General features: G+C 33.2%; 2 protein-coding genes across 2 annotated transcripts; both read left to right on the forward strand.

Moving 5' to 3' along the window:
* The first annotated feature begins 13,396 nt into the window (after nt 1-13,396).
* LOC129231061 (uncharacterized) lies at nt 13,397-91,112 on the forward strand. Its single transcript, XM_054865309.1, has 7 exons — nt 13,397-13,475; nt 38,722-38,853; nt 60,635-60,717; nt 64,818-64,987; nt 66,568-66,733; nt 88,356-88,435; nt 90,807-91,112. The coding sequence occupies exons 1-7, from the start codon at nt 13,459-13,461 to the stop codon at nt 91,110-91,112; spliced, it is 954 nt and encodes a 317-aa protein (XP_054721284.1). The 5' UTR covers nt 13,397-13,458.
* Nucleotides 91,113-116,134: 25,022 nt separating this feature from the next.
* Nucleotides 116,135-133,250, forward strand: LOC129231610 (transmembrane protein 230-like). Its single transcript, XM_054865974.1, has 5 exons — nt 116,135-116,199; nt 119,265-119,328; nt 121,474-121,565; nt 124,884-125,006; nt 132,904-133,250. Exons 3-5 carry the CDS (start codon nt 121,485-121,487, stop codon nt 133,039-133,041), a joined length of 342 nt encoding a protein of 113 aa, XP_054721949.1. The 5' UTR covers nt 116,135-116,199; nt 119,265-119,328; nt 121,474-121,484; the 3' UTR covers nt 133,042-133,250.
* Nucleotides 133,251-142,008: the final 8,758 nt, after the last annotated feature.

A 142,008-nucleotide genomic window follows, 5' to 3' on the forward strand; every position in this document is an offset into this window, starting at 1 on the left:
TTGTTTGAAGCTTTTGTTAATAAATAGTTTAAACTAAATTTTATTTCATACCCATGTATTAAAAAAAAAAGATAATGAATGCTGTTTAATGGATTATTGATTTACGTTTTTTTTCCGGTAAACGTAAGCGGTAACCACTTTGATAGTTTGGACTTTTAATTGGGTGATTTCATCTTGAGGTGGATTTAAATCGAAATTCATAACTCATGTGTGTGTTTTAAGTAGTTATCATATTAACAATAGAACATGAAGCATTTCACGTATGACAAGAAAATATATGCAAAGTTAATTCCCAAAATTATGCAAAGTTAATTCCCCCTGAAACACTCACCAACATTTTTTTAGGTTTTTATTTTTTCAAGAAAAATTTGTTTTACAGCTGTTTGAAAATGGAACGGAAAATTGTTCAAATCAAAACACATTATCTATTTCTCATCAAAAGCTCTTTCTTACAAAGTTTTATTGAAGCTAAGTTGCCTCTAAGTTCAAAATTTATATTTGCCTTGAAGTTTTTTTTTTTTTTGAACTGTTCAAAACTGAACGAAAAATTGTTCAAATAAAAAATAAAATGTGGGAATGAGGTGGCCTCTTTCGATCAAAAAAAAATTGTTCAAATTGGACCGTTTACTCAAAAGTAATAGGGGGGGGGACAGAGCAGACAGACATTTTCCCCCATCTCAATACCCTACTTTGAAATTTTTAATTTTTCGATATTAATTTATCCATTTTATTTATTTTTGACTTCTTTTTTTCGTTTTTCGCAATGTATTTTTTAAGTTGCAGAAAGCCTTTGATGATATTTTCTTCTTTCTCTGACTTTTACTGGGAAAGTAAGCTAAAAATGAAAATATACAAAGGTGCGCAGATTTAAATTGTATATTTAATTGAAATTTTTTAAAGTTTGATTTAAATTTTAATTTTTTAATTTGTTTTCTATGAAAATTATAGGTTTTTTTTTAAATTTTAAACTGAAGATCATATTGCTTTTAAGAAATGAAATCAATCCCTTTAAATTCTGCTTCAAATAATTCTTAAAATTAAAAAAAAATTTAATTGATATTATTAAAAATATGTTTTTATTGTTTTATTATTAATTATTTTTTATTAGTTTAAAATCATAAATTAATTTTAATAACTAAACTATTAATTTATCCCAAAAATTAATGTAAGAAAATATAATTAAAATTATTAGAAAATCATTTGCAAAATGCGTGATAAAACTATATCAAAATATATATAAATCGAAATGCGTGATAATACCAATTTTATTAAAAAAAAAAATCAACTTTCATGGTATTTATTCGTATATGAAAAGAATGTTATACCTATGTCATTAAAAAAAAGTACATCCGTTATGTCATTAAAAAATATTTAGTCGATACGTTATGTCGTAACAGGTTACGGAATATTGTTTTTCATAGTCCATTTTCAACAAAAAAAAGAAAAACGAAACTTAATTTCGCTCTTCGCGACGCGGCAAACGAAAAAACAAAACTTGGCGACAAAAATATCTTCAAGATTGAACTACGTTTTGTAAAGAATTTAAAATAAATCGTTGGCAACAGAAAAAAATCAATCCTAGTAGCTCAGAAAATGAAGAATTTTCAATCACTTATTGCGTTTGTAACTTTCGAAAAGAGTAAAATAAACGTTCTGCCCGCATTTAAAGTCGAGCATTTCCTCTAGGGTTGCTGGCCTTCATTTCCTCCACGAGCGGCGGCGGGGTGTAATCCTTCCAGAGTTCTATTCAGTTCAGTGGTCCCTATATGAAAACGTAGTTTTCAGAGTTGCGACAACGCGGTATCATTTTCCTATTGGTCGAAGACCGCCTGAGGCAGTGTTTCTTCTTCTCCCGTAGGATTAACATGGAGCGTATGACAGTGCTGTGGAAAAACCCAGAATCTGGAAAATTAAAGGTGAGTCCAAGATTTTAATGCTCATATTACTGTTCTATAATGTTCAAATTATACGTATGTAGCTTTACTTGAGTGAGTCCATTCCTATTTCTTTACCTAATGCGTAATTATATCAAGAACATGTGTTCCGGTGTGCTAAAATTCCCTTCTGACACTTTATTTGGGTCTTTTATAGTTAGTTTTCCTGTTAAATCGATTATTCCAATCACAACGTTATTTAAAAACAACACTTTAAGACAAGACAAAAGTTTAAATTGTGGAAATTAAATTTTTTTAACGATAGATCTCTGTATTCGGTTTGGCGCGATCAATTTCGTGCTTGGCGACGAGTGGAAGTAAACAAAACACACACTTGATATTAAAACCCATTTTAACTTATGTTTTAATGTTAGGGCTTTTATTTTTGCCGATCATTGACAAAAATTGACTTATGTATCGTTTTTAATATTCCTTCAAGCTATAAAACTCCAAGTTAAATTTTCTCTTTATGCAACGTAAGTATTTACAGTGTCAAATTTTTGTTTTTTGAAAGGAGATGCAGAGGAAATAAAATGCTTATAAATTATAGAACTTTCAATGCTTGCTGGCAGTATCTTGTAAAAACATTTAGACTTAAGGAAAAACGATTTGTTATCATTTTCTGCCAAATATTTATTGGTTAAAAATTGTAAAAAAAATGTCAATTCAATTATGAAATTAATGTCACCACATGAATTTGCAAAAGCGTTTGAGGTGAATATGAAGTAGAACACTTGCTTGGCACACAGCAGTTTTTATCGATTTTTTAGGTTGAGCGAGCCAATTTAAAATGTACTATTTTATTAAAAATTTAATGAATTGTAGGCAGTTTTGGTTATTTTGGTAATTTACTCTTTTTTATTCAACAAGCATGTCACTCTCTGTGTGTTCTATCATAAACAGAAAACTGAGATGTTCTAAGTTCGTTTCAAGTAGTGTGTTGGTACTTTTTATTATGCTCTAATTAGGGTTACTAATTTTTAGGTTGCCTTGTTATTTCCTTTACATGCTACTCTTTCTTTATCACCTGAAGAATAAAGTGCATGCTATCACCCCGCTTCAGGTTAGTAAAAATTTCAATTTTTATTGAGAAAATGATTTTTAAATAATTATGGCCATGATTGATACATAATTAAGGTTTAACAAGGGTTGAATTACCTTTGAGATCAGGACCGTTATCATGGGCTTTTGAGATTGTAAAAGTCCTCCCAGCCACAGCTCTTGTTTGTCAGAAATTAGGTACATTTAAAGTTTTGCATGTTGAAATATCAATACTTTTATGATAATATGCTGAATCAAAGATTTTTTAAGTGAAACTTTTTATGCAAGGGCTTTGAAGTTATGATCCAATCTTTTTGTGTGACAAAAAGTGGTGGGGATAAGCAATGTCGGTTAGAAGGAAAGCAGTGGCTTGCTTGCCTTCAGGTATGGGAGAAAAGTGAGACATTACACTCTTCTCGCTTCCTTTCTCATTTTGTATGGTTGCATGTACTGCGTTCAGGCAGCACGGAGATCAATATGTACATTTGTCATAAACAGATCATTTCTCTTCTTAAGAAGGAAGAAGATGATCATTATCAGTGGACACATGTATATAATTTTATGTAAAAATATGAATAAGAAACACAATCTGTTCAAAAGTGTTTGATGAATAGTTAAAATGTTTCACGTCTATCGTGTGTCATTATGACACAACCTGTTTCTTGGAATAAAACTTTAGAAGAATTCTACTCTTCTAGATCAGCAGAAAAATAAAGTACATAAAGCTCTCACCCCACATCAAGTTCGTAAAAATTTCGATATTTGGTGGGAAAAGGATTTTTAAATAATCCTATCTCAATTAATGTGGAGTTAAATTTTAATTAGTGTATAATTGCATTTTAGAATAAAGACTCAACGTGGGGTTTTGAGATTATCTGTAAAGATCAGGGTTCGAAAATATCCGATATTTTGATATACAGTCGAGTCCCGACTTACGCGAGGGATCCGTTCCAAGACACCTCGCGTAAGTCGAAATTTCGCGTTGTGGAAAAAGGTATGTGTAAAAACTTTTATGAACATAACCAATCATTTTAGACACGTGTAAACACAACCTTAAACAGTTAAAAACCTTTTCTTAACCATACCTTACTGTTTCTTACATAAAGAACTAAATTTTTATTTGTATTTAAAAAAAAGCCGTTTTATTCAACATGAAATACTGCTATGATGCAAAAAAACAATGATCAATGGGAAAGAAAGACATAAAATAAACCATTCTCCTTACTACATGCCGTACGTACAGCGTACGGCATGTAGTAAGGAGAACAAATGCCCTATAGTTGTACCGTACAGTTGATTCAGTAACGATATTTGTAACTTAAAAAAAGTGAAAATGATGATTTATGCTGCAATTATTCTAATATATTTTTAAATACAGTTGCTTCATTGGTTCTTTTATAAAGTTTCCATCTATGGCATTACCCCTCTTCCTGGTTTCTTTAATTTACAATAAAAAACAGCTTCCAGTTTCATAATTTTTGCATTTTGCTTGGATACTATTACTCGGTGAACTTTTATGGATTTCCTTTTCTTGACCTTTAATTGTATGTATGGAAGATTCACTCATACCGTCATACCTAATTGTTATGCTACCCTTCGAAGCATTTTTTGGTTCAGCTTCAGCTTTTCAAGAAGCTTTACCTTTTCTTTAATTGTCAGAAACGTTCTCTTTTCTTTCTATTTTCACCAACTTTAGATAAAGCAGCGCTCCTAGGTGTCGTTATATTTCGTTAAATTTCGCATTTAGAATGAAAAAAAAAAAATAATGGAAAATGAGAAGTAGTTATTTATATAAGCGATAAAAGACTAGTACAGTGTGGGTACTTCTGCTCTCAGTGATTCTAAAGGGATGAAGGTCCGTTCACGAAAGGAACTTACTCACCACGGTTCCTTTCCGAAAATTTTCATATTGCGGGCGAGGAATTCGCGCTAGCTCAAAAATTCTTTACTGTTGAAAAAATCGCGTTAAAGCCATTTTGCGTAAGTCGGATCGCTTTGTAGCGGGAGTCGACTGTATATTGGATATTTTGATATTCATCTGATGTTTTCAACCAATGCAAAGTAAAGTGTTTAGTAACTGCTTCCTTAAATCAGAGTTATTTATTTTCTTATATTATTATTATAATGCATCAACTTTAAAAGTAATTTTTCTTTCATTATTTATATTCATTTATTACATGTTCATTATTTTGCCTCACCCACTCAAAAAGTAATTCAATTGCATCCGAGTTCATTTCAACCACTCATAAAAATAAATATATAAATAAATAAATATTCAATTTATCAGAGCTTATCTTAATTTGTTGAAGTCTTTAGAAAATCAATACTTTTGTCAGGAAATAGAACATTGAAATAAAGGGGAATTCAAATGCTCTAAAACAGTGGTGGCTTTTAAAACTGATTCATGTGGCCAGCTGAAATATCAGGTATAGATAAATGAATTTACTAAAAAATGTGGCTTTATTTTAAAGAATTTAAATTCAAGCTTCAGTATATTGCATTCTCTATATTTTTACTTCACTTAAATTTATATATTAAAAACAAACAAAAACAGTTTATAATTAATTTCTTTAGTATGCACTCACATTTTTTCAATCACAATCACAAGTATGCGCTTTGATGAGGTAGTAGCATTCACGTAAAAGTTTAAGACAGGAGTTCAATTTTTTTCCCACAATCTTGACTAAAACCATTAAAAAAATTAATTCATGGTTTTCTGAAAAGTACTCAGGACTGCTAAAATAACACTTTCTGGAATAAAATTTGTTCAATATAACTGTACCATGTGATTTCATTATAGGATTTGTAGGACCATAGGAGCTATTTGTTGATCAAAAAATAAAATAAAAATATTAATATTATTCAAATAATTGGAACCCCTACAACATGTCCCTTTGTCCAACGTGCCCCACCTCCCTCTACAATTTTGTTGTGAATATTCCTAAGTGAGTTGCAGAAAAAACAAGCAAGTTTTCTCACGTTTCCTAAAAAATTTAGAATCACGAACGTTCATTACTTATTTTAGTCATCATAAACTGATTTCTCTTCTTAAAGGCAAAGATGATGCACAGTAACAAATATGTACATAATTTTATATACATAATTAAATGAAAAACAATCTATGCTAGTCAAAAGAGACTGATGAATTATGTAAAATATTCCGCTGTAATATGTGTTTTACTTTTTCAAGTGTTTTTAAAACACACCCTGTTATTTGAAATTAAATTTTGCAACACACTTAATGCAAAGTAGTTGAAATACAGCTCTATTTCAATTAAAGTGTGTTTATTTATTTTACAGTTATAATTTTATGAACTAGTTTAAAAAAACATTCCTGCCAATTTGTGTTCAGCCGTATTGATGATTTAGCACATTTGAAGAGTTTTACTTCTGCTTTTAAATTTATTTGCCCTTAATGTTTTTTAAGTTTCTTCCAGATGTTCTGCAACTTGAAGAAAGCTCAACTACTAGCTGAACTATAGCCCTGATGCAGATGTTCTAGAAAACTCATGATAGTATTTTACTGTTCGCTTAAAGAATTGTATAATAGAATGATCTCCAATATTTAGTTTACAAGGATGTCCAGAAATCATTTTCCAAGTTTTCTTAGTATGACAACTTTATCAAAACTAATGAAGTTGTTTAAAAAAAATAATGAACTTCCATACATAATATGCCATTCATGTTTGTTATGCTTCTTATTATGCTGATGACTTCAGGAATTTTGTTGCTAAAATGGTCTTTGGACTTTCAGCAATGACATGCAAACCAACAAAAATTCTGTGTTTAAATGCTGAATAGTGTAATTAAATGAAATTTTGATCTTCTTCATACAAACAGTGCTGTATTTCTGATTTGTCATGCTTATTATCATATTTATTATCATTCATTTGTATAATAATATTGAAATGTAAAGAGGTAAAACAAACAATGATTTTGCAACAGAAATTGAGAAATAGCTGGAATTCTGTTTTGAGTCTCTAAATTTAGAGTTTTGAATTTGTTTTGTAAAACAAATGCGTTAAGGTTTATGCTTGTTTGTCATGTAAAAATATTGTTTTCAATTTAGATTTTTAATAAATTTTTTGGTATTCAGTGCAAGGCTAAAAAATTCAGGTATACATAAAATTATGAAAGATATATTTAGGTTTGTTTATTTCAGCATTAAATGAACAGTTCATTGATGCTTATTCTCTTTGTGTAGTTATCCAGAAATCCCCCCCCTCTCAAGAAGAGATTTTTCTCCCCACTTAAACTACAGGACAGGATTTGAATAACTGCAAATAACTCCAATTTTGGAAAGGATAGGTAGCAACTGTTATCTTAGTCCACTTCCGACTGTCAATGCACCTTCTCTGTTTCTGACTAAATTCTGGAAGCATTTTTCAGCATGTTGGAATATAGGTCATATTCATCCATCCATGATACAGGGTAATGAATGGAATTGCAATCTATATGAAAAAATCTGAACAAAAATTCAATTTATTTCAATCAAGGGTTTTTTTTTCACAAACATTCACTTCACAAATAGTATAAAAGAAAATAAATTACAAGCATCAGTATATTTTGCCCTGTCTAATCGAAACTCCCTAATTGAGTAGATGGGAGTAAAGCCTATAACAAAATTTATTTTCTTTATTTTTCTATGCTTATAAACGACTGAAATTTTTGATTAAACTTGTGTTTTGTCCATAGTTATTAGTTTTAGGAAATGATACTTTGGAGTAAAGAATTTTTAAAAATTTGATAATAATAACCACATTTTGAACATGTGAATATTTTAAAGTTACGTTGCATTTCAGAAAACACAAAGATTAATCTTTGCTTATTTTGTTACTTAAGCAGTTATTGACAATAATAGTTTGCCCCAAAATCTATAAAAACTACAAATTCTGTTTTGGTACCCTGAATTTGATTTTAATTGCCTCATTGAGAAAAATGTCTCTGTTTTCTCTTTTTTTTTTTTTTTTGTGTGTGTGTGTGTGTGTAAAAATGTTAGAAATTCTATGTTTGTATTAAAGTTTACAGATGTAACCGCATCAAAAAATAAATTGAACATTAGAGACTTTTGTTGTAATCTTTATGTGGTAATGACCTGAACTGTTAGTATGGAATGAATGAGTTTTCTTCATGCTAAGTTGTATTTAAAATCTCTGTCAAAATTAAATGTAAACATTGCTTTTCCACAAACATTGAAAATAAGTAAAAGTCCTCTACTGGTGCTGGGAATGTTTTTTTTCTTTGTTTCATTAAGAAACTGTCTACTTTCTTTTCTTTATAATATTGTTTTGATTTGAAAATATTGTTCAAAATGTAAGTAATAGATGCATGATGTGATGCAGAGAAATAAATAAATAACAATAGATACATTTGTTTCTTATTCATATGAGTTGAAAATAAGTCATGTTTCAAATTACACGCCCTCAACTCCTCAATATATTTCTGAATATCTCTATCTACATCAAATTAAAGTAATAATTTTCAACTTTATTCAAATTAATATTTTAACCAAGAGTGCCTACTGAACCACTAAAATATTTAGAGGTTCTTGGTATTCTTTCTTTCTTTTTTTTGGGGGGGGGGGGAGCTGTTACCTCGTTTTGACCATCTACCTATTTCTAGTATTGAGCTTTCAAATTTTCCTTTGCATATTTTTCTTTCAAATTTTAAATTTAATGTTTAACTTAATCACATTTAAATCAGAAAATTGTACAGCGTAAACTTAAACATGCAATTTTAATTAGCATTTTTTTTTAATAGCAAACCATTTTAATTAGTGATATTGCATTTTAGATGGTTACAGGAAATATTTTTAGATTTAAAACTCTTTACAACGTTTGCCTTTCCGAAACAAAAACAAGCAATTTCTAATGTGCATTATCTGTCGTTCATTTATTTATTTTCATTTTCTTACCTTTTTTTATCTCTATTTATTTTGAATCAATTAAATTCTAACACATGGAGGTGAGAATTCACATGCTGCGAACCAAAAAAAAAAGAAGAAATAAAAATTATTACAAAAAAAAAACTGTCGGCAGATTAAAATGGATATATTTTTGCTGAAATTAAAAAATAATAAGTTATTCCTTTGTTTTAACTGTAAAAGGCATGTGACAGCAAAGTTGCACTTTTTGAATATTAGCCCATTAGTGACTGAAGTTTTTAATTAAACTAATGTTTTCTTTTTCGAATGAAAATGCTGAAAATTTTGTGTTTTAAATAAAGTTTATAGATACAATAACACCAAAAAGTAAATTGAACAACAGAGATCTATGTTGTTTACAACCACAACAAGATTACAACAATCAGATCATGCTATTGATCTGAAAACTTGCATGAAATAAATGAATTTTCCTCATGCTAAATTGTTTTCAATTTTTAGTTTTCGCTTTGTCATAAAATTCAAAATAAGTACAAGTCCTTTTTTGGTGCTCTGAATTGTTTTAATTTTGTTTCATTAAAAAAATATCTACTATCTAACTACCTTTCATTCTAGTATTGTTTTGGTATAAAAATATTGTTGAAAATTTTAAATAATAGATAGTGTACTTTCAAGAAATAAATATAAAATAATGGAGACATCTGTTTCTTATGCATATAAGAATGTTGAAAAAATATGTCAAAATACACCCTCCCCCCCCCCCCCTCCTTAACTTCCCAATTTATTTCTGAATATTTCTATCTGCATCTAGTTTCAAATAAAAATGACCTCTGATTAATATAATTTCAGTTTTCAACTTTATACAAATTAATCTATTAACTGGGTGTGCCCACTAAACCATTAAAATATTCAGAGGTTCTTAATCTCTTTTTTTTTTTTTTTTTGGAGTGGGTTGGGGCGAGATAGGATCCCCGCAGTGTGGGGTGCCCCACGTCTTAAGGGGTCCAACGGCCTCTGAAATTAAAGAAAAAAATTGAAAAAACCTAGCACTAAGACTTATTTAACGTTACAAATATACACTGATGGCCTCTGGGGAGGGGCCATGCAGATTTTGTTGCAGGAGGCCTAAAATGTATAGATCCTGGCCTGGGTAGGATACCTTGTTTTAAGCTTCTACATATTTCTTTTATTACTCTTTCAAACTTTCCCTTGCATATACATGGGTGCCACCCCCCCCCCCCCGTAGGTGGGCATCCTAGGCATATATTTCCTTTCGGAATTTTTAAACTAATGCTAAACTTTGTTCCATTTAAATCAGAAAAGTGTATATTTTTCCTTTTATAGAAAAAAAATAAGTAATGCTTTTGATGTCAATACAAGAAATATTTCTATGTTCAAAAATCTTTATAAAGCTTAATTTAATGTAGCAAAAACAAGCAATTTTTTATGTTCATTATTTGTTGCTTATTTATTTATTTTAATTTTCTTAATCAGTCTTTATTCTTTCATTCATTTTGAATCAATTAAAATTATAATATAATTTTCGTTGTCTCGGAATCTTTTGATTAATTTAAAATTGATCGTATTAAGAGAATAAGGTTTAAGAAAAAAAATCTGCTCTTAATTTTGCTAACATAGGGCCATTTTGTCTTTTTTTAATGTTTGAATCAAAATCGAGCGTTTCATTTATTGACTGCATGCATTTTCGAATCCGCGTGTTTTTACATCCTTCATAACCCGTTTCAGCCACTCTTCCTGCTCCCGCTTGTGACTATTTTTTGTAACGAAACTCGAAAGCGAACAAGGAGCCAATCTTGCAGCTCGGCGGCAACCCTATCTTCACCCTGTAACCGGTTGCGTTTTCCGAACGTAGCTGTTGTCGCAACTCTGAAAACTACGTTTTCATATAGGGACTCTACATGATTCTGCCGAGAATCACGTGATCAAGGGACATCGTGTCTCCCTCTTCTCGGGCAGCAGTGAGCTAACAATGCAAAGCGTCGTTAAAAGTCTAGGATTATCTGAAGATTTTCATTATACTTATAGGAGAAATCTCTATATGTGTGAATCTGAGATTTTCTAGCGAAAGAGGGTTTGATGAATGCGATGCTGGTGCCAATTTTATTAAAAAATAAAGACATAGTGGACTTTCTGAGTAACAGAAATCTTTCTTTCTGATAAAGGCAAAAAAAGTCCAATGCAGAGTCGAAATTAAGAATATTTTAAGCAATTTATTGTAGATGCCGAACATTATATTAAATCACTGAAAACAAGTGATGGAAAATTAGTTATAGTATGTCCTCGAAAAACTGGATTTTTAAGTTTCCTAATTTCTATGAAAAGTGTGCTGGGAACATATGAAAAGTATGTAGGTGCCCGAATTCCAGCTCTAAACTGCATAATGACTTATCTTACTCAGGATCACCTTGAAACTTTTTTCAGTTCGATCAGGTTGTGAGGGGGGATTCAACAATAATCGTCGGACAATTTCGAAGTGCGAAAAAAAGATTATTCATTCATACGGAAATTTAAGGAGTTCAGTTCTTTAAATTGCGCTGATTTTAACAACCTTCAAATGATAAGATTAAATTTGAAGCGTAGCAAAAATGATTTGAAAGAAAGCCTTTTTTTCCGATTCCTTTGACGACGATTTGGAAAATTCAGAAATCATCTCAGTTAACATGACGCAGTATATTAGTGATGTTTCCGACTACGCTGGATTTTTTGTCCGGCAAGTGCACTCTGTTGTGAACTGCGACGACTGCAACGCAGTCTTAACTACAATAAACTAAAAAATAGGCATAATAAAATTTAAGAATTTTGAGACACATTCAAGTATGATAACTTATTGCAAGATTGCAACCATTGAAATATGTACATTTGTGAAGAACAACTGAGCGAGAATGTGAAAAAGTTTTGGGAGTAAAACACAAAAATATAATGTTACTCATGAAGCCACAAGAGTTATGAGAAAAATTTCTAATTCCGTTTTTCTAAGTTTAAATAAGCATATGTTGGAAACAGAAGCAGCAGATTTTCTCGTTAACAAGTTTATAAAATTAGTCGTTACTAAATATTGAAGCGTTGGAATGTATCGCGCAGTCAATTCAAACAATAAAAATAATTCAAAGACCAATAAGTAGGAAAGTGACAAAATTAATATTGTTGAGGCACAATAAGTTTTCTTCACCCTCGAGTTTAAATTGTCAAAATTGTCATATCCTGTAGGACGAAAAAAAAAAGAAAAGAAAAATTGGGGAGGGGGCGGAAGTCAAATGACCATTCATGTAGTTTATAGTTGCAAATGAATTTATTTTCTGAGTACTTTAAAAAAAAAACACTGAAGTTGCTTAAAAATCAGGATCAAACCAAAGTTATTTGTTTGGCTAATAGAGTGTTGGTGCGAAACGCATGCGAATCTTAGAATATTATTTAATTGAGTTAATTGACATTCGATACTATTTACATTTGTATTTCTAAATGGTTTATGGTTTTAGATAGGGTTTTATGTTAAATTGTTGCATTGGCTTCAAAAGTTGTGGGAAAAAGCACGCATTGAAACCATTTATCTGTATTTGAAAAATTTGATTGAAATAAAAGGAAATTTATAAGGTCAATTTTTGTTTAAGATTTTTGAAGATGTCTATTTCTACTCAGTATTTAAAGCACTTGAAAAAAAGTTTAAATAGCTTGTGCGCCTGCTTCAAAAGTTATGATTGGGAAAATATCTAATGGACCATTCCATGAAAAAGCTGTCATTTTGTCCCACATTTCATTAAAATGTAATAACTTAAAAAGTAACAAAGGATATTTTTTGCAAAAGTACAACAAATACATTTGCGATTTCTTAATAAAAACAAAATTGTTACCTTTTTTAATTATTACTTTTAGTGAAAAATATGAGGTGTTACGTGAGGGACAGAGTGTTCCCCTTTTCTTTAATAATGGGTTAAATGCTTTAATTTAACCCATGCTTAAAGGGGAGTTTAACCCATGCTTAAAGCATTTAACCCATGGGTTAAATGCTTTAATTTCCCTTAATTGTGCAAATGATCGCGGCGCAAAGTGATTCTCTTCGATAGGGGAAACAGTTTCTTGTGAGAGGTGTCCCTTGATCACGTGATGTCTAACGGGGGAAGTTGACGCGCGTTCTGAGGAGAAAAGTGGGGAGAAGGCACATCTATTCTATTTTAAGATCTGTGGTAAAAACATGGAAGCGAAAGAGATGCTTTGACTGACAGGCGAGTGAACAGCACGTTTAGTTGTCAGCAGCACTTGGAGTTGTCATCTTCCGAATCTGGCAGCAAAGACCCATCAAATTTAACGTTACTTAGAGGATAAATCTTCCTTATTTCGCCAATAAACTGCCAAATCCCTACACCAGTGTCTCTGCGCTTGCGTATTGAATCGCTTTTCTCCCCATCATGCTCGTATGGCGTCGCTGAATGCCAAGGTTGCCTTAATTTCCCTTGTAAAAATTACAAGAATGTTGTGTTGGTTGCGTCTCTGAACAAATCCGGTCTTTCCGTTACCGGTTGCATTGTTCCAGAAATCGAAAGTGTTTTTGTTTTGTTAAAAGTTTTAAAGTTCAAATTCTACATCATGGCTTCGGAAAAAAGGTGATCTGACATTTCTATCTCTCTTGTTGCAAAATTAGTGTAGGAGAATGGTTGAGAAAATGATCTAAGTATTTAATTTTATCAGGCATAAAAACTTGCTCGGAAATCCGCTTAAAAACAATTTCTTGCTGTTTTTGAAGTCGATTTGAATCAATTGGAAAATCGTGACTCGTGGAGGAGGAAGAGGCCTTTTGAAACATATTTCTGGCAGTTTAAGTGAATTTTCATAATGATTAACATATATAATGTAAAATAAATTTATCTTGGGGAAACGAACGCGTGCATTGCCGAAAATTGCATAGCCATTGTATCAACAATGGCTTAGCCGTTAGCAGTGGCGGATCCAGGCAATCCTTTTGGGAGGGGCGAATTACTAATTCATTATGGGGATGAGGGGAAAGTGACTAATAAAAATTAAATTAAAAAAAAATTAAAAAATTTAAGCATGATTTTTTTTTTTTCAAATGATTTATGTGATTGTTTTAAAGAGTTTGAATGATAATTAAAAGTGTTTAGAAAACGAAGAATAAAAAGTTGAAAAAAAAGGACAAATTTCTATTTATACTTTGGATTCATTATCCAAATTAAACCCTTCAACTTTTGATTCGTTTGAGGACTCATGAGGTATTTTCAATTGCCATTTAGGCTCTCAATTGTACTTTCTCCTTATAAAGGAAATGTTTATCAAAATGGCCTCTCTTTTATCAGTTTTTGTTCCAAACATAATGAAATACAAGGATTGCATTCGTAAATAAAATTTTAAGAAAGTTGGGGATTTATTTGTTGATAGAGCTGTTTAATATTCACGTATAAATAGGCGTTTGCGGACTCTCCCCCAAATTTTTTGAAAGGAACCTATTTTTTATTATGCTTTTCGGTGGTTAATGCGAGGAAGGGAGGTTTGGAGGTTCCTCTGTTGAAAAGTTTTGAAGTTTAAGGGTATATTTTTGAAAACATCATTGTTTGCCATTTTTATTGGCTTGAATTTCAATCCAGCTAAGATGGCTTGATTAGGAAAAATTTCTGCATACAATTCAGAAATTTTCCCCAATCATTTTTTGATATTAGAGCTCTAAAAATGAGATTTTAGAGATCTTTAATGAGGGGGGAGGGATGTTAAAAACAAAAGAGTTCAGGTGCCTTACCCCGCAAACATTTTCGGAATCTACGTCTTAAAAACGTGTGGGATTCAGAATTTTTTCGCAGAGATTTCCTAGTTCTAAAAACGCAGTTTTAGACGATCTTTGAATGATGTTGAAAGATGAAAAAAAAAAATACTTGGGGGCTGCTCTCTGGAAATTTTTCGAAATATAAGTCTTGAAAACGCTGTTGTAGGCCTTTTTTGTGACGTTGGGGAAAAAAAACGTTTTTTCAGAACTTTCCACCAGAAATTGGAGTTTTGAAAATGCGATTGTTGCCCATCTTTGGGAGTGTTAAGGAAAGGGATGGGATCAGAAGCTGTCCCTCAACTTTTGGAGCTTCAAAACGCAATGTTAGAGAATCTGCAATTGATCATAGGGGATGGAATCGGACTCGGGTGCTCATCCACGGAATATTTTTGGAATTAAAGTACTAAAAACGCTATTGAAAGCCCTCTTTAAAGAAAGATATTAGGGAGGGGCATGAGGTTCAAAACCCTCTCCCGGGAAATATGTTGATATTAAAGTTCCAAAAGCACAGTTAAGATTTTTTTTGTGATGTTAGGAAAAGGGGAGGTTTTGTAAGTTCTTTCGAACTGGAGTCTTTAACGCAATTGTAGGATGACTTTGGGAGCATTAGGTAAAGGGACTGGATTCAAGGAATCTTCCACGGTTATTTTTTGGAAATTGAAGCTCCAAAAGTTCAAAACTTCTGAAATATTCGATTACATTGGAGAGCTCCCCTGGATTTTTTTTTTTTTTTTTGAATTAAAGTCATAAAAATACAGTTGTAGGTAGTTTTTTGTAATGCATTGGAGTGGGGGAGGGAGAAAGGTTTGGTATGCTTCTACTGGAAATTTTTTGAATTTACAAGCCTTGGGGGGAGGGTCACCCCAATCACCCCCCCCCCCCCCTTTGAATTCGCCACTGGCCATTAGCCGTAGTTGATATTTTGATTCTCTTGCATCCTGCTGTCATTTTGGAACTTGCCAGCTAGTTGAATATGTTTCCTTCTATCTAATCATTTTATTTTCATCATGATAATTTATGTCCTTTTTTTCTTTTTTTTGCCTTCTATTGGTGTTTTAAAAAAACCTGCTGCTTTGCCTAGATTTGCAGTCTACATCGAAAACCGAAGTTATGTCAAGGAATTTGTTCCAACAATCAGGCTTGAACAAAAAAAAAATCAAAAATTTCCTGACAGATCGCGGAAAAATAACAAAAAGAAATTTTTTTTACTCCCTCAATTACAGGAAGTCTCTAAACAAAAGCAAGAATTTATTTGTTCAAAGTCAGGCCCAGATTACCCAATAGGCCAACCTAGGCCCTGGCCTAGGGGAGCAAGCCAGAAAGGGTGCACACCACCGAGGGAAAAAAAAGAGGAAAGCGGCGTGCTAGTATTTGGAAAATAAAAATCCAGCTAGAACAGATTGCAACCTGTCCATTGAGCAGAAAAAAAAAAAACAATTAGAGGAGAGGGGGCGTAATGCATTAGTCAAGGTACCGTTTCTGATCAAAATAGATAATTTTCCTGGGGCGCCGACTCAGAGGGTGCTGCAATGCTCCAGCACCCCCCCCCCCCTAAAAAATATTTGCCAGGGTGCCTGGCACTCCCACCGGCAGCAAGCAGAAAACTGAGGCCATACAAAAAGGGATAAATTTTGAAATAAATATTTAGTTAAGCTTTACAATAAGAACAAATTATACCGTTGTGTTTTTGCTCTTACACTATTTATGTTTTGATTTTCGCTAATATTTTCTCTGCTTTATTTTATTTTATTTATTATTTATTTATTTTTTCTCGTGGAATTATTTTGTCGTAAAAAACCAAAGTAAAAGTTGATAGTTTCTGCTAAGTGTTTCTGTTTAAAAAACTGAAGCACATTTTCTTGAAAGTTACACTCTGTAAATTTGGCCTTGTTTGGGTTCCCCCCCCCCCCCCCACACACACACTTTTACTGACATCTTCAAAGTTTATCTGAACATGCTTTTATGAAAAGTCAATTTCAAAAAGTTTCCAAGTGACTACAAGTCTCTTATTTTCCAGACGTCAACAAAGACCACCAACATTTTTTTTTATGGGACCTCAACTTCTAAAATTTCGGAAATTTTTCCGGAAGAGAGTCCTCAAACCCCATCTCTTCACTTAGCACAATCAGATTCATTAGAAGTCATACAAATGCATATTTAGAATTTTCATTTCAAATATTGTTCAGGGGAAAGTCTTCATATCATAATACATCGTCTAAAATTTCGTTTTTAAGGCCTTTAGCCCGAAAATTTTCCATGGAAGTGACTTTGAGTTCAGTATCCTCTCCCTCCTTCCCCAACTCCTTTAAAATCGCCTAAAATCAGGACCTGAATAAAAAAAAAAAATTCCGGAGAGCCGCAAACATCAGCATTTCTCCAACATTATTAAAATTGTCTGAAGTTTTGTTTTTAGGACTTGAAACTGGAAAAATTTACGGAAGAGAGTTACCAAATTCCATTACTTCTCCTTTTGTCATTAAAGATGGCTTACAATAAAGTATTTAGATTTTCAATTTCGAAAACTTTCTGGGAAAGAATATCTTAACTCCATCCTTTTCCCTAAGTATCATAAAAGACGTCTTCGAATGTTTCAGTCTTTAATTTCAAATAAGTTTATTGCTAAAGCCACCGATTGCCCGCTTATCAAAAAAATATCCTCTAAAATTCTGTTTTAGGACCTCAACTTCTCCGTTCTCTCCTGGCGTCATTAAAGCTTTTCAAAAATTTTGTTTTATGACTTTAATTTCAAAAAGGGAGGGGAGAGAGTTTCCTAGTTCATCCCTTCCTTTAACATCATCAAAGATGACCGTTACTTTGAGTTAAATTGCCTTAAATGACCTAAAATTGCATTTCTGAAGCGTCAATTTTAAAAAATTTCCAGCGAGCACCCGCAAATCCCCTCTCGTCTGACCATCACCAAGGGAAGATAAAAAAATAAAACCCATCATTCAATTTTCAAGTGGGGAAAGGGGCGCGAAATTTTCATTTATCCCCCAAACGCTGCTATGCCTCTGAGAAAGATGGGGGAGGGAGGAGGGCATACGATTTCGATACAGTTCAGATATGTGAAGAGGGTAGGAGGGTGCAATCGCAAAGCTTGGCCTAGGGGCGTAAATAGACGTTAATACGGCCCTGTTCATAATCAAGAAAAAAAGTGGCAACAGATATTTCTTCTCAATTATTCACGCAAATAAAAATTGAGCTCGTGGCAGATGATCAATTTCCGATAAAAATGCTTATCACTTTTCTCCTGGTGGTTTTACAGCCTTGGTGGTATTGAAATCCAAAGAAAGTAAATCTACTTCCAAGGTATTTTTCGTTGGCTTTCAAATGAGACTGAATTCAAGCCAAATGGTTTATTATTTCTGGTAGAAAGAACCATTTTTGGGTCTTAAAATTATCGGTATTTGTTTGACCTTTGAACCCTGCCCCCTCCCCTACGTTCTTTCTCCGGTGTTCAATTACCTCCCTGCCAAATTTCGTCGAGTTCCGATATGAACTGGATTTGTATTGGTACATATACATTCTTTGTCTGTTTTATTTATATAGAACTGTAGTTTTTCATTTATTTCTCATTAATTCATCAAGGAGGGCCACTTAGGGGGATCATGGCGCAGACTGTACCATTGAAATTTTTAGGGGGTGTGTTTTGATGTGTATTTTTCACATTTTGGGGGGCTTGCGCCCTTACTCTTGGGGGAGGGCAGCCCTGAATTAGTTTTATTATAAATTTAATGTTTTTAATAAATTATGATTTATCTATCTCACTCCAGCTGTACTCGTTTTTATTCTGATAATATTCAATTTGCATGGAATTCAGCTTTTATTTTTCAAACTGGCACTTTCCACTAGTTTGTATGTTGTATGAAATATTAATAAAAAGTCAAAATAATAAATTCATCGCTGCCTCTATCAGATTTAATTTTGGTTTTTGACGCACTTTCATGCACGCTTTAAATGTCAAGAAAACGAACAGGAAATTTCCAACTTTGTTTAGCACAAACAAACGGATTACAGAATACCCGTGTTTAGGGGTTCAACGAACCCCTTTTTCAATTCAAAGTTGTGAGCTCCTTGATGTAAAGACACCCAGTAAAAGCAAATAAAATGGACTGCAGACAGCTTAAATATCAAGATAAGCAATTAACAAAAGCAAAACAAGACAAAATGTAACTCAAAATTTATTGCATGTTTCCCTCCCAGAGGAAAACCCCTGAAGAAAAACCTGAAGAATTGTTCTAAGCTAGTTAACGATCTTAAAACCAGTCTGTATTTTTCTGCAGTGTGGTATCCATTCATTAATTGGCAGTCTTTTTTCGCCCTCTGCTTTTGATCTCATATTTTTTCTCCATTGTGTTGTAGGTGGTTATTGTGATGTCTTTCTTTGGTCCTTTTTTCTGTCTTTACGTTTCCATTTCATGTTTTATTTAGTACTTGTTTAACTTTTTGTTGTTTTCTCAACTTCTTTCTGTTTTCCTGAATCATGTTTATTCTTCCTTTCGCTAAATGTGGCAGTTGATTCAAAGTAAAAATTTTTTGGACATAAGTTTATTGCTAATTTATTAATAAACAGTTTCATTTTGACAGCAAAATGTATTTTATGGATCTTTTTACTGAAATTTTTTTGCAAAATGGTTTTTCTTTGGGAGGGAATCATGCAATAAATTTTGAGTTCCATTTTGTCTTGTTTTGCTTTTGTTAATTGCTTTTTCTGATATTTAAGCTGTCCATTTTCATTGCTTTTACTGGGTGTCTTTACATCTAGAAGCTCAAACCTTTGAATTGAAAAAAGGGTTCCTTGAATCCCCAAAACATGTGTAATCTGTAATCTATTTATTTGTGCTAAAGAACGTTGGATATTTCCTGTTATTCCTCGGCACAAAGATATTTATTTATTGCTTAATCAAGAAAATTATTTACTAGCCTTTTTCTCTGTCTACTGTAAACCTTCTAGTGTCAGTTCAATATAATAATCAGGTCCTTGGTCCTTAATAAAGAATTGAAGTATTCTATTATTGTAAATTTTATTTTTATAAAGGGATTTACCACAACCTGGAAATAAGGGAAATTTTAGTTTCTGGAAAAAATCAGGATATTTTTAAAATTTCTCAAAATATCTGGGAAAAATATAATTTTCAACTGCAAAACCTTTGATGTTTTCCTCCCTAATATTTCTTTTCATTTTGACACAAAAGATTTTTTTTTTTTTTTTTTGGCCAGACGAAATTTAATACCCATTCTAAAATTATTTTTAACTGTTACAAACCAGTAAAACCTTGAGATTGAACCCAACAAAAAAAGATAAAAATTTGTAAAACTACCTCAGATCAGATATGCTTCTTTTCATTATTTTTTAATGAACTCAAAAGTTCTGATGATCGTGTTGGTAATTATTAATACTATTTTGATATTTTGTTTCATACAACTGATGATCTCAATATTTTTGCATCTGTCTTTGGCAAATATTTTTTGAGCAATCGCGATTGCTTATTGTTCTAATTTGACTGTTTTTGATGTTCCTATCATTTTATTTTCCCACCGCCACCCTCTGCAGCACCACCGTCGACCGGGTCCTCACGATGCTGCACCTATAGCAAAAGCCGTCTCCAGGTTGCATCCATGTCCTACACACATGCGCGCGCACACACACACACACACACACACAAAAACATGCACACACACATAAACACAACAGACACAAACACACATGCCTGCATACACATACCCCCTACACACAAACACACACGCCTATATACACACACTTGTGATTGGGAAAAACATAATTTGAATTCAAGATGTCAAAATTTAAATTAATTTTTTTATTTTTTTTTTATTTATTTATTTTTATTTATTTATTTATTTTTTTTTTTTTTGATTATTATTAAGCCTTGTTAGGAGGCTTGTAAATAAAATTTGTTTATTTTCATAAAAGCTTTGATTTAAAAATGTTTAATTGAAATCCTCTAATCATTTTGAGTGAGAGTTTTTGAATGTCTCAAGTCAAATGTTGAGCCGGACAAAAGTTAATTAAAAAAAGCTTAGTCGTCATGTATTTTGATTGTTAATCTTACTGTTTTCTAAATCTACTGCTTTTTCTCATATTTTTCACACTCAAATCTACTGCCTGTCACAATTGTAAAATCAGGAAAATTTTGGAGCTAAATCATGGAATTATCAGCGAACTTTTTTTTTCAGGAATTTGTAACCACTATGTATTTTGGTAGTTTCGTATTTTTTGCAGAAGTACGAAATTTAATAGGAGTAAGCATTTAAGTTTTTTTTTTTTTGAAAATTAAGAAATTATTTAAAAGATCTTTTTTAAGTAAAATAAATTAAAAAGTGAAAATAATATTCAAACATGCTAGCATTGAAACATGTGATTCGCAGGAAGATTATTTCTCGTTTCAAGTCTGTTGCATCTTGCAAATATTCCAACTACTTTGAAATATAAAAGTTATTTTATAACTCAAAGATGGCTTTTTTTATATTAATATTTATTAATTTCTGGTAGTTGGATATTTTTCAGAAAACTACCAAATGTAGATGAATTCATCAACAATCAGGATTCAACATCAGTTAATTTCTTTTATTTTAAAATTCAAATAAAATGTTTATTGCAAAGCTTTGAAAATGAAATCAAAAATGTGAAAATACTTAAATGGGGTTCCCACGGATCCTTGAAAGTTCTTTATTTCAATGATTTTTACAATGGTCCCATTACAGTCGGATCCCGACTTACGTGAGGGATGCGTTCCAAGACCCCTCGTGTAAGTCGAAATTTTGCGTTGTGAAGCAACGTATGTTTAGAAATATTTTATAAGAATACCCAATTATTTCAGACATGTGTTAACACCCCTCAAATTGTTTCAAACTATTTCTTTAGTTTCTCTTATAAAGAACTGACTTTTTACAGCATTTTAGAAAAAGTGCTACAATAAATTATTGTTATGAAGTAAAAAATAAATGATCAATGAGAGACATGAATTAAAACAGTACGGTACTTACGCTAAGTACATTACTGCATTATAATAACACCACTGAACATTAGATATCGTGAACTTATTTATAATTTTTTAATTAATGAAATGATGATTTATACAGTGTGGGAAAACCCCGCTTTCTGGCCTCTTTAATCCACAATTGCAAGAGCAGCTTCCATTTTCATTTTGCTTAGTTACTACTCTGCGAAATTTAGTATTAAAACTAAGTTCTGACCGCTTAGGATTTCCTTTTCGTGAATTTTAATTATACGTATCGTATGAGATTCACTCATACCTAATTTTCATGTCACCTTCGAAGCCCTTTTCAATTGTTCAAGCATATCGAGAATCTTGATCTTCTTTAGTGATCAGAAACTTTCTCTTTTTCTTGCCACTTTCGGCACCTTTAGATGAAAAAGCGCGTTTGGGAGCCATTCTGTTTTATCAACGTTCATGTTTAAAAGGAAAAACAAACGTTAAGAATCGGAGCGGTTATTTGTGCAAACTAACGTAAAGCGTTGTTTAGACTAATACAGTGTGTGAATTTCCGCTTTCAGTGATGATAAAGGGATGAAAGCCCATTCACGAAACTAATATTTAGTGTCAACAAAGCCTGTTTTAACGCTCAACCGCTCCTTTCCAAAACAAACTTCATGTTGCAGACGAGCAATTTGTGTTCATTTGTGTTCGCAATTAAAAAATCATTACTCATGAAAAACTCGCGTTATAGCTATTTCACGTAAGTTGGATCGCGTTGTAGCGGGATCCGACTGTAAAGTGCTTTTTTTTTTGAGCAAAATTTCTTAATTTCGTGACAAGGTGCATTTTTTTAAATTTTTTAAGTAAGTTCTTAAAAAATCGAACATTGTGTGTTTTCTTTTTTTTCTCAAATGTCTCTTTAATTTCAAACATGGGTGCAAGACCTTCCGTCTCAGGACGTATTTCCGTCTTGACAAAATTTCCCAGACGGAGGTCGGGACGGAAAGAAATTCAATGACTTTCTTTTAATTTTTAATGAAAAAAGAAAAATTGAGTGTTTGAAAAATATGCTTTAATATTACTGGGCCGTTCCATAACCACGAATTTACATCGACATTCTCTCGGTTTTCCGCCATGTGCTTGTTTTGTTTGCAACCTGCTTTTGGAGGAGTGGCTTTTCGGCTCGCGCTGTTTGACTTTTTTTAGGTATAGCTTTGTTATTTCCAACTCACTGCATTGCAAACCGAGGAGTTGCTCGCTATTCTCCCTGATTTTTTGAAGCAATCGGCTCTAATTGAAAATTTAGCCTTTTCTCATGCTATTTTCGATCATCCTTTCGTTTTTTTTTTCCATTTGTTGTTTTTTTTTTTGCAAACTTTACACGCATAAATGAAAATTATGTACGCTCTTAAAATGTCTTAAAAGTTGAATCTGCATCACTGATTGAAAGTGATTGCTGACAAGATGAAATATTTTCGCCACAGCAAAGGGCGTCCACATACCAGGTAAAACAGAAACTATCAAGGATTTTGAAGACTTTAAATGAAAATGGGAATTTTGGAAATAATCGGGGGGGGGGGGGATTTCAAGCTGGTTGGAAACACCGATGGGCAAACTGTTCCTGCATTTTTGACAGACTTGAGGAATCACTAAATTCTAATGTCATTGAATCGAACACTCGCTAGAATGGAAAGACGGGTGGGGGAAGGGGGGAGAGAGAAAGGAAAGGAGAAAAATAATGGCAGCACGAGTTTGTGAAAAAACGCTGCTCTTGCAAAGAGGGTAATCTGTCCGCAAATTAACCCACGATACTGAGGTCTTAAAACGTTGATATCTTGGACAATCTAAGGGGGGGGGGGTACTCACGGGTTATGGTATAAAATATCGAAAAACTGAATTGAAAATATTTTTGAAGCTTGGAGTGGTTTGATATTTCTCCACTGCAAACTCTTAAAAATTTAAAAGTCAAAAAGTTTTAGGCTGTCTCTGATGATGTAAAAGTGGGTTTTAAAAAAGAATCGAAGATTGGAGTTTTAAAAACACTAATTTAGGCAATCTTTGGTGAATTTATGAGAGATGGTTTTGGTGTTTTAACATGAAAATGTTTTGTAGCTGATGTATTAAAAACTATTTGAGGCTATACTTAAATGACTTAAGTTAAAGGGCATTTGCGACCCTCTCCCGAAAAGTTTGTAATTGAAGTCTTAAATCTTTTAGGCTGTCTTTGGCAATGTCAAGAGGGAGGCCTCTCTTTAGGCAAAATTCCGAAACTGGAGTCTTAAAAGCGCAACTTTGGACCGTCTTGGGGTTTGGGGTTCTCCTTTCCCAAAAAATATTCAAAGCTGAAGTATTCAGAACTCGGCTTTAGGTAATCTTTGGAAGACTAAAGAAGAGGGAATTCGAAGGCTTTCTCTTAATACGTTTTAGAATTTAAATTCTAAAATCTTCGGTGATGAAAAGGGGAAACCGCAAATTTAAGTAAAATTTAGTGAACTTAGAGGAAAGAGTTCAGGGGGGGGGGAGTCTCTCCCCCCGAAGTATTGAAATGCTATTTTGGATATTTTTGAGTGAGTTAAGAGTTAGAGAATTCAGGGGTCTTTCTCGAAACATTTTCGAAATTAAAGTCTTAAAACTTTGGGTTGTCTTTGGCGGTGTGTGGAAGGGAGTTGCTCTCTCAATAGAAAAATAAATCTTAAACAAAAATTTACACTGCGTTTAGTAAACACAATGAGAGGGGGGGGGGGGTATTCCGCACCCCCAGCCCAAAATATTTTAGTTTCTGAAATTTTAAGAACTTTGGTTTGGGCTATCTTTGAATGACTTAAGGGGGAAGGGTGTAGAAAGATTTTTTCAAAAAGTTTCCAAAATTAAAGTATTAAAATTTTTAGGCGGTCATAAATCATGTTTATAGGTAAGAGGGGTACTATTCCTACGAAACAACTTAGAAACTGAAGCCTTAAAAATTGAAATTTAGGACATTTGTGGTGAACTCAGAGGAAGGGGTTCGGGAGTTCTCTTCCGAAAATTCTTTGATGCTGAAATATTTAAAGCGCCACTTTAGGCTATATTTGAGTCCCTTAAGAGGGATGTGATTCGGGAACCCTGCCTGGAGTTAGGATTCAGTTCCCCTATTTCTTTTTTTAATTAATGAATGTTGGAAAGGGTAACTTGTTTAAAAAATACATCTACTTCACTGAAGCGATTTTTTATTGCTAATTTCACCACCTGTTATCCTATAAAAGAATTCTTTTTCAAATGAAGACTGTGGGGGGAATGATGACAGTTCATTATCATTAGTCGGTCTTACCCTTCCCCCACCTTTCCTTCTTTTCTAGTTTGTTGGCGCTACCTTGGGTAGACTTTCGAATCAGAACTGATTTATGATGCAAAAGTGAAAATCTTATGTCCTAAGCGATTTTATTGTTACAACAAAAATGTTTAGGATCGGCAAAAAACTAATGGTGGGGTGCTGCAAACACTTTTATCCCTTACATTATCCAACATCGTCTAAAATTGCGTTTTTGAAACTTCAATTTCGAAATATTGCCGAAGGAGGGTTGCTGAACTCCATCCCTTCAACAGTGCATTCAAAAAGAGTATAAACGTTATGAAATTTAAATTACAATTTTGTTTTTAAATCTTCGATTTCGGGAAAGCCCATAGCGTCTCCCCTCCCCCTCTTTCTTTAATATTTTTTGAAGGTTGCCCAATATTGTGATTTTGGGACTATCAGTTTGAAATAATTGATGTAAGAGTCCCTGAACCCCTCCTTTCCCTGAACTTTACCAAAATGGCCTAACACAGCGTTTTTTGGACTTCAATTTGAAAACATTTATGGGGGAGAGCCCCCAGACCCCCCCCCCCCTTTATTGCCGGAGTTTAGATTTTTTAGAATTATGATGTCAAAATACTTAAATATTACAATTTTAAGGCTTAAAATTTAAATCAAACAGATTACAAACTGGCATTGTTAAGATCTGCAACATTTATACATACAAATTTTTCCTTAAGCCCGCATGCGGGCGGGGGGAGGGACTAAAAATATTTTCCGTCTTGAACACATCACCAAACTTGCACCCATGATTTCAAAGTCCACCATTTATTTCTTTTACCAACTGAAATTTGAAATTTCAGTGAATTACTAAGGACAACTGTCGATCTTTGCTACTGTTTTTCCCGCAGAATTAATATTAATTAATTGTTTCAAAAATCTTTCTGTGCTTTTATTTTCCTTAAATTTATTTGTTTTATTTTAAAAACTGATCATGTGCTGGAAAACTACCTATCTTTGTTGAAATTTTAATTTGATTATTATCCGGTAACATTTCAGTTATCTCGATAATAGCACAATTACCAGCTTTTTGTGCATTGGCAAGATTTCCAACAGCTCCACATTTTGCAGAGTTTCTCTACAACAACAGAAATTCTACAAATAAGTAGTTTTGTTTTGGATGTCTCGCCAAAATTCATTCAACAAGCATCTTTAATCAATTGCCCCAATGGCCCAAAAAAATAGATTTTTGCTTTTTTCTGACATATGTACTCTTTTTCTAGTCCCTTGTAAGATTATAATCCTTATATATTATTTCTGTAGCCTGTTTTTGGTTTCTACGCGAGATCTTCCTCAATTCTTGATCGATTTCTTTGATTTACACCTCATTTTAAAACTAATCGTGCAGGCTACTGACGAAAAATAGACCCACGGTCTAAAAATTGTTTCTTTCTGTCAAAAAACCGGTTTTAAAGAACCAAACTGAGGTTTTCGGTTAAATTTATTAGTTTAACTTACAGGGAGACCAACGGAGCTGAATAGCTTGATTGGCAGAGCGTTCGACTGGTAACCGGAAGAATGCGTGTTCGGGCCCACGTCCGGACAATCTGAATCAAGAAATTAGATAAACATCGCGTATTACACGAATGCTTATATCAATGAATAACAAATATGAGGGAATAGAATAAAATTGGGAAACGATCCTTGCTGTTATGAAAACTTAATGCAACGTGGAACTAAATTGATTCTTAATTGTGCGATTTTTTTTAAAGGCTTAGGCTCCGGTAATAAAATTAAAGCATAATGTAAGTGAATATATAAGTATCAGGTTTGAGATTTCAGACTACAATGGAATTGTTTTCTGTTCAGAAAAATATAATAAATCGTATATTGAAATATAGATTCTTCTAATAAATTTTTGACTCTTTGTACAAGTAAAAAAATTACTACCTCAATTTGAAGGGTAAACTACATTTTTTTCTTATTTTTGTAAAAAACAAATATCCTATCACATTTTTACTAAATTCGAGAAGCTATGCTTAAAAAAAACTTAGTTCAAATTAGTTTGTATTTTAACCGTGCTGCTAAATGATGAACACGTGCTGCCATCTAAGTCATAACAGTTCAAGCAGCCTGTGATAACAAATTGTAAAAATTTTCAAAAATAAAAACACTTCTCATCACTATCTTATCTTATATATTATTCGCCTCTCATTTTAAAATTTAAAACGTCAGCTAATGACTAAAAGTAGACTTAGGTCGAAAAATCAAGTTTTCGGAAACGCCCCCTTGCTGTTGTAAAACCTTGATGCAGCCTGCAGTTCTTATGCAGATTTTTTTTTTTTTTAAAGCAAAGTACTAATACAATTTTGCAATTTTTTGCTTCGCTTTCGCCAAGAAAAAAAAAATAATTAACCTTTGTGTGTGTGTTTAAAAAACCTCAAAAGCACTGGACTTAGTTGTTCGATTAAATAGATAAGTTTTTTTCGGTAGAGCGTTCGGCTATAAACTAACTGAAACTTCGGACAAGCTCGGGCTGTCCGACATAATAGCAAATTTAGATTAATATTACGCATTACAGGTACACATAACATACAACAGATAACACACGTAATAAAATAAATGCAATGGGAATGCTACTTGGTGTTTCGACTCCTTTATGCCGGCTATAGTTATCATTCGGATAAGTTGATTGTTAATCCAAGGGTGTTCTTCCTTTTTTTTTTAAGCTTTGACTCCGTCCAGACCACTAAGCATATTGTAAGCATAAAAAAGTATTAGAATTACCTCAAGGGAATCCTTTTTGTGCAGAAAAACATTTTCATTGTATGTTGAAATGTAGATTTTTCTAATAGCAGTGTTCGACATCTTGTACAAATGAAAAAACGTTGCGCCAAATTGAAACTACGAGTTTCAACCAGTAAACATTTAATTTTTTTATTCGAATACGATATAAAACATTGAAATTAGTATCAATTTCATTAGTAAGAAATCATTTTCTACTCCTCTGCTTTCGGCTGAAAAAAAATACATTTTGTCTACGTTCGAAAAATTACACTTCAAAAACGGACTGAGTTCAACTGGTTTTGGTTTTGAATTTTAAGTGTTCGATTAAAAGCAAAACATATGTGGGCATTTAAGCTGGAACAGTTAAAGCAGCCTGCTGTGGGAAATAGGTCAATATTCAAAAATTAAAACACTTATTTTCAATCTAATTTATTACTTCTCTAGAATATTTGTTTCAATCGCTATGTGAGATTTTCCTCATTCTTTGATCAAATTCCATGCTTTACGAATAATTTTAAATTGTATCATGCTGGCTAATGACAAAACATAGACGCAGAATCTTATTTTTTTTTCAGCAAAAAACTTTTTTGCTGTTTTTTACTACGCATTCCTTCAATGAAAAGCATTCGAAAAGGAAGGGGCAATTGCTAGGTTTGTTGGAGTGTCGTGCTGTTAATCAGAATGGCACCATATTGAATCAGTGCCAATAATGTTTCTTTCTTTCCATTTAGATGCTCACATGGGCAGGAATGTATTTGCCACAACCTGTTTTTTCACAACGAGGTTTTGTTAACGAGGTTTTGTTACTGATGTCTTCAAATTACATGCCTTCTCTTGTGCGCTTACTTTTTTCGGTTCTTCTTTATAATGTTCTTTCTGAAATTTTTAAAGAGCGAAATGCCTGATGAAACGATTTGAAGCACAGTGCAGAGTTCCGCACGGGTCGACTAGTTTTTTAATAATTTAAAGTTTTAAAACCTTAATAGTATTTTTCATTTTAACTCAAAATATTTGTTTGTACTATAGTCCTAATATTTCCATTCCATTTAGCTAAAATGTAGATTTTTTTGAATTTCCCCATTTGTTAGTGTGATCTCCAACCTGGTTTAAATTCCGATACTAGATTAAGGAAGAAAAATCTTTTGATTTACACAGAGGGCAAATTTGATTAAAAAATAATAGGTCGCATTAAAATACTTATTTTGATTTCTATTTTGGAGTGGGAGCCCTGTGGAAATTTCTCAAACATAATTTTGATTTACTGTTATAGTATTTTATGAGTTTTGTGAAATGATAAATCTGATTCAACTATTAACTAAAGAATTGCAGTGCAAGCAACTATTTATGAAAAATAAATTGTAATGTAGTGAGAGCAAAGGATGAAGGAAGAGCAAACTTTGATCTGAATTCTGCTGTACCAATTTTAGAAATATATACTAATTATTTATACAGCTGAGACTAGTAGTTGCAATCTTCATTAAAAATTTCAATTAGTACACATGAGATTAAACTTTTTTTAAAAAATAATAGTAACCAAATTTGCCTATACTTATGCATGTGTGCAAGTGAAAGTGTTCAAAATATAGTGCAATAATTCACTTAAATGCAATAAATGAGAATTTTTCAACCAAAAGAAAAATATATGTTTGAAACTCTTTTACTGCTTTGTGTAGATTTTCTTCTCTTGACTATGGTGCCATTTCATGATCTAAAACTAAATTACCACCAATTTAGGACAATGCCAGTAATTTGTTTCTAAAAGTTATCAAATTGTTGTAGTTTTCGTTTATTGTAGTCACAGAGTGTTATCATATTAAAAATAGGAATTAAAAAAAGAGGTTGCACATGTTTTAAAATATAATTGCTTAAAAATTATCAATTTATTATTCTTTAATTTATGATTCAAAGAAAATTTTTTGTTAATACATGATATAAAACTTACTCAGTCAAACTCCCTTATAATGAGCATGAAGGGATTGCGATATATTCCAGTTATAACCGAGTGCTCGTAAAAAAGGATTCATAAAAGTACATATGCACTCACTCTTTTATTATTATTTTTAACTTTCAGCAGTACCAGAGAGGTTGGGTTGATTTGCTTTAAACTGTTTAACTGTCTATTTCTTGTGTGTCTGTTATGTATGGGTTAACTAACATAATTTTTAAATATTTCTCCACTCTACATTTTTCAAAAGGGCACTCGTCACTTGTTTTCAATATCTGTGACTCATCACTAACTTTCAGTTGACTTCTTGACTTCATAATGTAAAATGATTCTTTCCAAGGAAGGATAATCTGGTCTGGAAGACATAACAGACTTAACATTGTATTAACCAAATATTTCTGATTTCCTCGTTAAATCTGGGTTCTTGTTCAATCAGAGCTCGTTATATCCGAGTTCGACAGAAACAATTTATAAAATTAAGCTTTATTTTTGCACCTAAATGTTACATATTTATTATAACATTCCTTTGGGTTATAAATTTAACTGAAATTAGTTTTCTTGGTATAGTGTTGTGATTTTCTTTTCATAACACAGTGAACTCTTACATTAGGAAGTTTTTCTTTAATAGAATTATTGGCAATTTTTGAAATAAAATATTTTTTATGAACATTTATGAGGAAAATATTATCAAACACTCATTAACTAAAACTTATTAATATTTTTATTCAATGCATTTATAAATATTGCAGTAAACATGAATTAATCAGATTAGACCCCTTTAGCTTTAGCATACTTTTGGACAGTTTAAGAGTTTTGGATGGTAAAAGGGCAATTCCATTGCGACTGGTGTGACATTCAGACACTATTTTTACTGGTTAAACAACAATTTGAGCACTAAATCAGTTACCAAATACTAACAAAGTATATTAATCATGTTTAACTATGCATTTATTTGAATACAATTGAGGTGAAGCAAAACTGTAGGGCTTTTCAATTTTTTTAAAGAAATTTTTAAAATCTTGTGATGGGTGTGACACTTGCAAGACATGAGTTTTCACCTGCACTCATATTTCTAAAAATTCCTGTGAGTGTTTTATTGTTTCATGACTCTAGCATTTTTTTTCATTAAAAGGCATTCAAATGAAACTTAATACATGATATTTATGATGAATTTAAATTTTTTTGTGCTGTGACGAATGTGACAAAATTTGTGACGGGTGTGGTACTGTGCAAATCTGCTACTTGGATGAGCAATTTCTAACAAAATAGTGATCAGTATGGATGACAAAATTAACAATAGTGAATATAAATTACATTTCATAGGAAAAAAAGCTAGTACTGGGTGTACATTTAGTTTAGCAGGTCTTTAATGGCCGCTAACAAAATTAGGTCTAAAGTGTAGCTTTTTTTGGTAATTATAAACAATTTCTTTTTTTAAATACGACCTTTTACATTTAAAAATCAACAAGGTTATAAATTAGCTTGCATTTCTTTACTTATTTTTTCTTTTTAAAGTTAATATGTAAAACAGTAACTTAATACTAATTATGTAGTGCTTTGTACTACATTGCCTTTGGTGGTTAGTGAAAAGAAAAATAAAAGCTACATCAGGTATTAATATAATCTGACTGGGAGTAAGATATAACGTTTGAGTTTCAGTGATAACAAAATTTTACAATGTAAACTAGGCAGTCTGTTCAGCTTAACATTATCAGAGCTGCTTTCCCAAAAGTTGTCACTTCTCTGAACTTCATTTCTTCATTAATTCAAACTTGCAGACAATATTCACTCAGACTACAGTGTTTGCTTAAATATACAGACAATTCTTGTGTTCTTCTCTGCACAATTAAATAAAAGAAATGCAGTTTGATTTGACTTAGCTCAATTTAACAATTTTGACTGCATTTAGCCCCCCACAACTGCGACTACTGTCGGGTTCTATACAAAAAGGTAAAAAAACTATCTCATGTCAGTTGAAAATCCCCTGTCCTGGAAAAAAGCATTAGTTTGATTGTTATACATCATTTTTGGTTGAGCTCTACAGCAATCGGAACATTTTTTCACTTTTCATAGTTAAGACAATTCCGTTTTCAGATCAATTATGCTAGCATTTTAAAATGCCCCACGGAGCATATTTGTCATGATGCAGTAACTTACTTCCATAAGGGAGCAAATTGTATTATCTTTTAACTATAAACAACTTGTAAATGTGATAATTGGTTAATGATACTATATATTGCATCCTGAGAACGTGTGTCATAATTTTGGGCAAAGTTTACTTGTTGTATAATTCCAGTGTCTCCGATATTACTTTTTATCGCAAGAAAAAATTTGAGTCATTTAAAAAAAACAGAGTAGTTATGGAAATGTGCTACTGATTATTTACTTCCTTTAAAGCTATTTTACTCTTTTGAAATGTTTGAAGAATTAAATAAAAGTAACTCACTTAATAACCAAAAAATTATTGAAATACAACCTGATTCAAAAATCTGTCATGTTATAAGATTTTCAGATTTTTTTTTGAAACTACAATGCTAATTTGTTAAGAAATTGAATGGTTTAATCCTCTATTTAATTTAGAAAGTTTTTAAAAGCTATTTTAAACGCTGTTTCACTTGTCCCAATAATTTTGTCAAACCTGTCACAAATGTTTGTCACACCCGTCACCAAATTTTCCCAGAGAATAAATATTTGATCAAATTTAACATTGTACTCCTATTCAGACCTGTAAACATTAGAACTTTGGAAAGTTTCATGTTTTTCCATGGATGAATGCATTTGCTATGGTAACTTTCATCTTTTTTGTCATGGGTGTGACAGCAAGACCTTATAACTTTATTTATACTAAAAATCCTGTTAAATATTTTGTTATGAAAAATTTAGTGTTCCAATGTAAATAGTTCTACAGAATAGACAAATGTCCCAAATAGTAATATATACACACACATACAAAATTCTCCTGCTTTAAATAGTTCTCCTGGGCGAATGAAAATACTATGTTTTCTAAATACAAGTTTGTTATATTACATTAACTTTAGACTCAAAAAATTAATAAAATGGTTACTTTTATGGAAATTTTCTTTATAATTTAATAAACCTCGTGTTATTAGCTTTAATTTGATTTATTATTTGTACAATAAAACAATTTTTAAACTTCAGTCCTCATGTCCACTTTTTCATGGAATCACCCAAAAACTATCTGTCCTGTCCAAAACCAGTTTCAGACGTCTAAAACTCAACCCTGGTATAAATATATTTTCATTCAATATGTGTAGAAATCGGCATAACCATACAAAACATGAAACATTTTAGGAAAAAATAGTTTTTCTCTAGACAAATTTATTTCCACTTGGGAAAAATTGAAATTTCTTGCACAAAATAATGTATTCAGAAATTTATGATACATAGTTTTTTTTTTTTTCTTTCTTTTTTTTTTTTTTTTGCTATAGTCAATATATTTTTTATGTTCAGTATTTCACATGAAAACACTAACTTTGATAATGAAAGCTATAAGTTAATGGTGCAACAAATTATCTGATGCTATTTTTCTCGCTGAAGTTGTAAAAGTATACACAGGACAGAATTATATCAATCCCAAAACCAGAATACTTTGTGATGTTCTGCAACAAAAAATCATTTGCTGAAAATTGTTCTGCAGGTACCTCTAGCATTGTACATGAAGAAACGTAAATAGTGTTAAAAGTAATAAAGTTAGTTGATCGCGTGAAAATATTAAAATCCTAGTCTGGGTGTCAAACTCCTTTTTTTTTTTGGATTTTTTTTACATATTATGATTGAGCAATTAAAATAATGAAAAAATAAAAAAAAAATAAATGAATTACTGAAATAATATATAAAATGAGTAGAGTTACGGCAGCAAAAGATAAAATACCTCAAACTTTTTAAAATAATTGAAATACATTCAGGATGCAAAGGGATTGAAATCTCAAGGAAGGCACGTGATTTTCAGCAAGACATGCATTAAAATGTTGGCACGTTTCCAAAACATTCGTTTGTGGCAGAAATTATGGTTGATGAAGATCAAGTGGGGGAAGATAGGAAAAAAGAAACCGAAAATGCAAGAAAAATCAGATTCTTTTCAGATTTATTAGAACTATAGGATCGTTCTGAGGTCTGAAAAAGTGAAACAAAAAGGAGAACTTTACAAAACAAACAGAAAAAGCTGAAATTCCGGTAAAAGCCGAAATAATCTAATCCCGTATGACAATTAAGGTCATAAAGCAGGTGCAGGCAGTTCAAGATTGTTTTCTGCAAATATCTGTAGAATTTCTACAAATATCTTAATGTTGCACAAATTTTTCAGATTTTTTTAAATTCAAAGTAAACTTAACCTTTCTGCAAATGACACATAAAATTCCGGTATTTTGCACAAACTTTCCTCTGAATAAGCGTAATTTGCGTGATTTTCTTCTAATTTGAATAAATCTGCAGAATTACAACTTTAGTTGAAAGATATTTGTAGAAAATCTGCAGTTTCTACAGAAATCTGCAGTTCATGCAAAAAGTCAATAGATTTTTCTAGAATTTCTGCAGAAAATTTGTCTCAGTTTTCCTTTCTCATTTGAGCAGAATTGTTCTGCAGCTGAGGCATCTGTTCTGCGACGTATGTCGCAAATTTAGTAGTATTCTCTGCTTTGGGGATATCAATAACATCAATTAGTGAAATATTTTGATTCAGTAATTTATATAAGTCTCACCCTACTCAAAATTAACTGCAGAGTGATGATTGGATTGATTTCGATAATTTCAGGTGTTATGAACTTGGAAATCTAAGACTGGCAGGTTTTTTTTAACATTTAATGTTTTATGCATACTTCTAAGGTGAAAGAATGAAATAGATATCGCAGATTTTTAAAAATTGAGCACTTATTTTGTGGAAAAATATAACTAGGTATTCAACTACTTTTTAAATGATAAAAATTCAAAACCAAGAAATTGCCCAATTACAAATAATTTGTAACTAAAAGAACCTACTTTAGGAAAAGAGTTATATTTATTGCTCTAATATAAATTAAATATTTTTAATAAAGTTGCAGATTTCTGAAAATTATTCAGGACTGCTGAAATAATTTTCTAAAATGAAATTTGTTCAATATCATTGTACCATAAGATTTCACTATATATAGCTTGAGTAACAACTTTAAGGCCAGTATAGTTTTTTGTGAAAAAAGGAAAATAAAATTAAAGGGAGTTTACTATTATTGTATTATTAATTATTAATGTTCATTGGTAAGAAATAATGCAACAGACAGGATTTCCAAAGCGCTCAGTAACCAGAAAAGCAATGCTATATTCAATGTTAGTATTTCAGCTTGAGTAAAAACTTTAGGGCCACTATTATTTTTAAAATATTGCAAGTACATGTACTGGAATAAATGTCACCACAATTAACAAGATTGTAAAAACCCTTAAACTTGCAGTTTTGTCATTAATTTCTTGAAAGTTTTTGTCTTCTTTGTGAAGATATCGAAAGGTAAAAAGTTAACTGTTTAAGAAAGAGAACAGATTGAAGCGTTTTCTTCGACAAGGATATGAAGGTATACTATTGTGGAAAAAATAGGAAGATTGATGACTGAAGTCAATATTTGTTGTTTGATGATAACACAATTAGGGTGAAAAGAAAACCCGGGAAATCCTAAAGCTTTGTCCTTGCGTCATGGAAGATGAGTTTGGATGCTTACATCACCTCAAAAGTACTCAACCAGGAAACTTATTTAGACCATAGGTTTAAATGTTTGTCAAAAGCGATATATAACACAATTAAAAGGTGTTTAATTTTTATTAATGTTTCAAAATTGCTTAAATGTCAGTTATTGAATAGTCACAATATAGAGCGTTTCCCCAAAGCATTATTCTACTAATTTTGAGACGACGTCACAGAACAGATGCCTGAGCTGCAGAACAATTCTGTTCAAATGTGAGAGGAAAACTGACAAATTTTCTGCAAATTTCAGTGAAATTTCTGCAGAAACCGCGGTGCAGAAAATTTGCAGAACCGCGGTGCAGAAAATTTGCAGAACCGCGGTGCAGAAAATTTGCAGAACCGCGGTGCAGAAAATTTGCAGATGCCGTGGTGCAGAAAATTTGCAGATGCCGCGGTGCAGAAAATCTGCAAAAGCCACAGTGCCGAAAATTGGCAGAGATCGCTGTGCAGAAAGTCTGTCGAAACAGCGGTGCCGAAAATCTGTAGAAACTGCAGATTTTCTACAAATATCTTCCTACTCAAGATAGGATTTTGCAGAAATTCTGCAGATTTCTTAAAGTTAGAAGAAAATCTAAAATTCTCGCAAATTACGATAATTTGGCGGAAAGCTTGTGATGTTGAATTAGATAAGTCCTTTGTAGGACTTTCCCAGTTGATCTTTATCCACTGCAATTTCCTCCATACACGTATGTTTTGGAAACATGCCAACACTGAAACACGTCCATCGTCGGAAATTGCGTGTCTTGTTTGAGATTTCAATCCCTTTGAATCCAGAAAATGTTTCAATTATTCAGAAAGTTTTGAAGTGCTTCATTATATGCAACCCAAACTCGACTCATTTTTTCATTATTTTCGTAATTTATTTATTTAGTAGTATTATTTTAATTGCTCCTTCATGCCATGCAAAATTGATCAAAAAATGTGGTTTGACACCTAGGTTTGGGTTTTTATAAAATTTTGTATCTTTGCTCTTTCTATGCATTTTAGAAAGCATATAAACTATTTTTGGAGAATCTCGATCAGTTTAGGTTTGACACCTTGTTAAAGTTTTTTTGATTTTATAGTTTTTATGATCAACTAATTTTCCAAATTCAGTGCTCTTAATTAGTCATTTGGTTGAAAGCTGTGATGTTTCCGGAAATATCTCATTTCCACAGAAATAAATGGCACCAGTGAAGTTTGCTGCCAGTAAAAAAAAAATACTCCTTAATGAAATGAGTTTGATTTTTAGCACCCAATTTGTTTAAAATGTCACGTTTTTTCGCGTACAATGCTTGAAGTAAGTGCAGAACAATTTTGGTCAAATGATTTTACGTTGCAGAACATCGTAAAGTGTTCTGCTTTAAGGGAACGTTTTAACTTTAGTTAGGAAATCATGATCTGGAATAACCAATGGATAAGAGAATTTTTACTAACGAAAAGAAGTGGAATTTGGATGAACTAAATGGATAGAAGTACTATTAACATGATTTACGAAAAGAAATATTCTCTAAGGGCCAATTAATTAGATGGAGGCTCTGTCAGAACTTGAGAGTGCTTTGCTTACAATCGTGTGCTCTCAATTGCATTTGTTTCAGGTAAAATGAACTCATAAGCATATCAAAATGTCGTTGCAAATCATCTTTTACCAAATGCTGAATTTATTGCTGGAGAAAATTGGAAATATCAGCAAAACAATGCATCTATTCGAGTAACGGTGAAAAATATAGGTTCCACAAGCCAAGAATGTTGAAACTCTGAAATGACTAACTAAGTCTCCAGACCTTAACCCAATAGAGAACTTATTGGGTGACTTAGCAAGAAGAATTTATGGAAACGAGGGACATTTTACATCATCAATAGAGCTGAAATCTACTATCAAAGATGAATGGTAAAAAATACATCCCAAACTTTGTGAAAAACTAGTTTCATTCATGAAAACAAGAATATTTGATGAAATGGCTCCTACACAAGCTTATAACTGTTTGAATTTTTGTCCTCATATGCTTTTTTCTATGTTGGCCTTAAAGATTTTACTCAGGTTCAAATATTGATCTGTAATATTTTTTGATAATGAAACACTTACAATTTTTTTTTTGTCTTTTTTACTTGTATTTAAGGTAAGTAATTATCACTCAAATGGTTTTTTAATCCTAAGGTTGAGGTGTGTCCAATTTCTCAAAAACATGCACTGGCCTTCAAGTTTTTACTCAGACTGTACAACTTTGAAGATTGCCTAGGTGCAGAGAAGTAATGGCGAGTGATATGTCAAATTGCAAATTTGTTTGCCTTTTCTTCATGCCTATCGAGTTATATTATTCAATATTTTATATTAGCAACAATGCATCAATGCTCCATTCATAATCAATTGTACAGCATTTGGTCTTTTAAGGTAAAATAAATGATAAATACAAATACAAATACAAAAGGGACGACCAGCAACAGGCTCTGGGCCCAACTAGACTGGTCCTAGTCAATTTACAATCCCCAGTGAAGATCAATGGCCCTCTTAAAACTGTCTACTTCCTTGCTCATTACCACCTCTTCCGGTAAGCTGTTCCAAGGCTCCACTACCCTGCTAAAATAATAATTTTTTCTTAATATCCATGTTAGCCTGAGATTTAAATAGCTTAAAACAATGACCCCTTGTCCTGTTTTCAGTGCTAAACTTCAGCCCCGTAACATCTTTCGTTTTAATGAATTTAAACAGCTGAATCATGTCCCCTCGGTCTCTTCTTTGCTCAAGACTGTACATTTTAAGCCTTCTAAGCCTGGAATCATAATCTAAGTAGGAAAATCCACTTATTAGCCTTGTAGCCCGCCTTTGAACCCTTTCCAATACATTAATGTCTTTCTTAAGAGAAGGAGACCAAAACTGAACAGCACACTCCAAATGGGGTCTTACCAAACTTCTATATAAGGGCAGAAGAACTTCTGTAGATTTGTTTGAAATAGATCTATTGATAAACCCAAGCATCTTAATGGCTTTGTTGCTAGCAATGTTGCACTGTTGGCTAAACTTTAAATCCTGACTTATTAAGACCCCCAGATCAGTAACTTTGTCTGCCTGACTAATGACTGAACCTTGCAAATAATAACAATCACAGATAATCCACGGCAGCGCATAGCATCCGCACCTCATCAACTTTACACTTTTTTAACAAATAATCCATGGATTATATACAGGAAAATACAATATTGCAATTGTGTGTTATAATCTCTTCTTGAGTTTCATTAAATATATTACATTTTTCTCTAAAATAAGTTAATAGGAGCTATTAAGAGCTTCACGAAGCACTTAATAGCACCTAGTAACTTAATAGCACTAGTGCTTCATGAAGCACTAGCGCTTTGTTTTACTGTTGATGTAGGGTTTAAAACTCTTATTTTTTTCCCTTTTTATGTCCCTAGACCTGCAGATGAATCAGATGAAGAATATTCAGAATTTGAGACGAATCTCATTGAAAAGCTGAGGCTGAATAATGCACTTACTCCGGCTGAAAGGGAATATATTCTGGATCTGGTAACAAACAATGATGATGAGTAAGCTTGCCATTTTAATCTTTATACAGTCAAACCATGTTATTGCGAAACACAGGACACCATAATAATTATTTCATGCATGCCAGTACCAACCTTCATCTTGTTCATAAAATTGTTAACTGACAGGACCAAACAAGCAGTTCATATGATCACAAGTAGTCATAGGAGTAGCTCAGCTGCTCCGAGTTGGTTTATCAGTCCCCAATAAAAATCAAGATCCCTCTTAAAGCTATTCACGTCATTGCAAGTTACAGCTACTTCAGGTAAACTATTCCTAATCCCAGAACTTTGTTTAAGTAGTACTTTTTTCTGATTTCATGATTAGTTTGGAATTTGAAAAGCATAAAACAATAATATTTGGTTTTGCCATCTGTGCAGAAAGTAGCCCTTCTTTGAACCCTTTCCAATGAAGAAATATCTTTCTTCAGATAAGGAGACCAAATCGAACAGCATACTCCAAATAAGGTCTTTTAATAGATTGATTGATAAAGCCATGTAATCTGTTGGTTTTGTTATTTGCAATGTTGTGCTGTTAATTAAACTTGAAGTCCTGATTTATTGAGACACCCAGATCAATAACATTTTCTGCCTGACTAATGATTGAACCCTGTAAATTATAACTTGAACTCTTATTTTCACGACCTAAATGTAGCACTTGAAATCTCCAAATTTTAACTACCATACCCCATTTATCTGCCCACTTAGCATTATGATCTAAATCAGCTTGAAGCTGTTTTAATAGTTCTAACTTTTTTCATTTTCTACAATCGTTATAACCCTGACCTTATCAGCAAAACAATTCATGTTTTCAGAAATATTTTCATGAATATTATTCATAAGAATAATAAACAAAAGAGACCCTAAAACTGATCCCTGAAGAACCCTGAACAAAATATCCCTCCATTTAGAATGATTTTCTCTTACAATCACTCTCTGTTTCTTTTCAATCAGCCAATTCCTAATCTAAAGTAAAATTTTCCCTCATATTCCTATATACAAATACAAATGTGACGACCAGCAACAGGCTCTGGGCCCAGCTAGGCTAGTCCTAGTCAATTAATTAGTCCCCAATGAAGATCAATGGCCCTCTTAAAGCTATCCACTCCCTTGCTCATTACCGCCTCTTCCGGTAAGCTATTCCAAGTGCCCACGACCCTGCTAAAGTAGTAGTTTTTCCTGATTTCCAAGTTAGCCTGAGATTTAAATAGCTTAAAACAATGACCCCTTGTCCTGCTTTCCCCGCAAAAATTTAATCCATTTACATCTTTCATTTTGATAAATTTAAATAACTGAATCATGTCCCCTCTGACTCTCCTTTGCTCCAGGCTATACATGTTAAGCCTATTAAGTCTGGTATCATAATCTAAATCTGAGAGTCCCCTTACTAATTTAGTTACCCTTCTTTGAACCCTTTCCAATACAAAAATATCTTTCTTCAGGTAAGGCGACCAAAACTGAACAGCAGACTCCAAATGAGGTCTTACTAAACTTCTATATAAAGGCAGAAGAACTTTCTTAGATTTGTTAGAAATAGATCTATTGATGAACCCAAGCATTTTGTTGGCTTTGTTACTAGCAATACTGCACTGTTGACTAAACTTGAAGTCCTGATTTAGAAAGATACCCAGATCCATAACATTTTCTGCCTGATTTATGACTGAACCCTGTAAACGATATCTCATACGCTTATTTCCATGACCTAAGTGTAGCACTTGACATTTCCCTACATTAACTGCCATACCCCATTTATCTGCCCACTTAGTAATATGATCTAAATCCTCTTGCAGCTGTTTTACTTGTTCTTCATTTTCGACAATCCCCATAACTTTTACATCATCAGCAAAACAATTCATGCTTCCAGAAATATTTTCATTGATGTCATTCATAAATATAATAAACAAAAGAGGCCCTAAAACAGATCCCTGAGGAACCCCACTTAAAACATCACTCCAATTAGAATGATTTCCTCTCACAACTACTCTTTGCTTCCTACCGCTAAGCCAATTCCTAACCCAAAGTAAAGTTTTTCCTCCTATTCCAATGTCAGCTAACTTGCTGAGAAGAGCAACATGCGGTACCTTGTCAAAAGCTTTTTGAAAATCAATATAAACAACATCCACACATTTGTTATCTAACGCTGAGGTTGTCTTGTCGTAGAAATGCAATAAATTAGTAGTACAGGATTTACCTTTCCTGAAACCATACTGCAAACTAGTCAACAGACTATTAGTCTCTAAGAACTTCATGATCTTAATTTTGATCAATGTTTCGAAAATCTTACAAATCACCGAAGTCAAACTTACAGGTCTATAATTCCCAGCAATACCTTTAGACCCCTTTTTGAAGAGTGGTGTTATGTTAGCCAGGTTCCAGTCCTCTGGCACCGTCCCCGAGTTATAAGAAGCATTGAAAATATTCAAAATAACATCCACTAATTCCTGCTCTAAAAACAAACTTACTGTACTGGGTTAGCCTGGAAACTCTCCGGACTTAAATCGAATTGAAAATTTGTGGACTATCGCTAAAAAGCGTCTTTATAAATTTGACAGAACTACGATGGAAAAGTTAATTTCTTCTGTTTTTGACATATGGTATAATGACGTTGAAATTAAAACTATATGTGCCAGTCTAGTACATTCTATGCCAAAACGTGTCTGTGATGTTAAGTCTCAAGGATGTCATATTAATTATTAGTTTCAAATGTATTCATGAAAAACTTGAATAAAACTGATTTTTTTGAAAAAAAAAAATCATTTCCCAAATAATTACCACAATACTGTATATTATTATTGTTGTTTATTAAATCATGAGCTGGGGGAGAAGTGCTTACCAATGCATTTTCAGAAAAGTTTACAACAACACTGCTGCTAATTAGATGTGATTAAAAAAAAACAGAATTATTTAAAACCAAACTTATTTTCAGCTGTCAATTTCTTTCCAAGAAACAAGCATTATATTTATTTGGCAGTAGCAATTACTTATCGCTTGCAGGAGCATCAGAAGAGTGCCGATTTTTTTTTCCTTTCAAAATTAGCAGATTTTGTATAAGCTGATCCCTCTAATTTGACTTTAAAAGTGGTGGTTCCAAAAATTATCAGTTTTATACACCGAAATATGCGTTATTTTTCTTTCAGACTTGCTCTTTCAATAAACAATTTGTGAAAGATCCATTCTTGTTTATCAGAATTTTGTGAAGGGTCTGTTTTGGTTGATCGGGATTTTGTGAAAGGTTTGTTTTGGTTGATCTGATTTTTGTAAAGGGTCCGTTAACGGACCCAAATATCCTCTGGCCAGACACCTTGTAACCTTGTCATTTTTATTCCCCAATGGCAGGTACAGAAGACAATACTATCATTCAAATCAAATTAACTAATGAACAAAGAAATAACAAAGAATAACTAAAAAAAAAAGCCTCTAGACCCACCTTGTCATAGAAATGCAATAAAATAGTAGCATACAATTTACCTTTCTTGAAACCTTACTGTGAACTAGTCAACTGTCTATTAGTCTCCTAGAAATTCATAATCTTGATTTTGATCAAAGTTTCAAAAATTTTACAAGCCACTGAAACCAGAGTGTATGATTCCGTGCATTACTTTTTGACCCTTTCTTGAACAGTGGCGTTATGTTAGCCAGCTTCCAGTTCTCTGGCAGTGCCCCTGGGCACTGGGCCCCTCTGGCAGTCCCCTGAGTTGCATGAAGCATTGAAATCCACAAATTCCTCTGCACATTCAACTATAATTTTTGTATAAATATTATCTTGTCTCGGAGCCTTAGTCTCTTTAATTTTTTTCAAATGAAGTAAAACGTCATTCCTAGAAAACATATGGTCATCACGCTATACAATAGCTTGTATCTTGCTGGTGTCAACTGTTGGGATACAGTTATTGTTAAAAACAGTGGTAAAAAAGTTATTTAGAACATTGGCCGTATTTGAATATTTAATCTCCTTGGAGAACCACACAGACCAGATCTTAGTATTAACACCTTTTCTGATTAAGAAAACTTAATCCCAAATAGTTTTTTCTAGTGTTTCCTTTATTTCCGTCCACTGCAGATCTAAGTCGCTATTTTCTATTCCTGACGAAGGTACCTCTTCCAAGCTCTGCCTACGTGCAATAAAATCAGTATTTCTGAAATTGGGCGCAAACCTAAAATTTCCATCTTTGTGCATATCAAACCCAGAAACTAATATTATTGTGATCACTATCTCCAATATAATCCCCTACACACAGCCCCTGAACAGAACTTCCTTCATCAGAGAAAACTAGATAGAAAATCACATCCTGTTGAGTTCCCTGAGTTGCAACTTTATCTAAGAAAATCACCATTTGCTTTCAAAAACTACTTTTCTCTGCCATTACTAAGGTAAAAATTATTTCAATCAGTGCCCTGAAAATTGAAATCCCCCATCATGATGACAGGTCTCGTACTAGATATGCACTAATAATGCGATACATCTGTTCATCTTGCTCCTGGTTTGATCAATATTTTTAGATTTATCTTTTCTGACCAATTTATTGCATGTGAAAGTGTCTCTAACATGAAATAAAACCCTACAACCTCTTGTTCATACTCTATCTTCTCTAAACAAAACCTAGCTATACAGTAGAGCGCCGATTATCCGAACTCCAATTAACCGAATTTCCAATTATCCGAACCGTGTTTTCCGCCTTTTAAAATTTTTTAACCGAACTTCCAATTATCCGAACCGTGTTTTTCGCCTTTTAAAATTTTTTTCCGAACTTTATGCGAACGGCATATTTTTCATCCAAAACCTAATTTTTTTTTCTGTCCCTTCCAACCAAGCTTTCAATTACGTACGTACTCTTTTTTTCACCCTGTTATCTATCTTTTTTCTTTTCTTTCTTGGCATACAAATTTTAATCCGGAAACTGCAAGGTATTTTTGGGGAGTTTTGTTAGTGGGAAGAGAGAACACAAAAGGTTTGAAGAAAGGGGTTGAGAAACCAAGGTCAAAGCACAAAATTCCTGTTTGCATTCTTCTCCCCCCCCCCCCCCACCCTCGCTGTGGACACGTGGGGAAAAACTGGTTTGTGTGACGTATCTACATTGACAAAGTGAGTTGCTCAGAATCATGTGCTCTGCTTTTTTTAGAGTTTGTTATCGTCGATATCGGTTGCTAGCCGCTGTTAATTCTTGTTGTTAATAGAGTTGTTAGTGGTTGTTACTAAAGGTTTCTTGATAGCGGTTGTTGATTGCACCAGCGATCTAGCTCATTTCTTTTTCTGCAACGAAGGTGAAAAGATGTCTGGAAAGCGAAAAAGAGTTGTTCTTTCGCTAGGAGACAAAGGAAAGATATTGAAGAGGCTGAAAAATAATGAAGCCGCTTCAAAATTAGCAGCGGAGTTTGGTGTAGGAAAGTCTACAATATCAGATATAAAAAAGAATGAAGAATCAATTATGAAGTATTTAACGGGACTTGAAAGTGAGCAAGGAAGCTTAGATAGAAAATCGATGAAAAAATCCTTTGATGATAAAGTAGATAAAGCTTTGCACATGTGGTTTTTGCAGAAACGCTCATCTGGTCATCCCATTTCTGGACCATTATTATGTGAGAAGGCACTATTTTTCAACGAAAAGTTGAATGGAGAAAATACTAATACATTTCAAGCAAGCTCTGGGTGGCTTAGAAATTTTAAGCTACGGCATGGTATACGCGAAATCGGATTGCATGGTGAAAAATTATCTGCATCTACAGAGTCTGCTACGAAATTCGTAAAAGAATTTATTGAATTTGTAAAATCAGAAAAATACGAAGAAGAATTTATTTACAATGCAGATGAGACCGGCCTGTTTTGGACATCTTTACCCCGAAAACATTAGCATCTGGGTTCGAAAAAAGTGCTTCTGGAACTAAATTAAACAAAGAAAGAATCACAGTTCTTAATTGCGCAAATGCAACCGGTAACCATCGAATACCATTGTTCGTGATAGGACATTCAAAGAAGCCTCGATGTTTTAATAATTGGAAAAATCTGCCAGTAATTTACACTTCTCAAAGGAAGGCTTGGATGACATCAGAAGGTTTCATTGATTGGCATGATCACACATTCATTCCTAAAGTTAAGACACATCAAGAAGATATGAAGAAAGAGGGCAGAGTACTCCTACTTCTTGATAATGCACCTTCACATCCGTGTGCAGATACCCTTGAACGGGAAAATGGGAAGTTCCGAGTAAAGTTTTTGCCACCTAATGTTACATCACTGATGCAACCCATGGATCAGAGTGTAATAGAGACATTTAAGCGCTTTTATAGAAAGCAAATGTTGAGAAAGATGCTTCTATCAGAAGACACTGAAGAGCCTGATTCCCAGAATGCCAAAAACATTAATTTAAAAGATTGTTGCATTATGGCTGCCGATTCCTGGAAGCTTGTAAAATCATCAACGTTAAAAAATGCCTGGAATAAAATTTTAAACAGGGAAAAAATTGATACTGGAGCAGAAGCATCTGATAAGGAAAATGAGGAGTGTAAAACTATAAAAGAGATGGGAAGAATCCTAAATTATGAGGAAAAAGAAATTAATGAGTGGCTAAATTGTGACATGCAAGACCCTGGATATCAGATTTTAAATGACAATGAGATTGTGGCTGAGATTGAAGGCGAAAATGAAGAAAATAAAAATGAAATTGAAAATGAATGCTCTGAAAATGACCCAGGTCCATCACATAGCGAAGCCTTTGAATGCTTGGAAAAAGCTATGAAATGGCTCGAAAGGCAGAAAGACGCTGATCCTATTCAAGCAATGCATTTAAGAAGCATTAGAGATATGGCAGCATTGAAAAGAATGTCTTCTTTGAAGCAAGAAAAAATCAAAAGCTTTTTTACTTAAATTATAATCTTTTAAAAAAAAAAGACAAAAAAAAGTTTAAAAAACGAAAAAAAGACAAAAAAAAGTTTAAAAAATGAAAAAAAGACAAAAAAAAGTTTAAAAAATGAAAAAAAGACAAAAAAAAAAACATTTTTAAACACGCCAGCACTAACAGTGTTGCCAGTCCTAAGCCTGGATAAAGTGTGAAGGTTTTTGTATAGATAGGGATATCCTTTAAATTGTCTGTCCAATTATCCGAACTTTTGCTTATCCGAACTAGGGTCGGTCCCGACGTGTTCGGATAATCGGCGCTCTACTGTACATAAAAATCTGCATCATTTTCGACAGTTCATGTCTTGGTAATTCCAATAACATCCAACTTCTCGTCTATAATTATGCTTTTCAATTCTTCCATCTTGTTCCTAATACTGCAAGCATTGGTGTAGAAAACCTTAAGCATGGCCAACATGGGCGCACATATGCAAAATTTTAATGGGGGGGTCTCAGACATTTTCCTCATGGTTTAGCAGAATATTTTCCTCATGGAAACTGATTTTAGTACAGATTAGAGATATTAAAATCTGACATGCTTAATTACTTGTTCAATAATGACTGGATAAAAAATTTTTTAACATTTTTCCAAAGAAAATAGTACCGTAATGTCAGGTAGATAAGCCGCAGCTTATACGTGTTTTAAAGTTGAAATTTAACATCTGCGGCGTATCTGCCATGGCGGCGCATCTGAAGAAATTTTTCCCCCACCCTTCTTTCTTAGTGCTTTTCATGTTCGCCCAATCGATCGGCAATGTTAAAATTCATTAAAAAATGCTAGTAGAGCTCTCAAATTGCACCATGAAACAGGTTTTTCATTAAATTTAATTTCTCACACCCTTAAACCTGCGTTAGTTAGCGCTGATTTTACCGCTGTTCGCTGTTGTTGTTCTTTCCAGTGTTGCCAGATTCGTGATGGTAACATACGTTTCCACAAGGCTGAAAAGTGGAGGAATAGCGAGCTTGTCTGAGTTAGAGTCCCTATAGTCTGAGTAATGTTTTAAAATGTCTCAATGATGATAAATTTAAAAAAAAGAATCAATTGATAAAGGGTAAAGGGTAAGGGCAATTTTTTTGATGAACTGCTAAGTATAACACAATGATTTGAAAACTTCTCATCTAACCAAATGTAGATGTCATCTGGCAACGCTAGTTTTTTGTGTAACCATAGCATTTTCTGACCTTTTTTTTTTACACAAAGTTTATTCCATTTCTATCTGTCAACAAGTGCAGTTGCTTGTTACAGTTTTGTTCTAACTGTAATAAATGATCGCATCAGTAGATATGTATATACAGTAAAATCCCTCTAATGTGGACACTAACGGGACAAATTTTTTTGTCCGCAATATAGAGGTGTCCGCAGGACAGGGGTTTAATAATGTTATTTGCATTGGAACTGGGAAATTAAAAATTGTCCGCATAAGAGGGGTGTCCGTTAGGAGGGGTTTCACTGTATATAGAGAGATATATATATAGAGGGGGTCGGGCACCATATTTTGATACGCTCTTCTGTGGCGTATACGATGGGGCGGCTTATCCGATGAACTTTTGTTTTTAGTTAGTAAATTATTGCATGTGCAGCGTATACGATAGGGCAGCTTATCTACCCGAAATTACGGTACTAAAAGTAAGAAATTTCTCATTTCTGGGGGGGGGGAGCATAAGCCCCCACTTTTCCCCCTATTTGGGTGCCCTTGATGACCAAATTGCTTTTATTTAACACCCTGAGATTTCTTAAATCACAATTGACGAAATTACTACTCTTATTCGACACCCTATTTCTATTTTTAAGATACCCAAATAATTGACACCCTCTTGATACCTGATCCTTGAACCATGCCCCCATTCAAACTTAGCTGTTTGATCCTGAAGTCCCTAAAATCAAACCACTAGCCATTTTGACCCCTGTAGAGCTCAGATGCAGGCTATCCCTTGCAATCCAATCTAGCTTACACAATCTCCACACATCAACAAACCTCATATTGCCTGATATTGATAACAGTCATAAACTGTCAAAATGCAAAGTATTTCCATGGAAATGAGAAAATTAAACTAGAAGAGCCATGGGCTTGAAAAATTCTTAATTTTTAGAAAATGGTCTTTGTGTTTTCATCTGCAGTTTCAACACTGTCAAATAATAAAGAAAGCTTGGTGGAAAGTATTAAAAATCTTGCAGCAGGCATTTAAAAAAGTTTAAAAAAAGTTTGACAAAGCCCTTTAACAAATTTAAAGCTCTATGCAATGATGATTTCATCTTCAGTTGTCTCATTTTGAAAGTGTTGAAATTAGCTTACATGGCTTAAGAGTTAGCTATTTCTTAGATTGTATGCTCAAGTGGTTGCTCAACCAGCTGAACATAAAATTTAGCAAAATCTGTGATAAACCAAAATAAACTATTTTGGATGAAATTAAAAATGGTTTGAAGAAATGTAACCTGTTGTAAAATTTTGTTTCTTATTAACTTTTATCTTCACTTTTTGAGATATACAGTGAAGCACCATTTATCCGTATTTGAAGGGACTGTATGAAAAAAGCGTATAAATGAAAAAGTGTATAATAGGTATACGTTAATGCGCATTAGAATCTTTAGGGACCAATTTATAAAATGTATAATTGATAAAAATGTACAGTAGGCGCCGCTTAATGTGATCACTTTGGGAGAAATATAATTTGATAACAATAACCAAAAAGAATCCAGGAGACACAAAATGATTTTTTTCCAATTAAGGTGCATTTATTTTGGCAACCTCAAATTAAAATCACAATGACTCAACTAAAGGCAGTTTTAAATTATAAATTAATTAAATTAACAGAATGGAAATATCTGAATTATAAAAAGTTAAAGTTAAATTATGTAATTTTTTAATCACATAGTAATAGGTGAAGTAAAATATGACCGTTTTCCCTGACATTCGTAAACCAGTTTCAAAGCACATTCAGCTTTTCTCTCCTTTCCAGCATGGTTTTGCTTGTTGATTAAATTTTAATTTAACTTCGCTTTGTTTTCAATCTCGTCACAAATCTTTAACAGTTTACAAAGTAATGGCAACAATGGAGGTCCTACATCAATGCCTGCAACATGTCCAGCGACTGAATTTTTTTAGGTGCAAAAGAAAGTTTTCTTAGGGGGAGTCTGTGGTCACTGGGAGCGAACTTTCTGTAGCTTCATTCGTAGAAAAATTGTGAACTGCTATTGAAACCCACAAAACGCTACACCGAAAGTTTGTCTCGTCAGGGTTTGCCTATGTATTTCTGTTAATTGAGGAACAAAAACGGGGAAAAAATCGAAAGTTTATGAAAAAGTGATAACAATAAACGAAGACGCTGATTACAATATCCGACTTAGCTAACGTGTGTTAACATACAAGTGTTCCGGGACTTCGTGATTCTGATAACATTAAGCAAATGATAACATTAACCGTGATCACATTAAGCGGCGCCTACTGTATAACACAGAGAAATGTATAAACAGTGTTTCACTGTAGTAGCACCTTGCTTGTTGAACTCTTGGTGATGTACTTAAGAAAAACATTTAATTGCCACTGTGAAGATAATCACCACTTCTATAAATGTTTTTTGCCTCATTTCTGCTGTGGATTTTCCAAACTGAAGATACCACACAAAACTGAAGCTACTGTATTTGAATGCCATAACAAGCCGTTCAGTATTTGCTTGCAACACGGACCAGTTTTTTTTTTTTTTTTCTCTTTTGTAAATAATGAAAAGCAAAAAGTAAGTCTTTTTCAAAAATTTCATTTTTATTAGGTTTATTTTTATGCATTTAATTTTTTTTTTGTAGTAAACCAAATTATTCTTACAAACACTTGGATTTCTTAAGCAATTGTTTCCCCCCTGCTCTTCTTTGTTTTTACCTAATTTGACTGAAATGGGTTTGGATTTTATCTTTCTCAGTCTTTTTTTTCTTTCACCTAGTAGAAGGCATTCCCTTCTGCTGTACAGAGCATTTTTTCTGAACATTGTATGATCAAAATCTCTTTGCACGTAAAGAATTTCCAAAACAAAATCTTATGGCATTTATGACGTGTAGAATAATTTCAGCATAATGATCAATGCCAAACATTTAATAAACATTCTTAAAATATCTGGCAATCATTGGAAGAACAAATATTCTACATGAAAGTAAAACACTGACAAACTCGAGTGGTTCAAGTACAGGCCCGGATCTATAAATTTTGGGTCCCCTGCAACAAAATATGTAGCCTTCCTTCCCAGGGGAAAGCAGTGTATATTTGCAATGTTAATAAATCTTAGCGCTAGTTTTTTCAATTTCTTGTTTAAATTTCTGGGACCGTTAGGCCCCCGCACTGCGGAGTCTGCGGACGCTCAGATCCGGGCCTGTTCATTACCTTAAGATGAGATTTTTTTGTCTGGAAATATAAAGAAATCAGAGTTCAAAATCTAAAACAAAATTGACTGACAAAATTGTTGAAATTTCACAAAGAGTACTTGAAAATTTTCAAGTCTTTGTGAAACAGACCTCATATTGGGAAATAACATTTTTTGTTGGGGGGAGGAAGGTGCCCATGTAAACTTTCGAGGGGGGATGAACATCCATACTTAAATCATCTGCACATTGAAATTTTCTTCCTTTACATAATTTGCAAAAACCATACAAGTTCAGAAATGCAAGTTTATTCTTGGTTTCCTACGACAATCGATGTTTTGCAGAGAACCGGAAATCCTAATATATGCTACCCCAATTCCGCAACCTATGTTTCAAAACTCGAAAAAACCCCCAAGTACGTAAATGCGTGGATCTTTCACAAAGAAACCTATGTTCATGCAAGCTAGAATTTGCATTCGTATAATCATTTCAACTCCAATTTTGTTTATGCGTAGAACTTACACAAAAAACACTATGTCTGCACATGCATAGAAACTGTCTGGTGACAACAGGGATATCGGAAGTTTCAGTTTCAATTTCGTTCCATCTGCCCTGTTCCGTTGCCAGCGATAACGATTTAAAATTGATAAATGTACTTGACTTTCATTTCAAGTGGTGCCGTGTGTTATAAACGAAGTCAATATTTTCCCTCTTAATTCGGGACTTATAAGTTGTATTCATTCAGCTTATGCAGTCTGAAAGGGATGAGTTGTGCTCCCGCTAGTCAGATAAATATATGACAAAAGTAGTCTCATTAGGTTTTTTTCTTTTTTCATTTTTTTTTTAAATACAAATATTTCTTTTCATTATTTTTCGCAAACCTTTTATTGAGCTTAATATCAATGGCTTACATTCAGTGGCGTAGCTAAGGGGGGGGGGGTCCGCCCCGGGCGGCACTTTTCTAGGGGCGGCAAATTGGCTGTTTTGATGTGGAAGAATTAAATGTATTTTGTAAATAAGGAAATTATGGTTTTAATCTATTACTGCAAGCAAGAAAATATCTTCTTAAAGCACTCAAAAGGACAAAATAACTTTTCTGGGACATAATGGACAATTTAAGTATTCCTATAGTTTTCAATTATTCCAAGAAAGCGACACCACTAACGAAGAAAAGTGCGGCTCAAGTCATTTTAAACCAAACTTTCCCAGAAAAATATGCCTGTTTCAACACTCAAATTTATAATTGAAAGCTCGATAATAATAAGAAATTCTCTACCTGACTTGAGCCTCTCTTTTTTTCGTTTGCGGTGTCATTTTATTGGAATAATTGAAAACTAAAGGAACAATACTTAAATATTCCATTCTGACCCAGTAAAGTTATTTTGCCTTTTTGAGTGCAATATGAAAAGTGCATAGTATTTTTTTAAAAAATCTGTTGTTTAGACTGTAGAAGTTAACTTCAGGAAGACAAAAACAATGAACTTTTCCGATTTTTGTTATAAGAAAAAGCTAATACAGGATTTTAAGTGTAGAGTTTCTTGAAAGTCTGCTCGCGAGAAACAAAATTTTCCCCTTTTTTTTACTTCAGGAAAATGGTGACAAGAGTAAGGAAAAAAAGGGGGGAGAGGTGTTAAATGTTTTTTTTTCCAATGGCACATTTAAAGACAGTTGAATATCAAAAGGATAACAACAAAACTATAAATGAAAACGAGCAATCCAATAGCGTTCCCAGATGGATGTCCGAGGGAGAGCAGGACATCTGGACAAATGAGGCATGTCCATTACTTCGTGGAGATCACACAAAGTGCTGAAAGGGTCAGGAACCACGTTGATACGACAGAGATGTTTTCGTAGGCAATCATGGCCAGATAATAAACGAAACATGGTGACAGATTTCATCCTAGGCCAATTAGGCACATTCAGAATCAGCTCAAACCATGGTTTATTGCTGTTGCAATTTTTGAGTTCTTCGTGAAAAGTGTCTTTAAATATTTCCTTTATTAAGCTTTTGATGTTACTAAATGGAAGCTTAGGATTGGTTCTCTGAAGATCCGATGCTCCCTTTTTGGCCAAAAAATCGGCCATCTCATTACCTTGGATTCCACAGTGGGCTGGAATCCACTGAAGAACAACTGTCTTATTATTTCTGGCAAGCCGGTTAAGGAGCTTCAAAGAATTATCGGTGGTTAAAGTTCGGGAGTGGCTAGGTGTATCGATAGCTTGGAGTGCAGCCTTTGGGTCCGTTAATACAACTGCTTTTGAAAAAGTCTAAATGTGGCTGGAGCTGTGACAGGGCCTGGCAAATGGCAACAATCTCGCCATCGAAAGCTGATCTATGGTTGCCAATGGGGGTGTAAAAGGAAAAAAGTTCACATTAAATACCAGCACCAGTATTAACACATCCATTCACTTTAGAGCCGTCAGTATAAATTCTCAACCATTTCTTTCTGGGGTAACAGGATTCTATTGTTTCGAGAGCAAGAGCTCTTAACTACATCATTTGTCTCCGCTTTGAATACATTCTTAATCAAATTAAGGCGAATGGAGAAACCTTTTTCAGAAATAGGGTTTATGGAGGGAGGAAATTGTTCAGTGTCATATTTTAAATCTAGTTTAGAAGAAATATCAGCTACTCCCTGGAGAAAACCTTTTTGTGGTTTTAAGTTTCTCCCGCCAACCAGAGAGTCCTGGTTCCACAGGGACAGACACCCAGGGATTCTAAGTATTCTTTCCCATAGGAGAACAACTCTTTCTTCAAAGATCATCTTTAGAGGTCTATTATCAGTGCTGAGTAACATGCAGTCAATGGGTGTTGTCTTCACTGCTCCGGTAATCAGTTGTAGAGCCTGATTTTGAAAAGTCTCACACTGTTGAAGGACTTGCTCTGATCCTGTGATCAGCGGCTCACAGCAGTAAGTAAGGATGGGTAGAATATAGTTTTGTATGTAAAATTTAGCGTGTCTCTTGAACAACCCCATTTAGAACCCGCTAATATTTTTAGGAGATTAAGTCTTTTTATGACACGTTGGGTGATGTCCTCCACATGGGACCCCCATGTAAGTTTTCTATCAAAACTGACGCCCAGGTATTTAAAGTTTTCAGTCAGTGGTATCTGACACCCTTTGTAGAAAATTTGAGGGTAAAAAGGTTGATGCGTCAATGAAAGACTCAACAAAAGTCTTATCAAGATTTACCTTCATATTATTCGAATCTGTCCATCTTCCAAGAACTAACAAAGCCTTTCCTAAAATCCCTTCTATGGTGACTTTGGCTTTGTTCTTAGGGGCTGTAGACCAAATGACAAGGTCATCAGCATAAAACAGGCATTGCAATCCGTCAATCTTTCAATTCACTGATTAAATCATTGATGTATATGTTAAAAAGTATGCAGCTGTAGACTGCACCCTGCGGTAAGCTGGTCTTAAGAGCTCTGTATCTCGACAAGGAATAGTTGTATCGTGCTCTACATAATTGAGTTTTCATTAAACTATCGAACCATCTGAGCATATTGGAACGTATTCCGATGTCAGACAATTTCGCAAGGAGGTTCTCTCTCCAGCAGACTTTAGGTCAATGAAGACCGCAGAGAGAATCTGTCTTTTATCCAAAGCATCTTTTATTTTCTGACTAAGCAATGAAACTTGCTGGTTGGTTGACCTAAACTTCCTGAAGCCAGCCTGTTCTTCTTCCAAGATCCCGTTGGTTTCCAAATACCAGTTCAGTCTACACAGGATAATTCTCTCCATGGTCTTGCAGAGAATGCTTGTCAGGGGAATAGGTCTGTAGTTTGTCACTATACTTGGATCTAAGTCGTTTTTATGTATCGGGATGATAGTGGATTTACACCATTGAGAGGGAAAATTTCCCGAATGCCAGATTAAATTGAATACCTTTAAGATGGTTTCACTGGCACAAGGTCCCAAGTGCAGGAGAAATTCTGCAAAAATGTTATCTTCACCTGGAGATTTTCGTGGTTTCGAACACTTCAGTGCCGAAAACAGTTCAGCTAGACCCAAAGGAGCATTAAAAATATCCGAGATGGTAGGTAGAGTACCTTCTTCTTTCATCTTGATCTTAAGATTTTTAGTAAGAGTTCTTGAGAGCTGTCTCCCGTAATTACTTTCCTGTTGAAGGCTTGAAAAGTGTTGGACAAAAGAATTGATTATCCTGTCCTCGACCCAGAAAGCCTCTCTAGTACTTGTGTTGGAAGCTCCACAGTTGTTGAGGCTGAAGACAAGTTTATAAGCCTTTTTTCCATTCTTGCAAAAATCCAAACCCGAGAGAAAGTCATTGAAGGTGGTACGCTTCTCCTGCAAAATAGATTTTTTGAAAAGAGCAGACTGTTTTCTCCAGTTCTGTACGTCAGAAAGACCACCGGTTATTTCAGCTTTTCGCCGGAGTCTACCACGTTTGGATTTAATTTCTCTAAGGTTATCTGACCAGAAACATCTGTAGTTCTTTACCTTACCTTTAGGGATGCATTTCTTAGCACACCAAGTATATTTTTCACAAATAAATCTACATAAAAGTTCAATATTTTGATTGAAATCAACTTCGTTTGGCTCCAGTTCCGTATCCAAAAGATTCAAATTTGCTCTTCGGAAGTTCCAGAAGATCTTTGAGTTTGGTCTGTAGTTGTGCATAACTGGGAAATCAATTGTGGCCAGTATCTATCGATGTCCGGATCCATGATCATCTAGCACCTTTCGGCTACACAGATGGTTAATATGGTTAATATCAGCAGACACTAAAAGTAGGTCTGGTGAGGTGCCTGTGCCATTGTAGTGCAGGTATGTGTGAGGGTCTTTTTTGTCATAGACCAAATTGAAAGTAGTTGAATTTAGTAGGTCTTCAACCGCCTCACCGGTTCGATTTCTGTCAGCATATCCCCAAAGGGTGGAATGAGCATTAAAATCACCTATCAAAATAGATCTTCTGGTTACATTGAGGAAGGCAGGAAAGATCTTAAAGTGTTTGCCAAATTTCCAGACATGAAGGGTAGCGATTTCACTTTTGTCTCGTCCGGAACCCATCTCTTTAAAGACTTTAAAATCCACCGTGAGGTTAGATCTAACACCAATCAAAAGGCCACTTGCAATTTGCCTAGACTTGGGTAGAATATAGGTCACATAACCCTTAAAAGGATAATACTTGGAGCTTTCATTAATAAGATTGGCCTCCATGATAGCAAAAATGTCAACATCAAAGGTGTTTAAAGTGTGGAGAATTTCCTGTCTTTTTGCCTGAGACATGCCTCCTGCATTCCATTGTATAATTGTTAAAGATCCGCGTTTGGGAATACTCGTGCCGGAGTTGTAGATCATTTTGCCGCAAAAGGGTTGCCCAGGGTGCACCACGAGGAGGTAGATCTACGTTGCACCCTGGTGTTAAATGTTACACGAAACAATTTATTGCTCGTCACTCTTTACATGTTTCAGAGTTTGCTTTGATTTCCCACTCTTTACAAAAGTTCTCTTCTTCAAACGAAGTATAAGAGATTTCCGTTTTCTTGCTTTTTCGAGTAGATAATCTATCCCTCAATTTTAGATCACATGTTAATCTATTCTTTATGGAAGGTAAGCAAATTTCATTTTTCAACATTTGAGTTGGACCCTCAACTTATCCAAACATAGTCTAAAATGCATTTTAAAGTACTCAGTTTCAAATATGTAATTCCAGTTGGGAACCTCTCCCACTCTGAATCTGTAGTCTAACAGTGCAAAAATGTTTTTAGGCGGGAGAGCGCTTTAATATCTTATCCCTTTTCCTACCAAATACGTTTCGAAATACGTTTTTAGACCTTAATGTTGGAAAATTTCTGGGCCAAGCCCCTAGCCCTACCGTTTCCTCTAACATAGCAAACACAGACAAAAAGCATATATTTAGGTCTTCAATTCTGAAAACTTTCCCGGAGAAAACTCCCACCTTCTCTTCTAAAGTCTCAACTTCTAGCTAAAAAGTACGTTTTTAGAGCTTCAAAACTTCAATATCAATTTGTGAAAACAGCATTTGAATCCTGATTGTCCTTGATCTCCTAAAGTGATCAAATGTAGCCTAAAATATGTTTTTAGGACCTCAATTTTGGAATTTTTCCGAGAAAGATATCTTAGTCGACCTCCCCCTCTCAACTTATGTTTCCTAAGATTAAAACTGCTTTTTTAAAATTTCTCTTCACCCCTTTTCCTTACATCCTCAAAAATAGCCCAAAATTTTCTTTCTTTGCGTGAGTCCGAGGGTTTGCTAACCCTTCCTTCTAACTGATAGTCTAAAATGAAATTCAGCTTTAAGAATGATTTTTAGAGGGAAATCTCCCTCTGACCCCTCTTCCTCCTAACATTATTAAACAAAGCCCAAAGTCGAACGTTAATTACGTAAATTTTTCAGGAGAGAACCGCTTGGGGCTTCACAACATTTTTTAAGCCATAGGGAACCCTCTCAAAGTCACCAAAGACAGCCTGGAATTAAGTTTTTGAGACTTCGGTGCCGATAAATTTCCAAAGAAAGAACCCGAACCTTCCCCTTTCTTCCAAACCACCAAAGATGCCCTTAAAATTGATTTCAATTTTAAAAAACATTTCAGTAAGAAACCTCAGCGCCCTTCTTTCCCCTAACTCCTACAACTGCGTTAGAATACGCGTGAAATTGTGTTGCCGAAGATAGCCTAAAAATTGCATATTTAGGAGCTTAAAATTTTTGCATTGAGTATCCGACCATTCCCGATTCCCTTGACTTCTTCTAAGTAGGCTAAGCTAAAAGCTACATTTTAAAATTTCGTGGAATTTCCTTTCGTTGCCTACCGATCCCCTAACGTCAGCAAAGAAACACTAAAAGAGACTGATTTTGAAAAAACATCTGGAGCAAACCCACACACACAAAACCAACCCTTTCTAAAAACTTTACTAAAATTGCGGTTTTGACTTAAATTTAGCAATTTTCTCCAAATGTGGGCCCTTATCCCCCCCCCCCGCTTTTTTCTTTTGAAAGCATATAGAGAATAATAAGGTCTTATTTTTTCTTCAATTAAATTGCTAGTTTGAATTTAAACACATTTGAGAGTTTTGTGCATAAGCTATTTCACAACGAAAGGGCGGCAAGTTGAGGGACCGCTGTAGCTACGCCACTGTTTACATTTAATTAGAATTATGTATTGTGTTGATACTTCAATTGGTTAATTTTTAATTGTTGCATTAAGATGCTTTTTTAACCAACATGCATTCACTTTTCAGGGCCCACAAGAGGCCATATCAGCCTTGTCAGAAATTACGGGTACGGTCCTTAGAAGGGCCCCGCTTTTGAAAACTTTATAGGGGAATGGGATCCGGAGACCAAACTGACAATGGACCACCTTGACCTTTGGCGGCCCTGTTAATTTTCCTTTTTACTGTAATTAAATATTAAATTACTGATTGAAGAATGCAGATAATTTCTTGAAATTTCAAACACTCACCCATCACACAGAATTATCAAAGATTATGTATTTTAGAGTTAGTATTTCAATTTCTTTGTAATTATGCCGTTAGTTCCGTTTCACATGATACATCGGACAGATAGAAATCTAAGTATTGTTACCACGATAATAGATATATATATCGATATATGACAATATATCGGTATATCGCCCAGTCTTGTCCACAAGTCTAAAAATATTGAGGGGTGTCCTGGTATCTAGGAGAATTTTTTTTTTTACATGTATTTTTGAACCAACCTACTAAACACCCTATAATAGGAACACCCCTGCTTTTAACCCTGTTTAGTTATTACCTCTATGTACTGAACATGTTCACAATAGGTACTCGGGAATTCTTATGACTCAGATTGTAAAACCTGAAATACCTTCTCAATTTTATCTCAATGATTGAAGAACATTAAGAAAATGAAAAGATGAAGAAGAAAGATGAGATTTGGGGATAGTGCTGCATTTCATAAACTCATTCACTTGAGCAATATGAGTCTGAAGTTTCTGCCACTGAACTGCATATTTCAAGAATCCAATCTTCAAGACCTTTAAAGTAAAATTATTTATAAGCAATATGTGTTTGAGAATAACCTGGAAACTATTTCACTTTAACAACTGGATGATAACAAGTACCTCGCATGAGAATACACAATGCAAAAACATATTAAAATTATTCTTTTTTTAGAGGTATTACATACTTTTTTAGAGGTAACTGTATTGCAATGTTTTATAGTTGTTTGTAACGTGAAATGTTTTAAATTAAGAAGGGAAGAAATGCAAGAGTTTACATCCTACAGCTGAGTTTAATCAGATATTGCACTAGCCGTCAATCCAAAATTCAGCACCTCTATCTCAATAACTGGTATAGCTCACTTGACAAAGTACTGAACATAGTTCATTAACACAATAGAATACATATGTATGCATTTCCGATCTTCCTATATAATTAACACCCCCATAATCAACACTTTTGGTCAGTTCCATGAGTGTTTAGAATAAAGAGAGTCCACTGTAATTATGAGCCTATGTAGTCGCCATTTTGGGCATCAAAACCGTCATTTGGTCTTGACCTAATATTGCAGAAGTATTTTTAAAAGTTACCTTATTTCCTTTAAATGCGGTTGGCCTTTTGTTTAATTTGGTGTTTCTGGAAGCATTTTTTTTATTATTCTCATAAACTTCATAGAACTCTTTGAAAACATGTTGAATTTACATTTACTTTTTAAATGATATATAGAAAATGAAGGATCAATTTTTTTTTCAAAAGGAAATATTATATCGAAAGTAAAAACTATATTGATAAATTGAAAGTGTTCTCAATTTTTACAACTTTTCAAATAATGCAGGGTGTTGGAGCATTCCTTGATTCATTATAAGTTAAAAAGCTTTGTTTTTAAACATTTCTCCCACATCTTATACTTGTTTTCTTTTTGCTTTTAAGTTGTTAATTTTATTTTTCTTCCTACAAGTTGTCATATATTGCTAGAGCCTTGATATAAAATCATTATTTTTTTATCTCATTTTCTGTTTCAAGGGGAAGCAAATTCATTTTGCCTACATGAAACAACAAAATGTTATAACATGCTTAACCATTGTAACCCTCTCTTGATCCAAAATGGCCTATAGTTCATCTGACTAAATGTAGGGGCCCTAGAATATCAAACTTTTTTTATGAATGATGAAGTAATTCCTCTGCTTCCTCAAGGGATGAGGAGAGAGCTCTTGAACTTTTAAGTTGTTTCGTTTTTAAACTCCAAATTCTATATCTGAAGCCTGAGTGCTTGATTTCATATTTGTTTTCAATTTTAATATTTGCTGGCTTTTTTAATTTAATTTTTTTTCTTTTTTTTTTAATACTCATCGCACCTCAGCAATTAATTGTTCCTCTGTTGATTCAGTATTCCATGTTAAGTATAACTTGTGAATAACTCTTTAGAAGCTATTTTTTAAACCAAAAATTATTTATTCTGGGTGATAACACAGCCTAGAAATCAGGGAATTCTCATGGAAATTTTAATTTCTGGAAAGTATCAGGAAATTATTAGAGTATTTTCAAAATTTCTCAAAATATCAGGGAAAATTATAATTTTCAATCACTAAGTCACCAAACCCCTAAAGTTATCCTCCAAAAAATTTCTTTAAATTTGGACACAACAGTTCTTTTTTTTTTTTAAACTGCTACACAACATAGCCTCGAGATCAAACCCGACAAAAAACGAAAAAAATTGCAAAAATTACCTCAAATCCTTTTCATTCTTTTTTAATTTACTCACATTCTGCCGGTCCTGTCTGTAATCATTAATACTATTTTAATAAGCTGTATTTAAAAAAAATCATACAGTTGATGAGCTCATTATTTTTTCATCATGTTTTAATTGTATTTTTTTTTTTTTTTTTTTTCATTTTTGAATGTTATTTAAGCTTTGTTAAAGGGCTTGTTAATAAAATTCATTTTATTTTCATTGAAACATTAATTTGGAAATGTTTAATCAAATCCCTATACCAATCATTTTTAGTGCAAGTTTTCAATCGACACATCAAAAGTTAAATATTGAACCGAGCAAAATTTACCAGAAAAAGTTTCATCTTAAAGTATTTTGAATGTTAATCTTACCATTTTCTCTCTTGTTTCCTAATTTAAAAATCTACATATTTTTCTCTTATTTTTCGGACTAAAATCTGCTACATGTGTTTCTTGCAAAAATAGCAGGTATGTTATATAATGTGGTTTTATCTTTCAGATATACGGGATAGCCACAATTGTAGAATCGAGGATTTTTTTGGAGCTAAATTAAGGAATATCAGGGAATTGTCTATAACTTTTTTTCCTGAATTTTACTATCACCATGTTATTGTTCTTTAACTGATTTTTAAAATGGATGTTTTAGTTATGATTATGAGTTTTAATGTTTTGATTTTTCCCCCTTAAGTTTCAGCAATGAGTCATAAACTGGGACAATCTCATACCAAACAAAACATTACATTAGCTCTTGGAACTATTACTATGTTGCATTTTATATGCTTCTGAACTTATTATTTATCAAAATTGAATTTCATTAATCTGGGCTTATTGTTTTTTATTTTATTTTAGTGATGATGATGAAGCTGATGAAGGAAAAGCTCATAAAGGTGTGCAAATAAACATGACAGGAACAAGCTTGCACACACAAACAGGTATTATATTTATGTTTGAATGAGATATTTTTATTTTAAAAGAGTTCATGAATTACTGAGAAAGGTTTTTTTTGAAATGGTTTTAGTGACACTTATCATGCTTATTCATCATCTTTTTTATCAAAAAAGCTTGTAGAAGTGTTGGAAATAAGCAATCGTTAGTTTCATTTTGAGACAAAAAATTTTGATTTGATGCCTAGATATGCAAACCTAATTGAAAAATTGGAAGCCTAAAGTATTATATTGCATTGAAGCTTTTCTTTCCCAATTCATTGTGATTAAGATCTATGATTGACTTAAAGTTATTTATGTGATTTGTAATTTCAGTTTTATGTTTGTATATAATATCTTTCATATAACTTGCAAAAGCAATTTAAAATACAATCAATTTTGTCTTTGTAAAAAATCATGTTCACCTGCATACCATAAAATCCCGAATGTAACCCCCCCCCCCCCCCTTTCGCCCTTATTTTCAAAGCAAAACTGATCAACTTTAGAAAGGAGGGGAAGATTATAATCCAGATTTTTTGAAAATTTGGCCAAAAAAGTGTTTTTAGTAGTATTACTTTAAATGTACAGATATAGGCCCACTATACTGGATTTTCTTGGAGAGTCCCAGATTTCAAACATTTCTCTCGGTTTCCCGATCTTTATTGAAATTCTGCTGGTTTTATAAATCTATTAAAAGAATCTCTTAATTTACAGATTTTTATTTTAAAAATGGAAGTCCCCCTTAAAATTATTTTTAATGATTTGAAAGGTTTCTTACTAAATTTCAAACTTTAGCACATTGGAATCTTGCAGTATCACTCGTTTATATTTGGAATTGCACGTTGTACTTATCATCGTTAGGCTTAGTATCATGCTGAGTACCGTAAATTCAGGGCCAAATTTAGTTCCAAGCTGCCCCTCGGCAGATTTGAAATCTGCCGCTCCCTCCCCTCTAAAAGAAGAAAAAATTTCCTTGACTCAAAAACATGCTAAAAAGTGTTCCGTAAATCTTGACTGTCCAGTAGGGTGTGTCTTATAATGCACTTTTTAAAAAAGTTTTGAATTTCTTATGGGGCACCCCTTTAATTGCTTCCTTTTGATGAAAAAATACACACATAAAAGTTTCATAGAATTTGAACATAATTTAGGGGGTGCTACCAGTGATTAAAATCACATTCATTGTGAAAAAATGGTGTAAAAATCAACTCCCCAATATATCTTGTCACATTTTTAATCAACATGAAATTAGATTGGTTGGGTTTAATATAACACAAATATCTATTTCATATATATACAAGAAAACAATAAGCATTTCATGGTTGTCATTTTATGTAATAATGTCAGAAAAGCATCCGAAAGTTCAGTAATGCCATTCATATCATAGGTTTACACTTTCGGTCTTTTACATTCAGGAATATTGTAATTTTTCTCTTTGTTACTTCCATGTGACAATACAAACTTTTCACTGATTGCTACTTACTATGCAGACTAAATAAATAAATTTAAAAAAAATAAAAAGAGAGAGAGTTGACAAATTTTGCAGCAGTGGTAGCACCCTCTAAATATTATTCAATTTTTATTTTTCAGATATGAGATTTTTTTTTCTTCCAAAGGAACAAAATGAGAGGGTGCCTCATGAAAAAATAACACCTTTAAAAATAAGACGCACCCTACTGTCCAGTGTATGAAGAAATCATAACGTTTTGCATTCAGGCACGCCTCAATGGGAGGTCACAGTGATCTTCCAAAAAATTCCTTACTCAGGAAATTTTGTTGACTATTCGGCAAATTTGAAGACAATATTGCAATATAGATTTTTTTTTTAATTTTTAAAATTGTTTTTTAATGATGCCTAACGTTCCTTCTAATTAGGACCTATCACTCGTTTGGAAGAAGAGTGCCACAATAAATTTTTAATTTTCTTTTTTATCTGCTGAAAGGCCTTCAAAGGACATTATCTTCTTTGGAAAGTTATGACACATTTTTTGTTCAAATATTAACCACTGGAGGGCACAGCAAACTTACTTTTCTTAATGCAAACTGCTTGAAGAGTTCAACTTTAAATGCTTCTCCTGTAAAATTTCATTTCTTCGTATTGTGGCACTCTTCTTCCAAATGAGTGAAATGTATGATATGTATGTAAGCTTGTGTTTTATCATTCGGTAAATTAGAATTTTCCTCCTCCCAAAAACTTTAGTTCAATGCGCCTGTGTTTATCTTATTTAATTTTGTACATCGTTCATAGCTCAAGTACTGCTCTTGGGCAGGCTATTTTTCAAAAATTACTTTAATTATTGCAAATTTATCATTTATCTTTTGTATGTACTCTTGATTAATTTAAAAAAAAATCTGATAACTTAGAAAAGTTTATTAACGTTGGTGTTTTTCTTAAAATTACTTTGTTGCAAAAAGATATTAATTTTTAAATCAAAGATGGTCAAATTATAGATAGTGGATACTAACATTTGTTGAACTTGGTAAGAAGTTATTTCCTACTAACTTTTAAACTGGTACTTAATATCCGTGAAATACAAAGGCTAGGTAATTAAAATGGTTTCCTCTGATTTTTTTTTTCTTATCCTAATCCACAACTCTTGATTGTCCTCAAGGAGATAGTGATGTACACTGCTCGACATTGAAAATGCAACACCAAGAAGGAGTGTTCAGAAATTTATGCAAATTTTAGCGTAGACGTACATCACTGAGTTATGTAAATGATGTGAAATGCGAAGCTCTCTGACACACGTGAAGTAAGATATGAGGGAAGGAACTTGCAGAATGGGCAATATTCATGTCATTATTTCTGACTGGAGAATTATCAAAGAAATTTTGTTTTTGTTTTGGTGGATACGTGTAAAGACGAGAGAATGCCAGGCCGCCATCAACAAAGGCACTTCCAGCAGATAGACGATTTTACAAGGGGTATGGTGACCGGACTGAGAAGAGGAGGTTGGTCCGTACGTCAAATCGCAGCTGATACCCACATAAAGGCAAGCACAGTGCATCGGCTGTGCCGAAGATGATTGGAACAACAAAATGTGGCAAGATTGAGGGGTGCAGGGGCTGCCAGAGTGACGTCAGAACGCGTGGATCGACCCATCCACCGACAAGCTGTAGCAGACCCACAAGTAACTTGTTCCTCAATTCTGCAGCAGGTGCAAGATACCCTGAATGTTCCCGTGTCAACTAGAACCATTTACCATCGTTTAGTCTCATGTGGTCTGCAATCACAGCGTCCGCTAAGAAGACTGCCATTGACCCCACAACGTAGACAGCAGCGTTTAGTATGGTGCCGGACTAGAATAACGTGGATGAAAGAATGGCGAAATGTTGTGTTCTCAGATGAATCCCGCTTCTGTTTTTACAATGATAGCGCCGCATACGAGTGTGACGTAGACAGGTCTAATCCGGCAGCAGCTGTGGAACATCCCACCGCACCACAACCTGGCATAAAGGTTTGGGGTGCAATTGCATACAAATCCATATGACCTGTAGTTCATATTCAGGGCACTACGACGGCCCAACGATACTTGGATAATGTGCTGGGGCCGGTGGCAATCCCTTACTCAAGGGCTACCTAATGCAATTTTTCAGCAAGATAACGCCCAACCACATGGTGTTCGCATCTGCCAACATGCTCTCCAAGGCACACAGATGCTTCCTTGGCCACCATACTCTCCTGACCTGTCACCAATCGAACATGTGTGGGATGTGATTGGACGCCGTTTGCAAACTTTGTCCCTGCCTCGTTCAGAAAAGGAACTGTGGCAAATAGTAGAAAGGGAATGGAGAGCCATCCCTCTGGATACCATCCGCACCTTTATTGACTCTATGCCTGGACGTGTTTCTTCGTGTATCACTGTCCGCGGTGGTCCTACATCCTACTGAACCAATGCGGTTCTCGCTGTGTATTCTGCCTATCATTTTGAAATTAAGATCATTCATTATTCCTTGCTATCTGTCTTTTTTCCAAATTTCATCACTTTCTGACCACTACTTCTTGGTGTTGCATTTTCAATGTCGAGCAGTGTACATAAACGTGTTTACTCTCAGATTTTTTTTTTTTTGTGTACTAAGTAAAATATTTCCAATGAATTTTACTTTTTCAGTGGAAGTCATAGAAAGTGAAGAAGGGAAAGCTTCATGTTCTGCGGAAAAATCTCCAATAGAACGTTTAATGGACAAAACATATGATGATCGAAGAATATACATTCTTTCTGATAATCCAAGGGTTGAATATGTCAAGGAAAAGTACCCACATTTGTTTACAACTTCTCAGGTATGTTTGAATCTTGAAAGTTTTTTTTTTTTTTAAGAATTTTTTAATCTGAAATTTTATAAATAAATGGTTTAAATCATATGGTCGAACATTTAGTAAGCTATGTGCCATAATTCTTTTTTTTTTCTTTTTTTTTAGGGACATTACTAAAAATATTTCAAAAACTAACATTTTTTCTTCAATTTGTTCAACTGGAATTTAGTTATTTTTTAGTTATTAGAATATTTTTTTAATTTAAAGCATTAAAAAATTAGGTGTTTTATAAAATTTTGAGTGATATTAAACAAAGAAAAATAAAATTTCTTGACCATGCATAACTCTTGGTGGTTTCTTTTGCAAAATATTAATTTTTTATTAAAAATCAGTTAATGTTGATACATTAATGTTTTAATTGATTCAAAAAATTTCAATTAATATTTGGCTATACTGTTCAAGTGCCATCACCATAATTTGGTGTATACAGTCGACTCCTGATAGTCCATGGGTGCATTATCCAGTCTTTCACTCACTTCCAAAAAAAAATGTAACATATAATTCACCGAGTTTTAAAAATATGCCCAAACAAATGCCAAATCGACTTTCAGACATTCCCATTTCTTTCTTCCCCTTCCTTCCAATGACATCAAACCTTCCAAGGTCACAAAAACCTGAGCGCTGTGGAGTCTTAGTCAAAGAGTCAGAGTCGGACTGATTTTGGGGTAAAAGAATTGGAGTCGTTAGAAAACGTGCTGACTCCGGGCTTCAAATTCGATCTCACTTATAAAGTAGTAAAAGAAATGTATCTCTGGGGCAAGTCAAGGCCATAGCCTGGATGGAAAATTCTGAGCGTGGCGGGGGGGGGGGGGGGGGATTTAAGTTTTGACACAAATCCAAAACGTCAAATAAAATATAACAAATGTTTGTTTCTAATCAGAAGTTTATTCTATAAGCTTGAAGTACATGATGTCTTGATTCACTTTGAGATTTTTGAGATTAACTGTTATTGATGTCACTCAATAGCAGTTAATCTCAAAATTGAGAAAAGGAGAAATGTAGGTGTAGTCAAAGCTATTCGTACAAAGCTGTATACTGCCGCATTTTGGGTACGATTTGCTCCAGACGCATATGTACCCCGGCCGCTCCCTGCAATATTGCCCGAAATTTTGCCTTATTTTCATTGAAATTTCATGGATGAAATATATTTTAAGATTTATTGGGGAAATTTTTCAGAACTAAATTATTTATATTTTTTAAAATCCCATTCTGTCACAGACATTTTATTGCATACTTTTGGATCAGTTTCATAAAAAATATTAATTTTTAATTTTCTTTGTTATACCTACCACAAATCTTTAATATTAATACCAAAACAAACATTCCTTTTTTTTAAATTTGTATTTATGTAATAAAACCTGCCATCAAAACTATCCCAAATGTCCCGTGCCATCACATGGAATGGCCCAGTAGTTAAATTTTGTAGTTAAATTTTAATTCATATCTCATTCTTAATCCTATAATATTAACTTTGGTTTATGGAGTTAAAAAAAAAAATCTGAACTTTACTAAAGCAATTCTCAAAGTGAAGCATTGAACTTTTCCAGATGAGAGCAGAACTGGACAGAATTTTTTATCCAGGAAAATGTGAAGAATTTCTTCAGAAAATCTCCTTTTATTCCAGAGTTATTGTCGATAATACTGATTGTTACATAATGCAAGGAGAAGTTAAAGACGTCGTGGATAAAGCTCCAAGTGAAGAGGAACAAAATTGTAAGTTTTTTTTAACATTTATAGTAGCTTAAAACTGTCATAAGAGTCAAGATTTAAATTTTTAATTGCAGCATAACTTTGATTTAATGATACCAAAGTGAACGATTTCCCCAATTTAATTATACATTTTGCTGGTTCGGATTTAACTGCATTGAATGTATATGCTCCTCAATTTAACAATGTCCTTGATTTAACAATAACTTTTTCCTGCCCTTGACAATCATTTAATCAGAGTTATACTGTATTTTGAATTCTTTCATGAATTTTTATGTTTTACTTCTTTTTCTGCCTTTCTAGTTCTAGCAATGAAATCCGACCACTAAAATTCCTAAGCTTTTTTTTTTTTTTTTTTTTTGAAAGAAAGAAAAAAATATTATATACTTTAAAAAAAGTTCCCACTATTTGTTGTTTTTGGGTACTGAAAACCTGTTCTCCTTTTCTTAAACTGTCTATAAGATTCATTAAGTCTATTCAACCTGAGGAATAGGAATTGTTCTATGTGTTACCCCTAACAAAAGCTTTCTAGTTTACTTTAAAAGTCCCTACAATAGCGATTGTTGTGCTATATAATTGGAGATATCGAAAACTGATAAATACCAGAAAATATGCAAAGAATAACTTCATTCAATTCATACATAGAAAGCAGAAAGAGCATGAAAACAGTTTCTAGTTGTCTAATATTAGATGCCTGTATCTTGAACGTTAACAGCTATTAAATGATGTATGTGTCATTGTAAAAACAACAAGTTTATTTTATAATTAACTGATACATAATTAAAGCCAAAAAAAAAAAAACTTCGAGGTGTAATATGTTTTGCAAAAGCAGACCCTCAAACTAATTAAACTTTTAACATGTCTTGATTAACTAGGGAAGATTAATCCCAGATCTCACTAAAGCATTTGACTGAGTTTGGAAGCATAAATTGTTGATCAAACTCTGCGACACTTTCAACATTCCTGACAACACCTTGGTGTGGATTTCATACTTAATCCATCGCAGATATATTAGAGTGAAATTTAACAAAACACTTTCGGATCCAGTTGACAAGGATTCTCAAAGGGCTCTGTTCTTAGTCCTATGCTATTTTCACTTTTCCTAGCAGGAAATTTGAAAACACCATCTTGGCATTAAAGTGAGCTTGTTTGCAGACAACATCATTATTTGGTGCTCTGATAATGACTTGATTAAAATGGAGACTATTCTTATTGATGCTCTTTCAGATTTATCAGCCTTTGTTGAACTCTCACTAAATTTCAGAGAATAAACTCTGTTTCAATTCTACCAAATCCATTATCACATTTTTCACCACCAACAAAAGGCTATACAATCATCAGCCCAAAATAAAAATGGATAATCAAGACCTAATGTATGAGAAATACCATAAATATCTAGGATACATCTTGGACCCCGAATTGACAAGTAACAAACATATAGGTAACATTGTTCCAAAGGGCAGTAGACAACTAAATATTCTTAAGAATATTGCAGGAAAAGACTGGCAAGCTGAAGAGAAATACATATGTGTAACTTTGAGAAATACATATGTGGCACTGATAAGACTCATCTTAGAGTATGGCTTTCCTATTTATAGCTGTGCATCAGATACTAATTTGGACAAATTAGAAAGAGTTCAACTCAGTGCTGTCAGAATTATCACCGGGTTGAGACAAAGCTGCCCTAGAGATATTGTACTTTTTGAGGCTAACTTGCAACCTCTCCGAATTAGAAGATGGGCTAATCTCGCCAAATATTTCAATAAACTTTCTAGCTATGGCCAATACAATAAGACTTCCACATACCTTAACAACTGGCAAAACAATCAGCCTTCTGGTGATATAGAGCCCCACTCCTTGAAATCTTTTCTCAGCCCAGTGGAAGGAATTCCAAGAGGTCCTTAAAAAGGACTAGATGCCTGAAAATGTTAGGCAGGTAGCATTGGAAGTCATCAATAAAATCCCTAGTGACGCCATAAAAATTTACACAGATGCAGAGAATTTTTTAACATAGGGACTCCGGGACACTTTTGTCGCGTAGTGAAAAAATTCTGTCGCCTAGATGATGCAAAATCAAAATACTGGGCGACATTGGAAATTCCAAGATTGGTTCACTCATTTTTGTAAACGGATTTCAAATCTTTGTAAAACTTTAGGAAGCCCCTCATCTTTTTTAAAACCACCTCCCTTGTGAAAAGGCCCTGCCCGTAGACCGGGCCACATCACACTCGGCGATGGATTAAGCAATCGATTAACACCCCACCTCATTAGCGCTTCCCTTGATGATAGCTGATAAGCTTTTCACAGCTGTGTACAGGAACGCTACTTGGGGCAGCAAAAGTAGTTTGCTTATCTTTTTACAAACACCAGAGGGAACATTGGCGCATGAAAATTGCTAGCAGCATGTAAACAAACATTTCTTGCATTTATTGTGGCTTTCTGAAAGATTGGTGGGTCATCTATGATGAGTAGCCATTATTATAAACCTTCCTCGAAATCGTCCCACTCACATTTGTAGGAATGTTTTTGAGGGAAGGCCATATCAAGGCCCTGGGCCATATAGCGAAAGGAAAGTAACACTTGAGATGTTTTTCTGTGTTTAATCAGGGAAGGGGCTGTCCACAGTGGGGCCATTGTAGATAGCACCACATTTTCAGAAGGTGGCAGGGGCTCCTGAGGCTTGTGAGTCTCTGATGTCACACAATGCATCTCCATTATTGGTGTCGGTAGCAAACTTTTTCTTCCTCAAATTAGGAAAAAAATTGAAATATAGAAGAAAAAAATTCAATGCACTCCAAAAAAATATAGGTAAGCTGTATTGCATTTTTTTTAAATGTGTTTTATTTTTACAATTTTGGGCCTTACACCTTATTTTGGTTTCCCATCTAAATATTACGTTCAGACAAAAATAGCATCGAATAAATAACATATTCTCATTCTGCACACTACTCCTGTAGTTTGTCATAGTGTTATTATTGAGTAATCGCGAATAGCTTATTATCCTCACTTCAACAAAATTGATGCTGCTCTGATTCTTCAGATTACTATGATGATAATTGTTTTTATATTTATTTAGAGAGCGAAATTTTCTTAGTTATAGTTACAAATTGTCTTTGGTTTGATTTTATTCATATTTATTTCAGGCTTTAACTTAGGCAAACTTTATATTTATTTTATGTTTTGTGTGTGTGTGTAAAATTAAGTTTTTTCATTAAAAAACACCTATATAGATTATATAGATTAACTTAAACAGCGAAATATCATCTAATCATCTTTGATATTTCCAGTTTACTAATACCCATTATTTAAGTTTGATAAGAAATTAAAATACATAACGTTACATGCTGTAAATAATCTTTATGCTTAGCGTACTGGTGTATATCAGCCCTAAAATCTTAATCTCTATTATCACATCCTAATTACCATTTCTTTTTTTAAAGATATGCCTTATGCTACTTATTGTAAGAAATCACCAGTACCACCACGGGTGCAAATTTCTGGACCATTTTCCATTTGAAATTTTCCGTTCCATTTGAATAAATAAGAAACCCAACAAGTAGGGTCCTATCGCAATTCGTGATTGCGAACGATATAATTTTTTCGCAATCATGAATTTCCACGAACTTGTCCGCTGTGTCCCGGAAATTCACAAATTTTATGCAGGGTTATGGATCACTACAAAATAAATACTTTTAAGAAATTGAGATAAAAAAGAAACGAAGGATTTGAAAAGTAATCAACCCAAGTATAGGCTTGCCAGATTTCTGAAATGTTCAACCGGGACACCGGAAAAGAAACCTCTCCCCCCCCCCCCTCAGTGTCGCAAGTATTCAAAAGGGTTCACACCCTTGGCTAGTTTTTAGTGTATGTTGGTCGGTAGTTCATTTTCTGTGCTATGAATAAATGGTCACTAAATTATGAACCAAAAACATGAGTAATAATACTTGACTAGAGCAGATAAATTTAATTTCCTACATGTTAATATTTTCAAGTTACTTAAGGAAGGAGAAACACTTTGAATGAGGAAAAAAGTGAAAAATATTTACATGTACTTTTCATTAGCTCTTTTGGTTCCAATATTGTTGTAAATACCTTCAAAAGCTAATTCAATGATTATTTTATGTTTTTATGTTACAAATGGCAAAGTAATTATCCTAAATAATCCTTCGTAGTTTGTTATTTTTCGAGTTTTTTGTTCGTCTAAAGTCAAATTTATCATTTTCCGGAACGTGAAGTAAACTGCCCAGGACACCGGAATTTTATCTGAAAACCGGTCAAACCAGGACGTCTGGCAAGCCGACGCCAAGTAGTGCCTGAAGTGCAGCGACACCTTGAAAAAGTTGGGTTTTTAATGCAAATAATTCCCACCATAATTAAGTTAGAGAATAGAAAAAAATTGCATAGAGAGCAGAAAAATCGGCCCTTTCCAACGATATATAATGTTAATATGAGCAAGTAATTTTTCACCCCCATATTCGGGAATTTATGTGAGACGCTTTTTGAAGACTTCATTTTCATACTATGTCGAGATGATTAAAAATTTTATTGATTAATTACCTTTTATTGATGCCTTAAAACTCTGATTAGCTAAAAATTTTGAAGTTAATTATCATGCTTTAATAATTGTAGTTTTAATTGAAAAATTAAAATAGTACTAATTAATATAACAGCTAAAACTTCTGATTTAGTATTCCCCAATTTTTAGAGTTCATTCTGCTTTGGACCCCCCCCCCCCCCCCCAACAATGTTTTAGCAACTTACTTGCGGCCCTGATCATATATTTTAGAAATAGTAAAAAAACTGGCTTTATGCTGTGAGTGCTATGTAATTATTCTTCATTCGCTTTTTAATATGGGACCCTCCAAACCACTCCTTTTGTTTATATTATCAAAGATCGTCTACAAACTGTGTTTTAAAAAAGAACTTGTAAAATTTTCCAGGGAGGATCCCTAACCTCTCCTTTTCGCCAACATAGTTCAAGATCAGCCTAAATTTTGTTTTAAGCGCTTGAGTTTCAAAATGTTTCCAGGGGAGAACTCCTCCCTTCCTAACATCATTGGAAGTCTTCAAGAACTACGTTTTTGGAGCTCAATTTCGAAACATTGATGGTCCTCTAAAATCTACTCATGAATCATGTATTGCCTACATTTGCAATTTGAAAAATTTTGGGAGTAGACCTCAGAATCTCTTCAACCCCCTAACCTTTCCAAAGATAGTCTAGAACGCGTTTTTAAATCTATAGAGTAGAAAATTTTCCTGGGTTGGGCCTTTTAATCTCTCTTACTCACCAAAAATCATCCAAAACAGCCTTTTTGGAGCTACAATTTCAAACAATATCCCGTGGCGTGCTCCAAACCTCTTCTCAACCATTATAAAAGGTAATTAGAATGCATCTTTAAGACTGCAAATTAGAAAAATTTCTTGTTGCAGGCCCTCAAATCTCTCCTCCATGTAACATCACGAAAAGATCGTATTAAACTGCGTTTTAGCACTACAATTGCAAAAAAAAAATCTGTGGGAGAACCCCCGAACATCCCTCTTCTGAAAATTATTGGACATAATATTGGCGTTTTTAAGATTTCAATTTCGAAAAATGGGCAGGCCGAGGGGGGGGTCACACCGGAGCGCTTAATATTACGGAAGACAGTTAGAATGCATTTCAAAGATTACAAATCAGAAAAACTTCCTGGGATGTGCCCTCAAATCTCTCCTCCCTCTAACATCATCAAAAAGATCGTCTAAAACTGCATTCTCGCTACAATTCAGCTACAATTTCGAAAAATAGACAAGTGAGTGCCACCAAACCTCTTTTTTCCTAACATTACCTAAGATCGACTAAAATGCGTTTTTAAGACTACAAATTCGAAAATTTTACGGGGGAGAAACCCCCGGACCCCCTTACTTCGGAGTCATTATTATATTTACGGTAGGTTCATATCAGCTTCCTCTTAAATCAGAAGCCCTATAGAGTCACATCAGAACAAACAGTACTTACAGAATACCACTTTGAGGCGACGATATATGCACACATTTGTTGAAAAAAGAGGAAAATTTTTGGGAATGTTACAGCCTTTATGATAAACTTGTGTCGCCTAGTAAAAATTCCTTAAAAAATGCTCTGCACAGATGGCAGCAAACTGAATGATCAGGATGGTAGTGGCATATACCTTGAGAAATCGCGAGAAAAATTGTCCTATTGCCTCTGTAATCCTGAGTTTTCTTCAGTTTTCAAAAGTGAACTTGTTGCAATTGAACATGGCCTTGAATCAGTTCTCAATGAATGTGAATTTGGTGACCTCTGGATTCTCTCTGATAGCAGAAGTTCTCTTCAATACCTAGATAGTTGGATTACTGTTGGAGACAAAACTAGCATCTCTATTCTCCAGAAACTTAAACAAATATCAGAGTCCCATGATGTCCATTTCCAGTGGATTCCGTCTCATGTGGACATTATGTTAGCAGATCTATTAACAAGCAAATCTCTAGACCCAAGAGGGTTGTAGCACTACTTCACTTATCTCCAAAACTCTCACCTACTCTGAACATCAGGCGAGAGTAAATTCTGAAATTTCTAGGGAATGGAAGACACTGCCCTACCATCATTGGTACAGAAGTAAACACCCAGATTTTCCTCCTCTCTAGAGTGCGACAGAGCCTCCCAAACTGCTATCTCAAGATTGAAAAGTGGTCACATTAAAAGTCTCTCCTTTCGTGAAGGCGAGTAGGTTTTTACGCTTTGTACAAAATGCCAAACTCAGCGGGCATCTCCTGAACATATCATGAGCTGCTTAGGACTTGTAGGAGAAGATCTCTTCTCCTCCCCCCTCCTGGTATTGGATTTCTTAAGGGTCAGTGGTCTTATGGACCTTGTCTGACTCCATCAGACGGTCTGAAAATAAGCCACAACACAGCAGATTAATCCTATTTCATCATATCATACTATTAGAGGTCAGTTTATCAGCCTGATTCATCTAACAATACTCTTCAATTGAAACAATCATATCAACACTTTGCTAATTCAATGTCGATCTTCATGAAAAAAATATATAGTTGACAGAACCTTACATATCAGTAATCTTCCAGAGATGTGGTTCTCAAACATCACACAGTCAACAGAACAATCCTTCAGATGAGAGATTGAAACTCGAACAATGCAACCCAGGAGCGGGATACGGTAAGGCGAAAGAGATAAAGTGGGAATTGCTCAAATGCTGCTTCCTCAATTCGCACGTGTAACATTCCGGTTAGTGATTCCTGCCGACACCGGCATGCACAGAAATTTAGGGCCTGTCACAAGGTACTTTTATCGGGGCCTCTACATATTTATCCCTATGTCTCTACATATATTTTACTCCTTGTTCAATAGCAGTGTTCAAAACACATTTTTGTACCTCGGAAATAACCACTCCAGAATCTGAAAAGAATGGTTGAAAAGTTCCCCTTTTACATATTACAAGAGGTTATCCATTGTACCAGAGAAAACGCCTTTTACCTAGCATCCTTTAGCGGCTACACCCAGCAAGTACACTACTGGCCATTAAAATTGCTACACCAAGAAGGCGACATGGTACAAACATGAAATTTTAACGACAGGAAGAAGATGATGTGATAGGCAAATGATTAGCTTTTCAGCATATTCAAATAACACAGGTACCGGCAGTGACACCTACCATGTATTTAAATGAGGAAATTATACAGCCAATTTCCCACATTCAAATTCAATCTGTACATTGTTGCGTATTGGAAAATTGTTGTGATGCCTCGTGTAAGAAGAAGAAATGCGTACTAGCTCTTTTCTGTCTTTGATAGAGGTCGAATTGCAGTGTTGCCAGACGGTCAAATCCAGATTTCCCCAATTCCCTTCCAACTTTTCCCCAAAAAGCCATGTTTTCTATCAAAATTCCCCAAATTCAAAAGTTATTTTTCCACTAATATTTTCATAAAATGAATCGACTTCCTCTAATGTTTTTGTCCCTTGAAAATAAAATTTTTCCCCAAATAGCCAAATTTCCTTATAAAATTCCCCTTTTTTTACTTCCTTTTACAAAAAAGGAAGTATTGTATTCGCGAAAAAATTTTCACTCAAAAATCGCCCTTAATTTCCATTTTGCTCACCCCCAAATGAATGTTGAGTTTTTTTCGATTCGACCACATGCGGAAAAGTGCCTAAGAATGTATAGACACGCGAAATATCCATTTTGACCATCACCGAGGTAATTACAACGACTTTTCTCGTGACGTCTGTATGTATGTGCGTATGTGTGTATGTGCGTATGTACGTATGTATCTCGCATAACTCAAAAATGGTATGTCCTAGAAAGTTGAAATTTGGTACATAGACTCGTAGTGGGGTCTAGTTGTGCACCTCCCCTTTTGGTTGCTTTCGGATGTTCCTAAGGGGGTCTTTTGCACCTTTTTGGGGGGAAATCATTGTTAATTTCGATGTAAACTCAAGTGGCGTTATAATTTGTCGGACACTTGGCGATATATCGCCAGTCTTTTGGTCGCCAAGTTTTGTCGCCAACTTGGCGACAAATTTGGCGGAGTTTTTTTTTTTTTTTTTTTTGGTTTCAATTTGGCCATTGTTGGTGATATTTAGAGAATAAATGTTGAATCACATTAAAATAGCGAATAATGGGGAAATGACATTAAATTGGAGTAAAAGGAAGTCATGTGATGCACACATCAGCTCGTTTTCTTTCTATTTTCGCTTTTTTTTTTTTTTGTCTTCTTTATCTTTATCTTTTCTAATAATAAAGCTGAAAGTCTCTCTCTCTCTGTCTGTCAGGATCTCTGTGACGCGCATAGCATCTAGACTGTTCGGCCGATTTTCATGAAATTTGGCAAAGGATTAGTTTGTAGCATGGGGGGTGCACCTTTTAGCGATTTTTCGAGGATTCAATTTTGTTCTTTTTTATTCCATTTTCCCGAGCAAAATTATCATAAGATGGACGAGTAAATTACCAAGCTATCATAACGTGGAACCGTAACGTGGGCAAGCCAATTGGCAAGAAATTCATCATGCGATACTTGTAAATATGCAGGGGAACCAAAAGACCTTTTAATTTTCTACTACTGGCAAAGCCGTGCGGGTGCCACTAGTCATAAGCGCCTGACCAAAAGATAAGAAATAGCCAAAGGTTTATTTTTTCTACTCGCATTTACTACTCTGTTTCTGTATGTACATTTAAACTATGAATTTTGTATATATTTATCCAAGAATCTTCTTCATCACACTTATTTTTACCTATTTCACGTATCAACTAGGTACTCACGCAGAACATTAATGTGAATTCCATTGCATAATATTCCACATAATGCGAAATGTGAATTCCATAAAGTTGAGCAAAGCTAAACCAAAGCTGTTTGATACAAACTCTACTACTTCTTGACGTGATTCTAAATACGAAAAAAATCCTTTTTTCACCCGAGGTTTTTTTTTCCCCAGGTTTTCCCCAAGAAAAAAAATTTTCCCCATAAAATCCCCCTCAAAATCCATTTCCCCAAAATTTCCCCGGAGAGCACCAGATTTCCCCAAAATGGGGAAATTTCCCCCAATCTGGCAACCCTGTCAAATTGTAGCCTACCAGGATTGTGGTTTATCCTACCGCAGTAAAGCTGCTCGCGTCGATCAAGATCCAATGAGTTAGCAGAATATGGAATCAATGGGTTCAGGATGGTAATACAGATTGCCGTGCTGGTTCTCAAAGGCCAGTAATCACTAGCAGCTGAGAGGACAGGCATGTTATCCGCATGGCCATAGTACAGCCACGTCACGAGCCCTGAGTCAAGAAATGGGGTTATTTGCAAGACAACAAGTGTCTGCACAAACAGTTCGGCGACGTTTATAGCAGTAAGGACTGTCAACTCGGAGACCATGGCTGCGGCTACCATTGACACTGCATCACAGACAGGAGCGCCTTCAATGGTGTGATCAGTGACGAACCTGGATGTACTAATGGTGAGACGTTATTTTTTCTGATGAATCCAGGTTCTGCTTACAACATCATGGTGGTCGCATCCGTGTTTGGCGGCATCGTGGTGGACGCTCACTGGCAGCGTGCATTCGCTATCGTCATACTGGCCCATCTCCTGGCGTGATGGTGTGGGGTGCCATTGGATACACATCTCGGTCACCTCTTGTTCGCACTATGAACAGTCGGCGTTACATTTCTGATGCGTTACAACCTGTGGCACTACCCTTAATTCGAGCCTTAGAAAACTCTATGTTTCAGCAGGATAATGCACGACCACATGTGGCCGGTATTGTGCAGGCTTTCCTTGATACGGAAAATGTTCAACTGATGCCCTGGCCAGCACGTTCTCCAGATCTTTCACCAATAGAAAATGTCTGGTCAATGGTTGCTGAACAACGAGCTTGTCAGCAAACATCAGCCACTACGGTCGATGAACTGTGGCATTGTGTTGAAGCTGCATGGGGGTCTGTACCTGTACATGCCATCCACTCTCTGTATGACTCAATGCCCAGGCCTATAAGCACTGTTATTGCTGCCAGAGGTAGTAGTTCTAGGTACTAATTTCCCAGGATCTATTCACCCAAATTTCTTGAAAATTCAATCATTTGTAATTTCCAACATTATGTATGTGTCCAATAAATATTATTTTGTTATCTGCTTTTCTTCCTGGTATAGCAATTTCAATGACCAGTAGTGTAGATGAACTTGTTTTGTATAGTGAATTCTGGGTAAAAACTCCACATTTTCTCCAGAAAGAAGCAGGAGGGGGAAAGATCCACATTTCCCCGGCAAATAACAGGAAAGCCGTGAAAATTAGGTTATTTGCGGGGTCGAAACTGTCCATAGAAACATGCCTAATTAGTATTCTTCACATCCCCCCCCCCCCCAATAGTTACATTCAGTAAATTTTTCAGGGGCGGCTCATGTATAGGTGCTGCTGAACTGCGGCACCCCTGCTTTTGTCCTCATATAATGTGTTTATTAGTTCATTTACATTTGCATTGATTATTACCATCAAGAATTATAAATGTTCTAAAATTTTATTTAAAACATTATGAGCAAGCATTACTAGATGCTGCCAACAGCAGCGGCACTGTGTTTTTCTTAGTGCCATATTTTCCTTTAAATTTATGCACACACAAATGGTTTTTACCAGCCGGGATATCCACTTAGCAGTACTGTCCCTGAAGCAAAGTTCCTTTTGAGAGTACAATCAATGGAAATGGTCCCCGCTGTAAAACTGTCATCTATATTTGATTTGTGATGATTTAAATCATCTATTGGGAAGAATCAGAGTTAAAAATGTATTACTAGTTAAATTTCAAAGAAAGTGAAAATTTCCTACTCCCTCCTGTAGAAAATGGAATTTAAGTAAAGAACTCATAATTAGAGCACAATCCCGTTCCCACCCGAAAAGAAAAAGAATTTGATAAAAATATGCATGCTCGAGATATTTATTAAAAAATTCTTTGAAGGAGCACCCCTTTCAAGGGTTCTAAACTAGCCTGTACCAACCTGCACAGCTATAGGTGCTAAGGGACTCCCAAACATTGCAAAATGTTTTGTACATTTGAAAAGTCGCTTTTAAATTCATTTTTAATCCACCCCATAAAAAATCATTTTTCAATCAATCAATTTTTATTTCTGAAAAGTGAAAGGCCGAGACCCCTTTACCTTTGGAAGTGAGTTTGCAGTTGAACTATCTAGGTTTTTTTTTTCTTTCACATCTAGTTAAAGTGCAATTTAATTTTTAAAATATTTGTGGGGGACATTCTGAAAATCTGTTGTGATCCTTTGGTTTCACCTTGAAAAATACTGACATTATTGATATAAAGCTTAAATATTGAATGCATACATGCATACAAGTGATGTCTTTTAAATAATGTTTTGGAGACAATTAGTATGATACCAGCTCATAGCAGGCACATGCGGTGGTCCAATTGTTTTCATATTATTACTTACACTTTGTAATATTTGTCTTTAGTATATCTATTTTCTGAGTAAAGCGTGTTAATTCTAGTAACTAATAACTGTCATGTTAAAAAGAAAAGTTTTTATGCAACAAATACAAATATATCATATATAGTACTGATTAATTACAAAATTGCAATAGAAATGCTAAATAGCAACGTGTCAAAAAAACATATAATAACTGAAGCTGCTGTCATAATTATGCAGCATTATAAACTACTAATAAAATACCACCCAGTTAAGAGTTTTTAGAAGCAAATAATACATTTAATTTCACAGTTCTTTTATAAATGAATTTCATTCTTCATTCCTGCGAAATGTTTACTTCGTGAAATATATCCAAGCTTGGAACTGTCTGCTTATTTTCAAATCTAAAAAAGCCCTTACAACAATCCCCTATCATTGAATAGGAGCCAGGGCAAGACTGTGCTGTCATGGCAACACCCCTTCTATACTCCTTGTATTTGGGTTCTACTTGTTATGGGGTGGTTCTCTTTTTCTTGCCTGAGAATATGTGTTCCGGGGAAATCACTGTTGGAGCAACACATAAATGTTTTTTAAACTAATTTTCAGTGAAAGAAAGGAGAAGAGAAAACATATAGTTGATACTCTGTCTTTTATGGGAAAAAAAATGATAAATGAAAATAATTTTATTTCTGGAATGCCCAAGCACTGCTTGGTTTGCCAGAAATTTTGATAGATATTGAATTGATAGCTATTGAATTATACTTTCATAACATCTCACGTTGACAATTTCAATTTAAACTCAATTAAACTCATTTAAAATTGAGAGAACTCAAATTTTGGGGAGAAAGTAATGTTTCAGAAGCATATTTTAAGAAATTAAACTACTTTTCAATCATGAGATAGTCAATACACTCATTGCACAAAGAAATAATTGTGAAAATGTATGCATCAGTTCAGTAACAAATGGTTTCTACTTATGTGCAGAGCTGAATTTAGCTCCACGCCGCCCCTAGGAAGATTTAAAATCTGCTGCCAATTCCCCTCAAGAAAAAAAAAGACACAAAAATTCCGTGGTTAAAAGAAAACGCAAAAAATAGTGTTCCGAAAATTAAACTGTCAAACTTATGAAGATATGATTGCATTCAATATTCAAGGGGTGCCAGGGTGCCCCGATGGGAGGTCACTGACCTCCTTAAAAAATCCTTATTTGGAAGCAAAATTGCAACATTAAGCTTCTTTTTTCTTTTTAAAATTTTTTTAAATTGTTTTTAATGATGCTTAATATTCCTTCTGATTAGGTCTTATGAATGTATGATATTTGTATATGCTCTTTTTTTATCATTCGGCAAATTGAGAATTGTTTTCATCTATGAATCAACGATTTAAAAAATGTCCTCTGTTTTATTATGTTCGCTCACTTTACGTTTCTTACCACTCCTCATTGCTTGATGGTATTTCACTTGTAAATTGTTACTAGATTACATTCCAAAAAGTCCAAAGATTCTGCTTATGGGAACTGCCCATTTGAAAAATATGTATCACATTTTAAAAACTTTTTGAAGACTCCTTTTTGTTCTTTGGTTTTTAACTAAGCATGTTTTCCTCATTTAAAATCATTCAGCCTTTTTTGCCCATCACTCATTTTCATTTGTGGCCCAGACTTAATGCTATTAACAGAAAAGCTTTTTGAATATTAATAATATAGAAGAGAAAATACACGTCAATCACAGAAGAAACCATAATCGAATAAACTTTACTGTGGCACTAAAAATCTTAATCAAACTCCAATCTTGTTGGAGCTCCTGGTCAAACGCTATGACACTTGCTTTACTTCAATCAACACTGCTTTTCATCTTCACACTTATTGTTTTACACATATCTATTACCATGCTTGCAAAAATATCTCATTTTCATAAGATTAGTGAAAGTAAACATTATTGAATTACAAGAAAAGATGTCACTATATGGAAAATGAATATCACTTCAAAAGAAATCATTTAAAAAAAAAACGTAAAATTTGCTACCCCTGAAAATTTTGCCGTCCTAGGCAGCTGCCTACTCTGCCTATTGAGAAATTGGGCCCTGCTTATGTGATGTGCTACAGACAAGACAAATTGCCAAATTTTTGATCATTGAACATTGCTAATTAAAGATTCAAAAATTAAAAAACATAAGTATTTTCATTGCTGAAAAATTATTTTCAATTATGTAAAAGTAGTTTGGGAAATTAATTTATTTTCCTCTTAATTTGCTCTACTGACACGGCACTTCATTTGGTAGAAATTATAAAAGTAAAAATTGGAAAATTCTTACCTGTAATTCTATACAACTGAAGTGAAAACTTAACTTATACATCACATAAAAGACTTCATCCAGCGCAATCCATTGGAGCCAAATAAATGTCTTCTACTAGAAATAACCATTCCCGAAGTTTGCGCTCTAGACATTGTATGAAAACTTGGGACAAGCATAAATTGATCTTATTATTGATGTAAATTTATTTTTTCTAAAACACAAAAGTCAATCCTCTATACATTTTATATTATTGCTTGTAATTTATATGCTTGAATTAAATGAAATCAGCATGCAATATTTTTAACACAAATTTATGGAAGTACCTTAAAAAATATTTTTCTACTCTTGAAATGTGCTTGAATTTTTTTCTCCCTGAAGGGTATGAATCCTGATGAAATAAACTACTTTCTTGAACTAAAACACAGGTTGCATTAGCTACTATCTTGTACACTTGATTGACTTTGTTAACTGGTGATTTCGGCCATGCAATTTTGTATATGGTGCAGTTACCTTGTGTTTATTCCCTCAGGGTTTGTATGCCCTCAAAGAACCCATGAAAAGTGCTTAAAAAAGTGAATTTTCAATTGCTTGAAAAAAAATTAAAATTTTTCTTAGTGCTTGAATTCTTTAGAAAATCATTGGATTGTACTTAAATAATTTTCAAGACTATTTCATCATTGCAATTTTCTGAACATGTTTTCGATATGCAGTATGGCAAAAAATTGCTTCTCATTTTTGAGACTTCAAACCTTTCCCATCATGCAAATATTTCGATATTTGTGACAATCAAGAGTTATTTTGACCAGAGATTAGCTCAATTTATGTTTAATATCAATCCATAATAAACTTCTTTATTTTTGGAGCCATTGAAACATTGAACTTATTTGGACTTTGCAGAATATTACTTCTTGTGTTTGAGATTTCTATATTTTTCCATCTTGCAAATATTTTAATATTTTTGGAAATTGGAAGCTATTTGGACATGCGCTACCTCAAATTCAATAATAACTAAAAAATGAAATTTTTTTTGTCTTTGTTTATATGCTTATTTATTTTTCAAACTTAATTTTAGTGATTTTTAACTTTATTACACTGACTGCATCACAAAAAGAAATTCTTGCTGATTTTTATGTAAATTAATCCCCTGAATCTAAAAAGGATTCCCCCCACCCCATTACATCAATCTTTAAAAAAATGTTTTTCAACAATTTCTCAGCCATTATTTTTATTCGGAGAAGATAGAAGCATTTTATAATAGCCAATAGTATTCTTCTGGAGAACTAGAAAGTGGCAAATTTCAAAAGCATAATCATTTGGAGCAAGTTGGGAGACTCATGGAGTGTATCCTCCCCTAAAACCTTTAAAATATTCTCAAAATCGATCTTTTTTCCAAGAGATTGTTTTACAATTTTTTCAGTTATTTTTTCAGCATAAAACTGGAGTAAAACACCCACTCCTATCATCCATTTCCAAAAACATATTCACATGGTAAAAAAAAGGATATTTGATGCATTGCATGTTGCATTGTCAGAGTCCCATTGCAGATCTTCTGTAAAAGAACCTTCCTTTATATTTATCAACTTACATTCACAGATATAACTATGATTCTAAATGAACTTGGGTACCTTATAATGTACGTACTTATATTTAAGGGCATGCACCCTCCTCTATTGTTTATCGCTTCTTGATATAGTAAAAACAATGGGAGAGGCGTATTCTGAAAAATATACAGGGTGTTCCGTTTTAACCTGCAAGACCTTTATTTTCGCAGCTGTTAGTCCGAGATGTATACTTCCAATTACAAAAATGTTCAAAATCAGATGCAGAGTTAAGATATTGAAAATTTGAAGCAAAAATAAAAATCAGCCAAAAAAATAACAAATTTTAACTTTTTACACGAGCCGCAGGTCCCCGAACTAATATTTAGAGAAATAATCTCCATTGAAAACTATTACTGGCGTAAAAAACTTGACATTTGTGCGACCAAAACTCAAGGAGATATTCCATTTCAAAGTTTTAAGTTACCATACAGAAGATGAGAATGGAACTTATCGCCCTTTCAGAAGAATGACAGGCTGTCTAAGTAAGAAAAACAGGGACTTTATATTTTTCATTGCTATTCAAAAATAAATACAAATGTTATGCCGTGATATGTAAAAACGCACTACAAAGCATCTAACAATTTGAAAAACCACTCTATGCACACATATCATTTTAAACACATGTCAACTGCTACATTTTCCCCCAAAAGCTATTATTGACGGTGAGTGAAAAGTGGTGTAAGTCACAAAACGCAGTGTTTCATATCTTGGTGAATATTGGTCGTACTGATTTTAAACTTTTTGTGTTGAAATTATTTTTCAATGGAGATTATTTCCTTAAATATAAGTTAGGAGAATTGGGGCCCGTATAAAAAGTTAAATTTTGTATTTTTTGCCTTTTTTTATTTTTACTTTAAATTTTCAATATCTTAACTCTGCATCTGATTTTGAACATTTTTGCAATTGGAAGTATACATCTAGGACTAACGGTTGCGAAAATAAAGGTTTTTGTAGGTTAAAACGGAACACCCTGTATGCATTAATGCTACAATATGAGCATACATAAATTCATTTTCAATCTTAAGTATATTTGTGAATGAATATTGACTAATACAGGAAGGTTCTGTACTGAAGATCTGCAATGCGACTCTGGGAAATAGTTAAGGTACATTACAGGGGTGAATGTGTTCCGATTACACTAGTCAAAAAAAAAAGAACTTTTGGTCTGCATCCTGATTTCAATCCTACTAATTTTGGGTCGAGAAAAACAAATATAGTAGTGGAATTTTTTTTTTATTAGCTCTTATTTCCAAGATACATAAAAGCCCACTGGAGAAAGATATTCACAGCAACCACACATTGATTTAAAGGTAATGTTAAAAAGGAATATAAATCCTGTGCAATAAATGTTATTAAATAGATCTTGTTTTATTAAACAATGCTAATTTTTGTGGAGCAGTGGTTGTCTTTGGCTGATTGCTGTAAACGCTTCATTTTTTATTACTTTTGACTGTCAAAGAAGGACCATTTCTTGTAATAGTTTAGCAGCATTTGGTGAGCAGTAACTCAGGTCAATGATCCTGATATCTGCATTCTATTGGAAAGATATCTTGGTGAAACGTTTCCTCATGCTCACTGCTCATAGCTTTAGTTTTTAAACAAAATATCCTGGAAGAAGTGAACAAAGTGGCATTTCAGAGACACATCATTCATCAATGGTCACAGAACTCCCACAGGGTTTAACCAACAATTTTAAATCTCCTCTCCTCTTGCGCTTAGAAATACTTGTAATATACCCTTAGAGGCTTCTTGGGTGTTTTTTTCTCTCCTCGCATTTTTTTTTCCCCAAAAACGCTCATTTTATAATTGCGCATATTTGAAGGGCCGTTAAAAATTCTCTCCTTAACCTTAGCTTCAATATATCTTAAAAATTTTCTCTAAGGTATTAAAAAATTTACTTCGTTCACATTTTTCACGAAGATCTTCATTATTCCCAGCAGAATGAGCATGCGGGGAAGCAGAAATGGGTAGATCTACCCAGAACTCCAAATTTCTGCTGATTTTGGGAAGCTTTGGGCTCTTCCCAGAATTTAAACTTCTTGAGTCCATTTCCGTTTTCATGTTGTGAGATTTTCTATCCCAACCTAGGGTTGAAGTTTGGAGGACAGTCAGTCCCATGTGTTTCTATTTGCCAGGAAAATAAAGACCATTAGTTGAATTCACTATTCTAGTTGGCTCTGTATCTTGACAACTAGAGCTAATCTTAATTTTTTATGGTGATTTTCATGTTTAGCGCAGCAAAATACTTCAGAAATAGCTATTTTTGAGCCAGATGCATTTTAGGTGTTTGACTAGTGTTGTACGCTATAAATCTGGAAGTATTCATTTTGATTTTACCTTCTGACTCCTTTTTTTTTTCTTTACCCCTAAATTTCAGCTGTTACTATATTTTCCTGCGTATTATCTGTGGCGGTGTATAATCCGCAGGTCCTAAAATCTACTAAAACTGCGTTTTTAGAACTACAATTTCAAAAAACTTCCAGGTGAGAGCTTTCGAAAACTCCTTTTTCTAACATCATCAAAGATAAAATTGATTTTGCCGCTTCAGTTTTGAATAATGACTGCCACCTATAATTACCAAATATGGACTACAATCGCATTTTTAAGGTTTGAATTGAAAAGAATTTCCGTGGAAGATCCCCTGAGCCTGCCTCTACCTAACATGTTGAAGAAATTCACAATTGCTTTTTGGGAGTTTCAATTTTAAAAAATTGCCACCTGGGGACGGGGAGGAGAATCAAGAAACCCATCCTATGCCTGACAATTTCCAAAGATATTTAACTACCAAAGAAAGTCTAAAACAGCATTTAGAACTAAAAATTTTGAAAAGGTTCCGAAGCAGAGCCCGCGATTCCACTCTCGCTAACGTTACCAAGGATCGTCGAAAACTGCGTTTATGGATTTTCAATCTCGAAAAATTGCTGTGAAAAGGTCTCCAAATCTTGCTTTTCCTTAACATTTAAAGATGGTCTGAAACTATAATGTCAAAAAATTTTCGGGAGAGAGATCCCCCCCCCCCCCATCTCTTTTCCTGACATAATCGAAGCATTCCACAATTGCGTTTTTAGGGTATCAATTTCGAAAAATTGCTGTGACAGGCCACCACACCTCTCATCTCCTTAACATTTCCGAAGATCGTCTAAAACTAAAATTTCAAGAATTTTTTATATGAAAATTCCCTGCAGGAACCCTTATTTCTAAAACGATTGGAGTCATATTGCTCAGATCTAGTAATGACTCACTCCTAAATAAAAAGTTGAATCCACTCTCTCTATATGTATGTACAGTACCCGCCGCTAATAAAATCACAGGATTATAAAATCAGCCGCTTTTTAAAATCAAATCTGAAAGAACAGAATCATTGCGATACAAAAACATGTTAAAATCATCCTTTAATAAAATCACTCTTGCCGTTTTATAAAATCAAAATTTTGAACATCATACGCAAAAAATTGATGAAGAAGTGCCAAGAAGTCAAGGAATTGGCCTCAGAAGATGAGGAAATCTCAGCACTGAGTTTGCCTCTTCAATGGATGTCAAAAAAGCGCTTGATAATATACGATGTACTACTTTAGAGCAAAAAAGAAAATAAAATGTTGAACGTTACAAAACATTTTGTAAACTCTTAGATGCTGTTTTGAATCTTTACTCTCCAATTCTGTTGACCAAACTGCAATAAGCCAATATTTTAAGACCCTTGTGTAAAAAAATCTCTCATGTTTAGTTAAAATTACAACTGTATTTTGAAATACTTAAAACAAAAATAAATGGCGTAATTCATTTCGTTTTTTAAAGTATTTAAACATCAAAACCTTTCATTTTTTTTAATGTAGGTATGCCGGTTTATAAAACCAGCCTCTTTATAAAATCAAATGTCCTGAGAACGAATGTGATTTTAATAAGCGGCGGTCACTATACTTTTATATAGAACTAGAAATTTGTGACTCTGAAAAGTGTTATGTTTAGCGTAATGTAATTTACAAGCAAGAGAGTTGAGAAAAAATTTGGGAGCAATTTTGCGACATTGAGCGTATAGGGGGAGGGACATTTACAAATATCTTCATAATTCTCAATCCAATTATTTGTATTTTCATTTCTTTAAATCGTGGCAATGAATATTCAATGTCTGCAAGACTAAACGCTTTTGAAAATATATTTTCCGAAACAGCACTAATTTATAACAGGCAGCATTTCGTTTGCATTTTCATTGCTCTCAGTTCACACGGGATATTTTTTTGTTTGCTTTCTGGTCTGAGCTTGGCTCCGATACTTCAGACATTTTTGCTAGCAGGGCAATGTTTGTTGAAAGAAAGAATTTTTTTTGTGAGTTCGGCTTTATTTCCCTGTAAGGAACAACCAAAACATTTTAAATGGTAATAATTCCAAACCAAACAATTCCCAACCCTGTAATTCCCAACCAAAACATTCCAAAACATTTGAAATGGTAATAATTTCTTTGAAAGAATAATTATTTTCAACTTCTTTTACTTTATTTTTAAATGCATCACTGTCTATGCAAAAATTGAAACCACAAAAATTGTTTAACTGTTTCCTATTGAAATGGTTGCCACTATCATTAAAAATAAAACAATGTAGTAAAACGAGTCTCTCTCCTGAGAAATTTCATAGAGCAAAGTCAACATCTTTTCTTTCTGTTAGTTCCATAAAAAAAAAACATAACGTTTCTAGATGTTCCGATGATGAGATATCTGATTGAGTCCAGTTGAAAATTTATCCAAAAAATTTAATCCAAAAATGCATTTTTTTTATCAAACACAGTTGTCATTAGTATATTTTCACTTGAAATGCTTTTTGAGCTTGAGATCACTTCTGAAGACTGTGGGGGGCCATGGCACTGCTAATTACTCACTGTTAGGATGAATATCATTGACCACACAACTTATAATGAACTAGATGCTTACATTTAATATATGGTGACTGAAAAGGTTATGTAGAAACAGCATGTGTGGATGCAAACTTGCAAATGGGAGATGTAAAGCCAAAGACTAGCAGATGCAATCACAATGCCTCGACCTACAATTCAAATTAAATTATTTTAGTTATGCGCTTATGAAACCAAACCAAATTAACAAATGAAAATAGAAACTAAATGTTCCTTTTTTAATACTACTCAGCTAAAAGTGAAGTTGAATTTACTTGTGGTTTTAAATGGGTATTTAAATTTGAAATATTTGTTTGGTATTAGTGGGTGAAATATTATGCTGTTAGTTAGAGATTGAATAAAATTTAAAAAATAGGAAACAAAATATTTTGTTGTGTTGTTGTTACCTTTGTAATTCATTATTTAGTCTTTAACAGTATGTATTTATTCATCAAAAGATTAAACCAGATATTCATCAAATTTTAATAATTCATATGATACCGTTGAAAACTCTCTTATGAACCTTTTAAAAACAACAGCATCAAATATTTTTCATGAATGTCTGTATTTAATGCTTTTAAATTTTTAGTAATTTATTTTTGAAAGTGATGATGTTATTGCCTGTGGTAAATATTGTATATATTTTTCCAACTCTTGTTTGAAATGTAATTTTGTTTTGGAAACATTTTTAAATACCTACAAGTAAAATGCCTAGTTTTCCTTGTATTTTCTGTGCTTAATTCTTGATTTTGAGTTTCAGAATTTTGCTTGTATGCGTTTGTATTAACTTTTTTTTAATTTATGTTAACTGCCACAAACTTGCATATTTCAAAATTTTAAGTCATGATTTTGCTTCCCATTTTGAGTAAAATCTTTACATGTTTTACTTTCTGTTGTTGCTACCAAATTCTTCAAAATGTCTTCTTTGTATGCAGATGCAATCGAAGTTGGATCTATTTTACTGCTTCCTCCAACAGTTTATGATGAAATGACATTCTTGAGATTTGAAATTCCGGTGAGTAATTTATCTTTCCATTTGAGAAATGTCTGAAAACACTTGGTTGTGGCTTGTTTGTGAGAGAGATAAGTAGAGGAAAATAAGAGTTGACCTATGAAAACACCTAAGAACATGAAAATTCACAAGTCTGTCATATCAGATGAGTGTTTTGTTTGCCTCCTTTTTAAGGAACTGTATATCTACTGCTATAGCTTTCGAAAAACTGTAAGAGAAAAGCAAAAAGGTGCATCTGGTGCAAGAAGAAACATATGCAATTAACTGTTTCATTTAATGTTGACATACTTCATTAAAGGCTAAAAGGTTTTCTTTTTTTTCTTTTTGGGCACATTTCCGTCTTTTAAAAAGGTTTTTATGAAACGGAGGGAGGTAGAAAAAGAAAAAAATAGAAAAATAATAGAGTACCAGCACCAGTAACAGACATACTTAAGACATTGCTCTCAGGTTAACTCAATTTTCTGAGCCTTTTAATGTATTTGCAATTTTTATACTATTTTTCTCTTGTGCAACTATATCTTGTCATTGTTTGGCTGCTTCTGGATCCTCCAATTTAGTTAATTCTATTCTTATTTCATCAGTTTGGAAGAAAGGTCCGAACCCCAGTAACAGACATCGAAAAATCTGATGATGCCCAGAATAGGATGAGTCATGGATAAAATTCCCCTTTTCTCTTAAAAATGTGTAAAAGTTCTTTATTTTTAGAACTAAAGCTTTATTAAATTCAAATGAACATGAAACACCAACTGACTTCATGTCAGCTGTTCATAACCTTCCACCGCTGCCTTGTAAATACCAAATGGCTCATAAAATTTACTCTAATAACACTAGATGGTTGCACTGTATTCATGGGCCACAGCAACATCAGTTTTACCCGCCTAAAATTCTTATTATTTAAATCCAAACTTATGACTGTCTGTTACTTGACCCTTGTACTGGTACCATTACCCTTTAATATGCGAAAGAAAAACAAAACTGATGATTATTTATTGGCATGGGGCCTTTGATGAGCGAATGTTGATTGCTGTATTATGCATTATATAGTACTTCATACTGAAAAATAGCTTTGTATTTTGCTCACTATGTTTTGTGTGATATACTAATAAGAAAATAACTGAAATATTGTATTGTAAACCAAAAGCGGATGCTAAAAGATTGCTGCACGATTACAGCAAAACTCAAATATTATGCATGACACGTTGGCATCGAAGAAACGCTAAAATAGGAACTTTGTTTTCAACAAAGTAGCAAACAAATGAGAACAATTTTGAACAAAATGTTGAAAAAAAAACTTAAAATTTTTGAGAGAAAAAAATCCAAGATTTCTTTTTTTTTTTTTTTAAATCTAAGGGGAAAAGTTTCAGTTATTTTGCATGGCTACTTTAAATAGTTTAAATTATGATATTTTCAAAATAATTAAACTTAATTTTAATGAAGCAAGTAACCTGGAATTTTGTAAAACACAACCTGGAAAACCTGGAAAAGTCATGGAATTTTAACCACAAGTGTAGGAACCCTGTCATTATAACCGAGTGCTTGTAAAAATCGGGTTCGTAAAAAAAATCATTAAAATTTATACATGCTTTCTTTGTTATTTTTATGTTTCTGTACAATACCGAAAAAGTTGGTTATTTGATTAGAACTATCTTATTTAATCTTGCTTGTTATTGTTTCGACGAACATGGGGTTCGGAAAACATCGCTATGTGCATCCGTGGCTTCAAAATAGTTTGAAGTTTTTCTGCACTTTAGAAGTCAAGTATGTCAATGGGTTTTTAACTTCAAATTCTTCACATTTGTAGTAATGGTGGTCGCTTTCCCTTTTTTTTTATCTTTCTCTATCTTAACTTTCAGCTACAATATCCTCGGAAGTATATCTCGGAAATGATAACATTCTCCTCAACAAGTATATAATTTTAAATGCTCCTCTACTCCACGAATTTCAAAAAAAAGGGCTGTGTCATTATTTGCTCTCATAATTTATGTCTTCTCCCTAACTTTGGGTTGAGGAGGAAATCAAGAGACATTTTATGAATTACAAAAATATTGCTCTCTTTAAGCGTTGTTTGCTGGTTAAAAGAGAGTTTTGTTCCCATAGACTTAGCATTGTACCAACCAAGTCTTTTCATTTCCTCGTTCAAACAGGGCTCGTTATAAGCGAGTTAGTTCGACTGTATATTCCTTATCTTTTATTTAATAAAAGACTTCGTTTGTTTTATGTTTTCTATTCCCCAGTGTGTTATTTACTTGACTTAACTTATTGTCATATTTAGTATAATGATATATTGGTGTTTATCGTTAAACTGGTTTTATTTTTTATTGTATGCATGTAAATATTTGTTTTGTAGTCATTTAATCCAGTCTTTTTTTTCCAGAATGAACAAGAAAATTATCCTTACATCTGTGCAGACACCAAAGACTATAAGGATTTCTATGTTAAAGGACTATTGTTCAGAGTTATAGTTGAGCAAGTTAAAGTTGGGGAAACTTATAACTTTCTTGAGGCCGTGCTTCTGTTCTTTGCTTGTTTTTATGTGTTTGACATAGAGTATCCTGAAAGAAGTAGAAAAACACTCGTTATGATGGAAAAGCTATATTTAGGTCTCAGAGACGATGATTCATCTGAATTGTGTGATGAATGTCTTGCTGCTCTTAAGTTCATTAGTTCAAAAAAAGCATAACTCATTCATTGTACAGAGTGATATAACGAAAGTTATGATTTAAAACTGAGTAACTTATATCTTGTCGAGTACAATTTGTAATGAATGAGCAGCCTAATAGATTTTGATATGGTAACTGTCATTCCATGCTTTTCAAACTCTCATGTTGAACATTTTAAGAGTGAACACATTGTGCCTTTACTTATGGAGAGTGAGGTTATTAGTATTTTAAACCTTTCATATGCTTCTGAAATGGAACTTTGTTGATACAATTTTACAGGTTCATTCGTTTCCTCAAACTAAAGCTCTGGTAATTTCTTAGTTCCTCCAAGGAAAAAAAAGAGAAATACGTGGTTAAAAGATTCGAAACTTGTATATATCATCCTTTTTACTAAATAGCTCTATATTTCACAAACATGCTACAATAATAATAATAAAACTTTAGATTTAACAATATAAACACATTTAAAGTCATAAAACTTATGACTGAATTAAGCATTTTCACCAGTTCACATTAGTTCATTCACTTTTTATTTTCATTTCAGTTTTTTCCATCTTTTGTAGTAATCATTTCTTCCCATTTGCCTTTTTCAATACTGATTTTTCATTGGATTTTATGGCTTTATTTGTTTTACAAAATATATAATGTTTTCTTTAATGATCGGAATGCCAATTTTCCAACAAATTTTGCACTGCTTGTTCCAAATATTTATTCTTTCTCCAGGACGAAGAAAAAAAAAAGCTCTCTATAATAAAAGAACTCTTTATAAGACCAAACTTTGGAGTTACAGTTGAACCGCTAAAATTTTGAATTGGCAGGACCGCAGTGATTATCGGTTCAAAAGTTTTCCAGACATGGGAAGTACTTACACCAAATGCAAAATTTCTCCTGTGAAAATAAAGGATGAGTAAATTGGCCAACACATGCAGTGAGAAGCAATGGGATGAAGGTGAACTTTTAAACTTTTTGAGCAAAACACGTTTAAATTTCAGATCCTAGGTCAGGGGTCTGGCCAGAGGAAATTTGGGTCCGTTAACGGACCCTTCACAAAAATCTGATCAACCAAAACTGACCTTTCACAAAATCCACACCAACCAAAACGGACCCTTCACAAAATTCTGACAAACAAAAACGGATCTTTCACAAATTGTTTATTGGAAGAGCAAATCTCAAATCAAAATAACGCAGCATATTTCCAACGATAATGTTTGGAACCTTTTTTAAAGTTTAATCAGAGATATTACCTTATACAAAATCTGCTAATTTTGCAAAAGAAAAAAAAAAGACGCTCTTATGAGGCTCCTGCAAGCGATAAATAACTACTAAGGCCAAATAAATATAATGCATGTTGTTGATTTCTATGAAAGAAATTAACAGCTGAAAGTCAGTTTGGTTTATAATTTTGCTTGTTTGTTTTATGCAGCGGTGTTGTTGCAAACTTCTCTGAAAAAATTAATCGTAAGCACTTTTCTCCCCGCTCATGATTTAATAAACAATAATATACAGGGAAATGAACTTAGAACTGCAAAGGATATTTGGGGGGGTAGGGGATGTGATCGTTTCAGATAGGATTACCAACTTTAAACTTAGCGTCTGGTGGGGTGATGTTTAATTGATATTTTGGAAGAAAGTTATATGGGTTTGAATTTTCGATGCTAAAAAGGATAATTAATTTTATATGGACTCTTTTTCATTGTTTTTTTCTTTAGATGTCTACATTTTGAAAAGCACAATCTTTTTAGATTCGATATGAGAATCCTACTTTATTCTTTTTTCAAGCTAACTTCGCTTTATTAGGATGCAAATAAATGAAAAGTCTCTTTATTTTTGTAACAACGCTCATTTTAAGTTTTTAAAGCGGAATTCCATTTTCTTTTACGAGTCAAAAATTTAAATGCTGAATCGATGGTTTATTTTTTTTTATTTATTTATTTTGATTCAACTGTGTCCAGACATTAATGAAATGTTTATCATAGGACTCTAAAGTGCAATTCTAAAATAATTTTATGAGAAATATTTATTTTACAAGCCGTTTTTGTACTTTTGATATTTTTACTTTGAGGATTGCGATCTGTTTGCATCCGCTATGGGAATCTGATTTTTCAAATTTTCGATGTTTAGTACGCTTTGTTAAGAGGTAAACAATTAAAATATTTGTTTATTTTTGTAAAAATCATGGAGTTTATAAATTTTAAACGAAATTTTGTCTTTTTTAACAATGTCTTGGTTCAAAAAGTTAAATGCTGAACCCCTGCCTGAATTTCTTTATTACAATTCTTTTAAATACTATACATATACAGGGTAGCGACAGATCAGGGAAAAGTCAGGGAACTTAATTAATCAGGGAAAAGTCAGGGAAATATCAGGGAATTTTGAAAAAATAACAAAAAATCAGGGAAAATTGATTTTATGGAGAAAAAAAATTTTTTTTTGCTTTACAAAATTAAGTACTCTTCTAATTCCCTACGCATTTTCCGCCAATTATCTGTTCAAAAAAAGAAAGTAAAATAAATGAGGTGCGATTATACACTGCCGCATATTTGTGCATCTTTTTTACTAAATGTCAAAGTATTGAATCTTACTTATTAACCACAGGATGAACTACCTATGATCGCTTCTGTGTCTGTTAGGTTGTTTATTTTATCTAGCTTGAAATTTCCTTTTACACTTTCAATGCTACGTAAAATAAAAAACCATACAGGCAAAGAGGAAGCCTTCATTAATGCCTTAGCTCCTTTGCCTTTATTCCATTTTCTCGAAGTAATTAACGTACTGTAATCAAGATTTCAAGAAGAAATCTTTCGTTTTTGAATTAATACTATAAAAGCTTAAAAGTTATTACTACTTCGCGTTTTTAATTTAATTGTTAAAATTGAACTTTCAATTAAAAAAACTTTGTTTTTTGCAGTTATACTATTTGTTGTCACTGCAGATTATAAAGGTTTTCTTTTCTTCAGACTTAAGTGATTCTTTAATTTTATAACCAAGTTGTATTCCTCTTTTATATATTTTCAAATTAACTAATTGCTTTCTTTTTTCCTTGCATTTCAAAGTTGTTTGCTACAAAAACAATCTAAGAATTTTTTTTGTTACATACTTAAATCATTTGAAATAGAGTTCACTTGTGTGCTAAAGTAAATATCTTAAATTTTTTATTGTTAAAATGCTGTATTCATTCATTAAAACCTATGTTCTTGATTAGAGAAAAGCTCCCTATGAATGGATGTCAAATGGTTTCATCTATTTTGCATAAATATGTCAATTAGTTAAATAAGAATAACTACATTACTTCTATTCTTTCACTATTACTTGTTGTTCTTGAAACAATTATCATGCTGTTTGAAGATGTAGTTCAATATAATTTCAAATACTTTTTAGTTCTTTCATAAATACTCACATGTTTTTAAGAGTGATTTTAAAAGTTTCTTAAAATTCTTATGCTAAGTTGTTTCTGGAAGTAAAGTATTTTCTTTTTTTTAATTTTCTATAATCTTTCCATGTAGAAAAATTTAATATACTGTTTTGTAGGGGGGGGGGTTCCCCCCCAAAATTGACTTGATATTTTTTTAAAACCATTTTATTGAAAAAGTAGCATCTTTTTAAAATATATCTTTAGTTCAACAACTTTACCCAACTTAAAACATTTAAAATACTGCATTTTATACAAACATACAATGGATTTCAAGTAGAGCAAAGAAAGAAAACCATTATCATTGGTAACGTAAATCAGGGAAATTTGGTGCACTTGATCAGGGAAAAGTCAGGGAACTTTTTTTCACAGTTCCTGTCGCCACCCTGATATAGTATTTCTAGTATAATTTAACATAATATAGAATGGTAAATAAATATTGATACTTGAGGGATACCCATCTCCCAAAGAGCGATGCCGCCCTCCCATACTCGAAAAACACTCAAGAATGATATTCTTAACAGAAAAGAGGGAAAACACTCAACATTAAGTGTCAATGATGCAGTTTGCGCCATCTCAAAATTCAAAAATTTCGTTTTTACAAAAAAAAAATTTTTTTGCAAAATTTGATTTTTTACAAAATTGATTTTTCACAAAAATAAATGATTTTTCACAAAAAACGGACCCTGTGAAAAATCCTGGACAGACCCCTGTAAGTACACCGTAAACAAAATCCAAAACATTACTGATTATTTCTGAGGAATATTTCGGGATTTCACTTGTTTTCATCTATTTCTGCGTAAAATCAAGTATCTTTGCAAGTATCAAGTTATCTAATGGAATAAATGCTAAAGGTTTAAAAGCCAATGTTTTTTTTTTTTTTTCTATTTTTCAGAATCAAAGCGACAGTAAAGAAAATCCAAATTAACCAAAACGCGAACCCAGCAAAAATCGTAGTCTGGTAAAAATATGCATGAATTAAAGCACTTCTAAATCAATGTTAAATATCAAAAATAACTCCAAAAATGTTACTAAAGAATACTATACATCATTAAATATCAAATTAAAAATCAATATCAATAGAAAAAATCAATACTGAAAATCATATCAACTAAAGAATTAAAAAGTTCTATTCAGATCACTACTTAAAAAGTTGATGAAACGTACATTTCATCGGAATACCCTGCGTTCTTCCCTGCTTGACTTGCATTCTGTAAATTGGTGTTGAACCTCACTATATAGCGTTAAAACTTTTAATTGATTTGATTTGAGGAGATTAAATATTTCGAGCCAGGTAAATACTATTATTTAAAAGTGTAATACATTACAGGTTATACTGGGATGAACAAAGTATGTTTCAATCTTTACATACTCAAGCAAGGAGCAAGATAAAGTTTTGAGCTTGGGCAAGATTTGTTAATGCTCAGCAGTAGTTTTAAATTAGAGTACTTTAAAATCGCTATGTTAATTATAATCACTCTGTATATTGATTTTAATATTTTGTAATGAATCTTATGAACGAAGTATTTTTTTACTCAATTTATGTAATGCTGTATTTTTTATTAAATAAAGTTTTCTACAAGCTTTTTTCTTTTCTTTAAATTTATTTGCTTTGATTGAACATCTGTAACAGAGTAGTACAGAAGTAGGCTTCCCCCCTCTCCCTATTTTCAACACACTACGGTATGAACAACATCCATGTCGCACCACAGTTGAATTTTATGCCATTTTCTTAATTTAAGGCTGCAGCCAGACGGTCCCCCCCTCCCTCTTCTCCAAAACCAAATTCCTTTACAACATACAAACGTTATATATATGAAAAGAAAATAACTTTTAATTCATTATCTTGTAAATGCATTAAATTGAAAGTATCTAAAACTGTCACAAAAGATGAAGACATTCAAATCAGGATAGAGTGAGGGTCTCTCTTTAATTTTTATGAAAAAGGGTCCGCTAGTTTGATTTTAGTGATCTGAAAACAAAGAAAGAAAAGAAAAACCTTTCCAAAGAAGTGAATGAATAAAATATGGCAGAATTTTTCTGTAGAATTTTAATTGAAATGCAACCTAAAATATTATTTAGGAATGCCTGAGAGCATTAAGATTACCTAACTAAGGGCCGCCAAAATGTACATTTCAAACATTTTATTAATGGAAATAAAATTCAGCGCCTTTTGTAAACCTATTCAAGCTTCAGTTTTATAAAAATGAATTAATAAATAAACATAGTACAGTGTGGTTAAAATTAAACTGACAGTACTCCGATTCTTTTTTAAGTTAAGGGCGTATAAGGTAAAATGTGAGGAGTATATAAAACGTTGTAAAAACCTTTGTTCTGATGGTTATGTTGGCTCGCATAAAAATGTTAAAACCATGGAACAACTTCGGCAAATTCCTTTTCTCACAAAACATTTTAAAACGATAAACAAACCATCTTGCTAACAGTTATTGTGGGTGATGATATTGATCTAGTAATTCTAACTGCTAGAACTCCTCCAAACAAGGACATTTTTTTTCTCTCTCAAGCCAGGAAAAGGTGAAATGGAGCAGAAACTTTACGTATCAGTTTAGGATGCACATTGAAAAAGTCCATCCTATTCTTTCATGTCTTTTCTTGCTGCCAATAAACATGCTATATTCCAGAAAGGAAAATCTGCAGTCATGAATTTGCTTAGTAAATTTCTGGACTTAAAAGACACTATGCAAGTATTTCACGAAAACTGTTTCGCGTACGCAGGAAATGCCATAAAATACTTTCTGGGACTTTATGATGCACCTTTGGTAGGTGCAACACTACCCCCTACATTAAAGCCACAACACTCAAGAGCCAAAACATTATGACCACCCCTACATTTTGCAATGAACTCGTCTGGATGACGTGGAAGGCACGTGATCAGGTGGAAGTGGTATATAACTGCTGCTGGAGAGTCTGAAGAATCATTCTTTCACTTACTTCTGTGTGTGATGGGAAAGGCTGCGGATCTAAGTGACTTTGATAGAGGGCAGATTGTAATGGCTCGAAGGCTCGGATCAAGTATTTTAGAAACTGCACGACTTGTGGGTTGTTCGCGACCTACAGTTATTAGTACTTATGCAAAGTGGATGAATGACGGTGAAACCAGCAGTAGACGACATGGTATTGGACGTCCACACGCTATCGAAGAAAAAGGTCGTCGGAGACTGTCTCGCATGGTGAAGCAAAACCGGAGCCAGAAAGTGGCTCAGCTGACAGCCCAATACAATACAGGGCCAAGTAGAATAGTATAGGAGCACACTGTTCATCGGACACTGTTGGATATGGGGCTACGCAGCAAACGTCCCACTCGTGTGCCTTTGCTGATCAAGCGTCACCGCCAACTGCGTCTGCGCTGGGCCCGGGAACATCGCAACTGGTCCATGGATCAGCGGGAGAGAGTTGCCTGATCAGATGAATCACGTTTTGTCATACATCACGGCAATGGCCGTGTCAGGATACGCCGTCTTCCGGGAGAACAGTTGCTCCCTCAAAGGTTTAGTAGGTCATGCACAGGCCGGTGGTGGCGGTATTATGCTTTGGGGGACGTTCTCTTGGGCGTCTCTGCGACCCATAGTTGTGGTACAGCAGACCCTGAATGCCACAGGGTATCTGAACATCATTGCGGACCAGTTGCTGCACCCTTACATGGCCTCTGTTTTTCCAATTGGAAATGGAATGTTCCAACAGGACAACGCCCCGTTTCACAAGGCTAAAATATGTCGGAGTGGTTCGAGGAACATGATGCTGAATTCCAGTTAATGTCCTGGCCGCCTAACTCACCGGATCTCATTCCGACAGAACACATTTGGGAATTCATAGAACGGCAACTCAGAGTTAAAAAACCACCAAATAGAAATATCTCGGATTTGCGTGACAATAGGGAAGTATCAACCTATCAAATATTCCAATTTTAACTATTGCACATTGTTGACAGGCTTACAAAACACAAAAATTCACCATGGCCGAATTTTTAAAACCAACGATTGATTTTTTATGAATTTTTTAAAGAGCGATGCACAAAAAAGAGGTGTGACCTAAAACGTCAGCAGCTGACGTCACTTCCCTGTTCCGATCAGAGCTCCATTTCCATGCCGTGTTGCGCCCACCAGGAGGTGAATAGCACTGTCTTTTTCAGCCTTTTTAAAGCTTTTAACCAGCATTTTTTCCATCATGGAGCTAGGATTCACGAAAGGTCAATCCAATAACCTTCCTCAAGTAAAGTCATTCCTGGTGTTCGACTTTTTTCGAAAGGACGAGAGATTTAATGTCCTAGAAGTACGGGGAGTGAAACAACAAAGTTTCACCATTGTTATTCTTTAAAATTGTACGTACATATCCGTCTATGTTTGCAGTTCATATTATTCGCATTAGTTTCCCTTATCAAGATTGATCATTTCCATTTGTATGTCGATGGTTTTTTTATCTGAATATATAAATTACAATGTAAGAGCGCTATTCCAGTTCTTACTTGGCGGCTTTTAATGAGGCGCGCATTTTGTAACAACCCTACTGCAAGTGATTCCAGTACTAAGTTTTAGAGCAGTTTTTGCATGAAAATTTTTCGCTTTGTTGGTGATAAAAGTTGATCTGCTTTTTTTTCTTTTTTTTTTTTTGTGGAAAATTGTTTTAAATCCATTAGCACATGTTTATTATCCTTGAGTTTTTGTGCAACTTAGCAAAAAAACTAAAAATATATTTTTTTGCTCTTTTGATAAAAATAATAAATTTGAAAATGGTGTTCATTTCATAAAATAAGTACCTTTTTGCATGTGAGAAAGGTCTTGTATATATAGAAACGCTTCTGGTGATAAACTTAAAATGTATTTTTAAATTATCAATTTGTAATAGTTAAAATTTGAAGATAGTTTGAATGTTAAAAAGAAAGTATTAGTAGTTTTTGCATTGTTATTAAAATGGTAATAGTAATGCATCTATTACTTTCTATTTAAGTTTATTGTGCAGGGTTTAAATTCCTTTGTTTACTTGCATTTTTTAAAAAAATATCTCATATGCTTATTAAACATTTATTTATGAACAGTTGTGAACATATATTTCAAACTGTATTTCTCACTTGACATAGTTTTTAATTAAAATGCAGTGCAAATTTTCATTTTCAAAATAAACACACTTGAAAACACTTCTTTCGAAGATCCTGCTGGGACGGAACACGGAACAATAACAAATCGCTTGTGAGGAGTTTTTTTACATGTAGATACGCATCCAGGAACGAAGCAATACTTGTAATTGATTCTACAAGCCATGGCAAAGAAAATCAAATTAAAAACAATCGCAGAATGCATTAAACCCTACAGACAGCAAAAGATTTTCTCTAGCCTTTTATGCGCGATGCTGTTAGAAGGCTCTTGTTTTCCCGCGCTTTCCCCCAAAGATCGCCAAGCACTTCTTTGTCCTAGCCAACCCCGCCGCCTCGCAGCGCGGCAGTGACGTCAGTCAAAGGACTGATTTCGTTAACAAGCAAATGACGTCACTCGCGCGTGAACTTTAAAAAATTATTTTAAAAAAAATTTTTGAAAAAAAAATAGAACCGACTTCAAAATTGCTCTAAAAAGTGAAAAATAATTTTATTCTTTAAACACCATCGATAATACTTTTAAACATAATTTTTGAAGTTGGCGCAAAAACGATCGATAAAATCATTCACAGCCATAACTCAACTACAAGTATAAATTTAACCACGTCCAGTTTCTTCACTACCACATGCATTACGCATTGATGACAGCATATTTGAGTAACGATATAACTGTTCCGTTCCTGAGTTTGGATGATTTTTTGATAAAAATATGAACAAAGCATGGTTACAATGGATTTTACTTTTTGTTTTTGCGCCAACTTCAAAAATTATGTTTAAAAGTATTATCGATGGTGTTTAAAGAATAAAATTATTTTTCACTTTTTAGAGCAATTTTGAAGTCGGTTCTATTTTTTTTTTCAAAATTTTTTTATTTCATTCTTTTTAGTGTAAATGTAGATATTTCAGTAAAAGTAAGAAGTTACCTAGTAAGAAGTGCGGCTCTATATCACTGTATTGCTTTAGAAAAGCCTTTATTCAAAATTATCATTACAATTACTATTAATGTTACAGTTATATGGCACCAAACTTTTATAACAATGAGTTTCATATTGTCGCGTAGATGAAGATAGCGAAGACAATGTGAAAGCCTAATGAAGCGAATACTCGTTAGTCTCAACTCGAGATCTTTATTCAGAACCACGAATGAACGTTACATCTCCTTATATACAACTTGAAAAAGTGCTGGAACTTTCCAGACTTGAAAAGATACAGAAATTAATGGAACATTCGAGAAAATACGGGAAACAGTAGAAACGAAATTTTAGTAAAATTCACTTTGTCCTAGTCGGGATTTGAATCCGGGTCGCTCGTGTGGGAGACGAGAATTCTACCACTGAGCCACCGTTATCCACGGATGAAAAGTGCGAACTTCGCTACAATATCATTTTAATCATTTAATAGGGAAATTTACTGTTTTTTGCCCATAACTTTTTTTCTAAAGAACAAATATGGTCAAACAAAGTAATGGGACCTAAGTTGAGCCATCCTCTATCCATTAAAAAAAGAATCATCAAAATCGGTTCACTAGGTGGGACGCTATGAGTGGACAAACAAAAAAAAAAAAAACATACATACGGTATGAACTGATAACCGCCTCCTTTTTGAAGTCGGTTAAAAAGTATTAGTCGTATCGTAAAAATTTTTTCGCAGATGATATTCATGTATGTTACTCTATCATATAAAAATAAAATTAGAAAATCGAATACTTCCCTATTGCTTAAACATCTGGTACAATCTGTCTCCGGCCATCTACCAAGGACTTGTGGCATCCATGCCAAGGCGGGTTGAAGCTGTGTTGCGCGCCAAAGGTGGACCAACTCGTTATTGACAGGTGGTCATAATGTTTTGGCTCTTGAGTGTATATAAACCACCCTTTCCAAGAGGTTCTACCCTACTTCAAGTGCAGCCTAACAATATTCATTTCGTGTTTATTATCATGTAGAGACATGGCTTGGCAATGACATGAGCCCTAAGGAATGGAGTTGGAATATAAAATACAATATGCCTTAATCCAGTAAGAACAACCCTAAATTCCTCTCCAGATTAAATTTTAAAAATTATTTTCTCTACATTCATCAAAACTTAATGCAATGCATGTGGATGTCGAAAGGTAGGACTTCATTGTTCTGAAGCGTGCACTGCATAAAATTCCAAAACATTCCTGATTATTTCCGTAGATGTTGCGGAATTTCACGGGTTTTCACCTATTTCCCCTTAAAAAAGTTTTCTTAATATCTTCAAGTTGCATGAATGCAGACTCCTCTCTGGTGTGAAAAATATTTTTAACTACCAGTTTAAAGATTAACTGCGTGCATTTATTAAGTGTATTGTCTTTAGTTCGATTATGGCCTGTCCAGGTGGACTAAGCTCTCAGTGAGAGCTAATGAGTCTCTGGATAGCTGTAGCTTTGCAAGACAAGACTAGCAGGCAAGGGAGCTGCTTGGTTCTTACTTGCAATTCTGCCTCAGTGCTTAGCAAAATTCGTACGCCTTAAAAAACCTTGAAAAAAAAATTTCATTTTCAAGTGCTTGAAAACCTTGAAAAAGTTTTAAAATGCACCAGAGCCTGATTATCGCAGGGGCACAGACCCCTCTTCATAGATTTCAGGGGAGCCAAAATCCCCTTAATTTATCATGCAAAATAAAAATAAATAATGATTTCACTCAAAATCTAGAGTATAATAATATCATTGATATTTTTGCAAATGCCAAGACAAAGAAAAAATATCTCATAAAAATTCCTCTTAAAAATTTGATCTCTTTGCAAATCCCAAAACCACTCCCAGCTTGATCTGTATTTACTATTAAAAGTTATATCATAGATAACTTTGATATTTACGGTAAACTGTAACAGGCAAAGTTTAACCACATCTTATCTAATTATCATATACTATATCTCTTCTACTTTTTAAATGTTGCGATATGAGGTACCACTAAATTTAGCATGGTTGTGTTAATATGCAAGTATCAAAATATTTAGTAGCTTCAGAATAGGGGGAGGGGGCACGAAATGACTTTCATGCCCAGTGTCTTCAAAAATCTTAGTCGGGACTCTAGGGGTCCCTGAAATAGAGATGTGCCCCATGTCCAATATCAGAATGATCGGGCTCTTCTTCTAGGCACTGTAGTAAAACAGTTAAGTGACCTGATCGAGTTCAGCCTTGTCACAATAATGGAAACACAATGGAAGGGGCCTCTAAAATTAATGTTTGCCCTGGGCCCCACCTTGCTTTAATTGGACCCAGTGTGCTACTTACATAAAACTAGTTAGAGAATGATCTAAAGCACCCTGGCACAAGGCCTGTATAAGATACAGTGGGGTCCTAAGCATAAGCATAAAACCTCTATAAGAGGACAGACCGACTTATCAGACATTTTGGTTCCAAGACAGCTTTGGATCCAACCCTGTTTCTAGTATTTATAAATAAGTTATAACATTTGCTGGTTGCTATGTCGTAAAACAACTGATGTTTAATTGAGTAAAATGTCACTTAAGGTCAATCTAGAAAAATAACTTAATTCACAAATTAAACAAAAATATTTCAGGAATTGTTTACTGTAATGAACGCTATTTCCACACCTAATTTGTTTTTTTACCTTGTATTGATTAAATCTTTTTCATTTACAAAATAAGATAATCAAAAATCAATCAGACAACTCAGCTAAAGCTTGGGCACCAGTTTTCTGCAAGGAGGCTTTTTTTTTTTATAAAACCTAATTTTGTGCTCCTGCAGTTTTGGAACCAAAATGTCGGATAAGTCGGCTCCCCTTATATAATGTCTTTAGCTAAGCAAAGACATTTTTTTGGAATCCCCATTCAGTCACTTTTAGTCATTAGTTAAAACAATTTTTGCCATTAGGGGGCCCCTAAAAAATAGGGGCGTTAAGCCGCAGCCTAGTTGAACTATTCAGTAACAGGTCCTGACCCTAGCAAAAAGTATAAGGAAGATAATCGAAATATAGTTACAAAGGAAATCAAATAACTCTAAAATCATTTTTCGCTACAATTTTTTTTTTTTTTTTATTTTTCGCTTTGTTTGGGGGCTTTCGGCGATCGCCGACCTGACCAGTCCGGGTCTGCGCTCAATATTTCTGGCGACCAATAAGCTCGGCGCCAATGTTCCTTGCGCCCAATCTTCCCATTTCGATTAGAACACGCCTGGTTAGACACTGATTGCTCTATTCCGACGCACCTTTTCATAAAAACACAATGAGACCGGTAACTGCAAACCGTACTGCTCTTGCAACTCCGTGCTTTTCAAAACATTTCAAATCAATCAGGTGTTGCAGACAGTCAGGAAATGACATCCAGAGGCTGCTGTTTGTTATGGACTCATCAGTCTGGAATAGACAATGAGCGAGCTGGAGGCAGATGTTCCCTGAATTACTTCAATAACTGTTCTGCCTCAGTCCTGCCTTTTGTGAGGTAAAACTAGACTATAGTTGACAGACCATAGTTGAGGCAAACCTCAACCCCTGTGTGCAAGGTCGGGCGGCACATGACGGCGCCAGAGTCAAAAAGGCGCCGAGCTCTAACAATGAAAAATGATCTAAATTGGAGGAAAAAAATATCCATCCAAAAAAAATAAAATTTAACTTTTCATAATATCTAATGATGATGGTGGTGAAATTGTACTGCTCATTGAAACAAGCAATCTGTCTAGCTGCCCATCTAAAAGGAAAAATTATTGCTTTGTTGTGTCTAAACGCACTGTTCAAAAGATAAAACTTTTACACTAAAACCATGTGATGCTAATTAAGGCATATATTATCATTTGTCTTCCAGATGTGGAGCCGCCTATGCTATTACGGTAAGTCTATAGTACAGAAGGTTGAATTTTGCTAGTATGCCGGATCAGTAATTTTGTCTGCCTGACTTAATGACTTGCAAATAATAACTTGTACACTTATTTCCATGCCCTATTTATCAGCCCACTCCGTAATATGCTCTAGATCCTCTTGCAGCTGATTTGCTTGTTCTTCATTTTCTACAGTCCCCATAACTTTGACATCATCAGCAAAACAATTCATGTTCAAAGAAATATTTTTGTGAATATCGTTCATAAAGACAATGAACAAAACAGGCTCTAGCACTGATACTTGAGAAACTCCGCTTAAACCTCACTCCAATAAGAATAATTCCCCCTTACAACTAGAGTCCCTATAGGGACTCTACTTACAACTACCCTTTTGTTTCCTTCCGGTCAGCCAGTTTTTTACCCAAGGTGGCGCTACAATTAGGATAAAAACGAAACTAGCTTGTCTGCTACAATGTTCAACTACGGCATGAAGCTAGCAATGAATTACATTTGTACTTGTTTTTAATGATATTCTTGCCTTGTTTTCATATTTTGTGCTTGGTTGGTCAAGATATGGTTATTCTTAATGCACCAATTATTCATAAACTGTAGGTTTATTGGTTTTCTTTTCCTATTTTGATTTGTGTATTATTGGTATTGTTGCATATCCCTTCTTTGACCCTTTACTGTCTACAATCATTTTATATCTTTTTCTGTTTCTAAGTTCAGCTTTAATATATTGTCTACTATCCCTTTGTCACTGTTGCTGTAATTTCTACACAGGAAGATTGCATATTATTATTTGCACTGATTAATTTGATTGTTTTCGAGTCGATAAACACCAAGTTACCTTTAAAAATGTAGCTAGAATATATTTGTATCATAGCAGATCCTAGTAATTTAGCAATATATACTACTCAGTGTCAGTTTCCGAGTAGTTTACGTTGCAAAATATTTTCGTATTTCACACTGTCACAACTTTTTGGATGACTTGCATGATCCTAAGTAGTGTGAGTGACAAGACAAATTTTCTTATGATGTCTTTTTCAGATTTATCAGAAAGATTAACTGTTAAACAAGAGTTTCTACAAATATAACAACTTGAGAGCTTTTCATTTTCGTGCAATAAGTTAAAATACACGAATGACATTTTTTTCCTTTCCTAAAAAGTTTAACACGCAGAACAACGGGAAATCGCCATCGTTTCCTATTTAGATTCTCTCGCCAGATGGCGATGGCGTCTTGGTTACTTTCAGTTCCCAATATCAGCTAATTTGCTAAGTAGAGCAACATGCGGTACCTTATCGAAAGCTTTTTTCAAGCTGTACTATAGCTTGTGTCTTGTTGGTGTCAACTGTTGAGATACAGTTATCGTTAAAAACACTCGAAAAAAGTTATTAAGAACAATAGCAATATCACTATCGTCCTGAATTAAAAATCTGTGCTCATCAACCAGTGGCCCAATATGACTATTTCGAACTTTCCCCGAATTAGCGTATGCAAAAAACCTGTTGGGATTCCTGTTTATGTTATCTGCCAGTCTTTGCTCCAACTCCCTTTTCTGAGTCCGTACCAAATACTTAAATTTACGCCTTGCCTTACAATATTGGAGCCTATCTGCACTGTGACCAGTTTCTCTAAACCTATGAAAAGCGGCTTGCTTGTAAGTTAGAGCGTCTTTAGTTTCCCTGGAGAACCACAATGACAAATTTTAGTGTTGACTCCCTTTCTTCTAAAGCAAACATGTATATGTCAGTATTTCTGAAATTGGGCACAAACCTAAAATTCTCTACTTTGTGCATATCAAATTTAATCCCAAACCTAATATACTGTTGTGGTCACTATTTCCAGTGTGTTCCCCTACACATAACCCCTGAACAGAACCTTCCATGTCGCAGAAAACTAGATCCAAAATCGCGTCCTGTAGAGTACCCTGAGTTTCAATTTGATCTAAGAAACAGTCACCAATTACTTTCGAAAATTCCTCTTCTCTGCTATTACTATAGTAAAAATTATTCCAATCAATTCCTGGAAAATTAAAATCTCCCATTATGATGACTGACCCCTTGCTAGAAATATCACTAATAATACTAAACATCAGTTCGTCTTGACCCTGGCTTAAGTTGGGTGGCCTATAAATGTTCCCTAAACGTAGTTTTTTGCCCTTTTCTTACTCATCAACTCCAGCCAAATCATATCAATCTCATTAGATTTATCATTAATTACCAATTCATTGCAAATTAAAGTGTCTCTGACATAAAATAAAACCCCACCACCTCTTTTACCTACTCTATCTTGTCTAAACAAATTATACCCAGCAATAGATAATAAATCATCATCACTTTCGGTAGCCCATGTCTCGGTAACTCCAATAATATCCAACCTCTCGTCTATAATCCCAGACAACCACAAATGTCTCTTAGACATCCAAAAAGGTCCATGACATATCCAAATATCCATTGGATTTGCCATACAGCTGATGGATATCCATATCTGGTTATGTCTATGGATATGGATTTCTGGTATATCTTCAAGACATCCAAACGGTTACATGTTTTGGATGTGGATATTCGGATAGCTTATGGATATCCAGGTTTTGGATATGGATTTTCGCAAGTCGTCTAGCTATCCAGATTTCTACATGTTTTAGATATAGATATTTGGATAGCTTGTGGATGGCTGTTCAATAACCTGAATGTATCCATTGAAATATCCATCTAAGTCTCATTTATGGATATCTGCTAGATATTTGACTTTTGGATATTACTTGATTTGTTTATATTCAGGTCTCTGTGGCAAAATTCTTTTAATTTAAAGTTTTGTTGATTTGAGGTGAGTTTTTTTTAAATTCATTTCCTTTTAAAATGTGGTGAACTAAGAAAACTAACACTTCTTCTTCTAAACTTCATTGTTTATCAACAAAATCGCGATCGCGATACGGCGTGAGTTCGGTGGTAACAATTTTGTACTGGATACTTTTCTTTGCTGTAACTACATTAATTAATATAGCTATTTTCTTTTCTCAGATAAGTGTTTCAGATGCTGCTGATTTTGTGTTTTTCACATTTTAGAACATTTGTTGGTCAGCAAAAGTTAAGTGTTTGTATGTTACCTACCGCTTTTCCGTTTGATTTGAATGTCGGCCATTGCTACTTTGTTTGCTGTTTTAAAAATTTAGTGGAGTATTAAACTGTTTTGAAGTTTTTCTTTTCTTTATTGGTATGTTTCTTTGTTTCTGGTAAATGTATTTTTTTTTTACTCAATGATAATTTTTTCACTAATGAGGAGTTAAGTTCACAGGTACCCTAACTTTGATTTCTGTTCGTGTATGTTCGATCTGCATTTCTTCCACAATGTTAACTTTACATTTTTTTAAACATAAAAATCTATCTTGCAGGTAGGCTAGGTATTAACTTAGATTTCTTTGCATGTGTTGTGTTACTTTGCTGAAAGAATTAAAACTCTAAAGTTGTTTTGTGGAAATGTTTAAGGCTTATTTTCTAGAAATTTTTATGTTCATGAATGTTCAGTTTAACCATTCGATTTAAGCATGCATTCCCCCAAAACATCTATCCAGTTTGTTAATTTTTACAATTGCACATTGCTTGAATATGTGTTTGCATTATAAAGATAAAGATTACATTTTAGTCTTTCCCCTTGTTGTCGGATGGCACAAAAAGGCCCAATGCTGGGTTTATTATTTGCATTCATGTTTTAGCACCTCATCTTTTACATTAGCAAGATGAGCACTACTATTAATATTATTTCTCCCTAAAAGCTATGAAATCTCATATGCTGGAATTTTGGTTTTACCAATGTATTAAAAGTGTCTCACTTACTCCTCCATAATAATAAGCATTTTTTGGCATGATTTTTTCTTTCAATTTCCCGATTGTTTTATTTAAATTCAAATGGTATTATATTTGCTTGAAAACTCAGCCCACTGTTGACTAAAAAGTGGTTTTGTTTAAAAATGCCAGGTTAATGAGAGTGCATATGTAAAGTTTTTCTCTCAGGTGTTTTCGTTCTGCCAGGATGTAGATGAGTTTTCTGGATTTGACGGGGTTATTAAGTATCAAGTTTTTGGAAAATCTAACATATTAAAATTAGCGTAATGTTTTATAAGTCTCTGAATGCTGTAAATTTTGCAACAATTAAATATGAATCCAAGTTAGCCAACTATTACTCATAAAAGTTTGGCTTCAAAATTCACATTGTATGTATTTGATGTGTAGGTTTCACTAGTGCCGTACCAAGTTGCTCTTAGTTCGAGTTCAGAGCATCAACCTTGTTGACATACACTTTACCGAGCACTTAGAATGACACTAAATACTCATAATACAATATACAAATTATTCTTTTCCAAATATTTAATTATTTTATAGTATGAAAAGAAAATAGAGAATGAGAAACATCCGGAGAGGAACATTTTACCGCGACTACCTAATAAAATTGATGCAGTTTCTTTTTTATGTTCCTTCTCTGTCAAGCCAGTTTATTTTTAATTATTATTATTATTTTTTTTTTTTGCAGTATCCTGTGTTTGTCAAGTATGTAAATATATAATTCATAAATTAATATGAAAAACAAGATAGCAAATATTTATTTCTTTATTTTAGCAGAGAAGAAAAAAACCAAGCAGAAAAATTACTGAGAAAAACATTCAGGAGGAACTATTCAAATTAATGTAGCTTCTCTTTTATGTTTGTTTTCTGTGTTTTCGACATCTTTTAAAATTATATCCTTTAACACTCAAACATATAAGGTAAGTATATCTTATAATTTAATAATTCCAAATGTGAAAACACATGCTTTATGCAGCATCAGTCCATTATTTTTGCAATTTTCTCATTTTTTGAATTAAAAAGTTTTCTTGGCTGTTTTTCAGAACAAAAGTTAGAAAAGGGAGATGTTTAATTCAAATATTTTGGAACAGTTTGGACTTTTTGGTGAAAAGGTCTTCACGCCAGTTACATCTGCAATTGTGGTTATGGCTGCAATTTTCTTGAGTATTGTATACTCGACTGCAAGCTTACTTGACAATGGAGAAATAAGATGAGACCAAATGAAGGAAATAGTTCATTGTGTCTTTTCCGATATTCGGGTGAAATTACGCTCTACCGTTTAGAAATCAGATTTGTTCGTTAAACCCACGCATACTACCTTTTTTAGTCATAATTTCAGTCAATCTTTAAATATTTTCAATGTTACGAACGAAGCAGCGCGGAACATTAAAACCATTTGAATCAAACACGCCAGCCAGTAGCAGCTCATACACAGGTGGTGATCTCCTCTTATTTGTGAAGCAGGTAGGGTGAGGAAGCTAGTAAGTGTGACGTTTTATCTGTTAACACGGTTTTTCTTCTGTGTGTCGTGATGATGTCACTGTCCACTTAAGTTGCAGGCAAGTATAGTTCCAAATGTCATGATGTTATTGTAATTGAAATTCTAAATTTTTGCATTAAATTCTAAGTATTTTTTTCTGCTGTAATATGTATTAACAAAGTTCCAGATGTTGCATTGGCATTGCCAAAATAAGTATTTTTATAAATTGGTTTTCTCCCAGTATTAATCAAAATTAGGGCAACAGGTTCTGCCATGAAAGTTGTGGTTAAAAATTAGTTGCGGCACATCAAAACCTGACTAGATAAAATTAAATAAATAATAATAATAAACCTGAATTTTTGACATCTTGAATTAAAATTAAGCTTTTTGCAATCATGAGTGTGCATGTACTGGTGCGTGTGTTTTTGTGTATGTGTATTTGTAAAGATATGAATGTTTGAAGGCGTGTGTGTGCGTAAAGACGTGTGTATGTTTGAAGGTGTGTGTGTAGGATACAGAAGCAACCGCACAGCAGGAGCGGATTCTGGTGGTCAGTGCTGCTGGTTTAGACCGTGCTTGCTGGAGAAGCAGGACCTGAGCCAGTCAACGGTGGTACTCCCGAGGCTCCTTTTCAAAAATCAAAGGACTAACATCATTCACCGGTGAAGTGAAAACAAGAAGCAATTCCTGATTGCTGAAAACAAACATAGATGTTTTGTCCCTGTCAAATTTTCATGCAATTGTGATGTTTTGTTTGTATGCATTTTTTTAAATGTTAGTCAATAAAAACATTTTACAGTAATTTTGATGACATTAAAGCTTTTTTCACTACGTAGAATTTAGTTAAAAAAAGTAGAGATTGCTGTGTGTAACTCATGTAAAGGAAGGAGCATATAAAGGTAGGTCATTTTGCCTAGGAATATCAAAATTTTATTGAAGTTCAGTTTTCAGATTTGAAATTCGACATCTTTTAAGAGATATGAAACAAGATAAATATTTTCATATTTGTCTATTATTTTTTTTTCAGATTATACATGCATTAATCACAATGCATCATAATATTTTAGTGTTATAGTTAATTCTTTTTGAACACTTATCAAATAAACTAAACTTTATTAAGTATTATGCTTTATTAAGTATAAAACTTCCAAAAAGAAAATGATACTTCAAAATTCAGAAAACTAGAATTTGCAAACTAAGATTAAATTTAATTCATTTTTTAGAGGAAATAGGAACCGTTTTGCAGAAAGGAGGGGGAAATACAGTCGAGCCCGCCTATTAGAATATCGGTTAACTGTATATCCTGCTTAATGCAATACATTTTCAATGTACAGAACCATTTATGTCTATTTTAATTCTGTTTAATAGAATATCCGGCATATTAGAGTAATTTTTGTGGAAGACTGGCTATTCCATTAGGCGAGCTTGACTGTATTTGGAAAAAATCGTAACACTGTGCAATAAAACATTTTATAGTGCACAAGTGATAAGAACTCATCCTTTGAGGATCATCAAGTCAATAGAACAAGCCTGTAAATAGAATGTTATTTTTATTAAAATTTTTGTGGCATATACTTTAAATCTATAGACAAACTTACACGTTTTAAGATTGTTTTTTTTATCAGCAAATAAGTTATTTACAAATATTAACACTTTTATTCATAAGTATCAGGAACAGATCTTACTCATGGTGCCAAATAAGTTACTTAAAGTATTAAAGCTTTCGCACTTAACTACAGTTATTAACATGTTTCCGAATTATTATTAGCAGAGATGCTAAATTTAGGTGATTTATTCATCGACACCAAAGAGTTGCTACTTTTTAACTTGTAAAATTGGTTAAAGCAAATTACTTGGAAAGTCTGAAACAGTATGCGAAAAAGTAAAAACTCCTTTTATAGGTACTCACAGGATGAAAACTCATCCTTTGATGATTATTGAAAAATGAAAAGTCTGTAAATAACTTATGAATCTAGACTTCATTTATTACTAAATTTTGTGGAATATATTTTAAAGCTGTAAACAGATTACAGGTTTAAAAATTACAATTTTTTATATCAATAAATTAATTTATTTGCAAATATAACACTTATATTCATGACAATCGGTGAAAAAAATCTAGAACAGTATGCAAAAAAAAAAAAAAAAAAAATTTATAGGTAGGTATAGAATGAAAATTCCTCCTTTGAAGATTGAAAAAAAAGAAGAAAAATTTATAAATGACTTTTATGACTGAAGACTTTATTTAAAACTTATTACTAATATTTCTGAAATATATTTTAAAGCTGTAGACAAGTTTACAGGTTTCAAAATCACAATTTTTGTGTTTCAATAAACAAGTTATTTGCTAATATAACACTTTAATTCATATTTATCAGTAAAAAGGATCGTCACTGCATTGAGAAAGCAAATTTAAGATATTTTCCAAATAACTTATTTTTTAATACACAAAAAGTTGCGTGTTTTAAACCTGTAAATTTTTTTCCAGCTTTAAAATATATTTAAAAACATGAAATCTATAAAACATCGATTCTAATATCTCCTATACATCTATATGATCAAAAATCCATATCTATAAGCAGTTATAAAGACATCCAAAAGCTTTCTGGACATTACATCCTATGAATAGGAAATAAATATCCTCTACATGTGCATGAGCTATCCAGAATATCCCCTTCATATCTCTGAGATCGCCGCAGAACGTCTGGATATTTTGGATGTCACTGGAAGTTAAAAATTTTCAACCTTTCGACCACTGGTGGATATTCAATTAGACATTCGGACATCCCATGCACATGTTTTGTATTTGGATCATATCCAGTTCTATGGCTAGTGGATCTCTTGCAGATAACTTTTAAAGATAGGTGGTTGTCTGGGATAATGCTTTTCAATTCTTCCATCTTGTTCCTAATACTACGAACATTTGTATAAAAAACCTTAAGTAAGCCCATCTTACTTTTATTTAATGTTGCACTATTATTTGAATCCCAACTGTTAAAATCTTTTCTCTTATTAGCCACCCTATTTCCGTTTCTACTAAAATCCCAATAGTTTGTACCCTTTCGAATTCTGCTCCTTAAACCATGCCCCCCATTCTAACTTAGTTTTTTGATTCTGAAGCCTCTAAAACCAAACCACTAATCATTTTGACCCCTGTAGAACTCAGATGCTATGGGCACTGACCGACCCTCATATGAAACGTCATGAAATCATCCCCCGGGGAAACCAATTGCTCATCTATTCAAACAAACTAACTTTCTTTAATTTACCTAAAAACATAAAAGACACATAATTACAGTAACTTTGGCAGTTGGTTCAATAGTTAAATAGCTTGTTATAACATATCTCACGGGGCCTCCGTGGCTCTGTGGTAGAAGCTTCATCTCCTAAAAGCCGGAGGTCGTGGGATCCATTCCTGCCGGTTCCCTGGGTGTTATTTCCTTCTCTTGTGTTGTTAAAATTCCCTGTGTGCCTCCGGAGAAAAGACGCTTGGCACACAGTCTTCTATGCATGTGAAGCTGTTTAGCTACTAAATAAATAAAATAAATAAATAACATCACCAAGGTAACCGCAATATTGGTTTTCACTCTTAAGCGAATGCTGTGCCACAATCTTCCTACAATCTTGTTGACGAACTATAAAGCCAATATCGGCGCAACATTGCTAAAATCACTTGAATATTGTCCAATATAAAGCTAACGTGAACAGTCTCACGCCAGTATTGAACCAAGATCAAATGCTGCTTGGGTTTTGGACAATATGATGATAAAACTTATTTATGTTACCAAGTTTTATGGTAATTTTTTATGATAAAGATTAGGGATAAATTGCCCCCTCCCCTTCCCCCTAAAAAAACGTATTTCAGTTCGTCTGCAATAACTGTTTGTAATTTATAAAAACATTAGGCGGTGGATGAGGGATACAACAGGTGTGAAGGTCTTAAATATATGTATAAAAAAAAAAAGGCTAAGCTAACAAAATCTTGTATTATTTTTCAAGTAAAAAGTATAGGTGCAGAACGAAAAAAATAAAGTTCATTGAATATAACGGTGTAACTAATAATACATACAGTAGAACCTCCAGTAAGGGACACCTCTATTTAAGGGACATTTTTTCTGGTTCCAGTCCCTTTGAATAGTGACTTCCATGTATTTACCTCTAATTAAGGGACAGTCACAAAGCAAGAAATAATAATAATAATAACAAAAATAAAGTGTAAGCGCATAAGAAAAAGTGAATTTACTGGAATTCAAGTTTCACTTTTCCTCTAAAAATTAATTGAGGTTAATTTGACATAAACATATGTGAAGGAAACAGGTAATGTATTGTAAAAAAAACCTTGCTGAGATTAACATGCATGATTTGCCCTCTCAACAATTTCAAGTAGGTTCAGGGTCGACGGAGAGTGCACAACAACTAATTAGCTTTGTATATAAAACTTAAAATTTGAACATTAATTGTAATTCACATAGTAATTCACAACAATGTAAGCTACATAACATAACCCTTTCCGGCGCGGTGGTCACAAAAAGGGACACCAATTTTAAAAATTTCTTTAAAAAAAAGTTTTTTCTTTAAAACTCCAAAAATTGCTGCATTAGTTGCTTTTATTTCTCTTTAATGCACACAGATGGCAGCACTATTAAATATGACTCTTTTTGTTGGCTTAATTTCTTGTTTAAAATACCTCGATTTTCAAGCTCAAATACAATATTTTTTTCAAGATTTTAAAATTTACACCATAAACTAAATTAGTCAACCATTTTCCGTCAGGAATCCTGAGCTAATCAACCATAATTTTGCAAAAGATTAGAGTTCATTTTTGAATGCATAAACAAAGTTTCTTTCCAGGTGTCCCCAAATATGGACACCGCCCGTCTAGAGCATTGATCTCACTGTTGTGGGTGAAAGATGTAATTTGATACATTTCAGAAAAGGGGGACCAAAAGAATAGTTTACAATGGGCTTTTGTTTATTAATTTTGGGTTCTTGACCCAGAACAGGTGGATTTGAAGGTCCATGACTGCAGACATTTGAGATCTGCTTTTCCAACCAGACAGTTGTATACCTTTTTTATTATCAGCTTTGATATTATTTTTTCTGTAAATGGTATTATACAGTCGTATTTTTTCATTTAATATTTTATAGCACAAAAGGAATGCACATAAAGCAAGAACAATGTGCCAAAAATATTTTTAACATTTTAAGTTGCTTATTTAGATAATTTGATTTAATCTATATGAAATTTTTGGAATTTTACTTCATCTTTATGTTGGAATTTTTATAGTAAAAATATTGAATTTAGTGTTCTAAATATTCTTAATGGCATAAATTATTGAAATAATTAGTAAAAATGCTTAAGAGCTTAAAATATTTGAAATTACTCCAATTGTCATACGAGGTAAACATAACCACTTCAGAAAACAATTTCTGCTCTAGGAGGGCGGTGGTCACAAACGGGGACACCTCCCTCAGCTGGAGGGGGTGAATTTAAAAAAATTTTGACTGTAAAATCTATGTCCAGATAACCAATTTATTCCATCCATTGTGTTTTTTAATTATATTTCTAAAATTTTAATGACCCGCGCCTGTAAGGGATAAAGCAAATATATGTAATGAATTACTTCAAAATTATTTCTGTGTGCTACAAAACTCTACCATTACAAATTTTTTGATTAAATTTAAATTAATAAAATAATATAAACTTAGAAATTTGAATAACTGAATTTTATTTAGCACCGATGAAACATTTTCAGTATTTAATCATCAATTCATCCACCTCCGAATAAGGGACACCTCTATTTAAGGGACAAAATGTCTGGTACTCTTAGTGTTCTTTTATTGAGAGGTTCTACTGTACATGCAGAAAATGTATCAACTTTATTAGCTGTTGACATGAACTGTTTCGTTTTTCGTTTGTCTTGAATTTACAATAAATAAATAAATAAATAAAAAATGAATAAATAAATGTGGACATTTTGAAAACGTCATTCTGGAAATACTCGATGAGTTATCATCCAAATCAGAGCAGTAAGCCGGAAATGATACGAAAGTAAATAAAAAGTCCTTTTCCTTTCAATCTTTTTGCTGACAAATTAAAACAATATTTTATTTTTCATAGAAAATGTCATTATTTTAAAGTTTATACGGCAATTAACATTTTTTAAAAATTGTTTTTATTTTTAATGCAGTGTTACACATAACGTATTTTTGTATTTTTGCTATACTGCTAACTGTTTAGAGTAAATTAAAAATAGAAAAAAATTCTTTCGACATCTTTCATTTTGTCTTTCAATATTTTCCCGTTGTTTCATGAATGTGTTGTTAATTTCATCAGAAATTTAATTTTTTGTTGCCTACTTATAGCGGTGGCACTAGATGGCAGCATGAGGGATACACTCGTATATGACGTCACTGGTAAGGTAATGTCTCGCATGGCGATTTTTAACCGCCTCTGTCAAAATAATGGTAATTTTACATTTTACTTTATGAAATTAATTATATTAGAAACATGTAGCCGTTGCTGTGTTTTGCGTCAAACGCTCGCATGAAATAAGAAGTACATACGGTATTTATTTAAAATAGGATACTTTGTTGACTATTTAGTTTTTTCTACTTTTATTAAATTTTTTAATGTATTTGACTGAAATTACTAATGTATTTGACCCTACCCAATGAATTTAGGTGTTAACTATAGATGTTCGTTCGAATCTTAGGGAAAATAGTATTACTGATCGTATCGTATTATTGTTTTAAAAGAGTTATGACGTCCAAAAAGATACATGTGTTTTGAATGCCGTGTTTTTTCCGCCTTCAGTGTGAACCACTAAACAAATTGTTCAGATTAAAAATTTGAGTTTTGTACATAAAACTCATGTATGAGAAAATGCTACTCATCCACACAATAACTTTCACTTTTAATTATCATAATTAAATTTCTATTTTAATTTCGACTTTTTAAATAGATTTTTTTTGTTTGTTTCTTTACTAATACTTCTGTTTTGATTTTTAATGCATAAATGAAGACAATTGTAATATGTCTCCACCTGTTCTTCGATAACTGCGAACACTAAACTTTTAAGATAAATAAATACCTTTGTGCTGAACAGTAAAGTATGAAAAACAATGTTAAAAGAAGCACAAATTTGCCAATTACAGCAAACACGTGTTTCGGCGTTACAGGGAACGCCCTTTTCAATGCAAAAAGTAATTAGCTTATGGATGAAAAGACATCCGACAAAAGCCTTTGTCGGATGAAGTGAGAACAATAAGCAATCGTGATTGCTCAAAAAACATTTTGAGTAATTGCATTCATTTGCTGTCCAAATTCCTAGTAAAATGATATTTAACAAATAAATTGAAAACTTGCACTTGTAAAAGTTTAGATTTTTTAAAATTACACTAATATTTTCAAACTTTTTTTCTAAATAAAGCTAAAATTTCATATTTTTTTGAACAATAATCAATGTTCCCTCTTGACCCCCTATCATTTAGGGGAGTTGAGAGAAGCAATCGCCCTCCTCTGGTTTTGAGAAATTAATGTATTTTTACATTTATATGGGCATGTTTTTTGGATATAACATACATTCATTGTCAACCCCTTGATTCATGGGCGGAATTAGACTTTTGTATCTAATTGGGCTAAGCCCCCCTGACAGAAAAATAGAATCAAAAGTTGAGATTGAAAGGTAAGAAGAACAATACTGTTTGTTGGCAGAGGAGGGAGGATCATAGCCGTATCTCCTGTAGAATTTTTTCAAAATTGAAGACTTGAAAACATTTATGATCTTTGATGGTGTTACAGATGAAAGTCTGGGAGAGAGACATGTCAGAGCCCTTTCCCAAAGTAAAATTATTTTGAATATCAATAAAATTTTGCACTGTATTCATATAACGTTGTTTTTTTTAAAAAAAAGAGCAAAAAATTAAGAGCAGTAATTCCTGCACTTTTCAATTATTTCGTCTTTATTTCACTGTCAGACCATGTTCAAATTTCAGAATGTTTTTTTTTCTAGAACTGTTTGGGGGTAAATTTTCCTAAATTGTACCCTGCATATAAGTTCCCCCTAACCTTAAACTAATCTTTTGTACTAAATTTCTTGAGTCATACGCTAGTATATATGGTAGATAATTATTAAAATAATTGTTATATACAGTGAAGTACCGTTTATATGTTTCTCTTTTATGTTTTTTTCAATTATAAGTTTTTTAAATTGGTCCTACAGAGTCTAATACACATTAACCTATACATATTACACATTTTTTCATTTGTACGCTTTTTGCATACAGTCCCTTCCAAACGTATAAATGGTGCTTCACTGTATGCTCAAAATTTTATTTTTAAGAAATCACTCTACTTTTAATGGGAAATTTTAAAATCATTTACTTTCAATTTTTCTATTATAACTTTACCAAGATGCATCGTTATAATTTTGTAACGGAAATGCTTTTCAGCTTTTGCAGAAAATAATCCGAAAAATTGTTGTAAACATACATTATATTACGATATTATTATGCTGTAATAATAATATTTTAAAATTTCACCATTCTAGTAAAAATATGTATATTTATTCAAGCACTTGTATCATAATATAGTAGTCTCACTCACCCAGATCAGATTTGTAGCTTTTAAAATTTTTTTATGTTCACAAAGATTATTTTAAATTATGATAGCAAGAACATAGAGCTATAAGTACGCCAACGCCAAACATTTACTTTTTATTTTTTATTCAATGTACAGTCCCTGCATGGATTGTACAATGATTTATGGTACTCTAACAAACACCACTGCTGCTGAATTATTGACAAAGGAAAGTGTTAGATTAACTGTGTTTCATTCAAACAATCCAGATTTTTGAACCAAGACAGAGTACCAATTTTTTGTTGAGAAAATATGAAATTTTTTTTTCAATATTTTTTGTGTCTATGTAACAATTTTATATAATTTTGCTATAAAATGTAATATATTTTGTTTCAATGAATGGTAAGTCTGCTTATTTAAGAATTTGCTTAAGTATCCGGATTTTTGATGAACTGGATTGACCTTCATCCCTGTTAGTCTGGATTGTCCCCTGTTAGTCGCATATGTGTAACAAGTTTTTTTTTAGTTGTCACTCCTTCTCAATGCTGGACAATGACTTCAAATTAAAGTCCCCCCCCCCCACCACCAATGCTATTTTTGGTCAGATGAGGGAGGAAAATGCAATTGTGCTACTCTCCAGACATTTTCGAAAATTGAAGTCCTAAAAAGGCAATTTTAAGTTATCTTTAGTGACATTAAATAGTAATGTGAATGTGTCCAGGTCAGAGGTTCTCTTCCAGGGAGGGGCAGTTGTCACTCTTTGCCCTTTCTGGCTATGTCTATTTGTGTTAATTTATTGCTAAATTTGCATTGTCCTTTGACTTTTACCATTTGTCAGATTTTGTGATCTTTTTTTTTTTCTCATACATCTTATTTTTGTAACTATTAAATATCCAAAGTATCATTTAAATTGAACAATGAACTTAATATAGAATGTTTTTATGTTATCTAGGTCAAAATCAAGCTGAAAGAAAAGTATCAATATCAACTAGTTTGTACTTCAGTTAAAAGTTAAAGTATGTCTGTTTCTGATCATGAAATGTTTCTCCATTCTATCAAGTTTTTTATTGTCTCTGCATTTTCTTTAGAAAATCATCCATTGCAGTGTATTTTTTAATTTTTTTGTTATTTTGTTCTATTTTAAACTTTTCAATCATGTGTTATGAAATATATAACTGATCCCTATAACTGAGGGATGGCTTCATATAGTTAAAAAAAAAAAGTCTAGACTCGTTAAGATATTTCTATTAATGAATCTTTATTACATAATATTTACTAGCGATTAGGATAAAATTATGTATAAAATACAGGGGCAGATGCAGACATTTTTGGAGGTGGCCCCAGAAATTGAAAACCCCCCCCACCCATACAGCGTTTTATAACTTAGTTTTCATGGCATTATTTAAAATTTTTTTAAGGATCTCTTACGACAAATTAATCTACTTTTAATTTAAGTACATAAATGTAATGTACTAATTAAGCCAATTAAATTATGAACCCTATAGAATTTTAAGGAGATGCTATAAAATCAGTGGTTTTAATTAGGAACAATGTCTAAATAATAATAACAAGAGTGAAAGGTTATTAAATAAACCATACCTGATTTGAGTTTTTATAAATTAATTTGTTTTAACTATAAAATGTTATGTAATTATCAAAATCATAGTTTCATACCATATCAGTTTTATGGATGAATTCAGAAACTATTTCTTTCCAGATTACAAAGTAGTTGCTGATTTGTTTTTAAAGCTGTAGTTGAGATAACGTTTTAATACTACATGTCGTTATTATTAACATAATGATTTTGCCAAGAAACTACCGTGTAATTTTTTGTATTTTTTATAAGCTGAAAAATCTGTTGTTACGCAAATAGCTTCCTGGGTTGAAATGACTCTCCTAGGTACGTCATGTACATTTTTAAAATGAAATTTTAATTATTGATTCTATCAATGAAGAAATAATGGACGAATTGAGATTTTATGTCCTTTGAACTCGAGACCAGTGAGTTAAATGGTTGTTAATGTTAGAGGCCAGATTTGTCAAGGCTCTTGCCTCTGACTCCGATATTATTTCTTTAGCAAACAAAATGCTTAAATTTAAATGTACTTAATCGGTTTTGTGTTTTTTTACATGAATGTAAAAAATGTCTTTATTCAAAAGAGAAGTATATTAAAAAATCAAAATGAAATAGTTATATTAATTTATCCCTTCAGGAGGTACCCCTCTCTCAATTTTGCTGCTGGTAAGACGCTAGTAATAGCTATTGTACTCATTAATATATATATATATATATATATATATATATATATATATATATATATATATATATATATATATATATATATATATATTATATATATATATATATATATATATATATATATATATATATATATATATATATATATATATATATATATATATATATATATATATATCCATGGTATGGGAAGAAAGATGGCACTTTCTGGTTGCAAGTTTTTATATTTTATGTACATATTGTTGATTTTTCTGTCAACTTTTGTAAACAAACATGCAACATGTTCATCTAGTTTCTGTCGTAACAAATTTAAGCAAAACATGGTCAGCTGCCTTAGAATTGCAATTTTTCCAGACTGAGGCTACAGTAAATTTAGAAAAGGAATAACTCCTTGCAAATTTAAAATCAGGGCTGCCTTCCAATTTTAGAATAAATTTACTTAATTTAGAAAATGTTTTTCACTTGCTTAATTTAGCTATGATCAGTGTGAAGTTCGCAATGTTATCAAAGGCTCAAACAATAGGCGAGAATTGTTGTTTCAACTGGGACATTCTTGTGAAAAAGGGAATTGCAGAAGATGTTGTTTGCATATGGAAAAGCTGTTAAGTCGGGACAAATGTTACGAAAAGCTGAAAATTTGGATCGCTACAGCCGTTTGGTGATCATTACAAGTGTTTGAAAATACATTAATAATGTAGGGCTTCAATTGTGACTAATTTAGAAGTTCCCTACAACCGGGGGATTGTTACACTATAACAAGGTTCAACTGTATTTACCTTTTAGAAATTTTTCTTTAATTTTATAAGTTTGATATCCTCTAACTTTAGGAATTTTACTTTACAAAAATTTAGTGTGAAACTTTTTTTTAAAAATATTATTTAATAGTTCATATTTTTTACAGCATAATTGATCATGAAAAAGAAGTTTCTTGGAAATTCTTCTGTTCGGTATCATAAATTGACAAAAACAGATGAAGGATTTATTGACTTACAGGTTTGTATTATTAGATTTGTGTGTTATTTTTTTCTGTTGCTGTTTTCCTTTCAGTATTTTTCCTTTCGCATTAGTTGACAAAATACACAGTATCTTTGAACTCAAAACTTGTTTTCTTCCCTAAAGTTAGTTTTAATAACAGCACTGTACAAAATATGTTTTGATGCTACATAGTTTTATGCAATGAGGTAAAATGTCTCTTCACTCTGAAAAAAAGATATCTATTTCCAACAAAGCTAAGAAGCATCTTCTGCCTTTGTATAGAAGTTTGGTAGGACCTCATTTAGAGTGTGTTGTTCAGTTTTGGTCTTATCTTTGATCATCACAATTGTGTTTGTATTTGTATTTCACTAAGTGAAGATATATTTTCAAAAGAAGCAAAATTATGCTGAAAGTTAGTATTTAATTGTTTCACATAGTATTGAAGAGTTAAAAAAGCAATGCTAATCAGTTATTGTGCTATGTTATTTATCTTTTTTTATCAATAGGTGGTGATGCATTTCATTTTTGGATTTGGAGCCAAAATTTTCTTTTTTTGGCTTTTGTTTTACATTGACATTGCAGTATTTTTTTAGCCAAGTTGTACATTTTCTGCAATAAGTGTGTAGTGTGCAGCTCTTTGCTAATAATGCAGTTATATTTTTTTAGATTAACAACTAGAACCCACCACAAGGTGGTGGTTGCTGTTTGTGTTCCACCCTGTCTTTCTCTTCCACCAAATTAAGAAAAACAGTTATTTACAATAGTTACATTTACAATATATTTACATTTGCAATTCCAGTAGGCATAATCGCTAGAAGGTGTTGGTAATGATCGTGTGGAATAATTGAAGCTTCATGGTAGAAAAAAGTAAAGAAGGAAAATGAATTATGGATTGGTATATATGTCCATTGCTGTTAATTTGAGATTTAAAAATTGGTTGTAAGGTAAATCCTAAATAGTGTGTTTGGTTCCATGAATTTATAGCTGGCCACTGGAGGCTATCCTTATTTAGAGATGGCCATTTGTAGATGTTTTACTTTATGCACAACTTATTCACATTTAATGCCTTCATCATTAGTTTAATTTTTTGAATATGCTTACTTGTTGTTTGAATTGCTACTTGTTTTTTGCTTCAGAAGATTTGAAAGTTTATTTACAATAATTATTTAAATTTAGTTGCAGTATTTATTATTTTTGTTTTTTCTTAAAACAAATTGTATAACATAGTATGCTTACCCAAGAAACATGTACGGTGCGGAGCTGGTTGGCCAACAGTGGCTAACTGTAGAAACTGGTGGGGAATGGTGGGTTGGCAATGAATGATGTGCCAACGATGGCCCTACAGTTTCTGGGCTTCTTTAGGCCAACCGTGAATATTTTCAAAGGGCCGTCATTGGGAAAATGTTAGGCGCTGTAGCAGATCGTTGGTCCTTGGTGGGCAAATGGTTGGTTTGCTGAGGTGTTTTTGATCCAAAATTTAAGAAAATTCTAAAAATTTTGGATTGCTGTTTCAAAATATTTTGGGCTGACAACACATTCCAAAAAAAAAAACCCTTAAAAAATATTTTTTTTCACAATTTCAATGATTTTTGTATGTATATTTGAAGAGTTTTTGCAGTGGAGGGAGAGGTTCAAGCTATCTCATAGTTTCCAAAAATTTCACACTGTCTCCAGAAAATTTTACTGAACTCCACTTGCACCCCTGAGTTACTGTTGCCAGGGCAGACTTTGCCTACCATTGGCCAACCGTCTCCCAACCAATTGTGCTGCTAGGGTAGTAACCAATTACAATTCAGGACTGATCTATCAAAAGGAAACATATCCATTTTCCCAAAATTTTCCGGATGTGAAAAAAAGAATTAGGGTAACAGCAAAATAGTTTTATCATTTTTTCTGGGTACAGAATTGAGCACAAAAGCGTAACATATTATGTCCCAGAGTAAAAAGTTTTCTTATAAAAAAGAAAGAGCTATCATCATCTTAATTTTGGATATGTGCCCTTTTGAACAAAAACCTGAATGCTGGGAGTTTCAATTTCACCAAAACTCAAATGTTTCACCACCTAATATTCTCATATCGAAGCACTTGAACTTGAAACTAGTGGATTAGATTTTGGACATGTGATTCTTTGAATTAAAACGTTTTTGTACACTAGTTACATTCAGGATATGTCCCCTTTTAATCAAAATAAAAATTCTAGAGGCCGGATTTGTTACATTTTGATCAAAAAGTCAAACTTTTCCCTTAAATACTTTGTTTAGACTTTTTGAGAGTAAAGGATTCAATGAAGGTCACCTGAAAGATATAGAAAATGCCATAAAGTGATTTTTTCTTAAAGGTGGATTTGTTCCCTTTTGATGAATTACTCCTCTATTAAATCATCTCTAATGTGCATTGTTTACATTACATACTTAAGGTTCACCTGAAAATAAAACATTCTATTGTAGTTTCATACCAACAGCATGTAAATTTATTTTCTAATTGAACAATATACTCTCTTCTTTTTACGTTATTTATCCTTTGCATTGTCCAATGTATATAACAATATGATAACCCTCATATAATGATATTAAGAAGAAAGCGGTTCAAGTCTGAACTTTTCAATTTGTAAATAGGATTTATTCCATTATCATATTTTCAGATTGTACACTTTAAGTGTTTGAAGCTCTCATAAGTTTAATTGCTTTAGCAAATTCATTACAAGCAATACATTAGCAAAAGAAACATTTGAAGCAGTGAGAAGGAAAGGGATGTAAATGGACTTTTTAAAATTTCTTATGAAACACATTTTCAGTTCAGATCCTAGGGAGGCTTTCATTGCATTTTATTCCTAAATCATACTGTATAGCAGCACCCACCACAGCTACTAGTACCATCTCTTGCCTCAAAGCAGAGGATAGATTCCCCTACTATTTGTACTGGTTATCTCCAAAATTTTAATTTTATCACCTACACTGTGTGCTGAGCACAAAAGTCGTATCTCCACTTTTTATCAAAATTGAGTGAAATATATTTTAAAGGATTCTGAAAAAGTTGCATCTGAATCAAATACATGGAGAGGCAAAGTTTTCTACTGTAATTTTTCATTTTCAACTCGGCTGCAGGTAGGATTTTTGCGCTTAGTACGGCAGGATATTCCTTTTCTTCTCACTGCTTCATTCCATTATTGTTGCCATAATTAAAGCAGGTGTTTTAACCATAAGTAGAAATCAAATCATTCCAAGTTTTTCATGTTTAGTTTGTGTTGAAAATAAACCTGCTTTAAAAATGAAATTGTTCTTGTGTGTGGTGTGTAGGGTTTTGTGGAAACTAAAGATAAAATTGTGTGGTCTGTAGTTTCAGAAACCCAAGCCAAGAGTTCCATATCGAGGAATTCTGTTAGCTGCTTTCCTTTTCATCGCTGGAGGCTTACTAATACTGATTGCTGGTTTGCTATTTACTGGCCATATAAATGGAAAAGTAAAGTATTATTTTATGATTTCATATTGTATTGTACATAAAGTAATGTACAGTAAACTCCTGATTATCTATGGAACAGGGTGGGACGTCAAGTGTGGTATCGAATTTCGTGAATAATCCGCAAAATAGGTAAAAAACGTTACTTGTGTATGCAGGACGTTAAATAAATCAAAAACAATGGCATACGTTGTGATCCAAAGGTTCGGGGACAAGTTGTATAAGACCTTACCCTGAATAGTTCACATCACCAAAGCACATCCACCTTCAAAATAGTCACCTTGAGCAACTATGCACTTCTGCCAATGTTCGTGTAACTTTCGGAAGCACTCCTGGTAGCCATTTTTTGCAACTTCCTGTAAGGCCTCCTGCGCAGTTAAAAAGCATTTGCAGGGATGCTGATTTCTTTCATCAGATGAAGTTAAAGCTGCATTGGCGGAGGCTTTACAGGAGGTAGCGAAAAATGGCTTCCAGGAGTGGTTCCAAAAGTTATATGAACGTTGGCAAAACTGCATAGTCGCTCAAGATGACTATTTTGAAGGTGGATGGGCTTCAGTGATGTGAACTGTTCAGAGTAAGGTTCTATACAACTTTTCCCCAAACTTTTGGCTCGTATCTCATGCATTAGTTACTCATATAAAGCAGACTATAGTGAATTCAGGGAGAACTGATAGCGCAAGTAAACAAAGTAGGTTAACGCTTGGCGATGGCGTCTGATTGGCGATGGGATGGCGAAAACAGCACCAAAAAAATAAGCAAAATGTTCCTGAGAATAATCACCAATTTTATAAGTAATTCATGACAGTGGCGTATGTTGGCGCCAAACAGCACCCCTCTTTGTTTACTTCTTCTATCTATTTGCCTTGAATGAACTATAACTAAAAGATTAAGATAGGTTACATCAAGCATGTATGGGGAAATTTGAAGGATTTTTTCAGAATAAAACTGATCTGGCAATTCCATTATGTGCTTTTGTTTTGTTGCTAGCTCTCAAGTAGTAAGTAGTGTAGATCTAAAATCAGGTTTCAACTAGTCAGGTTTGGTGATTAAGGTTTGATGCCATTGGAAGGGAAAAGGGAGAAAGAAATCAAAATGTCCAAAAATGGATTTTGCATTTATTAAGTTTAAATGGGTACAGTTTCTTTAGTTTTCTTTCTTTCTTTTTTTTTTTTGAAAGTGAAAGACCAGGAATAATCAAGAGTTTACTGTCCTTTTCATTTTTCAAATATTATTCTAACTTAAATAATCCTCTTTGAAATGACAGTCATAAAGTAAACCCTATTTTTTATTGTTTCAGTTATTAACTTAAACAATAATTTAACTTCAGTTATTAGTTGTATTGCGATTAGAGATGTAAAATTTCTGGACATTTTTTGAAGTGGTGGAAAAAAACGTTTTTTTACTGGTTTTTTCGGGAATAATAGGAAAAAATGGAAAAATTTGTTTTTTATGAATAAAGATAGGGTTTCTAATAGATCTGGGTTTCTTGGAACTTATAAAGGGTTAAGTATTAAAACATATATGCAATCCACACATCCTCTTTTTCTGTTTGATGTAAATACACAAAAAGGAGGGTTTAATAAGATAAAAAGAACCTTTTTGGTTTATAACTGAGAGCTTTCTTAGTGGTAAAACACCAGAAATAAGTCGTTCAACCAATAATATTAGGTAAGGTGCATCCAATCATAACAATGACATTTTCTATTTTAGATTGCCTTTAAAACTTAAAATAGTTTTTTTAAATTTTTTTTAAGATAAGATTTTATTAAAAAAACACATGTACATAACAGTAAGCAAAATGAAATAAAGTAAAGTTAAAACATGCAAGTTATAAAACATAAATTACAAGCGTCATAGCAAAACATTAAGAAAATCTTGCTTATAGTTCAACATGAGTTAGTAGTATATTTAACACTAAAGAGCTCCAAAGGCACTGTCTGCAATGTTATTTAATTGGTTTAATATGGAGTACAAACACAAATATGCATTTAACAGTAATATTTACAAATTAATTTTACACAAGTAATAATTATTTCACACAGAACAATAATTCGACTGTTTGACGCCAGAAAAAAAAACACAATAATTCGCATTGAAACATTTTATAGTATAAAAAATACAATACAACCCCCCCCCCCCAGGTTGGCAAGTCAGTATATTTTATCAGCTAAAAGTTAATTATTGATAGAATGTCGTTATTTTGTACATATTCATTGATCCCTTGTTTTTGAAGTTCTTCTCATTTCTAACATCTTCCGTTAGTTCATTAAACAGCCGCAGTGCCAAGAAAAAGAATTGCTTTTTTATAATCGTTTTATTTGGTTTTATAACTTTATATTGTTTACCTGAAATTCAAGTATTATATTGTTTTTCATTAATTTCAAGCCAGTTATTGTTGTTATGTAAAAAATATAATATTCTCTGTGCATATATTTCTCTGATATTATAGATTTTCTCTGACTCTTGTAAAATAATTGTAATTTTTGATTTTCAAACATGATTACTGTCTGAAAATGAAAGCTATTGAGTTTTGATTTTTTCCAATTCAGTTTAAGTCCAAATCAAAACTAAATGAGGATTTTCTTTTTCTTTCCAACAGAAACCCCAAACCAAAACTGCCTTATGGTTAAGCTGAACCAAAACTTAAACTGGAGTTTCAGTTCATTCATATGGCCGTGCTAAGCACAGTAGTAAAAGTAGTCATACCTGCAGTTTAGAACAAAACTGAGTTATTTTTTCCTCAGTTTCGTATTTTACTGAATAAATAAAATGTTTTTGGGTCATTTGATCAAGAACTATTTTTTTTTTAAATTCTGAAAAAAAAAAAAAAAAAAAGACATTGGAATCATTTATATGGAAGAACCAAACTTTAAAATACTATCTCAGCTTGAGCTCAACTGCAGATTCCTCTTTTTTACTTAGCATGGCAGTATACAGGGTGCTGCAAATTTTTTTTTAAAGAACTCGAACAAAGATAGTGTCATCAAATTTAAGTAAAGTAATTTCATTTTAATGAGTGTCTTATTTATTTTTGTTTGTCACTTTTTTAGAAAATAATTTACAATATATCTCCTAGTTTATGTATTGTTTTTCATTTTTTTAAACAATTTTGAGCAAAAGACTTGCTATTTTAAAGTTGTTTAACCAAGTAGAAAGACTGTTTGCTTGTTGTGCCTTGGCAAACAGTATTTGATGCGGTATGCCGCTTCAAGTGGCTTGGAAATGACAGTCGATGTCTGGAAAGTGTACCAAAATGAACAGTGAACATTTCAATTGATCGTCATGCCATCAAAAAGCAAGATCAATGAAATCCTTGGGTTTCTACGAGAAAAGTCGTTCTTAAGATGGGAAATTTGTGACCGATAAATGAGACCAAGGGAAAAATCAGCGCAAACAGATGTTTTACGAGTTCCAAAAAGTTCAGGCATTCGTATGGCTCCAAAGATGCTAGAAACATTTGAGACATGCCGCAGTTCCTCGATGGAAGAGATACCTTTGATTAATTTACTGTTCAACCAGCTCATAACCCCCAAAACAATAGGATTTGGTTTGTCGGCACTCCAAGCACCTTAGAAAATGTTGAACATCGTCAAAGTCAGACTTTGTTTGTGATGGAATCAGCACAAGCGACAAAAAATATTTTTTTGTGGATGAAGGCCATAAATGAATCAAAAACTGTACCAGAAGGACATTTTAGAAGCTGTAGCACTTCTGTGGACCTAAGAGCACTTCAGCACAGCAATATAGACTGGACATTTCAATTTGACTTCACACCAGTTCACATGGCCAAAAAAAAAAGAGGGGTGCAAGGTGCATTATTAGCTAGTGGACGCTCTACTAGCTAAGACCTCAATCCCATTTATTACACTGTATAGCATGTTTTAGAGTCAAAGCTCTACCCTAAACTACACGAAAGTTTGGACTCGAAACCAATTGCTTTATAGGGAATAGGACTGATTAAAGGTAAAAACTCTTGCAACCCCTGATGAACATTTCAATAAAAAGTTGCACCTCTGTATTACTTCAAAAAACACCAGTTTGAAACAAATTAATTTATTGATTGCTAAAGGTCTTCTCATATTATTATATTTTGTGTTTTGTTAACTCATTTATTTTTCATAAACTTACATGGAAAATTTCTTGCCCTGTTTTTTTTACCACACACTGTACATTTGATTCACACAGTCAGCAAAAACAGTTCTTGATTAAAGTTATGCGTTTTTGTTTTATGAAGAAGGAAAATAAATTCTTCACGAAGAATGTTGGTTTTATTTATTTATTTATTTTTTTGCAAAAAGTATTAAATGTTTTTTGATCTATATGCAAATTATATTATCATACAACAACTTGCATTATCAATGATAGACAGTACTTTAAGATATAAGTAGGGGGTGGGGGAGGAAAGCAAATGAGAATTTAAGTATGAAAAATTTCAAACCACTTTTTGCTGAAAGTTTCAATTAAAACTGCCTAAAAAGTTGAAAAATTCATTTTTTCAATTTTTTCCGGAGTAAAAATAAACCCCTTCGGAAAAAATCGGTTATTTTCCGTTTTTTCCGAAATTTTACGTTTTTTTCCGTCTTGTTTGTCATCTCTAATTGTGTTTAATGTGTATGTAAAACCTTTTAATGTTCTATTTCAAATTATAAGTATTAGTTTCAGATGTTACCCTTTATGAAAGATTAGATAATCTCATAAGTTGGAGAATATGGGACAAAGTGAATTGTTAAAATGTTTTAAGAGTCTCGCGCACCACCTAGCAATATTTTAACCATGTTCTTAAGCATATAGTTTATTCTAGTGAAAAAATAAATAGCTCAATTAGTCAAAGTAAATAATGATACAAGCGCTTTTCAAAGTCCAATGCAGTAGTTATTTAGTTAATATTAAGCATATTTGAATTTTAAATGTTTGATACAATTTTTCTAGTGCATGCAGGGCAAAGTAGTTGTATTTCTTTATTCATTCAGTTAGTAAATCACTTGCATATTTATTTATTCATTCATTGCTTCATTTACATTCCTTTATTAATTGCTTCACTTATTTATTCATTCATTCACATATTTTATGATTTATTCCCTCTCTTACTTATATATTTTTTCTCACACATTAATTAATTTAATTTGTTCATTTATTTTTTCATTATTCATTCATTCTTTTAAAAAACTCATTCGTTTGAGCAGAAATATTTTCAATAATCAAATAAGAAATTATTAACTGGAAAAATATTTTATTTTTCACTTATCTCATGAAAAAAGTCAAAACTTTCCACTTTTATTTTTTCTTTGAAGGTACAAATTGACTTCTAAAAGTGAAATATAATGTTTCAATGCAAGTTTATTTATTAACAAAAATCATTCTTTCTTTATATAGGGGAGAGTGGGGCTGAAAGTTCTATTTTACAAACAAGCTCAAACATTTTTATAGAAACTTAGTTCTAGAATTATTTTTCTGGGGTTAAATCTGAGTGATGATGTTAAGACTTTTTTTGTTTTCTTTTGTATTTTGTAAGGTTTTTTTATACTTTATTTTATAGAACCTAAAGCCAAAAAGGAACAACTTGCCCCGTTTTGGGACAAGTTGCTCCAATATTTACACGACAATGACTAATGATGGTGATTTTCAGATTAACAACGTCTCGAGATGAGTTGCTTGTTAAAGGTATAATTTGTGATAAAAAAACAGTTGTTGATATAAGCAAGTGTTTATTTAAAGACTTATAAACAACATCATTACAATAATCATTTTTCTTAAGCTTATTGGATGTAAGCATGCGTTCGTTTATCCATGGTCACCGTGACACTCTATTCCATGAATACTTGAGAGTTGACTGTATGTGTATGATATTCTAATTGCTATTTTCAGCAACTGTTGCAATTACAGTAAACTCCCAATTATCCGTGGAATGTGGTGGTATGAGTGTCGTGGATAATAAAAATTGCAGATAAACATCAAAAAGACTAAAATAATTGACAAATTAAATAAAAATTGTCCTTATACAAAAACTTACTTGTATTGATACATAATACTTTCTACAAACAATGAAAATACAAACAGTACAGTAGAAATGTTTTGTATTTTTGCACAACAGAACTTAATATCTATATAGAACAAATGTATGTACAATGAAGAAAGAACAATAAATAAATAAAACAGAAACACAACTGAGTTTAAATTTGCAATTTTTCAAAAAAAAAAAAAAAATCCATTGGTGTTTGCTTTTTGCTGCGAAAATACATGTTCCTGATTGTTAATTGACTCGCAGGGAATCAGGAGTTTGCTGTACCTTTCTCCAGATTACAAAAAAGAAGATTGAGTTTTCAATTTTCACCTCTGATAATGAAAGTTGTACACAGATTCAACCAGGCTAAACTCGCAAAGGAGCTGCAGTCTCTGGCTAATGGCAGCTGAAAAAGAAAAGCCTAGACAGATTCACCTGCGTAGGATATGATTTTTCCAATGAGACATGTACTTTGAGCAAAATTTTCTCAAATCACCGCAAGGTGGCGTGATCAAGCTCTAAATCGAAAAACATAATCCTTTCAAAATTTCATAATATGAGATCTAAGCATGAAAGATATTTTGATTTTTGAAACTTTCATATTTTTTATCTGTTTATATGAGAAAGAATGAATAATTACGATGACTCATTGGTAAAAGTCAACATTCACCAATTTTGGTCTTTTGTGGTAACAAATGTATGCATGTAATAATTAATCAAATCTGCTTTTGTTTACTGCATTGCTGATACTGATGAGTAAGGGCAAGAAGTTCCTTGGGGTTAGCTCCTCCTTTTTTGGATGGCAAGTTGTTCTTATGAACAACTTTCTCCACAGGGAACAACTAGCCTCACATGCACATGTCCTTGAAGAATCAAATAATAGGTTAGATCACGAAATGTAAAATGTTTCAGCAAAGTATAGTAGGATGCACAATCTATATTTGCACAAAAATGCCAAAGAACTAAACACTAACTATGAAAAATCTAAAAAGTTCAAAAACGAAAATATTTACAAAAGTAGATTAGTGGTGCACATGCTCAGCTTTTAATGTACCGGGCATCCCTAGCGCAACTAACATGGCTGCCACCGGTTCCGCTGCAACATTCCATTTCACCAGGTATTATCTAAATATATTTATCTATTTTCTTCATTAAGTTATTTCAAATGGAACAACTTGCCTGCGGAACTTTTACCCCTGCTCTCCTCTACTGTAATTTTCAAAACAAATTTCTAATTTTTTCATTTTGTAAAAGGTAAATTACTTGAACCATTTCACTTTGCCCCAATTCACCTACTAGTACAATGCAATATTTTTTTTTTATAAAGGTCTTCAGTGAACATTACATAATTAATCATATCATAAAATAAGCTTTATGTTACTTGTTGATTTTTATCTCTATAGAATTTTCATGTTAAGGGGATGTAGAAGCATTTTAATTTTTTAGTTGAAGATAATTCTATCATGTTTTGTCTTACAAATTATAATAACACTTAAAATTTAACTTTCTTTGGCATGAAATGCGATGCTTCTTCTAAAATGAAATTTTCCAAAATGTTCAGAAGCATTTAGTAGGTATAATGTGTTCTTTTCTGTTTATTCTTTTAATGGTCTCTCAGAACCCTTACTTTTAAGCAACTGATCCTATTATGTTCATATGTTTAAATGCAGTGATGGTATGACCAAATTCCCCCTCCCCCTGGAGAAAATTTCGACTTGTGACACCTTTCCACAGGAAGAAAAAAAAAAAAAAAAGTCTCCTCTAGTGACCGATTGATATTTTTGAATTGAAAATGACTTAGTACAAAAATTTCTAGTATAGTCCAATCGTAAAAGGAAAATGTTATTATAAATGATATTCCTGCTTTTCATGTGATTTCAATGCAAACTTATTTTCTAGCATGTCGAAGGAGCATGGCCATTGTTAATCCTTGGAGCCTTGATGTTCATACCTGGCATTTATCATGTGAGAATAGCTTATTTTGCATTCCGTGGATATCCAGGTTATGTGTTTGATGACATTCCTGATTTCGATTAAATGTTTACAGTCATCTGAACATTTATACCTTGATAATTGTGATTTCATGCAAGCATTTCATCCTTTAAAAATTCCTAAAACTTAACCTTTCACTCATTCTTCTTCCATTTCATGATTGGTAGTTCACTATGAAACTGTATGAAGTTACCCAGTTTGTATATTTTTATCTTGTGCAATGTTACATGAAGAATAAATTTTAATCTGTTAGATTTGTGTGAAATTCTTTATTCATAAATTTTTACAGTATGTAAGGGTTTATTTGGAAACAAACATCATCATCCTTGTGGCTCTGCTCTGAAAGCTAAATTGCTGGGGAAATTGAATTGGAACATAAGGCAGAGATTGAGACAAGATTCCCACAACCCACATGTTTTCCATCAGCCAATAGAGATATTTATGAAAGCTTTATTAGTCAGGAATTTCATCTTGCCTGTTTTCATTGATGTTCAAGCTAGAAGGTTTTTGGAACTATCCCACATATATACAGTGCCAAGCAAAAAACTGCATCACTTGCAAAAATTCATATTTTAAAGAATTTCTCAAGAAATAAGAGAACAGTTGGGGGTTTTATAACTTATCTCAACCAAAAGGTTATGCTTCAGCTAATGTTTCACTAAACATTTAACCCCCATGCTTTTAGGGGACTAGCAATAAATTGAAGAAACCAAAAAGTCTTTTAATCACCCTTCATCGTAAATAGGCTGTAATTTCATAAATTAGTTTAATTTCTATGCAAAATAATTTGGTAAATTTATGTGACTTATATTCATGAAGATATAAGTGCTTCTTTCAAAAATATCATTTTCTTTTGCATGTTTTTGGCTCACAACTTGCAGAGTTTTCCATTAAACCTTTCAAAATTTTCAGAAAACTTGACAGCATACAAGATAATCATTATACTAAAACTTGTAATTAAAATATTGAAAATTTACTGGAATATGTAAAGCAATTAATTTTTCCCTGCTCAAATGCAAACCATAGCAATTCATAGTTTTTATAATATTGTAGTCAAATAGATTTAGCAACTTATTAAAAAAAATCCTGTTGAAAATTTAACACAACACAGCCAAGCTTATTTTTCTCGAACCTGCCTCTATGGGAAATCTCTCTAGGTCAAAACTTTTTGATTTCCCTTCATTTTTATCAAAAATTCACGTTCACCCCTATCTTGAATAAATATTATTGAAAACATTTATGTCTCAAATTCTGGTTGCTCTGTCATTATAGAATTTAATCCTCAGTGATCTTTTTCAGTGGCAGAATTTAAGACAAGATGCATTCTTTATAATATGAGCCTATAGTATTCTAAGTACTGTGGGACATGTAGCCCAGAAAAAACTGTTCAAGGAGCACATTTTCCTTGGAAGTAATTCTACTTGGAAACTATTGAACAGTGAAAATGCTTCAGAGGTTTCACTTTTCAATCATTGATACCAGTTATTATAAGTTGCCAAATCTATTTGGCTGCAAAATTTTGAAAGTTATGAATTACTTTCTTTTGTGTGTGCACATTGAAAAATTAATTGCTTTAAATGTTCATATGGCAGCAAATTTTGAATGTTTTTGTTTCATGTTTTATTAAATTGATTCTCTTGTATGCTGTCAAGTTTTCTGAAAGTTTGGTGAGGTTTTACGGAAAACTCTGTGTTATAAGCCAAAAACATGCAAACAAAATTGATATCTTCGAAAAAAATGCTTATAAGGGGAAGAAAGAAATGCTTTGTGACTATAAGTGGTACTTTTGTGATGCTCTAAGTGATACCTTATGTGAAAATTTATAAAATAATTGTAAGTAGTAAGGAAACTTAATTTCCGAAATTTACAGCCATTCTTTATTCCCAGATATTGTGATGAAGACAATAAAAACATTCTTTTTGTTTCTTCAATTTGCTTGTGGCCCTCTAAATGCATGGGAGTTTGATATTTATTGAAAAGTGTCAGGTTGAATCATACCTGTTATGTGACAAAAACACTTAACAATTATTCCCTTATTTCTCGAGAAATTCTTTAAAATATAAAGCTTTGCAAGGGATGGCACCACAGTATATGCAGTGACTTCCCGTTTCAACAAAAGAATTTTTCAGTCCTTTGAATTTTGTTAATGGTATTGTAGCAAGTTTTGGCATGTGTATCTTTTTATGTATATTTTACATAAATGGGAGTGTAATTTTATGTTTATGGATTTTCTCTTTTTGTATAATGTCATTCCATGAAAATGTCTACCTCTAGTCCAAAATTTCAAACTCAATCAATATTAATGCGTTATACATCATTTTAAAGATAACATTCTGAGATTTGAATCTGGTGAAAGATTTTTCCAAGATTTGTATCTGGTAAAAAGTTTTTCCAAAAAGTCCTTGTGTAAAATAATTACTGCTTGAAGATCTTCAAGAACAACATGTAAATTTTACCTATAAAGCATTCAAGTAATGTGACCTGCAATTTTTCAAGCATACATTTGATCAAAATAACTTTTTTTTTTCAGTTATTGTTTATGTTTTTAAATTTTAGTTTCTTTAACTTCTTTCATTAAATTTTAAATTTTTTTCTCGTTTAGCCTAATTTTAATTCTGTGTTGAATGGCCTGTTAGATTTGTTACAAAACATCATTTTTTCCCTTCCACACTTTTTATAGGACTATAAAAAGAAAAATTGTGCTTTATTCTTTTCCCAAGAGCTATCTAAAATGCATTTAAAATGTTGAATAGTTATCAAATTATTTAAACAATTAGTTATCAGCGTGACAAATGTAACAAATTGATCGATGAACATAGTGTCTTGAAACGTACAACTGCATTTTTTGAATGTTTACTTCATTAAGAAATAAATGAAATGTGTTTTGAAATAATTTTGTTTTTTTAATATTACTGTATAATATTTTCGTAATTTTTGCAAGACTTAACTTGATTTTTCAACACTTATTTGTGGAATTTTCTTGGATTGTATGTTATGGAAAAAATGACAGCTCAAAATAAGAGTTAAAGCAGAGCAAGAATGGCTGGTAAACAAAGAGAAAATGACAAGAAAAAAGAGTGCATGTGAATATTACGACATGAAAAAAAAAATAAGAAAATCTAGAAGAGTGGGGAATCAAAAATAAGAATGCAGGAGATGATAATTAATTGCAGTTCAATCAAATAAAAGTTAGTTAACATTGTTTAGGGTTGTAAACCCACAAACTTCATCCCTCTCAACATGCCAAGTTTATGGAAAGATTCAAAAACATGCTCTTCCAAGTGGTCTCAGGGAAAAATAGGCTCTTACATGTTATCTTGCTAATTAATAATAATATTAATACTGCTGTGGCAGAAATGAAAGTCAAAAAGTTCCTGAAAGAAGCCTTCTTGAAGAAACAGTCTTTGGAATTGATTTTGTTTTTGTAAAGCAAATTACATTTCTTAATAGTTTTCTGGAAAAAAGTTTCGTTTGTGAGTGATTCCAAAAAAGAAAAAAATGTGTCGCAAAAAACCATGATAGAAGTCAAACTTTGATCTTTTCTTTTCTTCTTTTTCTACATTCTAAATTCATTTCACCCATATGTTTTCTCTCACGCCAAGCACCCCTTCTTTCTGCTCCTGACTTAGGCATATTCAAACCATGATTGTATGTTTTCATGATGAAAATATATTATAAACAATGAAAAAACTAAACATTACTTGAAATCCACTTTTTAGTTGTTGCCAAAAATAATAAAAGTTAACTAAATTCAAGGCTGAACCTTAGCAATGTGAATTACGCTTTTAAGCTGATGACTTGACTTAAATCAAAGAAATCTCCAAAAACCTACATTATTTGAAAAGTTTAAAGTACCTAAAATACACAAATATATGTTAACTTAAGTTTAGCCTTGAAATTAATTTGTTAAAGTTATTAACAAAACTAGCTTAATGATTGCAATCATTTTTCATTGTTTTTGGCAACAATTTAAAAAACAACTGTGTCACTTCTGTCACACAAAAAGGTTGGGGATTAGAAATTCAAAGTCCTTGCATAAAAAGGTTCATTTCAAAACAGAGGAGAAAAAAAAAAACTTTAGACAAAGCAAATAAAAAAGCATTTATTTAACCCATATTGAAAATTTGTTGGTAGAAGAGGACAAAGTATCAGTGCTTACTTATTAATTAATATTTAGACACGTAACAATCTAAAAATCTGAACGAGTCTATTTCTAAAATGTTTCACTTTCAGAGTTACGTTCATCCCACATCATATTTTGAATATTCGTTTCTGTTACATTATAAGCAAAAACTTGTATTATTCTGCGGCATGGAAAATAAATGTCATTACCCACCTCACAAAAATGTTCAATAACCTCATTTATGGTCATTTCCCCAGCACCTGGAAAAATGCTATTGTGGTGCCTATCCTCAAAAAAGATGCCCCCTTGCGTCAAGCATCTAGCTACCAGCCCATTTGCCTCCTTTCGGCCATTGCTAAAGTTTTTGAAGGGATCATTAAGCATAGACTTAACCAGCATATTGACGACCACCAAATTATCCCAAATGAGCAGTTTGAGTTCTGTAGAGAGGTCACAGCATTGTCCACCAGTTTCTAAGGATCACCAACTATGAAAGGTTTTAATAGGAAGGAGCACACGGTCGGAGCCTTTTTGGACGTCCAGAAAGCCTTCGATCGTGTTTGGCATGAGGCCCTTGTTTTCAAGCTAATCCACTGAAATTTCCCTCACTACCTCGTCAGGATCATCCAGAATTTTCTCCCGGATCGCAGCTTCCAAGGAAAGGTAAATAACTACATTTCTAGTAAAAGACAGATCTATTTCGGGGTCAAACAGGGAAGTAAGCTCTTGCCCCTTCTCTTCAATATATTCACTCATGACATGCCGAAAAGCGAAAATGTCCTCTTTGATCTCTTCGCCAATGATATTGCTATCATTGCTAAGCATTATAACCCCCATTCCCTGCATAAAAACACCCAACATTACCTTAATGCCCTTACCAACTGGTACAGGAAATGGTGCCTGGGGGGAAATCAACTCCACCAAAACTAAAGCAATTCACTTCAAGAAAAACTCGAAGAAAAATCCTCCGAACTCCTTTCCGTTAACATGTGAAATATCCCCTACTCCAGAGAAGTCAAGTACTTAGGGATCACATTCGATCAGGGCATGTATTTCAAAACGCATATCAACAAGGTTGTCAGTGGCGCCAAAAATAAACTGCACATGCTGAGACCACTCCTGGAGTACAGGAGTAAACTTTCCCTGCATAACAAAAGATTGCTGTATCAAACTGTCATCCTCCCAACCCTCCTTTACGGAGTGGCTATTTGGGGGAGGCTGCCAAAACAAACATCCATTCCATCCAAGTGGTACAAAACAAAACCATTCGAACAATGCTCGATGCCGAGAGGTACGATAGAGGTATCAATCTGCACAATAGATTAAACATTATCTCCATTTCCAAATTTATCATCAAGCTAGCTAATATTTTTTACAACTCGCTTTATATCCATGGAAATAAATTAACGACCAAACTGCTTTTATCAACAGAACTGAAAAATACCCCTAGTCTGCCTCTTCTCGGCTCATCGACTATGATTTACTTAGCAACCCCAGCAACCCTCTCCCTAACCCGCAGCTTGCCCTCTCTTAGGCTTGCACCGGCCCTCGTGCCTTGTCTCGTGTCTCTGTTGTGCTGTATTTAATTTAAAAAAAAAGAAAATAAATGTGCTCTAGAACACATTAAAAATGTGGGGGGGGGAAAAAAACCTTGATGTATTTATGTATTGCTGTTCTGGTGCAAGTTCTCAGTATGTGCTCCCCTCTTAATCCCCCCTTTTTTTGCCCCGCTCAGCGGGGACGCAATGTAGGTATACCGACTACCTCACTGATTTCTCTTCTATGTACTCGGGGGGTAAAAGAGTTGCCTCTGTACGTCCCCTAAAAATTTAACGACCGACCGACCCCGATTGCTCTGCATCTGCAATGACAAAAAGGTTGAATGTTCTCCTTTAAACTGAAGACTGAGGGATGGGCACATGTGAAATATAAAAATATCACGATGTCAGCAGGAGAACCGCCAAAACTTTTTCCTGTATTTGAGTCGGGCAGAAGATCTGGTTTGTCGTATTCTATTCGCCTAGGACATCGAAAACCGTTTAGATTCACAAAATGTTCACGCTTCAAAATTTAATTAAATGAAATATACCTGAGATTCGCTTCGGGAAAACCAGTTTTTGAATTCAAGTAGTGTAAATAGATGATAATAATCCGTGTTTATAAAAGTTGTAATTTTGCATGCATTCAATTAAGTACATTTAGTTTAGAAAATTATTAACTGAAAGAGTAATTACACACAATTACCGTACTTTCAAAGTTAAGAGTTAAAACAATAACGAACAAAAAACAGTGGATAGGAAAGTATTTAACAAAGAGGAGGAAAAAATAAATAAAAATTATTTGCGGAACTATTCTTCATGATGACTGTATTTAAGCATTTAAAAACGATATTATAAACTAATATCCTATCAGAAGGAAATTGAAAAAAAAAAAAAAAAATGACGGCATATAAAAAAAAGCAAGTTTTCCGATGGAAACAAAGGCATCCCGAACTTGAAAAAGACTCACCTGTTAGAACATACAATATTCATTCTAGTAGCTAATCTGAATTCGGTCACATAAGAATTCATTTGAAATGTTTTCGTGGTGCTACATATTTACAAAGTCGATTAACAGTTAAAGATCCTGCTAACCTATCAAGCAGCATATAAAGAACTCGGTCTTATAGAAGGCGACATATCTTGGAAAATAACCTTGGTTTATACATGTAACTTTCTGACTACGCTCCTAAACTCAGATAATTGTTTACAACTAGTTTAAATTTTATGTCAACTTTTAAACTCTATTGCTTTATGGCAAACATTTAAAAAAGATCTCTGATAACACTGCAAGGAGAGGTCAGCAGAAATACTTTGATTGTCGTTCAATGTCAAGCGATATAAAAATTAAAGGCAAAATTTGTGAATGAAGCGGACACTCAACAGGGCACTTTTGTTTTCCTCCGCCGCAGAACATCAACAAAAAATTCTATTGAAACATGATGGGTGCATGAATACCAGGAACGTAAATTAATGTTGATCGGCATATCCGGTGGAACTGGAAAAAATTAATAAATTCACCACTATCAAAAATCAACCAACAGGCTTCTGCAATATTTTTTTGCGGAACATTATAAAAACTGACCATTTCACATTTAAACTACTTTGAATATCTACAACAGAAAGACTCCGTATTTTTTACAAGATAAAACGGGAAATTGGGAGAATTTTTTTTTTAATATATAGATTTCTCCTCTCTACTTCTCTTCATGCTTCGAAAATTAAAGGTGATATCCTAATAATTTTATTGCGCAACTTTAACTTGTCTAATCTCTTCAATGGAATTCAACCCCAATGTAATTCACTACGGAATAATAAAATTTCAAGTATTGTTCTTACTACACCAGCAGCAGATCATTTGGCTCATATTCCTTGCATCCCCATGGTCCCCGTATATTTTCTTTTCCAATTGAAGCGATTACAATATCCAATGAAAATTTCTTATGCCATTACCATCATCAAACGTACATGTATACGATACGTAGTGCAATGTTACATACTGGAAGATTGTATTGTTCAGTGGGAATTACATGTTGGTCTCTCTTGTTCTGGAAATGAGGTAAATCAATTTGTTTCAAGCCTCATAAAAGTGAAAGAAAAAAATATTGCTCACGATAAATTTTCAAATTGAATAGTATGTTTATAATATTTATTTAATATAGATAGATTTTTTTTAAACCCGAACTAGGTCGTTACGATCCTCTAGTATTTAATAACTTAATTTGATGACATCCAGAAATGGAAGCTGCAATTTTTGGAATGGAAAACATACCTTATCATTCAGCAACTGAGAAACATGTTACAAAATGAAATATAATTGCAATATACATCTTTACCTGAAGTTTTTTTTTTTTGATTCATTTTTCATGGGCATATTTTCTTACTTTTAAATGATTTTAGTTATTTTTCCTAGAGTAATACTGTTCTAATGAAACATCTCGAATGTACGTGAGTAGAGTATGTCGTGCAGAGATATCACCTGCAACTTTTTTAAATTAACGAATTCGTTTAAATGAACGAGTTGAATGAACGGATAAAAAAAAAAGAACGATCCTTTAATGAACGGATCATTAAAAAGAATGACATTGCCCACCTCTAGTTCGAACTGAAAAATTCTTTTTGTATTGAATAGTCCATTTATTGCACTGTAACAAATATCGGAAACGTTTCTAGATATATCGGAAACGTTTCCGAAATAGTAGGAATCCTTCATCCAAAAGCGAACTCTTCAATATTCAGAAAGCTTTTTGTTATTTCAAGATATTTAGAAGCGGAAGTGATGACGCAACGCTTCGAAACCTATTTCATCCTTCCAACACAGGCGCCAATGAGTCGGAAATAACGAGAACTTCCTTTTTTCTTATCTATGGTTGCTGCAGTCAGCAACTGTTTAGCATTGGATTGCTTGTTATTTCATGTCTAGAGAGTAGTAAAATGTGTCGAAACTAATTTTACGCCTTTGCATTTTGGACTGCCCTTGATTTTTTAGACGATGTACGCAGCTATTAAGTTAGTTAATAACCATTTGCTTCTTTACAATTTCCAATGCGACCATAATTAGATATATATTGTGTGTTCAAGCGTGAATAGTTTCAACACCCGTGTTTATACTTAATGAAACGAAACCCTTTGGATTACTTATTCAGTTGTAATGGAGGTACTTAGATTTTCTTCCGCTCATGTTCACTTGTAAGTATTAATGAATATTTTAAAACATGTTATTATATACATTTATATTTTTGTTGATTTGCATTTGATGAGGCTCCAATTGTAACTGTTTTTGGGTTTATCGAATTAATTTAAAGTTATCCTACATACCTATGTGCGCGGTGTACTATTTGTTGTAACCAA

This window comes from Uloborus diversus, chromosome 10 (genome assembly GCF_026930045.1).
Source record: "Uloborus diversus isolate 005 chromosome 10, Udiv.v.3.1, whole genome shotgun sequence".
In the NCBI taxonomy this organism is placed as follows: Eukaryota; Metazoa; Arthropoda; class Arachnida; order Araneae; family Uloboridae; genus Uloborus; species Uloborus diversus.

Excerpts from the sequence above, each read along its gene's own strand:
- LOC129231061 (XM_054865309.1), top strand. Across the intron at positions 64,988-66,567 it reads ATTTGTTTACAACTTCTCAG|ATGAGAGCAGAACTGGACAG; the intron begins GTATGTTTGAAT and ends GAACTTTTCCAG. Across the intron at positions 88,436-90,806 it reads TCTTGAGATTTGAAATTCCG|AATGAACAAGAAAATTATCC; the intron begins GTGAGTAATTTA and ends TTTTTTTTCCAG.
- LOC129231610 (XM_054865974.1), top strand. The coding sequence starts at position 121,485 with ATGAAAAAGAAGTTTCTTGGAAATTCTTCTGTTCGGTATCATAAATTG. Across the intron at positions 121,566-124,883 it reads AAGGATTTATTGACTTACAG|TTTCAGAAACCCAAGCCAAG; the intron begins GTTTGTATTATT and ends TGTGGTCTGTAG. Across the intron at positions 125,007-132,903 it reads CTGGCCATATAAATGGAAAA|CATGTCGAAGGAGCATGGCC; the intron begins GTAAAGTATTAT and ends CTTATTTTCTAG.